Here is a 144179-nt window from a genome sequence, read left to right as displayed (position 1 = left end):
TTCTATCTGACTGAATAATATGGGACTGTTTACAGTATGTACCCCAAAAACAGAGTTGGCACAATGCTTTTGACAGCACATGTCTCCAGCAACTGCCCACCATCTCCTGATTGGTGTCATATCCAGCTGCTTTAAAATCCTCCATAGCCTCATAAACAACCCAGAAATTTTCACAACATATTGGCTCCTTTTGACCTCAAATCAGAAGAAGAGCAGTGCACTCAAGGTTCTGTGTACTGTTGCAGGGCTGAAAATTGAGAGATGCACCAATTGCTAAGGACATGACCAGAAGAGAAAAAAACATCTTTGAAGTGAACATAACCCAAAACAAAAGTACCATGCAGCAAAAAAAAAATTATTATTTATCTAAAGTTCTTTCTGCTGACCCGAGTCGAGTTTCCCTACACTCTGAGCCACGCATGATTTACTGAAGATGTATGAAGATTTTCATTTTCAAAACATACTCTATAATTAAACTACACAAATATTCTCCTCAGCATTTACTTTATATGCAGGAATAGATTGCCTCCAAATAGCAAAGGCCAAACCTTAGTTTACATTCGCATACAATTACAGAGCTTCCCCAGCTAATCCCAAACAACCCCTACTAGTAGGCATGATATTAACGGACCTCGTGAGGACCAATACATGACACCTTTAAAGGTCCCATATTGTAAAAAGTGAGATTTACAAGTCTTTTATAGTATAAAGCAGGTTTAAGTGCTATATAAATACTGTTAGACTATCAAAACGCTAAATATACGGAGAAATACACACAGCCCCTATTCAGAAATTGTGCGTTTGAAACAAGCCGTTTGGAATTCTGTCCATTTGTGATGTCACAAATATACAATATTTAGACCATTACACGGTTTTAAACATAAACATTCTAAATGTGTCCCAGTTTATTTCCTGTTGCAGTGTATGTAAATAACATCAGCTGACAGGAAGTAAACATGGACCCAAACTGTTGCTTAGCAACGCAATTCCATTGCAATTCCATTACAATGCACTGAAACGGAGCACTTCAGACAGAGAGTGAATACAGGTATATTCAGGCAGACAGTACGAGGAAAATAAAGTGTTTTTTGAACATTACAGCATGTAAACATGTTCTTGTAGAAACACAAAATACAAGTATGAACCTGAAAATGAGCACGATATGGGACCTTTAAAATGAGTTGTAAAGGTTTGCTTACTTTGACAATGTTTGTCTAAGGAAGTAGTTCGAAATTTTGGGAAATACGCTTATGGATTGCTTGCCGAGAGTTAGACAAGAAAATTGAGAGCATGCACTCAGGTCTATGCTAAATATGAAGCTACAGCTGGCAGGAAGATAGCTTAGCTTAGCATACAGTCTGGAAGCAGGGGAAACAGCTAGCCAAATGAAAAAAACAAGACTCGGTCAAAACTGAGTATATGTCTGGACCGTGGTCGGTCTGTGAATTTGTGGCTAAATTGTTACACAAATAATCAGTGGTCATGTCTATAATGTTAAATCCAGCGGTACATGTCCGGTGAGGACACTAGTCGACGCTCTGCTCCACTCAACTGGCGGTTCAAGCGGTGATGTAACCTATCGTTGAATGCACCTGATTGGTCCCTGGTTTTCTGCTTGCCATTTCAAACAGGAAACAACATGGCGGGCCTCCTCATAAACTTTGTGTTATTCCGTCTAAACCAGGGTTCGGCAACCTTTACTATCAAAAGAGCCATTTTAGTCAGAATAAAGAAAATTAAAATCTGCCTGGAGCCGCAAAACATTTGAGCATTGTGATGAAGGTAAAACAGTTTATAGTCTATGTTACGTGCCTGCAGGGCCAGACAGGCCTGCAGAGTTTTCTCCTGTGTTGTTCTGCCCCTCCTCCTTGTCTTGCAGGTGCTTCCAGGATAAAGAGTTAATGGAGGTGATTGGAGTCCACCTGTGCAGAGTTTGCCAGCTGCAATTAGCTCACACTAATTCCATCCAGCCAATCGCTGTTGTGGGCTGCCCATAAAAGAGGCACACTCTGGGCTCTCTCGCTCTCTCTCTAACTCATTTGTAATGAGGTATTTGTATGTTGAAGTCTCTTGTTTCCAGTGGGAAAGGAAAGATAAGGTTTGTGGTAAGGAGGTAGAGGGCATAGGTAAGTCTGGGGTACCCTGTACACTTGCACGTAGGTCTTTTCATGTCTAGAAACACTAGGTTTAGTGGTTGTTGCCATCCCATGTATGTTTTGTAAAACTGCTGTTAGTAGATGAGTTAGTCAGCCTTTTTGTTTGTTGTGTTAAAGAAGACAGATTTAGTTAGGCCTAGTTTTGGTTTCTTAATTTTGATTATTTGGCAAAACTATATTGTCCCTACCTCCCCCACATTTGTGAACCTTCCGTTGTACTGAAATAAACTGTTACAGTTTGAAACTTCACGTTGACTCTGTTTTAATTTGGTTGTTGTTTAGTTATTGTTCCACTTTGTGGACGTAACAAATGGGGGCTCGTCCGGGATCTTTTTCCCATGAACAACTCAACAACCGAATTGATGATGAGTCACTGTGGTAGTTGGAAAAATGTGTAAAAATGGCGTTTAATCTAAAGGATTTTGTGAATAGTCCTAATTTGGAGCAAGTTGAGAGATGTCGTAAAGACGATTTACTTAGCATTGCGGCACACTTCAACATTGTAGTGTCCAAATATAGTGTAAAAAAAGAAATAAAAGTGAAATTAATTGAAAAATTGGTCGAATTAAATGTTTTAGAGGTTCTAGGAAACCCTGATTCCTCTGTTGATGGAAGTTTACATGAGGCAGGTTCCCTAGAAGAACCAAAGACTCCCAAGGAGGAGCAAATAGAATTAACTACTCCTACGAGGAAAGTAGCTGAAAGTGATCCCCCACCTGCAACATTACCACGCTTTGAGGCTTTCTCTCCAGGCAGTCGAGGTTCTAGCAGTGATGCTAAACTTAAGGTTCGTCTGGCTCGCCTTCAGTTAGAAGAGAAGGAAATGGTGCGTAAGGCAGAGTATGAACATCGATTACAGCTTCGTAAATTAGAACTGGAGGCAGAAGTTAGAATACGGGAGCTTGATTTAGAGGCCCTGAGAATCACTTCCAATCGGTCTCTAAAACCTTCATCTGAGGAGGGTGTACCAAAACATGATGTTCATAAAACTAGGTTTGATGTCAGTAAGCATATTGCACTTGTGCCAACATTTAGAGAGCCAGAAGTTGATTCTTACTTTGGTGCATTTGAACGGATTGCTACTGCACTAGATTGGCCCAAGGACATGTGGCCCATCTTATTACAGTGTAAGTTGGTAGGTAAGGCACAGGAAGTAGTATCATCTCTTTCGTTGGAAGACAGTTTGAACTACAAGGTTCTTAAGGAGTCTATTTTGCGTGCCTATGAGCTTGTGCCAGAGGCCTACAGACAGAAGTTCAGGAATCATAGGAAACTGGCTGGACAGACCTTTGTTGAGTTTGAACGTGAGAAAGGTGTTCTTTTTGATAAGTGGTGTGCAGCCAATGATGTTAAGAATAACTTTGAGTCCCTCCGTCAGTTGATTCTTTTGGAGGACTTTAAGGATGCTCTCTCAGAGAAAATGGTAATGTTCTTAAATGAACAGAAGGTGACCTCAGTGAGTAAAGCAGCAGTACTATCAGATGAGTTTGTTCTTACTCACAAGAATGTGTTTGTGTCTTCCTCTCGTCCAGATAAAGTCACTGTGTCGCGTCCTGTGAGACCTGATCCCTCACTGGAGAAAACCTCGGGACCACGGTCTCCTCCACGTAGTGAGCGTGAGTGCTTTTACTGTCGGAAAAAAGGTCATCTTGTTGCTGATTGTTTGACTCTAAAGCGTAAACAACAAAATCCGTATAACCCAACACAACCGAAAGGTGTGGGTCTGGTGAAGACTGTGTCCATGCCAGGAATCAAGAAAGTTCACAGTGAGGATGTTGAACCTGATCCCTGTTTCAAACCTTTCATTCAAAAAGGTTTTGTTTCACTTACTGGTGATCCAAAAGACCAGCAGTCGGTAACGATTTTGAGAGACACAGGAGGTTCCCAGTCGATAATTCGAGCAGGTATCTTACCATTGTCGTCTATCTCATCATGTAACTCAAGTGCAATTGTTCAGGGTGTTGGAATGAGTTATATTCCGGCCCCTTTACATAATGTACATGTTCATCATGCCCTGGTTAGTGGGTTATTCAAAGTTGCTGTTCTTCCTGCGTTACCAATTAAGGGTGTTGACTTTATTCTGAGCAATGATCTGGCTGGTGGTAAGGTTGTGCCAGTTCCTGAGGTGGTTGAAAGCTCTCCTACCACTTCTGAGTCTGACCAAATGGGACAACTGCTCCCCAGTGTCTTTCCGGCTTGTGCTGTTACCAGGGCCCAGTCAAAGAAGTATGGTCTTGATTTGTCTGACACTATCTTTGTTAATGACCAGGTTCCTGAGATTGCTGTGACACAGTCTGATAGTCAGCTTACTGATCAGCCCGCTGACATCATGTCTCAGTCCACTCGAGAGGTTGTTGAACTCCCGGCAAGTCGTGCGGAATACATTGCTGCACAAAAAGGTGATTCCACTCTTTCCAAATGTCTGTCTGCTGTCTTTAGTCAGGAAGAAGCTAAGAAAAAGAAAATGGCTTATCTGTTAAATGATGGCTTGTTGATGCGTCGCTGGACAAGTGAAGTTTCAGAGGATGTAGATGTAGACTGTAATGCAATTTACCAAGTTGTTGTTCCCACTGTGTATCGTTCACAGGTACTGTCCTTAGCTCATGATCACCATTGGTCAGGACATATGGGGGTTACAAAAACTTATAATAGAGTCCTTAGACATTTCTTCTGGCCTGGACTCAAGTCTGATGTTGTTCGTTACTGTCGTACCTGCCATGTGTGTCAGGTTTCAGGGAAACCAAATCAGGTGATTGCTCCTGCTCCTCTCAACCCGATTCCAGTGCTGGGTGAGCCATTTGGGAAAGTAATTGTTGATTGTGTTGGACCGTTGCCAAAGACTAAGAGCGGTAATCAGTTTTTGGTCACAATTATGTGCTCTTCCACCAGATTCCCAGAAGCCATTCCGCTACGGAAAATTACAGCTCCGGTTGTCACCAAGGCTCTTGTGAAGTTTTTCACGGTATTTGGTCTGCCTCGTGAGATACAAACTGACCAAGGTACCAATTTCAAGTCCAGAGTCTTTGCTCAGGCCCTGAAGGCCTTAGGAATTAAGCATGTAACCTCTAGTGCTTACCATCCAGAGAGCCAGGGGGCACTAGAGAGATTCCACCAGACTCTGAAATCAATGCTGCGCAAACACTGCCATGACAGTCAGAAAGATTGGGATGATGGCATTCCTCTTTTGATGTTTGCTGCCCGTGAAGCAGTGCAAGAGTCACTCGGCTTCAGTCCTGCACAGTTAGTGTTTGGACATGAAGTTAGGGGTCCATTAAAGGTTCTCAAAGAACAGTTGGTGTCTCCAACAGTCAAGATAAAAAGTGTTCCTGAGTATGTTGCCATGCTTAAAGTTCGTCTGCAGCGTGCCTGCTCATTGGCTAAAGAGGCTCTAGAATCTTCTCAGGTAAAGATGAAGCAGCACTATGACCAGAAGGCAGTCGCCCATTCATTTCAGCCAGGTGACAAAGTTTTGCTTCTCTTGCCTGTGTCTGGTTCGGCCCTCTCTATCAAGTTTTCAGGTCCCTATGTAGTAGAGAAGAAGCTTAGTGATACAAACTACGTTATCCAGACACCTGACCGCAGGCGACGGACCCGAGTGTGTCATGTAAATATGATAAAACTATCATTCTCGAGATGATCAAAGTGAGTCATCTCCAGTCCATGATGTGAAGACTATTGTTTCACCTGTTGTCTCTTTTGCAGGAGTGAGTAGTGCTGGTGATGAAGATGGGTTGGTGATGCGAAATGCCACACCACAGGGGGCAAGGTTGAGCAACTCTGAGGTATTGTCTAATTTGCCCCAATACTTATCTCATCTCCGTAGTAACCAGCGTAAAGATATTGAACAGATACTAGGTGAGTTTCCAAGTTTGTTTGGTGATGTTCCCTCCCGGACTTCCGTCGTCAGTCACGACATTGTCTTGACCTGCCCTCGGCCGATAAAGCGAAATGCTTATCGGGCAAGTCCAGCAAAAAGGGAGGTGATGAAAAAGGAGGTTGACTATCTTCTTAAGAATGGATTTGCAGTGCCAAGTTGTAGTCCATGGAGCTCCCCTTGTCTCTTAGACATGAAGTCTGATGGGAGTCCTCGATTTTGTAGTGATTTTCGCAAAGTGAATGCTGTGACTGTTGCTGATGCATATCCTTTGCCACTTATGGATGACTGTATTGATGAGATTGGTCCGGCAAAATTTGTCACAAAGCTTGACATGTTAAAAGGGTATTGGCAAGTCCCTTTAACTCCACGTGCTTCAGAGATTTCTGCTTTTGTGACCCCTGATCATTTCCTTCAGTACACGGTGATGCCCTTCGGCATGTGTAATGCTCCTGCTACCTTCCAGAGACTGGTCAACAAAGTACTTGGAGGTGTCTCAAACTGCAGAGCATATTTAGATGACATTGTTGTTTACACCGATGATTGGGAGAGCCACAAGGCCACATTAAGGGAAGTTTTTTGCCGACTTTCAGCGGCATCTTTGACCCTTAACCTTGCAAAATGTGATTTTGGCAAAGGCACTGTTCTTTATCTTGGTCAGCAGGTCGGTCAAGGAAGGGTGCGTCCTGCAGATGCAAAGGTAGCTGCCATTGCTGCATTCCCTGTACCCACCACCAGGAGGGAATTACGGCGTTATCTGGGGATGGCCGGGTTCTTTCGTCGGTATTGTATGAACTTTTCCACTGTGGCGGCCCCACTGACTACTTTGACCAGTCCATCCAAGCCCTTTGTTTGGACGGATGAGTGCCAAAAGTCCTTCGAGAGTCTAAAAGCTCTATTGTGTTGTGGTCCAGTTTTGTCTGCCCCAAAATTTTCCTTGCCTTTCAAGGTAGAGGTTGATGCCAGTGGTGTCGGGGCTGGAGCGGTGCTTCTGCAGGAGGACACCCAGGGTGTTGACCATCCCGTGAGTTATTTTTCTCGCAAATTCAATAAGCATCAGCTTAATTATTCCACTATTGAGAAGGAGGCCCTCGCTTTGTTGTTGGCTTTGCAACATTTTGAGGTCTATCTTGCATCCAGTGTTGAACCCATTAGAGTCTACACAGATCATAATCCTTTGGTGTTCCTCTCAAGGATGTACAATCACAACCAGCGTTTAATGCGTTGGTCGCTGATGGTTCAGGGGTTCAACCTAGAAATAATACATAAAAAAGGGTCTGAAAATGTGGTAGCTGATGCACTATCACGTAGTTAACAGGTTTGTAGTATAGCATTGTGTGTATATAATTCCAGCCATAGTTGGAATCTTATGGGTGGAGGTGTTACGTGCCTGCAGGGCCAGACAGGCCTGCAGAGTTTTCTCCTGTGTTGTTCTGCCCCTCCTCCTTGTCTTGCAGGTGCTTCCAGGATAAAGAGTTAATGGAGGTGATTGGAGTCCACCTGTGCAGAGTTTGCCAGCTGCAATTAGCTCACACTAATTCCATCCAGCCAATCGCTGTTGTGGGCTGCCCATAAAAGAGGCACACTCTGGGCTCTCTCGCTCTCTCTCTAACTCATTTGTAATGAGGTATTTGTATGTTGAAGTCTCTTGTTTCCAGTGGGAAAGGAAAGATAAGGTTTGTGGTAAGGAGGTAGAGGGCATAGGTAAGTCTGGGGTACCCTGTACACTTGCACGTAGGTCTTTTCATGTCTAGAAACACTAGGTTTAGTGGTTGTTGCCATCCCATGTATGTTTTGTAAAACTGCTGTTAGTAGATGAGTTAGTCAGCCTTTTTGTTTGTTGTGTTAAAGAAGACGGATTTAGTTAGGCCTAGTTTTGGTTTCTTAATTTTGATTATTTGGCAAAACTATATTGTCCCTACCTCCCCCACATTTGTGAACCTTCCGTTGTACTGAAATAAACTTACAGTTTGAAACTTCACGTTGACTGTTTTAATTTGGTTGTTTAGTTATTGTTCCACTTTGTGGACGTAACAGTCTAAGTATATAGTATATAAGTCTAATGCAGTGAGGGCCAAAGAGCAGATGTGCAACGGAGGGAAAAAATAACGGAGATTTCCAGAAAACAGTCGTAATATTACCAGAATAAAGTCATAATATTACGAGAATAAAGCTATAACTTTACAAGAATAAAGTCATAATATTACGAGAAAAAAAGAAAATAACTCAAAATTACTACTTTATAATATTGACTTTATTCTCATAATACTACGGCTTTTTTTCTCAAAAGACTTGTGACTTTATTCTCGTAATATTATGACTTTATTCTCGAAATCTCAGATTTATTTTTTTTCCCCCTCAATGTGGCCCTAATACTCCGTCGTACCATAGACCTACAACAATGATAAATAAAAATGAAAATGTAAACAAAAAACAGTTATTCATTTCCATTTTTAAAAATCCACAGGGAGCCACTGGAGAGGGGCTAAAGAGCCGCATGTGGCTCCGGAGCCGCAGGTTGCTGACCCCTGGTCTAAACAATCCACCAAAATCTACTTCTGAAAACATTTAAAGCGAGAAAAAGGCTATCCTACTACTGAATCTCGTTTAATTTTAGAACTAGATCGCCTAGTTTGACAGCTTGGACCAAGTTCGGTGAGCCGGATGCGTCGCGCTGGATGGGCTCATTTGCATAAAGTTGAGATTTTCAACTTTACACTGGAAAACTGGAATGCCAGGTGATATCATGACACCGTCTTCCTTTATATTGAAAATGTTCAACGGTTAAGCAGTATTACTCTATCCTCTTGTGGACCGGGAGACAAGTATTGTGCAAACATGAGGCTCTTTCCGTAAATTCCGTAAAAAAAAGCCAACTGACATGTCTGTACTTTGGGCTTTAAATAAAGGCTATATTAGTGTACAATATGCTGTCATTAGGAGCGAGAAAAGAGGGGTCGCAGGTTTTAAAATTCTTAAATGTACTGCAACAAAATATATTAGCACAGCATAGATACTGTATGTGTCAGAGAAACTAAATACACAAAGGCAAAGAAGAGCACAGCATATTTGGCTGCAAATACGACATACAAACTAAAAGGCAACAGAGGTAAAAAAAAAAAAAAAAGAAAATGTGCACACTACAATGCAATCATGGTGAAACAGCGATGTGCGATCTAAAAGGACTGATTAAAGCCAGTAGCAGGCTGAGAGATCATACTGACATTACAGGCGGTGTGTTCAGATAATTGCTGTCACACAGAGGTGCAGAATAATTATGACAGGGATAAACAGAGGCGACAGTGTCAGTTGAGGTCCTCTGGGTAGCAATTGATGACGTACATTGTGAGAAGTGTAGCTAAATATAATAAAATGGACGGGTTATTATCTATGTAAGAACGATGGTGGGGTGTTTATTTTCTCATGACACATTTATCAAGATGAACAAACCAAATCAAAAATCCATTCCAGTTATTTACTTGACCTAATGTCTCCTCATTTAAACCTCATAAAATCCTTTCCAAACATACTCCAATGTCTCAGTGGAGGGAATAGTCAGGGGATCATCATAGTGGTTTCAATCCATCCTAATTTCATGGTAATTTATCCAACAGATGTTGAGACATTTCACTCTAAGGGTCCTATTTTAACAATCTATAGCGCATGGTCTGAAGTGCATGGTATAAGTGCACTTAGGGCATGTCCAACTCCACTTTTGCTAGTTAAGGGGCGCATAATCTGGGCGCAAAGTAAAACGCAAGGGGCAATTGTATTTAGTCTCTTAATCAATCATAAGTTTTGGGCGTTAAACCAATCAGAGTGTCATCTCCCATTCCCTTTAAAAGCCAGGTGCACCTCAACACTAGCGCATTGCTATTTAAAGGTCCCATATTATGCTCATTTTCAGGTTCATACTTGTATTTTGTGTTTCTACTAGAACATGTTTACATGCTGTAATGTTAAAAAAAACACTTTATTTTCCTCATACTGTCTACCTGAATATATCTGTATTTACCCTCTGTCTGAAACGCTCCGTTTTAGTGCATTTCAACAGAATTGCGTTGCTAGGCAACAGTTTATGTCCATGTTTAATTCCTGTCAGCTGATGTTATTCACATACACTGCAACAGGAAATAAACTGGGACACATTTAGAATGTTTAAAACCGCGTAATGGTCTAAATATTGTATATTTGTGACATCACAAATGGACAGAAATCCTAAAGGCTGTGTGTATTTCTCCGTATATTGAGCGTTTTGATAGTTTAACAGTATTTATAAAGCACTTAAACCTGCTTTATAATGTAAAAGACATGAAAATCGCACTTTTTACAATATGGGACCTTTAAAAGGCAGAATCGCTAAACGGTTCTGGTGACAGTGACACATAAAAAAAATTTCGACAATGGTAAAACCACCTCAAGCGAAAAGTAATTTTTGCAATTGAGGAAGTTTTATTGAATTTTGTCATACAGCTTTTCTAATGCGATACTTCAAAATGTGCATAAAAATATGTGAATGGAAACGAGGCTATTGTTTAACTGAAAGAGACATTTCTTCTTTCATTGACAGAAAACCACAATGCCACATGCTTTATTTCATGTTATATTTGCTATACAATACACACAAGGTTTGCCACTCGTCCAGACTCATTCACTGAAATGATTTGTTCTGATTCACAAATGATTACAGGTTCAGTCAAAGGAAGGTTGCCATTCAGAGCAAAACTTTTCTATTGGAGAAAAGTTATTTTTGACAATTCAGTCCGAGATGTCAGACCACAAAACTGAAGCACTACACGGAGCGATAACGCGTCCTGTTGACTGACTGACCTGAGGGGCGTCTGCATCATTCAGACAGGATGGCAGGTTCACTGACACTCTCAATCAAAGCAAGCTTCAAGCTACCATTCAAAAGGAATCAGTAATGTATTCCATTTCATCGCTTATCCGGCTTCAGAAATGTCTAACTGTTTAAAACAGAAAGCCTGAAGAGGACTGATAATGCTCTTTGCATCAATTTAAAGTTCTCAGTCGAAACATTATTAAGTTTTTGGGGGGGGGGCATTTGAGTTGCTGAGCTCAGTCCCTCACAGTGTGTCGATACTGGCTGAAGGCTCTATCGCTGTTCTGGCATTGATTTTATGGCCAGACGGATTACGAGGGGGGGGGGGAGGCGGGGGTCTGTGGAAATGCTTCATTTGTTCTCACTGACACAGAAGTTAAAAGAAAAAGAGCCGATGAGCAATTCTCCCAACTCAATATCAGTGGAGAGGTCTGAAATAAAAAGTAGTCTGGACACCAGTCAGTTACATTTTATGTTTATTATGTAGAAGAGGTAGAAATGTATTAATCCAGTAAAACAAAGAAGCAGCATAGATTGTCTTTAATCTATGGCCACAGGCAAAAACAATCAGCCACAGGATAGACATGTTGCAACCATGGATGCCTACTGAATATGCGCAGTAAAGTGTCGGACACACCAGGAACGTCAAGAGCGCGTGGTGGCTGCGTGGCGTTGTGGCTGCAGTGATTCATGCATTGGGTGTTAACACCAGCTGCATTTCAGCTGCGTGTCAGCTGCATTTCTGCTGCTGCAGCTGCTGCTGTGAGCCCTTTCTTTCTACATAGAGTTTGCCTTTTAATGGCCATTTAATTTCATTATAAATATCATTTATATTTATATTAGACATACTAATAAACTAATCAGCCGTTCCTCGTCCATGTTGTGGCGCTCTCAATGTGAGTGACAGGAGAAAATAGGAACCAGGTGTCCGACACAAGTTCAGATAATATGTCGCGCCGCGCTGCGCAGCACCTGCGGCCAGTTAGGACACTCTAATAGAAAACAATGTAATCAAGCCAAAGTACATGTCCTAGTTGTTTCCTAAATGCAAAACTATCACTGTTTTGTGCTTTATTTTGCATTGTGTGTTAAGTCCTTCCATTACCAAACTGTATGACTTAATCTTACTTATAGCCTAGCTGTTATTTCAGTTTAGTTTTTTTGTCAGGAGAGAATTCAGCTGAGGGGGCACAGTGACCTTTTTGGACGGGCCTGGACCCCCAAGGCCCGTCCCTAACGCCGACGCTGCCCATATCGTGCTCATTTTCAGGTTCATGCTTGTATTTTGGGTTTGTACTAGAACATGTTTGCATGTTTTAATGTTCAAAAAACACATTATTTTTCTCATACTGTCTGACTGAATATATCTGTATTCATGCTCTGTCTGAGACGCTCCGTTTTAGCTTATTTCAACCGAATGGCAACGTAATTGCGTTGCTAGGCAACAGCTTGGGGCCATGTTTACGTCCTGTCATGATGTCATTCACATACACTGCGAGCAATGCTCGTTCACATTCAAGTAGCGCGTGCACACAGGTTGAGCACTAGCAACAGGACGTTGGCTTTCGTTGACTTAACGGCCACAGGTGACGCTGTTACAACCAATTTCTGAATCTTACAAACAGTCCCTTTAAAAACTGTGAAATGGTCTAAATATTGTAGATTTGTGACATCACAAATGGACAGAAATGGCTAACGGCTTGTTTCAAATGCACAGTTTTTGAACATGGGTTTTGTGTATTTCTCCATGGATTGAGTGTTTTGATACTTTCACAGTATTAATATATCACTTAAACCTGCTTTAAAATATAAAAGACATAAAAATCTCACTTTTTACAATATGAGACCTTTAATTAGTTAGTTAGTTAGTTGGTCAGTTAGTTTCCTTACTTATCATATCTCTTCTACTCCTACTTGGTTTAACATTAAGTCACTGCATCTCTCGACAGAACAACACCACGGTTGAATTTCAGCCTACATTACATACATCAAAATTGTTGAATCAGAGCAGCTGATATTGGTAGCGACATGCTAGCGGGACTGCCAAGTGCCGTCTCTCAGCGTACACACATTGTGTCCAAAGCTCCATCTGTGACACCCATGGATGACAAACAGCGATCAGAGGAGAGAGAGAGGAGAGAGGGGGGAAAAAACAGACAACAAAACCGTATTTTTGTAGATTACAGCATACTTGTATTGCAGCGCAGAGGGCAACAGCGTTTATGTTTAAAGCTTTGTAATGATCCATATATTGTATATTTGTGACATCACAAATGGACAGAAATCCTAACGGCTTGTTTCAAACACACAATTTCTGAATACGGGCTGTGTGTATTTCTCCGTGGACTGAGTGTTTTGATAGTTTAACAGTATTTATAAAGCACTTAAACCTGCTTTATAATATAAAAGACATGAAAATCTCACGTTTTACAATATGGGACTTTTAATGTATGCATATCAATCTATTGGACCAGCAACAAACTGTACACAAATTATGTCTTATGTTTAAAACACTACAGTGACATCGGTTCCACTGGTAAATTATCAAAGTTTTTCTTCTCTCCAAAAGCGTTGGAGCAACTTTTTCCAAGGATTGCATTTTATTGACCAATGAATGATAAATGGTTAAGTTTTTTCATGAAAAATTAATTTGGTGACTCGGGCTGCTCCTTAAATGTTGATGATTCAAGTCATCAGTCGAGAAGCCCCCGAATGGACTCACATTTTGTCCATCTAATCTCTGCACTTTTTCTTTTTTCCTGCATCATTGTACAAATAGTAACGCAGGACAACAGCATGGTCCTCAACCTTATCTATCATCCATATCATTAATTAAGTGTGGGCTATAATTGTCGCCCCTGAATCTTAATGTTGATTATTATTCTGTGTTATATCATTAAAAAAGCATGTCACTGAATGAAACAATAAACAGATTTGATTAAACTGGACAGTTGGAATATCATTATCATTAGTTTCCCAGGAGCCCAAAAAGCCATTTGAATATAAATTAGATTTCTGAGTGTTAAACAAATGCAAAGTTAGAAATTTGACATTCAAACTTTAATTAGCACTCATTATTGGTCACAAAGTAATTAATCGGGAGGTCTAGGGGTCCTCCCCCAGGACATTTTGAGCATCAAACACTTCATTTCTTTTATGCATCAATTTATGGTGTAAATGTCTTTATGTGTGTTAAATAAAACACAGTTCAGGCGCCAGGTGACAATTCAAAATTCTAATTATGAAAATATAATGGAATATAATGCAGTAAGGCTCTCGGGCATTCTGTATTGCTCTATCTCTGCTGGTCAACACACACATGTAGGCATGATTTACTATTCCATCCTCTTAGTAACCTCTTTAAAGGTGCATGAGGCACGTATTCACCTCAATGATAAATCACTTCATTTATAAAACTCCTGGACTTTAATAGCTCATATGTGTCTCATCAAGATTTCTGCTCATGTTTAAAACCTTCTGCACATTCAAAACATTCCCCACATACATGTGTTCTCTCTGAGAAGTCAGGAATAAAGTCGTAATATGTTGAGAAAAAAAGTTGCAATATTGCAAGAATAAAGTCTTAATAATCTTTATAGAAAAACTCCACCTGCCCTATAGTCTGCTGTGCTCCTATATTATGTTATTGCTCTGTTGATATGGTAGAAACACTTGTGAACAGGCATAAACCTCACCATCGTGTGGCTTATTGTACATACAGATGTTAACTTCACCACCTCCAATAAAGTGCAGCTCAAAGCTGCTTCCCCAAGCTTTTCAGAAGCACACGCAGTGACCCGGAGCTAGGTCAGAGGAGCGCACCGAATAAAAGAGGGAGGCCACCACTGGTTACGTTAATCGGAGTATGCACGGCTTCATGTAAACAGGAATATTAGTGGAATATTAATTTTCATTAGCCATGTAAAAAGCTTAGTAGGAATATTGTCTTTTTCGGAATAAGGGCAAAAACCGAAGTATTTTGTGCATATAAACCATAGACCAGGGGTGTCAAACTCAATTTCATCCCGGGCCACATCAGCATTATGGTAGCCCTCAAAGGGCCGGTTGTAACCGTAAGAATATATAAATATATGTACTCTTTATCATATTACATAATTGCCTCTCCATTCGATTATTATTGGTTTTAGTAATAACTTAATTAATAACTAACTCTGAAAGCAGAAGTCTAGGAAAAATGATTGCAAGCAGACATTCAAGTGTACAACTATTGTACAAGTTATTTAAAAAATGAGTTCAGTAACAAAAACACATGCTTGTGCATCGATATATATGCATGTACGTATAACTATAACATAGATCCCATGAATTTATGAGATTAAGAAACCCTCATCATCACTCATCCATCAAAGATCAACATTTTCAAGTGAGTAATAAAGTTTTGTTTTTTTTACCATCACACAAATAATATCAAGCACTATTTATCACATTGACTTTGTTTAACTTTTTGGTCGCAGTTGAGAGGGGCAGAACTATGGTACAACAATGTGACGGAGTAGCCGTCACTGACGGTGGGCAGCGCACACACACACCCCCGGGCCACACACACCAACATTTCTCTGCTGCGTCGCTGGCTGCAGGCAGCGCACACACACACACACACACACGCCAAACATTTCTCCGCTCCCTTCCTGATTCACTCAGGAGTTAAAACACCTCGCGACATATCCCTCTCCCCTAAACTGTTTGTCAGTAGTGCGAGCAAGGGTGCACATTTGACTGTTCTGCTGTTTCCTGTACACATATATTCACACAAACATTAATCTTGGACATTTTAGCGACCACATCTCTCTGCTAGAGTGCCGCTGGTGGAAACGGCTGATATTGAGACGCTTCAGTGCGCAGGTAACAAAATCAAGATGCATTGTGGCACATGTAGTTTATGGACACCGTACTTCTGTAAAGCGGCATAGTATTGTATGATAAGCAAATTATATTCTTTGCAAGCTCTCGCGGGCCACATAAAATGAGGTGCCGGGCCGGATTCGGCCCACGGGCCTTGATTTTGACACGTGCCATAGACTGTATATAAAGATGGACGACATGACAGCTCCCTAAAAACGAAGCCAAAACATCTTGATCGCCCCCTGGTGGCTGGCTGCAGTTTAGGTCATAAATCCTGCCTCCTCCATGTTAGTGGATGGGACATGGGCCAAATTAAACAGTCAAAATACACATCAAATACATTTTTCCCAAATAATTTCTGTCAAATTAGGTATTACTTAATGATGTATGTTCAAGTGTTAATTTTTCTGATAAGTTTGGTTTTCATTAGTTATTTGATGTTATAAAAGGGGGTGAGAGGTCATCTTTATATACAGTCTATAATGTAAACATAGTCATTGTTGTCAAGTAAACATAATGCTCTAAAGAGTAACACTTCTCGTCTCACAGGTCTCACAAAACTGAAAAAGTCAAGCGAAACAAGTATTTCAAAGCTGATCTTTACTCTCCACTTCTGCTGCAAATCATGAATCCATAGATACAAGCCTGCACTCTATCTGGCTCTTTGACCAAGTAGCCTGACCAACACTGCACCCAATCTCAGTTCATCCTCAACACAGACTTCCAGACGTGGGGTGACCTTTGCACCTCAATCAGGACAGTAGAGCTATCCCTGTATCTTCTGTCATAGCCTGAAAGCTCAACTCTTACAGTCAAGAGTAAAAGTTCCAATTTATTCTACACAAAGTCTTCCTTTTCTTTCAACAACACCTATAAAGGAATTTTATAATGTTTGAGCGTTTTATAACATTGATGGACATAATTAAGATTTTTAGCCACACTAGCGGTCGAAATTGAATTATGTTATTAACTATTGGATGGATTGCGATAAAGTTTTGTACGGACATTCATGGTTCCCAGGGGATGAATCCTACTGACTTTGGATGATCCTCTATGTGAACCATGAGGTTTAGATTTGTGTTTTTAGTGAGATGTCTCGACAACTATTCGATTGATTTCTGTGACATTTGGCAACGTCATTCATGTTCCTTTTAGGATGAAATGTAAAACATTAGGTGACACCTTAACCTTTACTTGAGTGTCATCATCAGGGTCAAAACTTGAATTAGTCCACTACTTTGGTTTATGACCAAATAACCAAATACCTGCAGAACTAATGGCATTACATCAGCCCGAGTTGGTCTTTATTTTTTAGTGCTAATTAGCAAACGTTAGCATGCTAACACTAAACATGGATGGAAACATGGTAAACATTACCTTCTAAACATCAGCATGTTAGCATGCTGACATCAGCATTTAGCTCAAAACCATAGACTGTATATAAACAGTGGACATAGTCACCGTGATGTCACCCATTGGTTTGTGGACTCCGGTTTTGGAGCCTCGAGTTCGGCATTTTGGCCATCGCCATCTTGGTTTTTTTAAGCCAGTGACATGAGAGGGTGGAGCTAAGTATAGCCGAACGCTGAATAAGACCTTTTGAGTCGACCAAAATGTTACAATTAACTTCCATGAACTGAGAACACACTGTTAAAGGGTTAACAGTAGTGACCTGTCAATCACAAGGTAGCCACGCCCTAAAGCATCCCCTGTTTTATGGTCTATTTGACTCTAAATGGGACCATAATTTACTAAATGAACATCATGCTGTATTGAAGAAACTAGCGATGGAGACCATAAACTCATGTTTACAATGTTTACTGTGAAAGGTCCAGATGGTGCTAAGGCCAGGTTAAAAGGTAAAAAAAAAGAAGCTATTTCCAAGTCCAGCCACAAATTGTGAAATCGACTGAGGTCTGGACTCTAACTTGGCCACTCCAGCACATTACCATTGATTTTCCTAAAGCCATTCGTGTGCAGCTTTAGCTTTATGTGCAGAGTTGTTGTCTCGCTGAAAGACAAATCTTTTCCCAGGTGACAGCTATGTTATCCTCCAGTCTTCCAGGGCCTGCTGCAGACAAACATCCCCACAGCATGATGCTGCCACCACCAGGCTCCACGCTGGGGATGGTGGGTTATGATGACTTTGTTCTCACCATTAAACTTTCCACCACTTTGTCTCAAAGTCACACACCCTGAGGGAATCTCTCGCCCAGATGTCTTGTGGATTATTTTTGCACCAGTGGCTTCACCCTTGCAGCTTTCCCATAAAAAACTGCTGTTGGACCTACTGTGCTTCCCACTGAAAGTTCTTAAGAAAGTGCCGTTTGCGGATTATTCTGAGTTACTGGGTTTGTGAAAAGAACAATTGCTGTTTTAAAGTTTTTTAAAAAAGGTAAATGTTCAATGATTCAAGCATAACTGGCATTACATTCTCTATTGTATTTGGGTGGCAGCAGAAGTCTACGAGGCAGATATCTCATAACCTTGGCATATACAACCTAAACCCACTTATTTACATGGTTAGATATCACTAGGGGGTAAGTCAGAAAATATGCTTTTTTTTTTGAGAGAGATTATAGAGATTTGTTCTTACTTTGACAACATTTGTAGGCAAAAATTTTAATTGGACTGCGATTCCATGTTGTAAAACAACAAAACATGCCACTTATTATATGCGTTTTCTCCTCTACCGCTTTCCTGTCAATACGTTTTTTAGACACCGGCGTCTTTTGTTGAGATTCTGAATTTTATTTGGGAAACTTTAAATGAAACGCTGCGCACATAACTAAATAAAAAAAACAACTAAATAAAAATATTTTTAATATAAATTTTTTTTTTTATTTAGTTATTTTTGTTATTTAGTTATGTGCGCAGCATTTCATTTAAAGTTTCCCAAATATATATATATATATATATATTTTCTTTTTTTTTACTAATTAACTAAAAACAGCCACAAATCTTTTATCTACATCGTTCATAACCGGACTTTTAGTGGTGTTAACTTTGTCTGTAGGCTACAGCACAACAAAGTAGGATAAAACCACAATAAACAACTTACAAAATTGGTAATTTTCAAATACCAATAAATTATTTTGTGAAATAAATAGCTTTTTTATTTATTTATTTATTTCACTGATAGTTATATTATGTTTTAAAAATAAAATCATCCTTAGCCCTTAAATTAAATTCATTATTTCTGTGGACTTAAAATCATTGATTTATTTGATGGCCTTGCTGCCCTGGCATTTGACCTTTGTGCCCCACTTGGCCTTTGACCAGACCAAAGGCCAAGTGGCCTCGCCTCTAAAACGACATCTAGAGGTGAGGTAGCAGATTGCAACCAACTGAAACTTCTGGGCTACTGTAGAAACATGGCGGCCGGCTCCGTGAAGAGAACCCGCTCATATGTGGATATAAACGCCTCATTCTAAAGTAACGAAAACACAGTGATTCTTATTTTCAGGTTATTATACACTAAAGAAAACATACTTATTAATATTGTATTCCATTTCAGCCAATAGATCCCCCCTAAATGCTACACACTGCTGCTTTAAAGCCATTCATGTGCAGCTTTAGCTTTATATGCAGGGTTGTTGTTTTGCTAAAGGACGAATGTTCTCCCAAGTGGCAGCTACAGATTGCAGCAGCTACATGTGCACTACATGTAGCTACATGTGCTAGCATTAGTCATTAAATAATTGAGGAGTTTGAAGCCACAAAGTGTAGAATTCTTCGTCTTTTAAATTATTCTGATGGTACGAGTTTGTTTGCAGGAAAATGACACAATCCTGTTGATGGGATAATTGGTGCGATCTATGACGCATTTAGCCCATTCAAGGAAAATAAGCAGTGGCGATACATGACACAGCAAAAGACCACATACTAAGTGAGTGAGGCGATTGTTTAAACTGTCATTTAGATTGATAAGATGAGCGAGGATGTGTCAGATTCGGCCTGATTCAGCTCAGCAGATGATTGATTCATCACTTACATCACACAGTACATTCGCTTCGCGGTCATTAATCAGTGCTGCGCACAAGTTGGCAAAAGTCAAGACAAAGAGCCCAATCAGACACAATCAAGTGCTGATGTGTGAGAAAAAAAAGTCGCCGCTGCACTGCAGGTCAGACACCAGCCACTGAAGTTAGTTTGATAGTTGGACACAGGTTTTACACAATGGAGTCTGCATCCAGCTGAAGATAGTTTGTACCGACCAGCAGAATTTGTACATACAGTATTTCACCAGATGAAGAAGTCTAAGGACTGGTGGGGAGTATAGGTAAGTTCTCCACACCTTGATGTCACATGCTGAATCACCAACTGGGCAACATGGACAACTTCCCTCCAAGCCCAGTTTCAGAGTACATCACTTTGCTGTTGGTAATTTGATTAATTCCAGATTACTTAGGGAATTTTCATCATGAACATACAGTACCATCTACGGCAGGTCCATACTTGCCAACCCTCCCAAATTTCCCGGGAGACTCACGTTTTTCATCGCCCTATCCCGGGTTCCTCCCTGGGTCTCAAATTCTTCCGTTTTTCTCCCAGTTTTTACCCCTTTTTTCCCTTTTCGTTATCTCAACCTGTTTCTGGCACTGTACAGCATGTATAAGTCCTACTGTTTCCACTCGGACGACAATGGCAGTCGCGCTCATTTGCGACCGACACAACGCGGTTTGAGCTGCGCTCGACGCTGACAACCCAAAGTTGGGCTTTGCCGAACGCAGCGAAAAGCCATCGTGGCGCAAGCCATCGGAAATAATGTGTTTCAGAGCGCAGTGGTACCGTTGTCGTGTTGTGTCTGAAAGGCCATTCAGTGAGTGAGAGATAGAGAGAAATGGAGAGTACTAAGAGAAAAAAAATACTCAAGCAGAGGAAAAAAAAGAATGAATGAATTAAAATGATTGAATATTAGTTTAAGCCAGAGATTCACACAAATTCACGCCAGAGGGGCGAATTGGGCTATTCAGTTTTCTTTCCTGAGATTTAAAAGTAAAATTAAAAGTAGGCCTATTTAACATAGAAATGCTGTTGGAGTGTACTTATTACTTTGTTATTTTCAGTCTTTAAAAGTCACCAGAATGCAGGAAACAAAGTCTCTGAAACTAAAAGTTTTCTGGGAGAGGACCCCCAGGATCCCACACTTTGGTTTTGAATTCCTCCCTATTGTTGAGGTCTCAAGGTTGGTTGATATTTGACATTAATCTACATTGACGTTTATGACCACTGATTTTGGATGTAAAAGAGCATTAAAGTTAGAGTGAAATAACAAACTTACAGAAAAACTGTGTCTAATTCATAGTTTTCACGTGACGTCACGGCCCTGTGGGAACGCCCACCTGGAGGGCAAAATAAAGCTGCCCTCCAATGTCCACTAATGACAGCTCAGCTTTTACAACACCGTTAGCCGAAATGTTAGATAGTTGTTCAATTTGATGCACAAACCGAAGAGAAGACAAGCTTGGGCTGGGTTTCTACAGTCCCGCCTCAGAACGAAAACCCAGAGGGGAGGATTGTGGATTTGTACAATTAAGTTAGACGTGCCGCTGTCTTTGTAAGAGGCGCACTAGCAGACTACACTGACTGAAACTGAACACCCATGCAACCGACGACTACGACCAAGCTGGTTGTCTCGCTCATCTCCATGGTCAAACCGGCTCATTTCATTTAAATCATTTTCCAGACATTGCTTCGCGAGCAATGTTACTAGGTTTAATACAGTATATTATTCGGGTTCAAAAATAATTTCCGTCCCAAGAGTCCCAGACAACAATAACTCTCTACAGGATAGGTAAAATAAAAAAACAATACTTTTGTTACATTGTTTTACAAAAGTACTTTCATTTCCAGTTTACCTGCGAACAAGCTGGATGTCCATCGGCCTGTTGTCATCCAAGCTCATCACTGTGTTCCAAACTTGGACCCAAACTTGGCACTATGTCCTTGTGTGGGGGGATATGAAGACAGGTCACTGAAAGGCACTGTTTTATAGGTGTGCATTGATATATTAATTCAAAATCAATGCAGTGTACAAATAAAAGCAGAGCTGAATAAAAAAATTTACAATCTCAAACAAATTGTAGTTGCGTGCATGTATGATTTGAGAGATGTTAGCACATGATTATGTCTGTTGAATCCCAATATATAATTGTATGATATTTCTCATTTGTTACTGAATTGATTAGTATCGTTTAACCACCGTGGCGGGCCCGGCCACTAATCTGTCTTTCAGAGGTTGTTGCGGTCCGAGTTTTCAAGCTAGAGCTTGTCCAGAAGAATGCTAAATAACGATACAAAGTTGCGCTCAATTTTGGCAAGGAAAAACTGGCATGTGCCATCTGACCGCAAGATATGTGACTGAAAATGGGTTCTATGGGTACCCACGAGTGTCCCCTTTGTGGACATACCCCCTTTATGATAATCACATGCAGGTTTTTTTCATGCAGTGTAAATGTGTTATTGTCTACTATTCTAAAATGGTGTATTTGAATATTTCTGCATACTGGGGTTCCTAAACAGTCTGGAATTACATAAATTGGGTCTCACTGTAAAGCTGAGACTCTGATGGATCCAATGAGCCCAACTGTATTCATGTGTGATGATGTTAGTCCCCATAGTAGCCATTTCATTGTAGACCATTTTTTGATACTTGACCCCACTGTATAAAATGACCTGTGGTGACCTCTAGGATAATCACAGCCTCATGAAACTTTACAGCCACAAACTAGAGACCCAGAGCATTCAGAGGATGGATGGATCAAACTAGAGACCTAGAGCATTCAGAGGATGGATGGATCAAACTAGAGACCTAGAGCATTCAGAGGATGGATGGATCACACTAGAGACCTAGAGCATTCAGAGGATGGATGGCTTTCCTAGCTAGACTGACATTAAGGGGGTTTCTTAGCAGTTTCCACAGCAGAAGTGCTCACCATCCAATCGCAGGAAAATGCAATCCTTGCAGAAATCTCCAAATATTAAAAGTTTTTGATACCAAATCACAGGATGGCTTTTTCTATGGTGTTCATCAAGGTCCTGCTCTATAAGAAAAGTGTCATGAGATAATTCTGTTGTCATTTGCCGCTATAGAAATAAACATTTACTCAACTTGTTTTTCCTGGATCTTTTTCAATTGTTAATCGACTCAGAAATAAGAAGAACAAACCTGGCGAATCAGCTCTCAAGTCACCACCAAAGGTGATGGGTTTTCCCTGACTGCTTTTCCCTCTCAATGACCAGCTGCAGCTCAGCCCTCCACTGCCAGAGGACGGCTGGCTGGAGGGAAGCTCTCTGGTCATTGAAGTAGGTCCAGGGGACATGTGCACTCCAGACGGAGCGATGACAGCACCTGAAAAACAACACGACACATTTTCTTTACCACACTAAGCCACACCAAATGTATCTCATGTTACTGAAACATGCAGAATATACCAAATATAAATTAAAGATATACTGTATATATAAAAAAAAAAGTAAAACCTTGTGACTCTAAATGTAATTATCTTTTCCCACCAAAAATAACGTGTATGTGGGTTTTTTAAACACTGGAAAACCCTCTAAAATAGGCGATAGACTCATTGCGAGTATGCCATGCCGTTGCACTGGCCTTTCTGGGGGTTTTTTCTAGGTTTAGTAAACAGTGAAAATATTACGGTGGTTACTTCTTTTTTATATCTGTTACTTATTCAGTCTCTCTTTCAAACTCTCAAACCAGAGTTGGTGATTGCTGGAACAGTAAAAAAGACTAACAAAGACAGTTTGGATGAGTTTTATTCTGTTTCTGTCGAGTTTGAGTGAAGTGTGTTCTACTACGATGAGCACGGGAAAATGACTGTTTCTGTCAATGTAGTCTGGTGGCTTTGAGGAGAGCATATTAATAGTATGTTTTGTGAGGTTAATAAATTATAATAATTGTCCAAATCTCTGTTGATTTTATTGATTATATATTCACTTCATTCATTGCGTCACACGAATTAGAGTGTCGACCCAGGTGTCATGTTTCCATTACTGCTGATCAGAGCTGGAGCCGATAAACACCTGTTACTACTGCAGGGTCATTTGTCCCGAGATGGAATGCTGGTTGTAACCTTTCCCACTGAAGGCAAAAGCCAGATGTTAGTGGGTGTTAATGGTTTTTTTTGTCCAGTGGGAGAGGTTCTTAAGAAGCACCACTGAAGGCCACTGCAGCTGCCAGCTGAAGATAGCCAGCTAGGGTGTTACCAATGTAGGGCTGGCTTTTCCTCTGTCTTCTGTGGTGGCAGTGAGAACACATTTGTGTGCGATAATTCAGCAATATGATATATGTAAACAACAGCCCGTTTTAAGGTAAAATAATATGTAATATTTGATAGTGTTTTGTCTGTAGTAAGGTTGTGATTACCTGTGTGACAGATACAAGGGTCCAGACAACAAATGTTTAAATTTGGCACATACGGGTTCATGTTGTCTACGTCCTGAAGAGCTGCATGAGGTTGTCCTCAGACACCATGTGTTCTCTGGTGTTGTACAGCAGTAGACAAGCACTCTGCAGGAAAAAGACACAAACAGAAATACACACACTAGGAGTGTTGCGATACCAGAAACATAGTGGTCAATACCAATACCGGTGAAATTCAACGATTCAACAATTTTCCTGATACCAATTCGATGCCACGGTGAAAAACAAAAGTCAAACAATAAATTCCATGTACTTCAACATACACTCCTTTATTACCGTTTGCATATTGGTTTTTATTAGGAAGTTAAACAGGTCATCATTCCCTCTCTAATATCTATTTTATATTGCTGTGAAAACATCTCCTTCAAACAACTTTATTCAAGTTCCTCGCCAAAAACTAAATTTTACAAGATTACATTTGAACATATCATGATAACGTTAGAATTTACCTTCACCCAATACTCATCTTTTACTGAATAGAGCCTGAACATATCATAATGTAAATCAGTGGCACCTCCCATTAAAGTCAGCTGTTAGCTCTGTTTAGGACTGTGCTGCCCGTCGGCTGCTAACAGGGTTTTTTTTTATTATTTAACTGAATTCAACATGAAAGCAGTTGAGTGTGTAAAGTGTGGTGCTGAAGGCGGTTCAGTGTGCTGAAGGTGGTTCAGTGTGCTGAGCGGGCTGCTGTGCTGCTGGAGCTTCCTCACATCAGACTGGCTGTATGATGCTGCTGGCTTTGTGTGGTTCGGTTGACGTCCACTCTCAGAGGCTCCGGGAAGAGTCCTGCTCTGTGACATGAAAAACAAGTCAGGAATGTGGATCCTTCTCTCAGTCTGCTGTCAGTGTCTCCCAAACTTCAGCTATAAGAATCAACTATGAAGACTAATTCATGTCTAAATAAATCTGCATTAATCAGTAGTGTCACAGCTTATTTGAGTCTAGAAAACATGTGTAGGCTTCATCTTTGACACTATGTTGTGTATTCAGTTACTGTTTAACCACTAGATGGATGTAGAGCACATGACATTGTACTGCATGTTTGAAAGGAGAGTGAGAGAAGAAGAGAAGCAGTAAAGTTCAGAGTTAAGTCCATGCTAGTGTCTCGCTCTCTTTCTTTGTTTGGATTACTTGGGCTACAACAAATTGGCGACGAGGATGGCGAATATTGGCGTGCCTCTCCCCGCATTGTTTCTGCCATGCACGGGACAACCTGCAATCCCGTTCGATATGTGGATGAAAATGTTCGACAATTATCTGCTTGCCATTCACGCGAGGGGGGACGACTGGCCCGATACGAGGAAACGTGCAATCCTCCTACACTGCATGGGCACTGAAGGCCAGCGTATATTTTATACACTCACAGATGCAGGTACGACTTATGATTCAGCAGTTGCTGCACTGCGTGCACATTTCAGCCCTGCAATTAACGTCGTGGTGGAACGACACAAGTTCAGACAAAGAGTGCAGAGATCGCATGAGACTGTAACGGAGTACGTGGGCGCGCTGCGCGAGCTCGCCACTACATGCGGGTTTGCTGGAAATACAGATGAAATGATCCGTGACCAGCTCATTGAACATGCTAGCTGCTCAAGAATACGTGAGAGACTATTAGTGCAAACGGATGAAAATCTCACTCTGGATAAAGCAGTTAGGATGGCGTGCCAGGTGGAAACGGCTATCGGGCACGCGCAAACTCTTTCTTCGGAGCCTCAAGCGCCTGTACACGTGGTAAAAGTGAAGCCAAAATACCCATTCAAGAACAAAGCAAGGAGTAATTTCTCTGCTGAGCCTGCAACAGCGCCAAAACAGGATCGAAGCTGTTTTAGATGTGGATCAGCAGCTCACCTTGCCAACGCTCCAAACTGCCCTGCACGGAGAATAACTTGCCGAAACTGCAATAGGATGGGACATTTCGCCCGTGTATGTAAGTCAAAGTCCAACACAGCCAAAGTTGGAGAAGTGGTTGTCCTGGAAATAAATACAGTGCGCATGATACAAGGGGGACAATCAGATGACAAAATTACATGTGCTGTTACCATAAATGCAAAGTCTACGTCCTGCCCTGTGAACCTAGTGGTGGATACAGGCTCTGCTGTGTCCATCATTCCCGAGTGCCTCTACAGAGAGCACTTCAGTGGTGTGCTGCTGGATGAGCCACCTAAAAGGTTAGTGACTTACACCAAATCTGATGTTCCAGTGCTAGGTTGCCTGTCAGCTACAGTGCAGCATGCAAACATTAAAGTGTCAGCTACACTATATGTTGTGAAGACAGGCACAGCATTGCTGGGAAGGGACTTATTCAGAGCACTGAGACTTTCTATTGACAATAATGCTGTGCTCTCAACTGCGGCTCCAGTGGCAGAGATCGAAGAGATCAATACTGGACCAGTAGCTGGCGAGAAACTGGGTCTTGCCAAAGGTTTCATTCACCGTGTCAAAGTCAGGGAAGGTGTACAGCCTGTTCAACAAAAGCTGCGGAGGCTTCCGCTCTCCGTTAAACAAGCTGTATCTGCTGAGCTGGAAAGACTTCTAGAAATGGATGTAATAGAGAGGATTGATGCATCCCCGTGGGTCTCACCCATCGTGGTGACACTACGAAAGAATGGTGCAGTTAGGATGTGTGTGGACTTACGTGAGCCAAACAAGGCTGTAGTGATGGACAGTCACCCACTGCCCCATATGGATGACCTTTTCTCTGAAATGCGTGGAGCCACTGTATTCTCCACCATCGATTTGGCGAACGCCTATCATCAAGTGCTACTAGCAGAAGAAAGCCGGGACATAACTGCGTTCATAACGCATGATGGGCTCTTTCGGTTCCGCCGGGTTCCGTATGGACTATGCTCAGCCCCAAGTGCGTTTTCTAAGATGATGTCCCTGGTGCCGAAAGACCTCAAGGGGGTCCAGAACTATCTGGATGATGTCATAGTCTATGGCATAGAGCAGGAGGAACATGACCGTAATCTGCAGGCGGTGCTCGCGGCGTTAAAGGACGCTGGCCTCCAGCTCAACAAGGAAAAATGCCACTTCAACCAAACCAGCCTACGGTTCCTTGGACACACCATCACACCCCAAGGTTTGCTGCCGGACAAAGATCACCTCCGGGCTATTACGGAAGCTCCAGCGCCTAGCGACGCCACCACACTACGCTCATTCCTGGGCCTCACAGCGTGGTATGCAAAGTTTGTGCAAAACTACGCGTCTCTGGTGGAGCCGATGCGAGAATGTCTGCGTGATGACACATTTCAGTGGACTGCAGCAGCGCAGTCAAGCTTTGACACTGTCAAGACTCGCATCGTGAACAGCTCAGTGCTGTCTGTCTTTGACTCAAGCCTTCCAACCATCGTGTCTACAGACGCGTCCGACTATGGTCTGGGGGCCATTTTGACACAAATGCACCCTGATACAACGGAGCGCACAGTTGCTTTTGCTTCACATTCACTTACCCCTGCAGAACGGAAGTACTCCATTGTGGAGAAGGAGGCATTAGCCTGTGTGTGGGCAGCGGAAAAGTGGAGGACTTTCTTATGGGGGACAAGATTCACACTGCGTACAGACCACCAGGCCCTGACCACACTGCTAGCCACAAAAGGCCTTGGACGCGCAGGCATGCGTATTGCACGGTGGTCAGCCAGACTCTTGTGTTTTACATATGACATAGTGTATCGGGCTGGTGCACAAAATTATGCTGCTGACTGTCTCTCCCGTTTGCCCCTCCCATCAGAAGAGAATGCAGAGCCAGTGTCAGAGCCTGAACTCGTAGCTCTGTTGGATACAGAACTGAGAGCTCTCTCAGTGAAGGACTTCGCTGTGGCATGTGCAGCATGCCCAGAGCTCACGGCCCTGAGAGCGCAGGTGAAAAAGGGGTGGCCTAAAAGAGCAAAGCACCTACCTACAGTGCTCCAACCGTACTTTGCTACCAGAGATGAACTGTCAGTCCAAGATGTGACAATATTCAGGGGCCCTCATCGGCGGCTTGTTCCTGTGGCCCTAAGAAAGCAGCTTGTGGATTTGGCACATGAAACACATCAGGGTGTCGTCCGCACCAAACAGAGGCTGCGTGACTTATACTGGTGGCCGGGCATGGACATGTGTGTGCAGGACAGCATTAATGCATGTGCAACGTGCCAGATGAATGATAAAAGCGCCAAGACGCATGCTGCCCCACTCCAGCCAGTTCCACTGCCAGATGGCCCGTGGCAGAAAGTGGGAATCGACATCGTCGGACCATTCGAGTCAGCGACTTGGGACTGTCGCTATGCAGTGACACTAATTGACTACTACACAAAATGGCCGGAAGTTGCTTTTACTCCCTCCATCACAACCACGGCGATCACCGCCTTCCTTTCTGCAGTGTTCGCCCGGTTTGGCAACCCTACAGAGCTCATTAGTGACAATGGGACACAGTTTACTTCAAGTGAGTTTGCAGACTTCCTTGAAGTGAGAGACATCAAACACAGGAAAGTGTCTTTGTACTATCCGCAAGCAAACGGAGCCATAGAACGCTGGAACCGCGTTCTTAAAGAGACACTTCTCACTGCCGAGCAGGAGAGAAAACCATGGAAACCATTCATACAGGAATTCCTGCTCACATACCGTGCAACTCAACACAGTACTACAGGAGTGTCACCATATGAACTCATGTTCAACAGGAAAATGTGCACAAAGGTGGACATCGGCCCAGCAAGCAAATCCACCCCACTGTCGGAGAAGCAGGTGCGCCATCGTGTCATCTCCAAACAAAATGCATCGAAAGCCTACACAGATGTGAGGAGAGGTGCACGAGTACCAAGGATCAAAGAGGGAAGCCTAGTCAGAGTAAAGAAACCTTTCCACGTTAAGAAAGGACTGTCAAAGTTTCAGGGACCTGCCAAAGTGATACGGAAAGCTGGTTCAAATGCTTATGTGCTGGAGGATGGACGCACATGGAACGCTATTCACCTCTCCCTGGTCCCAGAAACTGCAACAGACACCATTACACGCCCTGCTCCAGATCCTGAGCCGGGGCCTGCACTACCGCCGCATGTTTACATGCACAGACCAGCAAGGGTCCGAAAGAGAGCTGACTGGCTTAACGATTATGAACATTAATCGTTCTCTCATGGCCTTTGGGGGGGAAATGTTGAAGAGGGAATGACAATGAAAATAACTGTGAAAAAAAAACAAAAAAAAAAAAACTGTTTACCATATCTGAACATGACCAAGTTGACTATAATGTTGAATGTTGTTTTGGTTAAGATACAGGTGTCAATATCTTGTGAAATTCATTTGTTTACCTCAGCTAAGTTAAAGCTATATTTAGGATAAAGTTTACATGCTGTTAGTAAAGTTGTAATAGACAGTAATGCTGTTTGTTATAATTACAATAATACTGTTATTGGAACATTTTGGGGTTTATGCTATGTGGGATAAGGAAGACATTTAAAGGTCACATATTATGCTCATTTCCAGGTTCATAGATGTATTTTAATGTTGCACTAGAACATGTTTACATGCTGCAATGTTCAAAAAACCCTTTATTCTTCTCATACTGCAGCCTGAGTCTGCCTGCCTCAGAGCCTAATTCAGCCTCTGTCTGAAAACCACTGATTCACAGCCTGTCTCCTCCCACTCTGCTCTGATTGGTCAGCGTTTTCTGTCAATCAAACTTCCTCAACAACAACAGCGTCACCCTCCCCCTCCCTCCCGGAGCAGCTCTCTAGAGAGAGACGAGTGGAGAGAGAGGAGTGGAGGGAGAGGCAGCTAGAATAGAGCTTATAAACCACTTTAAAGTTTATAAACCAGAAACTTCACCCAGCGCACGTTACCGGAGGAATCTGATCAGAAATCGGCGACACATGATGAACATCTGCGGTCCAGATTCCAGGTTTTCCTGACGGTTTCTCTCAGGTAAATAATGCTGTTTATATCTCTGTTAGTTAGCTCAGTGTTTACCTTATGCATCAACTCTGTAAACCGTAAACACACACTCTGTTTTACGTTTGTCTTTACAGATCCATCTGTGAGAAATGACCGACAGAATCATCCCAGAGGAGAGCAGATAGCTGAAAGCAGATGGGAGATACAGAGCTAACCCGTTAGCATGTAGCTACATGCTAACGGGTTAGCTACATGCTACCGCTATGAGAAGGTGTGTAAACACAGCGACCATCAGGGTGGAAAATACAAGATGTGAAACAGTAGTCAGTTCATTATTTCTGCTAAAAGATAAATGTATGGAAGATCAGAGTAATGGTATATTATTTACAATAGTAGCTGTCTCTGCGTTACCATGACTACAGACCACCGGAGCTTAGCTTACCATAGTTTACCAGAGCTGAAGACTTTCTCCTGTACCATGTTAACATAACTAACTAACAGGTGAGATGATTACAAATGCTGTGAATAATTAATATTGTCATCTGTCAACTCAAATAAAGTTTGACTGTGAAACAGAAATGTGTTGTGTTGCTTACAAGTCACTATTTACTACCTGTACTCTGCTACATGCATGACATCAAATATATATAATATATAAATATCATCTGTTTAAACAGTGTAATTACATAAAGCCTTTGTGAAAGAACATGTTATATTTAGATGATGGGAGTACATGAAGCCTGTTCTGCTGGTTCTTGCAGACTTTGCTCAAGTTCGGTTGAGGAGGAGAGACAGTGACGCGCTGTGGGGCGGGGTCAGCTACTGAAGGTTCTCTCTGGTTCGACCAGGAAACCCTTACATGGCTTGCATTTCTCTAATGACGTCAGAAGAGAAGGAAAAAAAGCGATTTTTTTTTCTGCACCCATTTCCGGACAAACGGAGGAGGAGAAAAAGAGAGAGGATGGTCTTTTATGATACTATGGTGGCCTGTAGACACACTGGGGACAGATATTGATGTTTAAAAGACATGGAAAAAGTGCATTTTGCATAATAGGTGACCTTTAAGTGTGCATTATTCTACAGCAAGGTCTCAAGTAATTTAAGAGACTGTGTATTTACCTTTATTTTACCGGGTAAGCTTCCTAAACTAAGGGGGAAATATGTTGTGTATTCAGTTACTGTTTAACCACTAGATGGCGATGTAGAGCACATGACATTGTACTGCATGTTTGAAAGGAGATTGAGAGAAGAAGAGAAGCAGTAAAGTTCAGAGTTAAGTCCATGCTAGTGTCTCGCTCTCTTTCTTTTGTTTGGATTACTTGGGCTACAACACACTATTGAAGCAATGGAACATTATTAAAGAAAGTAGCCGTAAGAATCATTAGCATTTAGCGTGTAACCACTTTATGTCACTGTTGCTACTTTTGTAATCTTAAAGGAGCAGTTCAACATTTTAGAAATGCTGATTAATACCTGAGAGGAGAGTGGTATCAATCTTCTCATATAAGTGTCGGCTAGAAAGCCAATATGCATATTGTCCAAAATGACAAACTGTTCCTTTAACCCTCTGAGACCCACAAAAGACCCATTTTTGTCTGCTTTAGGGGGGTTCCAGGGGGTCTTTAGGGGGAGATAGCAGGTCAACAGTAGATGTCACATAGAAGTGGTGTACATCATCTGAAAGCTGATAACCTTAACGTTAATTTGAGATGCAGCTCAGCACTGTGTCAAGTTCTAGTCATTAATCAGAAATCTTGCTTCACTCTAGCTCTAAAACTGAAACCTGCTACAGCCTCTGAAAGACAGTAAAGCGGGTCGGAATTGCCCACGATACCGCAGGTCTAAGAGGTTAATCAGTAGTGCCACATGTTATTTGAGTACATTTGTAGGTTCCTTCTTTTGACACAATTGAAGCATTGGAACATTATTAAAGACTGTAAGCATCATTAGCATGTTAACTTTAGCGTGTCAACACTTTATGTCACTGTTGCTACTTTTGTAATCTTAAAGGAGCAGTTCAACATTTTAGAAATGCTCTAATTTGCTTTCTTGCAGCCAGCTAGATGAGAAGATTGATACCGCTGAGAGAGGAGAGCGGTATCAATCTACCGTATCAATCTATCTAACTATTGGTTAGAAAGCGAATATGCATTTTTCCCAAATTGACAAACTATTCCTTTAATGTGCAGTTAACTTACTTATTAGTCCACGCAAACACAGGCGTCCACTTCTGTTCTGTCCATCTTGTGGTCCGTCATCCATCTGTCCTGGTCGGGAACAAGTATTTATTCTCTGTCGTGAAGGAGCCGCTGAACTACAGGAACACTCAGCCAGAGTCTCTGGCGTAAAAATAAAAATATCCGAGACTTAGAATAGTCTCTAATATAGAGACAGAGAAAGTATTGTTTGTCCATGAAGTATTACTTTACAAACAAGTTTAGACGATAACATACAGACGTAGGCAAAGTTGTTGGTACCCTTCCGTTAAAGAGAGAAAAACCCACAATGGTCACTGAAATAACTTGAAACTGACAAAAGTAATAATAAATAAAAATTTACTGAAAATGAACTAATGAAAATCAGCTGTTGCTTTTGAATTATGGTTCAACAGAATCATTTTAAAAAACAAACTAATGAAACTGACCTGGACAAAAAATGATGGTACCCCTAGAAAAGATGTAAAATAATGTGACCATAGGGACATATTAAACTAAGGTGTGTCCTGTAAATAGCATCACAGGTATCTTCAAACTTGTAATCAGTCAGTCTGCCTATTTAAAGGGTGAAAAGTAGTCACTGTGCTGTTTGCTATCATGGTGTGTACCACACTGAACATGGACCACAGAAAGCTAAGGAGAGAGTTGTCTCAGGAGATCAGAAAGAACATTATAGACCTTCATGTTAAAGGTAAAGGCTATAAGACCATCTCCAAGCAGCTTGATGTTCCTGTGACTACAGCTGCACATATTATTCAGAAGTTTAAGGTCCATGGGACTGTAGCCAACCTCCCTGGACGTGGCCGCAAGAGGAAAATTGATGACATATTGAAGAGACGGATAATACGAATGGTAACCAAAGAGCCCAGAACAACTTCCAAAGAGATTAGAGGTGAACTCCAAGGTCAAGGTACATCAGTGTCAGATCGCACCATCCGTCACTGTTTGAGCCAAAGTGGACTTAATGGAAGACAACCGAGGAGGACACCAAATCATAAAAAAGCGAGACTGGAATTTTCCAAAATGCATATTGACAAGCCACAAAGCTTCTGGGAGAATGTCCTTTGGACAGGTGAGACAAAACTGGAGCTTTTTGGCAAGTCACATCAGCATCATCTATGTTCACAGACGCAAAAATGAAGCATCCAAAGAAAAGAACACTGTACCTAATGTGAAACATGGAGGAGGCTAGGTTATGTTCTGGGGCTGCTTTGTTGCATCTGGCACAGGGTGTCTTGAATCTGTGCAGGGTGCAATGAAATCTCAAGACTATCAAGGCATTCTGGAGCGAAATGTGCTGCCCAGTGTCAGAAAGCTTGGTCTCAGTTGCAGGTCATGGGTCCTCAAACAGGATAATGACCCAAAACACAGCTAAAAACACCCAAGAATGGCTAAGAACAAAACATTGGACTATTCTGAAGTGGCCTTCTATGAGCCCTGATCTAAATCCTATTGAACATCTGTGGAAGGAGCTGAAACATGCTGTCTGGAGAAGGCACCCTTCAAACCTGAGACAGCTGGAGCAGTTTGCTCACGAGGAGTGGGCCAACATACCTGTCAACAGGTGCAGAAGTCTCATTGAGAGTTACAGAAATCACTTGATTGCAGTGATTGCCTCAAAAGGCTGTGCAACAAAATATTAAGTTAATGTTACCATCATTTTTGTCTAGGCCAGTTTCATTAGTTTGTTTTTTTAAATGATTCTGCTGAACCATAATTCAAAAACAATATCTGATTTTCATTAGTTAATTTTCAGTGAATTTTTATTTATTATTACTTTTGTCAGTTTCAAGTTATTTCAGTGACCATTGTTGGTTTTTCTTTCTTTAACGGAAGGGTACCAACGATTTTGCCTACGTCTGTATATTGCTGTCTCTAATTTAGCTTTAGCTTTAGTTTCAGCTCAGGTGATGGAGTGAGAGAAGAGGAGAGAATGAATAATAATGGTTAATAAAACAGACGAATAATGTTTGAATTACAAAATAAGTGATATTATACAGTATGTATAAATAGGTTTTGCACACAGTATGTAGCTTCTTTAGATCACAGTCTATTCTGAGTCACTTTCTTTACATGTCAGACGCTCATACTCACCAGCAGCAGCTCAGGTGGTGGAGTAAGAGGAAAGAACGACAAATAATGGTGAATAAAACAGTCAAATAATGTTAAGTGATATATGAATAAACAGGTCAAAAGTTAGAATCTCATACTCACTTTCTTCGCCCGAGCATCCACCACCTGAGCAGCAGCTCAGGTGGTGGATGCAGGTAAACGGAAAAAAAGTGAAAAGTAATGGTTAATAAAACAGTCAAATGATGTGAAGTAATATGAATGAATATGATATGAATAAATGGGTCACAAGTCAGAAGCTCATAATCACTTTCTTCATCTGGAGTAAACAGTAGCAGCTCAGGTGGTGCAGTATGATAAGACAAGAAAATAGTGAGTATGTGTTATGTTCTGGTTCAACAAAAGCGTGGACTCAAATGCAGACACAAACACAAGTCTTTTAAAAGTGTAACAAAGATAATTTATTACAATAATAATAAAGGAACTGTGAACAGGGCTGGGGTTCCTGGAGGTCCAAAACGTGGCAGTAATAAAGTCAATACTATTTCACGGAACGAGGAGCACGGGGAGGGGGTGTCCAGGAATCCTTCCAGAGGAACAGATGAATCCACTTGAGCTCCGAGAGGTGGAAAGGCGTCGGAGAGTGAATAGGCAGGTGAGTAACTAAGGTAAGGATCCAGGTCGAGGAGGAGCAGCGTGTAGGAGTGAGCAGGCAGGTTGGAACCAGGAAGCAGCAACAGCTGACAGGTGAACAGACCTGAACAGAGAACAAAACAGGGTGAATCCAAAAATCCAAAAACAAGCACGAGCAAAGTCAAGAAGCAAAATACACGGAGAGCCTGAATACGTCATGTTCCACTGTGGGCGACGGAACGATCTGGCGATGACTGGCAGGAAGACCGGGGTATATATACTGCAGGTGTGTGTGATGATATGTTAATTGCTGTCAGCTGCTCCAGCAGTGCCTGCCCAGGAGAAGGAGGAGGAGGAGGAAGGCCACACCTGACAGACTAGACAAAACAGGGAAAAACACACAGGAGACAAAAGGGCAGGGAAACAGAGGAAACACAAGGAAAACTAGGCTGCCAAGGTGAAATCATGACAGTATGATAATTCATCTTTGAATTATTGACTGAGGAATACTTTATGGACAACACACGATAACATACATTACTTTCTCTGTCTCTATATTACAGACTATTCTAAGTCACTTTCTTCACGTCAGATACTTGTACTGACCTTCTTCAGCCGTATGAAGTGAACGGCCGTAGTTTAGTTTAAATCCAGGGTTGGTGGGTTTATCTCCAGGTTCTTCTGTTTGGATTAAATGCCACTAGCCTCTAGCAGGCCAGTCTGCAACTGATTAATGTACACCTCTGTTTGTTTTCTAGCTGTTTTTGTAGCTTTTTCCCAATTTTTTTTCCCAATTTCAGAGGCTGTAGATGGAGGTTTGGCTGTAGCTGTCTGCCAGAATCTGCAGGTGGAGGTGGCAGCTGCAGGTTGCTGGCAGAGGTTGAAGGTGGAGGTTTGGCCTCAGCTGTCTGCCACAATCTGCAGGTGGAGGTGCAGGTTGCTGGCAGAGGTTGAAGGTGGAGGTTTAGCCTCAGCTGTCTGCCAGATTCTGCAGGTGGAGGCGGCAGCTGCAGGTTGCTAGCAGAGGCTGTAGGTGGAGGTTTGGCTGCAGCTGTCTGCAACAATCTGCAGGTTGAGGTGGAGGAGCTAGAGGAAGAGCTAGAGGAGGAGCTAGAAGTAGAGTGAGAGGAAGAGCGAGGGGATGGTCTACGGGAAGACCTAGGGTCAGTGCCAGCTGGAGAGGCAGGGTGACAGACAGGTGGAGAGCCAGTGTCACTGCCAGGTGAAGAGCCACTCCCAGAGGTTGGTGCTGAGATCCTCCGCAGGATGAGCCGTGGGCTGCTGGGCCGGTTGGGGACAGGAATGAGGACATCTGTCCACGTGTAGCCTCGGTCCATCTGAAGGTAAAAACAAATACAAACCCTCAGACCACTGCTCCACATCATGTTAACATACAGTCGTCAAGACGACATTCATAACAACATAATTATACTTCATGTTAACCTTAATGTTGATATGGCAAACTGATTGACAAGAAAGTTTTAATTTCTTAAAGGTTGCCGACACCTGCAGCAACAGATTAGAACATTTTTGTTTTCTAATGTTAGACAACAGAGGTCAGAGTAAGGTTGTTCTTTTTCCACTCTTTGATGTATTTATAGATAATGAGTCAAACGTGTGATGTTCAGGGTCTGTGGGGTCATTGCCCTTCTTACCTTTTTTCCCAGTGGAGAGCCAGAGTCACTGCCAGATGAAGAGCCAGATGAAGAGCCAGATGAAGAGCCAGGTGAAGAGCCAGATGAAGAGCCAGGTGAAGAGCCAGGTGGAGAGCCAGGTGGAGAGGCAGGGTCAGAGCCGGCTGAAGAGCCACTCTGGGAGGTTGGTGCTGGGATGCTCCGCAGGATGAGCCCTGGGACGCTGTTCCGGTCTGAGCTCGGAATGAGGACACACGTCCATGTGTCGTGTTTGTCCATCTGAAGGTAAAAACATATGCAACCCTCAGACCACTGCTCCACATCATGTTAACATACCATGGCCTATTATACCGTAACGACTTTCTCACATCACATATTGAATTAAAAGAATCAGTACCACAATGCAATAATATAAATACTTCACTGGAAGAAAATATCATACAATACATTATACATACAGTAGAAGTGTTTGAAATAAAATAAAAAAATTGTAAATGTCAAATGTATGCATTTCTTTCACAGAGTTATTACTGCAGGAGGTATTCCATATGTCAATATATGCTGCTGGTGCAATGTGAAGGCACACATGAACCCTGTTATTCCCTTATTATCATTTGACACAACATCAAGAGCAGTCAGCACTGATAAAGCTTGTACAGAATACAGTTTGATGCAACATTTCTGAATGCAGAAACTTCAGTCAGAATCTACTTGTGAAAACTAATGGTAACACTTCATTTTACAGGTCCGCAAATTTAATAAGGTGATAATTAGCAAGTAACCTATTTGAAATGTCTTTGGAATTACTGCCAAATTACCCCAATATTTACCTCAAATGCTAAAATAGCAAATAATGGTTAAAATAGTGCCCTTAGGCTTGAGAAGCAGCTGCTCTCCATCGGAGGTGGAAAACTAATAGAAGACACTATTCAGGCATAAATCTCACCACTGTGTGACTTATTGTCTACACAAATGTAACCTGGCAGCTAATGTCATGATTCAGGGAGGTTTTTAAAGAAATTTCAAATAGGTTATTTGCTAATTATTATCTATTATTCTTTTCCTGGAAATGTATTAAATAAATTACCAGCTATTGGGAAATAGCATAATAATTAAGTAATTTTCAAATAGGCTACTTGTTTAATTATCACCTAATGAACATGAAATTTGCAGACCTGTAAAATAAAGTGTTACCAAACTAACACACACTTCGGAATACGAATACCAGCATCACCAGGCAGGCCCTTAGATGGAGCCCACAAGGCAAAAGAAGGAGAGGCCGGCCCAAGAACACCTGGCGCAGGGACCTTGAGAGCCCTGCGCCAGGTCAAACAGAGCGGGCTGACATGGAAACAACTGGAGAGGAAAGCCCAGGACAGAAGACTCTGGCGGACTGTGGTCAACGGCCTATGCTCCATAAAGGAGCGATAGGCTTTGAAATGAAACTAATTAAAATGACACCTGACCTTGACTGATATTAATTTTTTATTCATAATAAATGAGCATATGAAGGATTAGGCTGTATAAAGTTCATGATCTGGCATGTCTTTTTATCCTATTGTCGGACAGATGTGGAGTCAAAGCCTTCTGTATCATTGGCCCTGCCTGTGAATACCTACTTTTGTCTCAATAGAGCTGAATTTAAGAAAATATAACATGACTTGACTTGGAGTCAACATCTACACTATCTTTCACAGAGCGAAATTCACGACAGACTTCATTCAACGTTATGTCAAACAATGGTAAAATACATAGAAAACAATATGGGGTTAAAAAGTGTACAAATCTTGGTGCTTTCTTCTCAGAGAAATCGTCGACTGAAATCTTAGTTTGTTTTAGTTTAAATTCTGATCATGTAGAAATGATGCACCTGTGATAGAAACCATAGCAACCGTGGAATCCTCAGGTCCCTGCAAACAAGGTGTCAGATTAGCCTCAAAGTGCACATATATGGTGCTTTCAAGGAAACTCGTGAGCTGGTGTTTACAACATCGGAAGGGTTTTTTTTTTTTTTTTTTTTTTATTGATTATCAAAAAAATATATACACAACAAGGCACTGTCAATTATCATAACAGTAAGCAAAAAAACTTTAGGTTGAGCGTGGGCAACAATATATATCAAAAATAACATTCAAAGTGAATAAAAATAAAGTAAAACTGGTCAAGGAAATAGTAATAAAAATTAATGAATTAATGAATTAATAAAAAAATTATATATATATATATATATATATATATATATTATTCTCACAGAACTCTTCATGCTGTACAACATGGGAAGTCGTGTACACCATGTGGATAATCAAGGATGCGGGAAACAGGCAGGAACTGAAGCGACAGTAGATGTTAGTCTTTCAAAATAAAACAGGAAATTATTTATTTATTATATATATATATATATATATATACATATATATATATATATATATACAAATATAATAATATATATATATATATATATATTGACAAAATTATAATATACAAAGGAATTCAGGTAAATAGTAGCAGCGCATACAGAACGGGTATAAATGGTACAATACAAATGCACGAGGAGCTTAAAATAAGATTAAAGGACAATTACATAATAAAAATAAAATAAAAGCAGGAGTACATATATCCATAAAAATAAACAAATTAAATCAGAGGTTTCAGGGGATAAGGTTCCATAATTTTCCAAAAGCCTTTCATTTTTTTTGTTGTTTTGTAAACTGAGTTTAGTTGAGTAGAGAGTTCAATTCCAAGAGAAAAGGTAAAAACTTAGGAAGTGATTTAGAACATTTGTTTGTGAAGGAAAGAAAATTGGCATATAAACTAATTAAATTAACCAAATGTTGAGTGCCATCATAGATCATCATAGATACTATCTTTAAAGGTGTTATTGATGAACATTTTTTTTGTTTAGACGAATATTAAAATAATAATAATAATAATAATAATAATAATAATAATAATAAGACATCCACAGAACTTTCAGAAAGGTGCCCAATAAAAGTATGGCTTTTCCTGAAAAAAGTTACTATGATTGTGAATTAATCATTTTAAAATGTTGGCGGGTCCAAAATGAATGTTTTGTTTATCTCTGTGGAAGATATCTGATGTTTGGTTCCCACATCTAACAAGGCTTGTGAGCCAATAGTAAAATGACATTGGTATCACGTGGTATCTCTGTGTTGTAAGTGTGGGAAAAAAACTGACTGAGATTGATGGTAAATGCCTGGCTACCACTTGTTGTGAAGTGAACGCAATGGAACGGAGGAGAGAGAATGCGACATCAAGTGACTGAATGTTATCAATAGCACCTTTAAGGTTAAAAGAGCAGCTAAAATGATAAAACAGGAAAATAATATGCACAGATTAGCAGGATATTACACAAGATTAGACCAAAAGAAACACTGAATATCACTATGGAAACAAAGTATGCATGCAGAGTCGACATGAGCCAAGAATAAACAAGAAAAGGTGCACACATGCAATTTATCTTGGAAACTGTAAACCATGAGGTTATGTAACATTTGCATTCCTGATCCAAAGATATACAGTGAATCGTCTTCTATACACACAATTAGATGCTGACATTTTGATCTTCCACGATTATATATATACAGTATATATATACATTTTCATGCAAGCTGAAGCAAAAAGATGATCATTTATATACACAGAGAACCTCTTTACAACCCCCTCATGGCATAATGCACCAAAGTGAGTTCAGTGGAAAAATTTTGACTAATGAGTCTGACCTTTCCACATCTGTACTCCTGTGTTATTCCACAATCTGGATATCAAGCACCTAGTAAATAATGTATCAAACACCTCATCTTATTTCCATCTGTCAGCTACACACAGGGTGTGTGTTGCATGATCAAACAGCAGATGTTGTTTCCACTTGCCAATTCAGAAGAAGCAGCAGACGTGATGTCATTTGCTGCTCGCCGACCGTTGCCACAGCGTCTGTCAATCAGCTGACGGGTGGCACTGCGACCGAGGATTTCTGAGAAGAAACTTATCTAATTGTAACAGTGGAGCTATTTTTACATTATTACACAACTGTGAATTATCCCCCCCCCTCTCCCTCCCTTTTTTCAGACTGTAACTTGCTGAACATTTCGCCTCTTGCGTAAGGCTTCTCAAGCTTATAGTGTCTGGAAATAGAGCCAGGCCTTTACCTCACATCGCCACCTCGGCTTAGAGACAGATACATACTGTACACAGAAATCCATGTCTCCTCACACTTCTTATTCATGCAGATAGAGGTGACATTTTATTTTCTTCTTTACCAGAAAAGTACCACATCTTTCTACTTGGTTCTCTTCTTCCCTATTCTAGTCACGTCAATTTTATTTGTATAGCCCAAAATCACAAATTTGCCTCAGGAGGCTTTACAATCTGTATAGGATACAACACCCTTCGTCCTTTACAGTACGACCCTCTCATCGGATTAGGAAAAATGTTGTGTGTACAACTAACATAATATAGATACAACATAGACAATCCATGACAAAATAAAAATGATACGTATAATGTGAAACATATATGAAGAGATGGATCCAGGAAGATGTCAAGCAGCTTCCAGGCGTCGCCAAACAGATAGAGCCAGAGCAACACAACCTCCTCTCCACGCCAAACAGGTAGAGTCAGAGCAACACAACCTCCTCTCCACGCCAAACCGATAGAGCCAGAGCAACACGACCTCTCTCCACGCCAAACAGATAGAGCCAGAGCAACACAACCTCCTCTCCACGCCAACAGGTAGAGCCAGAGCAACACAACCTCGTCTCCACGCCAAACAGGTAGAGCCAGAGCAACACAGCCTCCTCTCCACGCCAAACAGATAGGGCCAGAGCAACACAACCTCCTCTCCACGCCAAATAGATAGAGCCAGAGCAACACGACCTCCTCTCCATGCCAAATAGATAGAGCCAGAGCAACACAACCTCCTCTCCAACATGGAACCTAGAGAGAGGACAAGAGTTTTGTTTTTTAGTTCAGTTGCTTTTGTAATGTAAACATATGTTTCCCACGCAAATAAGCCCCCTTGGACTAAATTAAATTGATGGCTAAAATTAGAGGCTAAATTTCCCAGAGCGAAGGTCTGGGTCCGTCATGTGAAATGAGGCACCAACAGTCAGGAGAGGCAGAGCGAGGTCCGAAGGTCAGCCGAATAATAAAAAACAACTAACTAATTGAAAGTTAGGACAAAAAGATTGGTTTTGAGTTTGCAATTAAAGGCCTCCACAGAATCAGACTGTCTGATGCCCAAAGGGAGGTTATTCCAGAGGACGGGGGCTCGATAAGAAAAGGCCCTTTGGCCTGTTGACTTCTTTTTCACTCTGGGGACAGACAGGAGCCCTGTATTCTGAGAGCGGAGAGTCCTGATTGGAGCATACAGTTTAAGTAGATCGGACAAGTAGGAAGGAGCGTGCCCATTTACAATCTTATAGGTCATGAGAAGCACCTCAAGTCTGATCTGACATGGATAGTGAGCCAGTGCAATGAAGCTAAAACTGGTTGTAGTTTTAGAAAACTTCACTTTTCCTGTTCCCTCCTTTTCTTCCTTTGACCCATCACCCCGATTCCCATGATTTGGGTGCCTCATTCCATTTAAATGCTACTTAATGTGCATTCAGACCTCTTTATACAAAGTCACAAGGGGAAAATAAGCACAGATCTCTCTGCTTTAGTGACAAAGTGTGAAAAAAAAAAACGTATCCTATATTTATGAGGCCGTGGGATCTATACAGTATTTTAATTCTGCCGACTTCCTGTGCTGCAGGGTCTGTGGCTCGCTTTTATTATGAAATAATCACATCAGCATTACAACACTGCCTTTAGCAGTTTAAGTGGTACAACATGGGGAAAATGGGGTTTTGAATGTGTCACCCTCACCAAAAAAGTAAGTAAGTTAAAACTAAACTAAACAAAAAAAACTTGCACACATGTTGAAAACACTCTTTTTTAAAAAGATAAGCAGTACTAAATACATTAAAGGTACCTTGTGGAGTTTTTGCGTTGTTGAGTTGTTGACTCATGAAGAATAGTTTGGTGTAAGGTTAGTACATCCAGTATCCAGCAGCAAAAGTGAACTGCAGTCAATGAGCTGCGGACTGTAAAGACTAATGCCAATGAAGTGCCTTAAACTTGCATTCTTTCTAATATCCAGCAGGGATGCAAAAAGAAGTCTGATTGTATAGAAGTCTATGAGAAAATGAGCCTACTTCTCACTTCATTTATTACCTCATTAAACATTGTAAACGTGAGTTTATGATCTCAATCGTTAGTTTCAAGTCTTCTTTAATACAGAATGATGTTCATTTAGTAAATTATGGTCCCATTTAGAGTCAAATAGACCATAAAGCAGGGGATGCTTTAGGGGCAGGGCTACCTTATGATTGACAGGTTGCTACCACGGTGTTGTCCACATTTTCGTCTTAGAAACTTTCACAGTGTGTTTTCAATTCGTGACAGTTAATTGCAACATTTTGGTCGCCTAAAAAATTATTATTCAGCGTTCCATTGTACTTTGCTCCACCCACTCGTTTCACTTCTGGATGCAAAGAACAAGATGGCGACTCCCAGAAACCAAGATGGCCAAAATGCTTCAAAACTCGAGGCTTCAAAACCGTAGTCCACAAACCAATGGGTGACATCATGGAGACTACGTCCACTTCTTATATACAGTCTATTGTGTGAAGTAGATCGGATGAATGGTTCTGTAGATATGCAAAGGACACGCAGACAGAGATTCCTTGCTTTACAAAAAAAATTCCCTCGCAAATGTTTTACATTGGACACATTTATTAGGCTAAAATACACACAATACCTTTGGATGAGAAACACGAATATAAACTTTAGTGTGTTAGTTCAAAAGAAATCCTTACAGGAAGTCAATTATATAACAGAGATACTGTTCTTCTGGCCTCTGCATATTCTGCACACCTCTAAAGAATTGTGTACATGTTCAACAATAGTCTCACTCCTGCTGCTTACATTCAAACTCAGATTGCATTGCGTTTGTCACAATGCTCAAGTCAACAGCAGCATTTTGAAGGGCATGGAGACAACAGCGTGATGTAACACATCAGGCATGACCAGACTGACATTTTTTCTTTCTTCACAATCTGCTTTTGTTCAGATTCAAATCTATCCGATTCTTATTGTCCTGTAAGAATCCGCCTGACAAGTGCAGAGCCGCACAAGATCAGAGGAAGTACAAGTGTTCCTGCGGTGCACCTGCTGTACAGGAAACCGTGTCCTGTAGCATCTGATACAATCATTTATCCCAGGAAGAGGAGTGTGTGTGTGATTCGTAGGAGGGAGGACGGACAATGTGACAAGCAACTGAAAACAGATATTACAGATACAGACTACGGTGGTGGTCGCAGTTTCATACCCCCCCACCCTTCAGTCCAACATGACCCAACTAATGACTGTTACATTTATGGCTCTGCTCTTGCCCATGAGCCGAATGTAAAACTGTGATTGATGCGCACACATACTCCGCACAGAGTGCCCAAGAGTCTTTTTTAGCTTCGAGGATGGATGGTACAGTACCGTCGTCGGTCTCGGAGATCAGTCACCCGTGGATGGATGGAGTGTGAGGACACCTCCACTGACTGAGAAAGATTATTGGCCCATGATTGCTGGCTCAGAACATCCTCATCGATTTAAGAAGACAAGAGGGATCTGCACAAGAGCCAACTGAAATGAGAAAAAGAAAGGACAAGATAAGGACAAATTAATGAATAATATGGGGCACATGCTGTAGGTGTTATCTGTTTGGTGTTATAGGTCTATTGGATGTAGTGATGCTTAAGGCGCGGGTCCATCTGCGTATATCGGTGTTTTTTCAAATGGAAACGTCCACTCAGCCATTAGCAAACAGCAGTGACGTAGGTTACCAAAGTAAGCTAATCAATAAGGTTATGAATAATGTGAACGCTAGCACTAACCGAGTCAACGTTAGCGGTGCTATGTTTGGAAATAACTGAAAGGCTTAGTATGAATTTTTTTGAAGTGGGGTTGTATGTATACTCCCGTGTTCTGAGGTAAAATGACTGTTTTTGTGAATGGAGTCTGGTGGCTTTGAAGAGAGCGATATAACGGCTCGAGTTCACCCTCAGAAAGGGCTGTCTGACGGCGAGGTAAAGTGGCTGTGAACAGGAGCAGCAGAAAAAAGTATTTTAGCCATCTAAAAAAATCAATGTCAGTTTAAGTGAACACTATATTTAGAATATTTTCCCCGCTTTACCTCGCCATCAGAAAGCCATTTCTGACAGGAAACCGAAGCCGTTATATTCTTGAAATAGTCACGAAATTTGATCTATTTGATTGGTGTACATAGACACGAATTCCCCTTTTTTGTGTCGCTCAGCACGACTTACAATAACATATTTTTTTTGTGCTTTCTCCTACGAAATGTCCAGCAACACGTGATGCATGTGTCAATTTCCACATGAGTCTTTTCAAAATAAAACTACTTAGTTAGGCTTAGGAATAGATCAACTTGGTTAGGCTTAGGCAACAAAACTACTTAGGTTTAAGAAAAGATTGTGGTTTGGGTTAAAATAACATCGGAAGTGCCGTAACTTCAGTACAAAGTTACTTGACAAATAAATCAACTTTGACTTGTGGTTTCACACGGGACACCAACACCAACCGCGGTCTCCTGGACAAAAGTCTTGTATTTTTTGACCCACCCATCCACACCGACCTCCTCCCTATGTGGTGTTCGCCGCTTTTTATACTTCCTGGTTCACGATTACGTGGATAACATACGAATTGATTTCGTGATGACCATCATGAAAAAAAATTGTGTCAATGTACACAAATCAATATATTAAATTTCGTGACTATTTCACGAAATGCTGTGCGACTGTGCTGTTATATTGCTGTTTTCAAAGCCACCAGACTCCATTCACAAAAACAGTCATTTCACCTCACAGAACACAGGAGTTGCTAGTCTACCTCTGCACTGATCGGTTAATTTGTTTGTGTTATTGTGTGACTTTCGGATCTGAACTAACGTGGCGACCACAGCAGTACATTGCTTAGCTTCTGTGCCGGTACTCCTGTCTCCTTCTCCAAACTGGGAGCATGCTGACTGCCATCTAAGTTACTGTATTGATACACTGACTATAAAGATGTATATACTGTATGTGGCAGCGTCATCATGTAGAAACCTACGTCAGGTCACACAGGGAAACATTTTTAGAAGGGCTTGGGACAATAGCATTTTGGCGCCAAAACATTCCTAATTTGACCAAAATGTGAATGTTGGGATTTGAATACATAAGGAACACCACTGGGAAGATACAGAATGATAGAAAAACCTCAAAATAATAATAATAATAGTAATAATAATAATAATAATGGGCCCGCCTTTAAAATTAACATAATTGTGGCAACATCTAATTCATCTAATAGCAAAGTACCTGATTTATTTAAGTGTTGTCCTTGAAATGAAAAGAGATCCTTAATTGAACTGACTTCCTGAATTTATTAACAAAAACAGATTAATATGACATTTTGTTTCTCTACATAGTCTCACTGGCATTTCAAACCATCTCTGCATCACATGATAATCATCTTTAATCATTTGTAGGTGAACTTTCTGCGGAACAATCAGTGGACTGCTCATTATACTTCTACTGATAATGTTGAGGTATATGCACAAGAAGGGACATTAATTGGATCTCTGGTATGGAATCAGTGCCTGTGCAAGTGTGGTCAGTGCATTTAATTATCTGTGCTGGTTCAACTCGTCCTTATCAGTCTGAAGATGGCACATGGGAGATTAATTGGGAGATATAAAGTCGATTTTTTAATAATTACTGCAGCAAATCTGCGCCTAACAATGACTCTTTGAGGCTTTAACAGTTGGTTTTCTGCATCAGGTGCACACTCAGTGATTACTAAACTTTATTTCTGTGTCCAAGATCCTCTCCTTTCTCTCCCACACACTCATATTTCTATAGCATGTTTACAGTTATACACAGTTTGGATAGAACATCTTCAGTGCTAGTGTCCTTCACGTGGTGACGTCAGGAGCAAAGAGCAGCAGGCAGTGCGCGCAGAGAACAGATCAGCAACACACAACCGGTACCGGTGGCGGTGCGGTGCGGTGCGGTGCGGTGCGCGTCTTAACAAACTTCTGTCCGGAGCAAAAACAAAAACAAACACACCAGGAAGAAGGAGAGACCCACTGGAGCGGAGGATGACTAACAAGTCCATCAATTCTCGGGTCGTTGGCGGTTCCGGGTCCGGGTCTGTGGACCAGGACCTCGTCGTCGCCTCCACCTTCGGGACTCTCCTCTCGGTCGTCTACATCATCGGTGTGTCCGGTAACGTGTACACCCTGGTGGTGATGTGCCACTCCATCCGCTTCGCCACGTCCATGTACGTGTCCATCCTGAACCTGGCCGTGGCGGACCTGCTCTACCTGTCCACCATCCCCTTCGTGGTGTCCACATACTTCCTGAAGGACTGGTACTTCGGGGACGTGGGCTGCCGGGTCCTGCTCAGCCTGGACCTGCTCACCATGCACGCGAGCATCTTTACGCTCACCGTGATGTGCACGGAGCGCTACCTGGCCGTCACCAAGCCGCTGGACACGGTGCGGCGCTCCAAGAGCTACCGGAAAGCCGTGGCGTGGGGGGTCTGGTTCCTCTCTCTAGTCCTCACCGTACCCATGACGGTCATGGTGAACCAGACCACCAAGACCACGCCGGACGGGAGCGTGAAGAGGATGTGCGCGCCGACCTGGGCCCCCCTGGCTTATAAGATCTACGTGACGGTCCTATTCGGGACCAGCATCATGGCACCGGGGCTCGTGATCGGATCCCTCTACGTCAAGTTAGCGCGCACCTATGTGGAGTCCACGCGCAGCTCTGTGATCAGCAGCAGAGGAGGAGGAGGAGGAGGGAAGAGGTCTCCGAAGCAGAAGGTCCTGATCCTGATCTTCAGCATTGTGCTGGTCTTCTGGGCCTGCTTCTTGCCCTTCTGGGTCTGGCAGCTGTTGACCTTGTACCGGACCCAGCCCCTGGACCTGGCCTCGCACACGCACACCTGCATCAACTACCTGGTGGCGAGCCTGACGTACAGCAACAGCTGCATCAACCCGTTCCTCTACACACTGCTCACCAAGAACTACCGGGAGTACCTGAAGAACCGACACCGGAGCTTCTACCGGTACACGTCGTCGTTCAGGCAGCGGCCGCCCAGCCTCTACTCGTGGGGCAAGTCCGCGTCCTCCAGTAATCAGTTCGAGTTCACCTCCGAGACGATGGTCATGGCGACAAGAGAGTGACATCACGTGGGAGAGAGGAGGAAGCTTTAGGAGGCGCAATAGGTAAGGTGATGATAACCTGGCAGGAGGCCGGTGCGACGCCGTGTGTAAAAGTTGGTGAAAGTCACAGACTTAAAGGTCCCATATTGTTAAAAGTAAGATGTTCATGTCTTTTATATTATAAAGCAGGTTTAAGTGCTATATGAATACTATGAAAGTATCGAAGTGCTTAATATACGGAGAAATACACACAGCCCCTATTCCGAAATTGTGCGTTTGAAACAAGCCGTTAGGATTTCTGTCCATTTGTGATGTCACAAATATACAATATTTAGACCATTACACGGTTTTAACGTAAACATTTTAAATGTGTCCCAGTTTATTCCTGGTTGCAGTGTATGTAAATGACATCAGCTGACAGGAAGTAAACATGGACCCAAACTGTTGCCTAGCAACGCAATTCTGTTGAAATGCTGTTTAAATGCACTAAAACGGAGCGTTTCAGACAGAGGATAAATACAGGTATATTCAAGCAGACAGTATTAGGAAAATAAAGTTTTTTTGAACATTACAGCATGTAAACATGTTCTAGTAGAAACACAAAATACAAGTATGAACCTGAAAATGAGCATGATATGGGACCTTTAAAGCTGCAGCCGGTAACTTTGAGCAAATCTGATAAAAAATAAGTTATTTAAATAAAACAGTCACTATATCCTGACAGTAGTGCAAGAGATAGATTATCTGTGAAAAAAAAATAAAGTGCCTCTGTGTCCTCCTAGTGCTCCTGATGGCATTTGCAAGATTTCACAGCGCCCAAAGGAAAACTAACCAATCAGAGCCGAGCAGTTTCTACAGCAGCTGTCAATCACTGCTCCCGAAACTCGCGAACTCCGATCAAGCGGTCAAACTAGGCAGCGCTGATCAAATATGAATCAATATTCTGTTTCTGTAATGCCTATTTCTCTCCTCAAATGTTTTCAGAAACATATTTTAGTGTAGGGGAGAGTGGGGTCAGTTGGGACACTTTTGTATCGACACCAAATAACCCTCTATTACTCACTGACTACTTAAAGGGACTATTTGTAACTTTGTACGCGCATAAATGTAGCGGGTCGTCACACATGCGCGTTCGCATATGCGCGTTCGCGTGAGGCTGGAGCCTCGTCTCCGCTGCATGCTCTCCTTCACTCAGAATGCGCGTGCGTTCTCGCTGTCTCGCTCCACCTCTAAACGTGAACGCGCGCTCACTACACACTGCAGAAGAGTTTAGCTCTGAGAATATCTAGTGAATGCACAGGGGACGTTTGTGCAGAAATAAATTCTGCAGTTCCTCCAGACCAACAGAGCTTTCCCGTGTCTTGTGAAGCGACGGAGCTCTTCAGAGAGTTATGTTACCCTCTCGTTACCGACCGGGTGCCGGTGTCTCCTCTGCTCTCTCCGGCTGCGGGCGGAGAGAGCAGAGGAGACATGCTGCAGAGCCCCGCTGCATCAGCCTGCACTTAGGCAGGAAAAGCCAACACTAGGATCAGATCTAAATCATGTTCATGGAGAGACCTTCGTCTGGTCAGCTAACATTACTGCCAAGCAGCTGAAATATAGAGTGATATTGTGGTTTTAGCTGACTTGTGTCGCCTCACTGTTTTGAGCGATGCTCGTTCAGGTATATTGAGAGCGAGCAAGCGCGAGCCCGACGCTGACTTTCGTTGATTTCACGGCCACAGGTGTCGCTGTTAAGAAGCATTTCTGAAAGTTACAAATAGTCCCTTTAAACAATAATGAAAATAATTTAATCCCTGAACAGATACACGCGGCTGCTAACAATTTCTCAAGTTTTTTTAGAGCCAAACCCAAACTTGAAAGTCACAATTTTGTTAAATCTGCAGTAGGCAGAATATTATTTGGCATCATTGGGCAAACATTTCCATAATAACCTTTCAGCATATTGTAATATAAGTGTTCTGAGAGAAAACTAGACTTCTGCACCTCCTCATAACTCTGTTTTCAGGCTTTAGAACATCTAGCCGGTGACGGGAGTGTTTGGCCAATCCCAGATCATTTCAGAGAGAGAGAGCGTTCCTATTGGCTGTTCATTCAACGGAGGCAGCTGTCAATCCATCGCAACCTCCGATCAAACGGTCAAACTAGGCAGCGCTGATCAATTATGAATCAATATTCTGTAACTGTAATGCCTATTTCTCTCCTCAAATGTTTTCAGAAACAGCCTCTCCATTAGTGATGAGCGAGATCTGAAATGTGGAAAGACTGCATCATACATCATTATTGTCAAACACAGGCTTGTGTCTTATCTGTAATTTATTTTTATGACTCTATAAATATGCTACGCCAAAGCTGAGCTAATCAATATGTTATATATTTACAATGGATTAAATGACTACATGTAATATGAAAGGGGAAACCACAGACAATCATCAGTTCCCCTTCACCTGTGTGGACTGTTTTAATGTCTTGTCGCCCATAGTTTTGGTTTTATGGCCCGCTGTAAAAACATTACTGTTTTGGTTCACCCTCATGGCTCTCATCCACTTTGTTTCCAGGAGCAGCAGGCAGCTGTGTTTAGTGGAAATAAATGGACTGTGCGCTACCTGCCCTGAGAGATAAACCTAGAGACGAGCTGGTGATCACAGTGGAGCATTTAGCAGCTAAAGAACCAGATATTTTCTCAAGAGTCGGTGGAGACCAAAACAGAGCTAATAGGAGAGTGAATATCAGACCTAAATTTGTCAGGTGGCCAGAAACACAACTGCTTTGTGTCTGTGCATGTAAACTATTTGCTTCCATATCAACTTTAGAGGGCCACAATGTGGGATTCCCAGCTTACTGTTCAAAAGTAGCCCAAAAACAGATTAAAGTCGGGGTAGGAAGAACGTTTTTGGCATCATTGGGCAAAAATTTCATAATAAACTTTCAGCATATTGTAATTCAAGTGTTCTGAGAGAAAACTAGACTTCTGCTCCTCCTCATGGATCTGTTTTCAGGCTTTAGAAAATCTAGCCCGTGACGGGAGACTTTGGCCGATCACAGGTCATTTCAGAGAGAGAGAGTTCCTATTGGCTGTTCATTCAACGGAGGCAGCTGTCAATCACTCGCGAACTCCGATCAAACGGTCAAACTAGGCAGCGCTGATTAAATATCAATCTGAATATTCTATTACTGTAATGCCTATTTCTCTCCTCAAATGTTTTCAGAAACATCTTGTAGTGTACTGTTTAGCTGTAAAATGAGAAAGTTTGCTCCGGCTGGTGGGCGGTGCTTGGTATTTCCTCAACGGATCCCAACATGGCTGCCGGATCACAAACTTTCAGTGCTGCCTAGTGTGACCTTTTGATCGGAGTGCGCAAGTTTCTTGAGCAGTGATTGACAGCTGCCCAGAGACTGCTCGGCTCTGATTGGTTAGTTTTCCTTCTGAAATCTTGCAAATGTCATTCGGAGCACTAGGAAGACACAGAGGAACATTTTTACCAGCTTTAACACGTTCTAACAGTTCATGTTTTCCGTATGGATTACAGTATTTTCAAGCAACACTGCTCTCTGGCCATAATACAATCCTTTCCAGTCAGAGGAAAACTTACAGTTGTTTCCTCCATGTCTGGCCGCTTTCGCCCTAAAGTCCCACTGAGCTTCATTAGCACTCTGACACTTCTCTCTGCTCCTCTCTGCTCCTTCACCTCCAGTCCTCAGTCTCCCCCTCAGAGGAGGAGCTCATTCTACAGTACTGTGTTTAAACACAAGGCCTCAGAGGTAACTGCAGAGGCTAAAACATGTGTGTTAAAGACGTGATATAAAGCAGTAGTTCCCATCCTGGGTTTCAGGCCCCCCTTAGGGGGGCTCCAAAGATCACGGGGTGCGCCAGGATTTGCTGCTCTGAGGTTGGCAAAATTAGATTTGCTTATATATAACACACTAACTGGATAATTTATACAAGAGTCTTACAGATTAGGCGACACTAATATTATTAGAATTAGATTCCAGTGGTGACTGTGTAGGATTGTTTCTCACCCGTGTGATCCAAACATTTCCAACATTTCGTTGTAATGTCAAAATTTATGGAAAGATTGATGTAATCATTTCAAAAATTCACATTTTATCCAACAAAATATTCAGCTTCAATGCATATTTGTTGGCATTTAGCCTTTCAAAAACATTGTAATATGCTCTCCCACTCGCCGCACACAAAGGGAGACCCACACCTGAATTAATGGGGCGGTCTAGCACCAATCTAACATCACAATAAATTACATTTACTTAACCACAATAACAAAAAATGTATTTCGGCTCTAACACTATTATAGTAAATTAATTAAGACGTTACAAAGAAAAGATCATATTACGTACCTGCATTCGATGGGCGAATCCGTCAAGACGTCATCACTTTATTTATGTTGGGGGGCTTTTCTTAGATATAAGTGGGGGCAGGTTGGGAAACACTGATTTAAAGAGTAGACTTATTACAGGTTAGTTTGGGGTTTTATTTCAACTTGGTATAAATGCATGTTACTGCATCAGCTAACTCAGTTTAAATAAAGGGGTGTAGTAGTTTCAAAGAAAAATCGTTGTGATTTGATTTGGTAATACTCACCGCTAAATGCCCTCAGGTGGCTCCTCCATTTTCTTGAGGCCTTGTCTCATAGAATTAATACCTTTAATTTGCTGTTAATATTGTGCTGACGTAGTCCATGTTTGTGTTTGATCAAATTACCACAAACTAAATGACATACAGCATAAAAGTTCAGTTGGGGCCCAGAGCTCCCACAGTGCGTTAATCTGGCCTTGACTGCCCTTTGTCTGATGGATGTACACCCTACCGCCAAGTTCCCATTAAACCTTGTGCTAACCAAACACCTATGCTGGAGTAATACATGATTTATGGTAATTTGATAAACACAACTTTATTAGGAATATGCATCATGGGACTGCTCCTGGCCTGGCTCTGGGTTGAGGCTCCCAACATGAAACGCAACGTCAACATTTTGAGTTCGGCCGGGTGACCTTTGTTGCATGTCATTACCCATCTCTCCCTCCTCTCATTTCCTGTCATCTCTGCTCCATAAAATCTCAAATAAAGGCACAAACTGCGCCCAAAATATTAAAAATGAAATATAAAATATAAAGACCCCTCTACAAGACACAAAGTTCTTTTCCGTTTATTTCAAATGGAAATGACCACTCGGCCGTTAGCAAAAAGCAGTGACGTAGGTTACCAAGGTAAGTTAATCAATAAGGTTATGAATAATGTGAACGCTAGCACTAGCGGAGTCAACGTTAGCTGTGCTAAGTTTGGAAATAACTGAAAGGGTTAGTTCAGATCTTTTGAAGTGGGGTTGAATGTATACTCCCGTGTTCCACGAGGTTAAATTACTGTTTTTGTGAATGGAGTCTGGTGGCTTTGAAGAGAGTGATAAAACGGCTTCAGTCCCCCATCAGAAAGAGCTGTCTGATGACGAGGTAAAGCGGCTGTGGACGGGAGCAGCAAAAAAAATATATATATAAAATTATTAATATTAGTTTATTGTACGCTATATTTAGAAAACAAATTATGCTTTACTGTAAGACAGCCCTTTCATATGGGGAACTGAAGCTGTCATATCGCGGTCTTCGAAGCCACCAGACTACATTCACAAAAACAGTAATTTTACCTTGCAGAACACGGGAGTTGCTGGTCTACCGCTGCATCCATCTGTTAGTTGGTTTTTGTTATTGTGTGACTTTCAGATCTGAACTAACGTGGCGTCCACAGCAGTATATTGCTTAGCTTCTGTACCAGTACGCCTGTCTGCTTCTCCAAACTGGGAGTGTGCCGACCGCCATCATCAAGTTACTGTATGTAATACACTGACTATAAGGATGTATATAAACTGTATATGTAGCAGCGTCATCATGCAGAAACCTACGTCAGGTCACGCGGGAAAAAGCTTTTAGAAGGGCGTGGGAAAATAGCATTTTGACGCTAAAACATGAAAACAAATGTGAATGATCAGATTTGAATACACAAGAAACACCACTGGGAAGCTACAGAATGATAGAACAACCTAAAAAAAAAAACTAAAATAATGGACCCGCCCTTTAATGATGAGGTGATAATGTATAGATGCCTTAACAAATTTGCAATTAATCAAATTATTAAAACCAATTCCGGGGCCCTTCAGGGTCTGGGGTCCCTGCTCTGCCTGGTTGGTAATGCATTCTGCAAGAAGTTCACTTTTTTATCTACCATCACATCACATCATTAAAGCTCAAGACTGTTTCCATAGCAGTCACGTGCCAGTCAGGTGTTATGCTTTGTGCATGAATTTAGCTAAGATGAACTGATTTGAGCCCACATCTGGACCGCTAAGGCCTTCTCTGGCAAGGAGACGGAGAAAAACACCTCCGCCTGCATGATGGCCAGTCACTTTCATTGAATTTGCACACAAATCTCCCACAGATGCAAACACACTTCCACTACTGTGGTAAACCCAGTGCCAAAAAAAACCTCCTACTGCCGAGACGGAGCGCTTCCAACTGAGCTTTATACGCTCCGTTAGCTAGTCTGAACTGTGGCCTAAACTTACCTCAATGAGGACGATGACACTTCTGCGATGGTGGAACTTTATCATAGCATTGTGTTTATGTGGTATTCCCAATATAAATATTTTTAATTCAATAACTGATCACCTGATTCGCTCATCTTCCGAAGAGACTTAAAGATCCCATATAGTGCAAACTTTTTCATGTTCATACTTGTATTTTGTGTTTCTACTAGAACATGTTTACATGCTCTAATGTTCAAAAAACACATTATGTTCCTCATACTGTCTGCCTGAATATACCTGTATTTACCCTCTGTCTGAAACGCTCCGTTTCAGTGCATTTCAATGGAACTGCAACAGAATTGCATTGCTGATGTCATTCACATACACTGCAACAGGAAATAAACTGGGATACATTTAGAATGTTTACGTTTGAAACCAAGTAATGGTCTAAATATTGTATATTTGTGACATCTCGAATGGACAGAAATCCTAACGGCTTGTTTCAAACGCACAATTTCTGAATACAGGCTGTGTGTATTTCTCCGTATATTGAGCGTGTTGATAGTTTAACAGTATTTATATCGCACTTAAACCTGCTTTATAATGTAAAAGACATCAAAATCTCACTTTTTACAATATGGGACCTTTAAGAGGTACAGAGAGAGAAAAGGTTCAGGATGTTCCTTTAGGCAAGTATCTTAATGAGTGATGCACAAACGAACCTCATGTTTTATGGAGATTTCATAACTCTTTAATTAAGCACTGAAGGGAAGCCATTTTACCTTAATCTGACTTATTAAAGTCTTATCAGCTCGACTGGAACACAAACCGTGCGTGTACAGCGAGATGGATGGTGATATTATGCATGTCTGGACCGTTTCTATGTTCCTCAAACACTCTGACAGAAGAAAAGCATCCTTAGTGTCAGATTTCTTCTGATTATGAATACTACCTGAATGATATCTAGAGCCGTGACATTTTCAAACTAAAATCCCAGATGAGATTTTTACACTTTGGTACACTTTTGTGTGCCTGTTTGAATATCAGATGTCACAAACTCATGCATAAATTCATTGCAGCCAATCCCCTGGTGCTTCACAAACATTGTGACAGCACAGACGTGGAAAAATAGCCTCTGCTTCTTTCTTTTTCCTCTCCTCTCCTCTCCCCCACGTCGTCTGACAACTCTTTTTTGCAGCATTTTCCTTCAATGCAAATTCTGGATACAATCTGGTCTGTGGGAAACACATCAGCTTATGGCTGCATGTGTTCAAGATTCATGAGAAATCTAGGAGGGATTTGTTGATTTCTCTACTGAGCCTGCAAAATCCGTCCATCCCAGAAATGGAGAGACGTATTTTTAGTTGTGTAACAGTAACAGTAATTATTAAATACTAGGGCTGATAATTGATTAAAATATTTAATAGCAATTAATCGCATGATTGTCCGTAGTTAATCACCATTAATCACAAATTAATCACACATTTTTTATCTGTTCAAAATGTACCCTGAAGGGAGATTTGCCAAGTATTTAATACTCTTATCAACACAAAATAATGACAAATATTGTCCAGAAACCTTCACAGGTTCTGCATTTAGCATAAAAAATATGCTCAAATCACTATGACTTGCCGCAAACTGCATATGATTATCATAAAGTGGGCATGTCTGTAAAGGGGAGACTCGTGGGTACCCATAGAACCCATTTTCATTCACATATCTGGAGGTCAGAGGTCAAGGGACCCCTTTGAAAATGGCCACGCCAGTTTTTCCTCGACAAAATTTAGTGTAGGTTTCCTGCGTTATTTAACTTCCCGACAAGCTAGTATGACATGGTTGGTACCAATTGGGGTACCTAGAGCGTCATAATCTGAAGCTAACGAATACTGGCCAAGTGTCGGTATTTGACGAGTTGGGAGTGATGTTGCCTATTTACACATCTCGCAAACGTAGAATAACAAGCATTCGTTTGTGTTTCTGATGAATGCCTGAAGTCCTATTGTCACTCTGGTTTTGTTCTCCACCATCTCTGAAATATGAAATATCTGGCATTTTAGCAGTTAAATGCTTCACTATGCTCACCAGCTGGTCGTAAAACTAAGATACCTGCCTAAAGGAACATCCTGATCCCTTTTTCTCTCTGTACCTCTTAAAGGTCCCATATTGTAAATGTGAGATTTTCATGTCTTTTATATTATAAAGCAGGCTTAAGTGCTATTTAAATACTGTTAAACTATCAAAACGCTCAATATACGGAGAAATACACATAGCCCGTATTCAGAAATTGCGCGTTTGAAACAAGCTGGATTTCTGTCCATTTGTGATGTCACAAATAGACAATATTTAGACCATTACACGGTTTTTACTCAAACATTCTAAACGTGTCCCAGATTATTTCCTGTTGCAGTGTATGTAAATGACATCAGCTGACAGGAAGTTAACATGGACCCAAACTGTTGCCTAGCAACGCAATTCCGTTGCCATTCCGTTGAAATGCACTAAAACGGAGCGTTTCAGACAGGGTGAATACAGGTATATTCAAGCAGACAGTATGAGAAAAATAACGTTTTTTTTTTAACGTTACAGCATGTAAACATGTTCTAGTAGAAACACAAAATACGATATAAACAAGTATGATCCTGAAAATGAGCACGATATGGGACCTTTAAGTGATGTTCCTTGAGTAGATTCTTGGACTTAACAAAGCTCTCCACAGCCACAGAAGATATTATACAATAGTTTTTAAAGGCTGAGTTTCAATCCTCATGACTGATATACTGATTATAAAAATTGTGGAATGCCACATTAATGAACATAAGAACCTGGTACTGAAAACAGCTGGTGGATTGGTATGACAGAGAGAGGTGTCAAAATAGATAAAAATACTTTTTTTTCACTTAAACTTGCGTATATTCACTTTGGAGACAGTTTGGGAAGTGAAAATGATATTCACAGTTGCAGGATGTGACCTTTAAGTGACAGAACACCTCCTCAGGTCTAGTTAAAATCCAATCAGAGGAGTGTGTCATATCACCTTTAGAAAATAGCGAATAGATAATAGCGCTTTTGTGCTTTGAGATCCTAGTTTTAACATTAATCTAGCCATGACTCTGCGTTTGACCTCAATCAAAAAACTGTGAAGGTCAATGAGCTTGTGACGTGAATTAAAATTAGCTGTGATATTTTCTATTAAAAGGCATGGTAATATTTGGGTCTTAGTGGAGGGAGTTATTCCCATGTTGTTTTGGAAACGTTCTCACGAAGAATCTTAAAAGTGTCCTTACAGTTTTAGGTGTGATCAAAGCCACAATCACTTTGAGATGTATGTACTATATAACGTCAAAGATTATGTTGCTGTAATGTGCAGTTCAATCCTTGTATTATTTTGCTTTAGATTGACAATTTTGGACATTAGATATCACATTAAAGCTGCAGTGGGTAGAAATGGAGCCAATATGATTAAAAAAAAGTTATTTTTATAAAACGGTCATGATATCACGAGACAGGTAATGTGAAAAGAAATCATGTGCCTCTGTGTCCTCCGGTTCTCCTAATGGCATCTGCAAGATTTAACAACCAATCAGAGCCGAGCTGGAGCCTTGCCGTCTCTGAGCAGCTGTCAATCACTCGCGAACTCCGATCAAACGGTCAAACTAGGCAGCGCTGATCAAATATGAATCAATATTCTGTTACTGTAATGTCTATTTCTCTCCTCAAATGTTTTCAGAAACATCTCATAGTGTACTGTTTAGCTGTAAAATGAGAAAGTTTGTGAGCCGGCAGCCATGTTGAGATCTGTTGAGGACATACCAAGCACCTCCCACCAGCCGGAGCACAGCCAATAGGAACGCTCTCTCTCTGAAATGACCTGGGATTGGCCAAAGTGTCCCATCACGGGCTAGATGTTTTAAAGCCTGAAAACAGAGCCAGGAGGAGGTGCAGAAGTCTAGTTTCTCTCAGAACACTTGAATTACAATATGCTGAAAGGTTATTATGGAATTTTTGCCCAATGATGCCAAAACATTACTACCTAGCCTACTGCAGCTTTAACTTGACTTTCCAAGTTGTCCAAGTAGGACTTAACTAGGGCTGCACGATTATGGCCAAAATGATAATCACAATTATTTTCATCAATATTGAGATCGTGATTATTTATCACGATTATTATCATTGCTTTTAGGGACAAAAGATTTGTATTGCACTTTCAGATTTAAATAAACACAGCACTGATTTCACTTCCATGTTTTGCTACATTCCTGCTAATGTACAAATCTTTGCATCAAATTAAGAGCGGTCCTTATTCACAGTGCATCTCCTCGAAGCAAAATAAAATAGCACCAAAACTTTTTTACTCAAAATTAAAAATCAACAGAGCATTGCTTTCAATTTCACGTTGTGCTACATTCCTGCTGATTAACAAATCTTTGCATCAAAATAAGACTTAAAATAAGTTTCTTCTTCAACTGAATTCAGTGCATGCACCTTCGTTCTGCCCATCTGCTGCTTTGCCCATTATTCTTCTACTCTGGTCTGGAGGACATTTTTTTCACAGGCTGTCACTGTAGGGTGCGCATGAGTGATGCACGGGTCGGTGGGTTCAGGTGAGCTTTCTAGAAAATATCGCCGGTTAGGCGAGTCAAAAAGTCTCTTTCTCTCTCTCTCTCTCTCTCTCTCTCTCTCTCTCTCTCTAACACACTCTGTGCCACCACCACGTTATGCACTGTCAAGAGGTCATTTCACATATTTCTGTGGGATCACGTTGTTTCGGAGGCATTTGATTTGATACGTAGCAGAGTTTTCTATGAGCGGAGCATTTTAAACGTCAGTTGATTATGTTCATTTAATTGCAGGAAGCCAAAATCGTGATCGCGATTAACATTGGATTAATAGTGCAGTCCTACAGACTGAACCACCGTCCAGCTCCAATCCAGTGGTTTACAGCTGTGTGGGAACTACATCTACTGGCACACACATCCAATAGTTTCATTAAATGAGGATTAGTCAAGTCAGCAGAGTCTGACTCCTCACTTGGCCTGGTGGATGCTGGTATGTAACAGGGCCAGTTTGCACAAGCCAATGATAATAATGGTGGAAATAATCAATTACACAGCTCATGTCATGACAGAAGCCTTTGGGAGTGAGTCATTGTATCATGAGTCCATTATTTGTTCAGATTACCTTAAAGATGGGGTAGGGGTAGGTTTGGCGTCATTGGACAAAAATTCCATATTATCCTTTCAGCATATTGTAACAGGAGAGACTTCTCCGGCACCGAGACTCGATTTGCTTGGCAGCGCAGTTATGGGTGCACCCTTTGTGGGTGAAATGCGAATTGGATCTGGTCTTTGTTAAAGTTTGCTGTCTTGGTTTGGGCTACGGAGCCTCCGTGTTGTCCTTATAAATATACAGTAGGTGCAACTCAACCCGTTCTGCACAACATTTGCTATGCGCAAGCTCATAAAAATCAACATTGTTCTGGAAACAAATTACAAAGCTTTTCCGCTGCGTAATATTTGTGTTCTGTGTCAAAGTTTTCATGACAAAAACAACGGTTCGGAAAAATCTATTGACGTGCAAATTAATCGCAAAAAAATGACCCCAGTGTGTAACGGCCTTTATTTGCACAGGTTTAGAGGCCGCAAAAGCCGTGCAATCCAGAGTTTAGGGCAGGGGTAGGTTTTCCTCTGAGAGCTACTTTGACCAAATGAAAGTGGTCGAGAGCTACTCATATTTTATATTATTAGTAACATTTATTCACGTTGCTCAGCTCCACCCAAACCAGCTGAATAAGCTTCTTTTGTGTGAACATTTAGAAAATGTTGATATCCAACACTCACATTTTGTATCAAAACATCTTAAATTCAGCAGCATGTGCATGTTTTTTTTTCTGTATGCATGTCTTTACATTTTCAATGTATCCAGCTCACACTAATAAATTCACATCAGATTAATGTCATAGAAAACAAAACAATTTTGTTACTTGTTTTACTTGTCCTTATTTTCTGTCTGTCGACATATCACTGCATCACATCACTTCCCTTCATCATCTGTAGTTCACATGCATGCATTACATGCATTCAGTCTTTTTAACAGTTAGTGAGATTACTGGCACTGCAGGTGTAGGGTAGGTGAAGGTGTAGGATCTGGCAGCATCTAGCGGTGAGGTTGCAGATTGCCAAGCGTGTAGGAGAACTACAGTGGCCGTCATGAAAATACGAAAGGCTCTCTCTAGAGCCAGTGTTTGGTTTGTCCGTTCTGGGCTACTGTAGAAACATGACGGTCGTCTCCGTGGAGAGGACCCGTTCCGTATGTAGATATAAATGGCTCATTCTAAGGTAACGACAACACAACGATTTATATTTTCAGGTGATTATACACAAAAAAAAACATACTTATTAATATTATATTCCAATTTCTGCCATTGGAGCCCCCTAAACACTATGCACTGTTCCTTTAAATAACTTAAATGGTCTTGCTGAGATTGATTTTCCTGATATGAGACAGAATTGTCGAATCATTAAACACTGTTTCCATCATCGGTCTGACTTTGTCTCCACTCAAACCGATTTTTGTTCGATTTTCATTAACCAATCTCAATAAACCAACATATCCGCCTGAATCTTACGGCATTTTAATGGTGCCTTCAAATGGGGTCGTGTTTACGGTGTTTACAAGATGAGTCCATATGAACGCCCCCCTCTTGTCGTATTCACGACCTCGTATGTTGAAAGTTTCTTAAAGCTCAGAGTTCGCAACTTGTCATGTGTTTGTTGACGTTGTCAGTTCATTTTTCGGTGCATAATGAGTTAATATATTGTAATTTTAGTCGTATATTGTTTTTCTTGGTAATTTTATAATAGGTCTGAGGAAAATGTTGATATTACCAACAGCCTCATTATGCCTTTGCATTATGTTACCCACTTGCTAGCTTGCTAAACAGTTAGCCTCTGTGGCTTCTAGATGCCAACAGTAACGTTAATATTGCCGTTGCTTAGCAGCGGTGTTCTTCACGACTTAACCACTTGATCGTGTACACGACTTCCCACGTTGTAAACACGAGTTCACGAGTTTCATTTGAAGGCACCATAAGTCGATACTGTTGCAAAGCCATGCTAACATAGTAGTTTTACTGGGGTTTTTTTAGAGTGGAGCAGCGCAAAGTCCAAACAAAGTGCGAGGTCAGGCGAGAAGACAACGCCGCCCAAGCTCACAGCTCGACAACACTTGACAGCATCGTTAGTCCCGCCCGTTGGCGCCGATTGGATCGATTGCTTTTTCAACCGAGAAACTGCCGTTTCATGTCGTGATGCCAGACGAAGCAGTCAGCTCGGTGGAGAGATTCAAAGATCTGGACCCAGGCAAGAAATTGATTTTAGCACAGAAGACTTTAGCTGAGGTTATGGGGTAAACACAATTTTCTAGACTGCGTGAAAAGTTTACAGTGTCCTGTAACAGAAACAGAAATCATTAACTTATCTTGACAGGGGTGGTAAACGGATAGAGTAAAAGATGTCCACTGAGGTTTAGACCTTCAAAGAATCCTCTAACCTGGTTGATCAATATGTCACAAGAGGCTGAACAACATAATTGTGTGCTTCTTTACAGTGACCAGAGCGTTTACTTTGAAGATTAAAGGAGATCAATGACTCCTGTGATGGGAAAACTACCCACCAACTTAAGGTTTACTGCTCATTATCACAGCAGATTAAATGTTGAAAAAGGTGCGACAGGCGTGAATGACTCGGTCACATTGACGCACAGTAAGTGCCTTGTTCACCCTGAGTCAACGTAAATGTTGGAATTATGTTACAAGCACAGCAAAGACCACCAGTGTGTTTGCTCCTTAAAGGTCCCATATCGTGCTCATTTTCAGGTTCATACTTGTATTTTGTGTTTCTAATAGAACATGTTTACATACTGCTATGTTAAAAAAAAACATTATTTTCCTCACAGTCTGCCTGAATATACCTGTATTTACCCTCTGTCTGAAATGCTCCGTTTTAGGGCATTTCAAAGGAATTGCAATGGAATTGCGTTGCCAGGCAACAGTTTGGGTCCATTTTTACTTCCTGTCAGTTGATGTTATTCACATACACTGCAACAGGAAATACATTTGGACACATTTAGAATGTTTACGTTTAAAACTGTTTAATGGTCTATATATTCTATATTTGTGACATCACAAATGGACAGAAATCCTAACGGCTTGTTTCAAACGCACAATTTCTGAATACGGGCTGTGTGTATTTCTCCATATATTGAGTGTTTTGATAGTTTAACAGTATTTATAAAGCACTTAAACCTGCTTTATAATATAAAAGACATGGAAATCTCACATTTTACAATATGGGATCTTTAACTACAAATCACCTATGCTTTACAATCTTAAATTGTGTCTTACATTACAGTGAATACCAAGTCTGCATTTATTTTATTTATTATATATTTATTTACATTATTATTGTGTGGTATTGTAGTTTTAAAGCTGCACAAATTAATATTTACATTAGGGCTGTCAATCGATTCAAATATTGAATTGCAAATTAATCGCATGATTGTCCAAATTAATCACATTTTTTATCTGTTCAAAATGAACCTTAAAAGGAGATTTGTCAAGTATTTAATACTCTTATCAACATGGGAGTGGGCAAATATGCTGCTTTATGCAAATGTATGTATATATTTATTATTGGAAATCAATTAACAACACAAAACAATGACAGATATTGTCCAGAAACCCTCACAGGTACTGTATTTAGCATAAGAAATATGCTCAAATCATAACTGCAGCCCAACAGGCAACAACAGCTGTCAGTGTGTCAGTGTGCTGACTTGACTATGACTTGCCCCAAACTGCATGTGATTATCATAAAGTGGGCATGTCTGTAAAGGGGAGACTCGTGGGTACCCATAGAACCCATTTACATTCACATATCTGGAGGTCAGAGGTCAAGGGGACCCCTTTGAAAATGGCCATGACAGTTTTCATTGCCAAAATTTAGCACAAGTTCAGAGCGTTATTTAGCCTCTTTTGTGACAAGCTAGTGTGACATGGTTGGTACCGATTGTTTCTTTAGGTTTTTCTAGTTTCACACGATGCCAGTATTTTCACTTTAGCTTTAAAACTGAGTCCTCTTCAACCTAAAAATCGCAAGTTGCGTTAATGCGTTAAAGAAATTAGTGGCGTTAAAACGAATGCGCTATTATCACGTTAACTTTGACAGCCCTAATTTTGAACCACGATCAAAACCATACACAACCATTAATTAATGCCATATTAGGTACCTTTAACATGTATCCCTATCATAAGGTAAAGAATGAAAGCTTTGTTTTGGCATATATAACATACGCACAATGAAAGATTCAAGGCTCAAACTCCAGAACCGACTGCATTAAAAGCAGAAATGAGAATGGAGACGGTGGTTTGTTCTGAGCAGTTGTGTGGAAAATAAGAAAGGCAAGCACGATGACTTCCTGAGCACATAATGGTGTTTGACCAATCAAGCAATTCCTCAAGTGTCTGACTCACGGAGGAAGTGCAGATAACACTCTCGTAGCAATAAATAGAGGTGTATTCACCCATGTCACCGATGTGTGCTGCTTTCTTAATTGTTTTTGGAGGTAAAATAGATTAAAAAGAACAAAAGCTTTGGAAAAGACACAGACTTTTTCAGGTTCTGTCAGTATTTTATTTCAAAACCATCCTCACTGACCACATTGGTTAACACACTAGAAAGAGCAATCAGTCCTGGACAAGGAGAGGGTTCTTCTTAGAAGAAAACACCTCCTGGCTTAAGGGGGCGAGTATGAGTGGGGATTTCGTGATGAAAGGTCGAGTCAGTTGGTGAATCACCCGATTTATATCTCTTCATCGAGGAATTGACAGCTCTCCTTAAAATGAAAAACACACCGCGACACAGAAGAAACACACAATCCCACTTTAGCCTCTTTGAAACCGTTTCATCGAGAGGCAATCTCAGTTCAAGCCGTCCTCCACATGATCAAGAGGAACAGATTGTTGAGATGTGTGGGGGGGAACCCAAAAATGCCTAATTCTAGCAATTATGATGGTGCAATAAAAAAGAAACTGCTGTAGAAAATTGGATAAAAAAAATCAGTTATAAAGAAAGAAAAAGACCACTACAGAGAAAAGGGTGAATGCGTGTGCTTTTTTTCCCGTGGCGCAATCAGTTAGGGACAGCGAGTCGATATCTGAAAATAAAAGAAAATTACAGATATTGACCGTTGCAGCTGCAGGATGCCAATGTTACGAGTAAAATCTCACTTCTTCCTTCCTTCCCCTCCTTTTCTTGTTTCTTCCCCTCCGATGGCCCTCTCTCTGCAGGGCTTGTCCGAGCCAGTGAGCGGCGCCGTCACCCTTGGGTGCCTGTGGGCATGGCGGGGTCAGAGATGGCGTGTGCGGGGTCGCACGTGAAAGACACGGTGATGGCGTAGCGCGTCCCCCACGTCACCTTCTCCACGCGGTGGAGGTTCTCCGTGCCAGAAGAGAAGAAAGAGACTCGTCCTGTGCAAGGAGGGAATGAGAGGGACATTTCAGGAGAGAGGGGAGAACAAATGGTTTGAAGGAACGGTTCAATATTTTGGGAAATATGCTTATTTGCTTTCTTTCTAAGATTGAGATATTATATCAATATAATGTCGGCACACAAATGGAGTCAGGGCGTGTTTTATCTAGCTTGGTATAAAGATGAGGGATGTTACGATACCAGAATGCTAGTAGCCAGTGAAATTTCACGATTTAAGATACCAATTTGAACAACAAAAGAAAAACAATAAATCCCACGTATTTCAAAATCCACTCCTTTATTATTATTATTTATAATATTGAATTGTTTGACACAGGCTATTTCAGTAAAATATGACAATAGAATAAAAATGATTTTGTTTGACTTTTGTACTGCACTTTTTAGGTGGACGTTTCACTGACGTCCGGTTTCCGCTTTCAGTCCAAATTGGCGGAAGCGTAGCTCTGCTGCTGGGTGCAGATGTTGCAATGGAACGAACAGTTGACTTTCACTTCACTCATTTTTACTGAAAAGAGCCTCAATGCATCATAACGTAAATCAATGGCACCTCCCCTGTTGAAATCGGCAGGACAAGAGCTAACGAACGTTAGCGGTTAGCAGCCGGTAAGCAGTTCACGTGACAAATTGTCACATTTACATGTCTGTCCATGTGCGGGGTTACGGGGGGCGAAGCTGGTTGTTTCCCCTTTCCTCCAGTCTTTATGCTAAGCTAGGCTAAACATGTCCTCACTTAAAGGTCACATATTATGCTCATTTCCAGGTTCATAGATGTATTTTAATGTTGCACTAGAACATGTTTACATGCTGCAATGTTCAAAAAACCCTTTATTCTTCTCATACTGCAGCCTGAGTCTGCCTGCCTCAGAGCCTAATTCAGCCTCTGTCTGAAAACCACTGATTCACAGCCTGTCTCCTCCCACTCTGCTCTGATTGGTCAGCGTTTTCTGTCAATCAAACTTCCTCAACAACAACAGCGTCACCCTCCCCCTCCCTCCCGGAGCAGCTCTCTCTCTCTCTCTTTCTCTCTCTGAGAGAGAGAGAGAGAGAGAGAGACGAGTGGAGAGATAGCAGCTAGAATAAAGTTTATAAACCTGGGCACAGCACCAGCGAAAATAAAGTCCATCCACTGGGTCTTCAGAGGATCCGAAGTGGGTACATGGTGCAAGCTTTTGTGTGGAGTATTGCAGCCAACAACAGAACAAGCGGGTTTTCCTTTCAGCATGTTTACTAGTAAACAGTCGAAATAACAATGGCGGACGCAGCTTGCTGAGTCGGCTACTCCGTGGGCGGGGTTACCAAGCCGGGGTATGGGGTGAGGGGGGTGCTGTTCTGTTTCACTGGAAACAGGAAAGCCATATATGGCTTGCATTTCTGCCTAATGACGTCAGAAGACTAGGAAAAAAGCGAATTTTTATTTCTGCACCCATTTCTGGACAAACGGAGGAGGAGAAAAAGAGAGAGGATGGTCTTTTATGATACTATGGTGGCCTGTAGACACACTGGGGACAGATATTGATGTTTAAAAGACATGGAAAAGTGCATTTTGCATAATATGTGACCTTTAAACTAAATTGTTTTTAGCTCCAACATGTAATTCTCTCTAAAACTGCCACATTTACATTTCTCTTCATGTACAGGTTAAACGAACAAGACACATCATATTAATAAGTGAGCTCTGGAGGTGCGGGTCATTTTTTTAAACTTTAAACTAGCTGTTTTCCTTTTTCCAGTCTATATGCTAAACTAGGTGAACCCCATCCTGACTCCAGCTCTGTATTTAATGCACAGACATGAGAGCGGTATTAATAATATTCTCATCTCAATCTCAGAAAGACGGGAAAAAAAGCTTATTCCCCCAAAACGTTGAATTGTTCATTTGAAGTCTACTATGCAGTATTGCTTGTGGAACTGAATGAAATCTAATGAAGGTAGAGGACACAAAAAGACAAAGAAAGAACCCTGAGGAGACACATAAGGACACACTCGGCTTATTCCAGGAATGTATTTCAGCCAACGCTGAAATACATTCTTTTGACTGTCTGATTTCAAAGATTTTGAAAACATGTTTTCTTGGACTGACAGTGTGAGCTTTGGGAGGTTGCCTCTGGGTAAACTCTTTTATTTATTAGAGGCTTTGCTTCGCTAGGCCAGCTAACGAGCTATTGCCATTTACCAACCAGTCTGGTTCTTTCTAAACACAACCTGCTCTGTCTTACGTAGACATTTGCGTTAATGTGTACATGGCTAGCCTGCAGTTGTGTCCCATAATTAAGAGATTTATACTTAAAAAGTTTTTCAGACTCTTGTTTTGTTACAAAACTTCCAGTTTCCTCACCCTTTGAAGGGGTTATCTCATTAAGTGAATATGAATAAAAAAATCTGGAATCATTGTGCGCCAATTTGTTTGCTCTGTTTTCCCTCCAAGAAACACTGACGACTTGTGTTTGTGTGTTCATCTGTGTGTGTGTGTGTGTGTGTGTGTGTGTGTGGGAGGGTAAATCCCCCCTGGCAGGGCATTGGCTGAGAGGACGTCGGGGGAAATCAGTGCTCGCAGTTAAACAATGGAATGTACACAGAAAAAAAACAAAAGACTGGGAAATAAGAAGAAAGAAAATTAATGCACACAAAAAAAAGAGTGTGAGCAGCAAGACAATAAGTGATGGTCTGCTTGTTTTATGTCATTGAAAAGGAGGGCATTTTCAAGTGCTTCACATTAGCCACGCAGCTTTAGATAAATGCACAATGAAATAATCTGTGAAAATAATCCCTTGCACTTGTCAATATAAACATTCACAGTGTTTACTGTGAAGGGCCCGGCAAACTTCAGTACAGTCAGCAGAGCAGATTAGTGGCAACACAATGGAGGGATATTCACAGAAGAACTCAAAAGGGTTCACACGCTTCTAGAAAGCACTTTCCGGCGCATGCATACTTTACAGGACGTTATTCAAAAACAATAAGAGAGAGTTTTTTTGTGTGGAAGTTTAAGAAAGGTTTGGAAAGTTGAGGATAGTTTATACTAACAATCAGATTAGCATTTACACCAGAGACCGTATATAAAGATGGAAACGCGTCTCCACTTCCTTCCACTGTACAGAAGTGAAGCCAAAACATCCCGGATATGGGAGCCGGCCATCTTGAGATTTTAACGTCATTTGGAGCCAGAGTCTGCGCAGTAGTGATCGGGCGGTGGAACCGCGGTTATCGAAGTCCCGCCCACGCGCCCGCCCGAACCAATCGCGAGCCGAGCACGGCCGCGGCTCATCGGCGAGAGAGACTCACACGGCTGTCTATGATGAAGTCTCACACCCTTTTTATAACATCAGATAACAAATCGAAACCAAACTTATCAAAAAAAAAACATATATATATATATATACATATATATATATATATATATATGTATATATATATATATATATCTTTCCGATATATATATACTATTTATAAGTATTTGTTAATGATTAAGATGTTATTTGTAAACCTTAAATAAATTGTAACATAACATAGATATTTGTAACACTTTGTTAATGGTTAATAATTGGTTTGTAAACCATTTATAAACAGTATTTGGATGGCTACTTTAAAGATGCTGATGATTATACGTTGTTAAATGGTTAATAAATATTTTGTAATGCATCTATAAAGAACATTTAGTTGTTTATAGATGCGTTCTTAGTAGTAGTTAATACTTTGTCGATGGTTAATAATTGGGTTTCTGATCCATCTATCTATGTAATGTTTATAGATGTTTTACAAACAATTTCTTAAAGCTTTACAAATCATTTGGTGACTACTAACAAATATAGTATATCAAATGTTATAATTTGTGCAACAATAAACTGTTAATCAATACTTTACTAATGTAATCAGAATGTAATTATCGTCTTGTAGCAATGATACAATATAGAATTTATAAACTAATTATTTTATATTACACAAACTAATGATAGAATAACAGAAATTATAGCATTACTAATAATTAGTAAACATAATTATTATTATTATTTCATTGTTTATTAACAGTAAAATAACTATTAACTTATATTAATTAACTATCATTTCACCATTTATGAATGATTGTTATAAAGTGTTACCAAACAATTTTACTGAGGCCACACATGAAACTATTTTCTTGAGCTACATAGAAACATACTCTTTTTGTTCCAGAGTCAAAGCAATATACTTGTTTCCAGAAATCAATGCGTTTTAATAAACTGTGCTTCTAAAGGCAGAGAGGAGCAGTCCCCACGCAGGACAAGACTGGATGAGCAAAGTCTATGAACCCCTGACTCCCGGTACTGTTCATATATCATTTCCAAACCCCTGCCTATAAGGGTTCATGTCTCAATTGTGCATCTGGGGAATGATGGGACAATAGTGTTGTTCATCTTGTAGAGTCTTTCAGGTATAAGAAAACTGCAGCAGCCGGCCCTCTTTGATAAAGTCCATAAAAACATCGGATACTCAGTTATTGGAACTTCAGACCCAGTTAGCAGTAAAATGAGAATGCATGTTCTTAGAAACAGATGCGTAGAAGTCCACAAGGTTGCACGTAGCCTGTGACGGCATGTAGTGTAGGGGGATACATGTTTCGGTGGTGGGAGGAAACCGGAGAACCCGGAGAAAACCCACACGAACACGGGCACAACATGCAAAGTCCACAAAGAAAGGCAAAGATTAAAGTCGTAAATTTACAAGAAAAAAACGTGGATATTCTCTGAGATTACAAAGTCATGAATTTGCGAGACATTTACATTCTGTTTGAGTGTAGGAGCTTAAGGGGGCTAATAACATGCCGCGTTTTTTTTGCGCCCTCAAATCCATTGTTTTCAATCTAGACGCGCGCAGGGTGCGCTCAAATGCGAGAGCGACGACGTCATGACTCGCAGGCGTTCCCCAAGCGCCTATTTTTCAGGGCACGACGGCTGTGCTCCAAGGTAAAAATAAACTCATAAAAAAAGTTTGTAAATCTGTGTTTGGTGGATTATTCCTCTGTTGTTACAATGCTAATTGGCATTGTATTTTACATCGTTGGAAAGCCTGGTTATTTACCTTCACAATGATGTCTAACTTGTAAGGATCATGCATTTGTGGGATGAGCAGCACAGCTGATTATGTGGGTAGTGCCCAAGAAAAATTTGCCAAAATTCTCTGCCAATGCTAAACAGTGTATTCTCATGTTGGTATCATTGTGAAGGTAAATAAACAGGCTTTCCAACGATGTAAAATACAATGCCAATTATGCATGCATAATTATTATTATGCAATTATTGCATGCATGTTATGTGATGAGGAACAACCAATCACAGCCAGCAGATATCTTTTCTTTCTTCCGTATACTGTATATCAGTTTGTGGTAAATATATGGAGGAGAAGTTCCCACAGTCCCAAAGACTATTTTACTAGCTTCACTCACTCTGTCCAAGGACTCCATCACAACATCCAGTTGAAAGATCAGCCAGACTTACACAGACAACTCGAGGAGCAAAGCCACGGTGAGGGATTTACGGTGCTGGAAATCCATTTATCTTTGTTTTGACTTTGTTTAGTTTAGTCAGTGAGGCTTTTACTGCTAAATTACAGCAACTTCATCAACCGTCATCGCAGTATGCTGGTTTTGGTTGCTTAGTAACGGCTGGCGCAACAGGAGCGCAAGATCCCAAGCACTTTGGATAAAAGGATGAAAACGGCACGGCTGGCGTTTTCCACGTGTTTTAGACGCGGCATGTGAACGGCCCCTTAAAGGTGCAGTGTGTAGGATTTGTCGGCATCCAATGGTGAGGTTGCAGATTGTAACTAACTGAAACGTCTCCCGTGTGCCAAGCGTGTAGGAGAACTACGGTGGCCGACACAAAAACGTGAAAACACGAAAGGCCCTACCTAGAGCCAGTGTTTGGTTTATCTGTTCTGGGCTACTGTAGAAACATGGCGGCCGGTTCCATGAAGACAGAGCTCCGTATGTAGATATAAACGGCTCATTCTAAGGTAACAAAAACATCTTATTTTCGGGTGATTATACACTAAAGAAAACATACTTATTAATATTATATGCCATTACTGCCAATAGATCCCCCCTAATGTTACACACTCTTCCTTTAAGGTAACTATTTTAAGAGAGAGAATCTTTTCCCCGTTTGGCCCCGTAGCATTTAGACTTCCATTAGCAATGAGGTCCAGCGGTCTATTTGAAATGAAGTATCTGAAGATACCTCTGGATAAATTGATATATTTCAGGGGAGGTGGGGGGGGGGTTAAACAGGGTCAAGCCTCTGCCCTGCTGTGCACTGATGTAGTGTCTGACCAGTAGGAGAAAGAAAGTACCTCTCAAATGTTCAAACTAGCTGAACTACTACGGTTTATGCTGTGTGACATTGAATCCCACAAATCCCACAATTGTTGCTATTCTCAGCTGTATAGGCATCAGGAGGCATTCAAGAACTCTCCCTGCATTTAGCGTATAACAGAACACAACTGCAAGTTACTCATATGAATAGAAATGTCCCTCTGCTATTGTAGAACAGCAGACAATAACAATAATACATATTGGAGGCTTAGGGTGCCTATCATATCACAACCTGATACTAATTTAATAGCTTTTTCAGGACAACTGACTGTAATGCAAGAGCATCACCATCACCAGGGATGCACCAATCCAATTTTTTCAGTCCCAATACCAATACTGACACCTGGGCTTTAGGTATCCGATCCGAAACCAGTGTATAATAATGAATAAGCTGTACCACTGTGATAATTCTTTTATGTGTAGGACAACATCAGGCTTTGCTTAAACATTTCTTTTCTAACTTTGTAAAACAAAATGTAACAAATAAATTAGGGCTGTCAAAGTTAACACGTTAATGCAAATTTGTTTTAACGCCATTCATTTCTTTAACGCAACTTGGGATTTTTAGGTTGTGTCCGGGCTCAGTTTTAAAGCTAAGATACTGGTATCATATGAAACTAGAAAAAACCTAAGGAACCCATCGGTACCATGTCATACTAGCTTGTTGCATAGGAGGTTAAATAACGCTCCTAACTTACGCAAAATTTTGGCGAGGACAAATTTTCAAAGGGGTCCCCTTGACCTCTGACCTCAAGATATGTGAATGAAAATGGGTTCTATGGGTACCCACGAGTATCCCCTTTACAGACATGCCCACTTTAGGATAGACACTGAAAACACTGCACTTACAGTACAAATCATGGTTAGCAATCATAGTTTCTTCTTAATTTCACTGAGCAACTACTTAACATCTGTTCAACACTAACTCCTGTGCTTTAAGTAACACCTCTATTCTATTTATTGCTTCTAACAACAGCCGCGCGTCACTGATTCGCACTCCATGAGGTCTTTAACCTCAGACACCCAACGGGGTATTATTGTGCAACGCTAACAAGATGCTAAACGGTGTGTGTGACTCATGCGACACCTCTATCCAGATCTGCTGCGAACAGTGAAATGCACCAGCGCGGTCGCAAGGCGCGTGCCACATCAACACAGTGTCCAGTCAATGTATTGAGTACTCCCGCAGTCTCATAATGAATTAGTGGAGGATGAATCACACAGGCTGCGTGGTGTCTCTAGGGAGGCTGGGATGGAAGTTAAAGGTAGATGACGTTGAATTAAAAAGGAGCTTGATCATTCCGGATAGATCTCAGGTGGAGAATACGTTCCCAAATGCGATTACCTGGATTGCTTTGTGACTCAGCCCGGGGCTTAAAACCCTGGAGAGGAGGGAAAAGCTTTTTCCATTTGTTTCCCACTGCACCATGCATCCGCCTAAAGAGCAGCGTTCAGGCCAGTAGAGGCTGCCATCGCTCTCAGGGATGACATCACTTGTTTAGGATACTGGTTTAAGATTTCAGTGAGCCACCTCACCTGAAACAAAGACTACCTCCCCTAACGTCATGAAAAAACAAATACAGCTACAGTAAATGACGCAGCAAAAGCAATCATATGTGGCTTTTGTCTTGGTCAATTTGAAAAGAGTCGTGTGTGGACGTCAGCCGGCTTAGTCAGATGGAGTCTCTTAAGGCCCTGACACACCAAGCCGAAGAACATTTTTCAGCACATGGCAAGCAACTTACATAAGGAACATGGTATCCAGTTTTCTTAACACATGCGTGGTTGACTGACAAAATAAATATCCCCCTGATGATGTCATCATGGGTTATCTAGGCTTGGGCTTGGAGACTGCAGACTGTGTCATACACTTTGGGTGCAGAGTTTAAAATACATGGGCATTTACCAGGCAGAGAGGGTCTAACAAAAACCTGCTATTGGTTGCATTATGGGAAGTGTAGGATCCAGTTTTTGGAGCTCCATACTATGGACTATTATTTTATTTTTGGACTGAGGACCGCTGCGGTAACGCCCAATTCACACCAGAGCAGCGGCAAAGTGCGGCTTTCGGCGAAATGCCATACAATGTCTATGAAAAGCTGCGGCGGCCGCTCCCAAGCTCAGCGGGCAGCGGATGTTTGATTCTGCGGCGAAGTGCGGCAAAACTGAAGTTGGGAAAAGTCTAACTTTTAGTGGCGAAGTGCAGCCAGAGTACCCGCAGCCAATCAGTAAACAGATACTGTGACTCCTGTTATATGTTGATTTATGTTGCAAAAGAATTTCTTCCCACCTGAAACACATGAATACGCCTCCCAGCCGCAGAAAATGCAATTATTACCCTCTGACTCTGATTATTAACTCTGTTTTGAGTCCCCCAACTTTAAGGAAGTGCAATACTAAATTGCTGGAGGCGGCCTTTAAAGGGACTATTTGTAACTTTAAGAAATGCTTCTTAACAGCGACACATGTGGCCGTGAAATCAACGAAAGTCAGCGTCGGGCTCGCGCTTGCTCGCTCTCAATATACCTGAACGAGCATCGCTCAAAACAGTGAGGCGACACACGTCAGCTAAAACCACAATATCACTCTGTATTTCAGCTGCTTGGCAGTAATGTTAGCTGACCAGACGAAGGTCTCTCCATGAACATGATTTAGATCTGATCCTAGTGTTGGCTTTTCCTGCCTAAGTGCAGGCTGAGGCAGCGGAGCTCTGCAGCGGAGCTCTGTAGCGTGTCTCCTCTGCTCTCTCCGCCCGCAGCCAGAGAGAGCAGAAGAGACACCGGCACCCGGTCGGTAACGAGAAGACAACGTAACTCTCTGCACAGCTCGGTCACTTCACAAGACACGAAAAACCTCTGTTGGTCTGGAGGAGCTGCAGCAGTTATTTCTGCACAAACGTCCCCTGTACATTCACTAGATATTCTCAGAGCTAAACTAACTCTTCTGCAGTGTGTAATGAGCGTGCGTTCACGTCTAGAGGTGGAGCGAGCTGAGCTGTCTGAGTGAAGGCGAGCAGGCAGAGGAGGAGGGTACAGCGGCTACACGCGAACGCGCATATGCGAGCGCACATGTGTGACGACCCGCTACGAGAGATTAACTGATAAAAAAAAAAAAATTGACGAGGGGGCAGTCTGGTTTGCTCTTTAAAGCTTTGCAACTGCTCTTTGGTCAATTAAAAGATTAATAAATTGATTTTGCAACCACTACAACTAAAAGAAAAGCTCTCACAAGGTCATTTTAATTCAGCTTCTGTTGTTTTCAGTGAACTTGGCATTTGCCCCCTTCTCAAGCCACATAATTAGGCTACTGTAACAAGCGTTGCCGTTAACCCTCTGAGACCGATCTGACCGACTTTACTGTCTTTCAGAGGCTGTAGCAGGTTCAGTTTCAGAGCTAGAGTTAAGATACTGGTGTCATAGGAAACTAAAAAAAACTAAAGAATCCACTGTCCAGGATCTCTAGGATAATCATAGCCTCATGAAACTTTACAGCCACAAACTAGAGACCTAGAGCATTCAGAGGATGGATGGATCAGACTAGAGACCTAGAGCATTCAGAGGATGGATGGTTTTCTCTAGCTAGATTGACAATAACGGGGTTTCTGAGCAGAAAAGACATGCTGCCATCTATTTGCCGAAAAATGAAATTCTTGCAAAAATGTCAAAAGTTTTTGATCCCAAATCACAGCATGGCTTTTTCTATGGTGTTCCTCAAGGTCTTGGTGTCCTAATGTGGTATTTTGGAGGGATTATTGATCATTTTTTTTATCAATTCTCGATTGGTAAAAATTCGTTAAATCTAGCACCAAATCTGTGTAACAAATGGTATCAACCCCAAAATTGCTGCAACAACTTATGTGACATAATAGAGCATGGGGATGACCATCATATACTTCCATCATTCTAAGCCCTTTTACACTTTTACAATTTTTGTTAAATAATCAATTCATTCATTCATGTTTATTTCTGATTTATGACTAGAACAACTTGACACACAGTGCTGAGCTGCATCTCAAATTAATCTTCAGGTTCCCAGCTTTCAGACTATGTAAACCACTATTTCACTATGTGACATCTACTGCTGACCTACTATCACCCCCCAAAGACCCCCTGTACCCCTGTCCAAAATAAATCCAAAAGCAAATGCAACTGAAAAAAAGTGAAATCTCAAAAACTCATCAGATCCTCACAATCTCACGTAGGTGACCTTTTTTTGGATTCAAAATGGGTAAATTTTGCAAAAAGGCAACAAGTTTGCATGCATGAATAATACATGCACACGCAGCACCGTGTAAAACATGAACTAGCCCTGTTATGTGCCAAGAATCACTCCAGACATTCTCATTGTATTCTACGTTTGCAGAAGCACAGCCGCCAAGGTCAAGCTGGTGGTTTTGAGGCGGCGGCCCAGCTGAGGTTATCTAATTCCCCCGTGGTAGTCTAAGCTGGCAGGTTTACCCTTATTGGCTCTTCTGAATGGCAGACGTGCCTTTTTCCACTGGCTGTCCTTCCTGTGCTCTGACTGTATCTGCCTTTCCCAGCCGAACGCCCTATCTCTCTATCACATATCTACTCTTCATCTCTCTCCCAGCCATTTCCTGTCTGTGCCCGCCCTCTGTACCGTCTCTCTCCGTGCCCTATAGGGGACGCTTTCACATCCAGCAAATCCATCAGTCATCTTTCTCCCTCTCTCTTCTAATCCTCCACTCTTTTTCCTCCTCCGCAACTTAAACAACAAATCCTCTGCAGCCCCCTCTGGTTCTCACAGTCGTTACATTCTTTCCGAGTCCCGATTGTGGTCATGGTGTTATAATTGTACCTTATTCGTCGCTGTCACTTCAAAGAGCCGTAATTATCTCAGCGAACTAATCATCCGTCCAGATATGAGGATCAGACTGTCACCGAGTCAAAGCTTGTCAGTCAACTGCCCAGCGGGCCGCCCAAAGGGTTTCTCAATGAGGCGAGGTGTGTTGCAGCAGAGACAAATAAATGATCTGGGCCACTGATGCGTTATGCATGGAGGGCTTTGCTGTGTCTCCTACTTGATGCACCTGTCTCAATAAAAAGCACAGTGACAGGCGTAATCACAATGGTTGGGTTTCACCAGTGGCTTTGACAGGTCTTTCATATTTGGATTCTCCAGCATGCTCTGACTCCGCTGAGAATCAGAAATCTATCGAGGAGGACCGTAGTAAGTGAGCAGTCACCTTCCATCTCTCTTATCCTGTCCCTTCTTCTACTTCTTCCTCTCCACCCAGCAGGTTTCATTGGGTTTAAGATCACACTGTCACCATTCTCTCTGTAGTCTGGATGTTATCCTCACTTCGCTGATGGCTGTCACGGGAGACGAGGCGACGGTCGCTCTTTATTACCATATGTCCTTCAGTCAGCATCCCTCACCGTTCCATCATCATAGGGTGCTGTCAGTGGCTTCGCTGTTGCTCGCTGACTGGGTAAAAGACTTGTGTCTGACTTGCCACACGAGGAGTTTGATGGTGTAGAGTCGAGATGACACGGCGAAAAGTGAAAAATTGTAGGTGAGGATAGAGAGTGATTGCTTTTTTTTTTTAACTGCGGTTGATTAAAAGTGGCAGAAGAGTTGGGTTAGAGGGCAGAGCGGCGGAGGGAAAAAGTGAAAGAAGGGACAAGGTGAACGGAGACGGCAGAGGATGGTTCACTGTCAGATATGATAAAGTGGAAGTAATGCTGTCAGGAAGAGGGAACGGCCTCAGGAGATGTTCTCCATATTGAACAGATTCACTAAGCCTTCGCCTGTTCAGGAGCCACAGAGGCCGTGCAATAGCTTCTTGACAGTGCTAAGCTTACATTGTTGTACAAAGCTCCTTTGCCGCAGTATAAACTGCTACATAAAAGAGGCATAGTTTGCAATCAGTCATGAGATAAGCGTTAATGGTACAAATATGTCTCTTGAATAAACTATTGGCTGGGTAGTGCCTGAGCTAGCTAGCTTGCTAACTTGCTGTGTCTCAATTTACGTACTCCTGTACTTACACTTGCTATTTTGAGTGCATAAGTGCGTTCACACTGACGAGTACCCGGATGATGTACTCAATAGCGGTCAAAAAGTTGAGTGTGAACACTGGACACTTCTCACCCTCAAAGGTCGCCAAGGTCGCCATTTCTATATAAAGGACTTGGGACTGTTTTGCCCGGAAAATCCAAAGAATATGACGTTTATGCGCGCTCCCGAGTGCCTTGCCTCTCTTTAGCTCCCCCACAGCGCCAACGGTGTGTAGCTAGCGTAGCAAAATACTGTCTTGAGTGCTGAAGCTAAGGTTAGCCAGTTTGCTGTAACTTGGCTACGTAGCAGAAGGGGAGGTTCCAGCAGCAGTTGCTTCAATGAACACCGCACTATACAAATGTAAATTAAACTCTTCCACCTCCTGAGGGCGTAGGCGCCTTCGGCCGACTTTACTTTTTTCAGAGGCTGTAGCAGGAAGACCTAAGGCATCCATTGCTACCAACCATGTCATGCTAGCATGTCAGGAACGCTAAATAACGCTATAAACTTACGCTTCATTTTGCGGAGGAAAAAACAAAATGAAAATGGGTTCTATGGATACTCACGAGTCTCCCCTTTACAGACATGCCCACTTTATAGTAATCACATGCAGCTTGGAAGCAAAAAACATGCAGTTTTTTGCATGCAGTATAAATGTGTTATTTCCATCTATTCTAAAATGGTGTTTGAATATTTCTGCATACTGGGGTTCCTAAACAGTCTTGGAATTACATAAATTGGGTATCACTGTAAAGCTGAGACTCTTGACGATCCAATGAGCCCAACTGTATTCATGTGGGATGATGTTAGTCCCTATAGTAGCCATTTAATTTCATTGTAGTGAGACCATTTTTAAAAACTTGACCTCACAGTATAAAATGACTTGTGGTGACCTCTAGGATAATCACAGCCTCATGAAACTCTACAGCCACAAACTACAGACCTAGAGCATTCAGAGGATGAATGGATCAAACTAGAGACCTAGAGCATTCAGAGGATGGATGGATCAAACTAGAGACCTAGAGCATTCAGAGGATGGATGGATCAAACTAGAGACCTAGAACATTCAGAGGATGAATGGATCAAACTAGAGACCTAGAGCATTCAGAGGATGGATGGATCAAACTAGAGACCTAGAGCATTCAGAGGATGGATGGATCAGACTAGAGACCTAGAGCATTCAGAGGATGAATGGATCAAACTAGAGACCTAGAGCATTCAGAGGATGAATGGATCAAACTAGAGACCTAGAGCATTCAGAGGATGGATGGATCAAACTAGAGACCTAGAGCATTCAGAGGATGGATGGCTTTACTAGCTGGATTGACAATAAGGAGGTTTCTGAGCAGTTTACACAACAGAAGTGTTCACCATCCAATCACAGAAAAAATGCAATTCTTGCAGAAAAGTTTTTGAAACGAAATCACAGCATGGCTTTTTCTATAGTGTTTCTCAAGGTCTTGGTGTCTTAATGTGGTATTTTGGAGGGATTATTGATCATTGATCATTTTTATCAATTCTCGAGTGTTTAACAATGGTTACATTTAACACCAAATCTGTGTAACAAATGGAATCAACCCCAAAAATTGCTGCAACAACTTATGAGACAAGATAAGTGAGCATGGGAATGACCACCATATACTTCTATCATAATGTTCTAAGCCCTTTGAGAGGCCTTATGCGCCACGAGGCACGAAGAAGATAGATAACAGGTAACAGTGGCTGGCTAATGCTAGCGCGTTCCAAACTTGCGAGAGGGTCTAGAACCCCCTATTTCACAGTGATGTGTGGATGAATTTCACAGCACCACCTTCTAGTGTGACGGGCCTTAACTTATTGAACTGAATATTTAATCAATATTATATGTCATGTACCTAACATTAGTATTTTACTTCAATAGAGTGCTCCACAGATGACGTATTTTTGTAGGCCAACCCGGAAGTTAGCATCACCCTGGTTCCCTCGACAAAAAGCCAATGGGATTTTTCCATATGGTTTTGGATTATTGCAGAAAATAAATTCTGTGGCAAAGACACGTTTATGATATTTACACGTTTTGTTCAGCAAGATCATCTCCACAAATGAACACTTTTATGATTTTTGAAGTTTGAATGCAATCGCCAGAAGTAAGACGCGTTAAACTCTATGTCTCCATATTTTATGTCTACATCCTTTCATTTCTTTTTGACATCTAAGGATAGAGGGTGTCATGTTACACAGACTGTAAAGCCCCTTGAGCCAAATTTATGATTTTGGGCTACAGTGTATGAATTACATTGACTTGAATTACCCAAACGTTTCCCTCTTTGGCCCTTTGTGTAAGATTCCACAACTTCTCTTTGACTTTCCGTAAAGTAAACCCGATTGCTTCCCATGACCTTTCAATGTCGTCTTTGAGCTTTACCTGGCTACGAGACAAACTTTGCCTCTGCGGAAAATGAAGTTGAAAAGTTTACAAAGTTGAAAGGAGGACAAAACAGCAGAGCAAAAAATGGCTGAAAATTCACCATCCAATTCAATGGATGTCTGAAAAAGGTTGGCAAACTCATTCTGGCACATCCTTTTAAAGTGAGCAGCTCAGAAAGTTCCCTGATGTTGCACAAGCTCCCGAGAGAATTAATCCAATTTCCCTGTTTTCTAAATGCCTCACATTTGCCTCTGAAGTCCAAAGGTACTCCAGGAAATTGTTTGTATTTTGCCATGTGGTTTTTGCAACTTTAAAATATCCATTTACTCAGTCTTACCCATATTTTCTTTATGTTCTATGAATATACAGTACAGACCATTGTATTTCCTACAAGATCAAGATGCTGTTATGTCTAACCCTCTGGGTACTATATGCAAGCTAAAGCCTAATCCCCTGCACCTTCACTGTGCAGCAGTCTGTGCTGCCGATTACCCACTTACAAAAGGATTACGCCCCCTAAAACCACCTCCAGATTCATAATGCAGCTGAGTGCAGCAATTATAATTTGCGGCTGTAATAATGAAATCCTTTATCTATTTCCCATCACTTCATTTAAGTGTGGGTTAATAGGCTTATAGACAAAGCCAGGGGTTACCAGGTGTTAGTACTGATAGTCTGGATTTACCTCCTGCCTTACAAGCAGGTCAAGCATCGCCGTCTTTGAAGCTGAAGTGGAAAAAAGCCCTACGTGGCACTACGTTGGGTGGATTTATGTCTGTAATAGCTGCTAGTTACCTGCCCGTGGTTCCACTGTCCGGTTGCCATTTTGGTCCATGAAGATAAATCTTCCTCCAGTGAAGTCGGAGCCGTAGTCAGACAGGTACAGGAGGGAGGTGTAGTCAAAAGAGCCGTAAGTAACCTGACAGAGAGTGAGAGAGGAAGGCAGTATCCTGCATTACTCTAAAATGTTGGCATTTAGCAGGTATAATATTTACAATGTTCACCATCTTAGTTTAGCTGGTTTGCATGCTAACATCTGCTAATTCACACTAAACTTAAAAACTGAGATCTTCCCCGACTTTCTCGGTGGCCTATTACTGCCTGGGGACTGATTTCTATATAAAGGACTTGGGACTGTTTTGCCCGGAAAATCCAAAGAATATGATGTTTATGCGTGCTCCCAAGTGCCTTGCCTCTCTTCAGCTCCCCCACAGCGCCAATGGTGTGTAGTTAACGTAGCAAAATACTGTCTTGAGTGCTAAAGCTAAGGTTAGCCAGTCTGGTGTAACTTGGCTGTGTGGTATGGATCTGATGTTGGTTGCTTCGTAACAAAAGCTAATAAAGTAATTTGCAAACCGCAAGCTAGTTGGTATCATGGAGCCACTGGTCTAAATAAAATATTGGAAAATTACAGAACATTATGTAAGGGATAATGCCTGACAAGGTGTCCATTGTCAGGAATTAATGGAAGATGTGGAGGGGTGTCAGGATGCAGTTCACTCATTGGCCACAGGTGTCATTAATAACAAGGATTTCCTGAAAGTTACATATAGAACCTTTAATAGTTGTCAAGACTAGAGCTGTGTATTGGCGAGAATCTGGCGGTACAATACGTATCATGATACAGGGGTTACAATTTAATATATTGCGATTAGGGCTACCAAAGTGAACGCGATAAAGCGTTAACGCAAATTCGTTTTAACGCTACTAATTTTGTTAATGCAACTTGCGATTTTTAAGGCTGTAGCGGGCTCTTTAAAGCTAGAGTGAAGATACTGGCATCATATGAAACTAGACAACCTAAGGAATCCATTGCTACCAATACTTGCTTGTTGCGAAGGAGGTTGAATAATGCTACAAACTTACGCTAAAGTTTGGCGAGGAAAAACTGTGATGGCCATTTTCAAAGGGGTCCCTTGAACTCTGACCTTTAGATATGAGAATGAAAATGGGTTCTATGGGTACCCACGAGTCTCCCCTTTACAGACGTGCCCACTTTATGATAATCACATGCAGTTTGGGGCAATTCATAGTCAAGTCAGCACAATGACACACTGACAGCTGTTGTTGCCTGTTTGGCTGCAGTTTGCCAGTTTTATGCTATATGCAGTACCTGTGAGGGTTTCTGGACAATATCTGTCATTGTTTTGTGTTGTTAATTGATTTCCAATAATAAATATATACATACATTTGCATAAAGCAAGCATATTTACCCACTCCCGTGTTGATAAGAGTATGGACAACTATGGACAATCATGCGATTAATCGCTATTAAATATTTTAATCGATTGACAGCCCTAGTTGAAATATTTCGACATGTTTCGACAGCTGCCGACATCCCTTTAGCCATGCCGCTAGCATGGTTAAAACTTGAGCACCAGCCCAAAGTTAGTTGAATGAAGAAACCCTCTCCAGTTGCATTATGGGAAGTGTAGAATCCAATGCTTTTGGAGCTTGACACATACAAGAGACTAACAGTCAGGATATCTCAATCTCACCTGCACCAATTTTAAAAGTACAAAACTGAATTGCTTTCCTCCAGTACCCATTTAAATGTGGCTCCTGTGAATTGTGCACACACAGCTACACTGCTGTGAACCACATTCACTTCTGACAGCTTTTAGTTCTCCAAATGTATTCTGTGAAATGTTACCACCAGCACCAATTTCAAAAGCTCCAAAAAGTTTTTGCAGTGCTGCATCGTGATCACTTCACACAGCATGTCCCTGAAGATGTGATTCCTCTTACTGTAAGGGTGCTTCGTGGGGACAATGTGCCGCACGATCTGTTTGACCTCGCAGAGCCTACAATGCTCGGCTGTTCCTGTCACTGCAGTATCTCAGCCATGAGTGGCCACTGTGCAAGACATTGTAAAGAGTAATGTTCGGTCTTCTCTCTCTCGCTTCTGAGTCCCCACCCCAACTGCTCTCCTCATACGACCTCTGGGACTGATTAAATATAGGAGAGTCTTTCATTGAACGGTGCAACTATTTATGCAGCTAAATGGATTGTAGTCTTAAGGCGGGCCTGCAAATCTGGGGCCCCGCCTTGAGATGAAGCGAAAATTCATTCATGCAAAATGAACTGTGCTGTGGGCTGTTTACGCTGCACAAGTTACAACAGCACCGATAAGAGATGCTCGGATCCACGAGAGTCAACTGAGCTCAAACATGCAGTGTGAAGCCTTAATGAAACATCAAAGAGGGAGTTGACAAGGTACCAGGAGTGGTTGTCTTTCCAAAGAGTCAAATGGTAATTTTAGACTGAGTGCTCCCACTTGATCTTACCTCAAAGAGAGAAGAAACAAAGTGAACTGCTGGGGGTTTCATGAATCACTGAGACAACTTCAAACCACCCTGATTCAGAGAACAATCAGAAGTGTTTCCAACTGAAGTCTACCATTTCAATATGCAACTTTTCACATTACATAACAATTATATTTATATAAATTATCAGCTGCCTCATTTACCAACAACTGCCTTTTCCTTGATAACAGAGCTGCTTTGAGTTGTACATCATTTGTTGTGGGCATGTTTAATAGTAAACTGAATGTGAATTTACAAGAGTGTGAGACAGCAATCAGGAGTCATGCCATCAACAACTATGGAAGAGAGAAAAGTACAGAGAAGCCATGAGGGCTGAGAAGCTGCTTAGAGTTCTCATGTATACTCGTATAAAAGGTATTATGATATTTTGCCAGCTAGGGGTGCTTGATTAGACTAACAGAGTACAACATGATGATGTTAAAGCACCATTAACCTGTGGCAGCTACGTGCTGTGTTTTACCAGACACAAAACTTAAAAAAAATTGAAATGAGCAAATTAATTGGTAACCACAAAAATGACAGACGCAATACGCACTCATTCAAAACAAGCTTCCTCCTGATCCCTCCTGATCTCGGGCTATCAATCGATTACAATATCTAATCGCATGATTGTCCATAGTTAATCACGATTAATCGAAAATTAATCACACATTTTTTTATCTGTTCAAAATGTACCTTCAAGGGAGATTTGTCAAGTATTTAATACTCTTATCAACATGTGAGTGGGCAAATATGCTGCTTTATGCAAATGTATGTATATATTTATTATTGGAAATCAATTAAGAACACAAAACTATGACAGATATTGTCCAGAAACCCTCACAGGTACTGCATTTAGCATAAAAAAAGACAGCAAGACAAGCCAAGGTCATGAAGGAAAATACAATATTTGACATTAGTGCCTGCCTCCCTATAATTCAGTTTCGTTACGAAAGCAAGCTTACCCCTGCCATGAATGAGATAAAACACACTTTCTGTGCTGTCATACTACGATTGGTGCTGTGACACCGTATCAGCAGTATGATCGATGGGGAGAAAATTCACCACCAAAGACGTCAGAGGCCATTTACATTTAAATGAGGGATGGGTTAGCCAATTAGCCCCAAAATGGCAGCAGGGACAGATGGGGAAGAGAAGTGGGCCCTTTCAGATTACATTTTTCCAGCTGCCGAGGGCCAGCGGGAGAGGATGAGGTGACAAAGATTAATATGGACGAGGCAACTGCAAACACTCTACGTTCCATGGACTGTTCCAAGAGGGGAATACAGATCAATATTGAGGCAGATCGTGCTTCAAACGTTTTATGAAGGATGCCTATAAATAACACCCTCAGGCCTATATTTATTAAAAAACATTCAGGGATGTCAGCTGTATTACACTAAATGGCAATGATCTGTTTTTATAGCCTTGGTAATACAGTAAAAGGAAACATTAAATAGTATAAAAAATACTCCCAATCAGAGGAATTCCTATCAATTCAAGAGTTACCCACCGTAATAATGTCCACAGTTTAACTAAATAAGTTGCATTGAAACTTTTTCTCCCCAGACAGACATCTCATTTCCCAGTTTGAAACATGCCTCAAGGTCTTCTCTCAGTACCAGAGCAACTTTAGGCTTTAGGAAATTAAAAATGTCTTGAAGGGGAATACCACTTATTGGTGCTCAGTCTCCTGGTGTTGCCTTTTGAAAGGTGGATAAGCGTGTTTCAAATGCGTCAAACCGACCTTCCTTACATTTCCTCATGTCTTCCTAAGTGCGGGAACTTTGCTCTGTAGCTCAGTTCACTGGATGTGTAATGGCAGCCATTATCATTCGTTGCTAGCCGAGGCTGAGCTAGCGCAGGCCGGGCGATTTCTACGAATGTCCGTCTTTCTTTCATGACGACAACTACAATTACCGCCTCACGGTTGTATGCCTCCGCCAACCAGTCAAGTTGCAGTTTACATCCATGTCTGTCCAAAATGTCATGACTTCATCCTGTTAGACATTTGTGTGAAATTGTCATAATTAGCATATGAATTCTTGAGTTATGGCCAAAAATGTGTTTTGTGAGCTCACAGTGACCTTTGACATTTGACCACCAAAATCGAATCAGTTCATCCCTGAGTCCAAGTGGACGTTTGTGCCAAATTTGAAGAAATTCGCTCAAGGCGTTCCTGAGATATCACGAGAACTGGAGGGATGTGAGGTCACAGTGACCTTGACCTTTGACCACCAATATCTATACAGTTCCTCCTTGAGTCAAGGTTTACGCTTGTGCCAAATCTGAAGAAATTCCCTCCAGGTGTTCCTGAAATATCACGTTCACAAGAATGGTCTGGATGTACGGATGTACGGACGTGCATATGAATGGGAAAACTCAAAAAGATAATGCATCTGGCCACGGCTGTCACCGGCACGGAGGCATAAAAATGCCTACACTTGAAACATTTATTGACTGACATGATGTTGGAGAAAAGCAAGGATAGCAATCATAGTCAGCTTCTGACTTTACTGACAAGCTAGTTGCCATCATTGAGCAACTACTTAACATAATCATCTGTTCGATCAAGGCGTTCCTGAGGTATCACAAGAATGGGACGGACGTGAGTTCAGAGACCTTGAGCTTTGACCTTTAACAACCGAAATCCAAGTGTCCAAGTGGACGTTTGTGCCAAATTTGAAGAAATTCCCTCCAGGTGTTCCTGTGATATCGCGTTCACGCGAACGGATGGACAACCTGAAAACATAATGCTTCCGGCCACGGCTGTCAATCACTAAACAGCAGGAATGGTGCAAAATGTGAAAAGAGAACCGTTGAGTGAATTCTGGACAGAACCACTACTCTATTACAGTGGACTAGCAACCCCCTTCTACCCCCTATACTGTATCTAAAGGTGAGCCAAGCTGCCCTCTGGAAACTCATTTTGGGAGCTTGCATCTGAAATCGAATTCTTTCAATTTCTACCAAAACCTCATGAACATAGGGGAGGGTTAGAAGGCAGATTGGCTGGTAAATCAAGAGCTTTGCTTTCAGCTTTGGCCAATCCATTCAAGATATCAAGACGATTCCCGTAACCCCATTTAATGGGACCAGATGAAATCCAATCCACGTCATAAGGGATGCAACCATCCAGATTCTTTTCCTCTGGGTACCAATTCTAAAAATTAGACTCAAATCCAACCGATACATTACCTGTTTGATGAAGTCAACATCACCCCATGTGCAACCCAAGCGTACCAGATCGGTGCTTATCTACAAGTTATCCAAGCCAGAAGGAGTCGTGTTACCTTGTCTATGTGTGGGTGCCAGTACTCGTCGTGTTGGGTCTTGGCTATCGTGCTGTTGATTCTGGAGAAGAAGGTGGGCTTGGTGAGGTACATCAGAGTTGGGTCCAAACCAAACGTCTCAGCGATAACTGCCTGGATTCGCCCGCGTACATTTCTAACGGTGAAAAACAGACATGTCAGATTGAAATAATCATAACAAAATCCTCAGTTTGAATAAAGTGATTCAGTGTATTAAATTAGTCTTTTTTTTATTAAATCAACTTTCTTTAATGAACAGCACTTGTCCCTTTCATCAACATAAAGTGATGACAGATACATAATATGATGTTTTTATTGGAACAACTTACTTAATTTTACTACATTAGTTTAAGAGCAAAGATAGTTTTTGTTATTATGGTTAAATAATTGAATTCATGGTGCTGTTAGATTGCTGCTAGACCGCCCCGTTAATGTGAAAATGTTGTTTTTGAAAGGCTAAACACCAACAAATATGGATTGAAGTGGAATATTCCATTTGATTTTGCTACCAAGTAGCAAAAAAATATATCTTTTAAACGGCTTTATATACAGATTTTGTATAAATTATCCAGTAAGTGTGTTTCGATTTTTAAGCATGAGCAAATTGAATTTTTGACAACCTTGGAGCAGCAGATGCAGGCGCATCTCCTGTGATCTTTGGGAACCCACTGGTCAAAAGGATGCAGTTCAACTGACTAAAGAAGCAAATCGTTTCTGACACTATTCAATATATTTCCATTTTTGGTGCTCATGATGTTTTTCTTTGCTCATATTTAATAATTCAAGAGGTGTGCATAAAAATCCATGCATTCATTTTGTAAACTAACAACATTATTACATGCTACCAAAGGCGTCATAATGAGGAATCATGTTTGCTATAATTGTCAAATTCAAAGTAGCATCATTTGAGTTTATGTCACTTTTCTAAAAAAAAGTCAGGTATGTAATTTTGGAGCAAATACTCTGAAGAATGCAATGAACACATGACTGGTTTTTAATTAAGGTTCCTTAGTCACCTGTAGAGCAGGAAATCCTCTTGCGTGAACACATCCCCGATCTGATCCCCAAAATACCTGCAGCCACAACCCAACAGACAGACGCGCAGACGAAGCCAATCAGAGACACATGAGCAGACAGACACAAACACAAGCACAGACACAGCAGAGGGGGATGGAGCAGAGGAGATGGGATCTGTTAGCATAAATTAACGTTTGGCAGCACGGCACAGTGCACCATTACCCAGATGGGTGTGCCACCCAGCCATCCAAACACAGCAGATAGTACACGTGTGACTGCTTCACATGAGGAAGGGTGGGAGTGCTATCGCTTCCTGATTAAAATCTGCCAAATGGTCCCTGAGGATCCCACGTCAGCCACCTGCCCAGTGGGACGAGAGGGAGAGAGATGGCGGAGGGAAACTGAAGGAGAAAGGAATGGAGGGTGATCCAAAAAAAACTGGGTCCTGCTGGCAGTGATGAATGAGGGGTCGTATGGGTTACTGGACCTCGAGACAACCGCTCACAAGGACAGTCATCAGTAAGATTGATGACTAACTCCACAATTTTTGGTGAATATATTTCTGCTAATGTGACACATTATGCAGGATGTCATTCCTGCAGGCATAAAAACAGCGTAGACAAGACCAAATAAAGACAGGAGGCACTTTCCCACCTGTAGATGTTGACGAACTGTTTGCCCATCGACAACGCTCCGGAGTGCAGGTCCAGTATGGAAGCCTGCAGGGGTCAAAAGAAATGACAAATAAATGCTGGCTGTTGGAGCACAGGCGTGGTACAGTCATTGTTTCAAAGTTTAGTGCTGCTCCCCCTGTGGTGTTCTCACACTGCCCTTTACTCGTTATTGCTTGTCAACTCCTTTGGGACGCTGCTCTGTTTTCCACAAGCCGGAAAAAAAGAAGTAATTTTCTCTGAAGCCCCCACCCTGTTGATTCCTGTCCCTTCACTTTAAGACTCCATAAACAGTTCCTTTATTGGCTGAGGACCTGGCCTGCTGAGGACGGAGAGCAGGGGGGGGGGGGTAGGGCATGTCAGGGACATCCAGAGGTATAGGACTCCACGTGTTATCTGCCACAGAGGCTCCTCATCAAGCTGGAGCTCTGCTTATTGTGCCAGCCTGCCTCCTAGTGTCAAAAGAGGGTCATTACAGCAGGGAGGCTCAGGAATATGGAGCATGCTGGATGCGGCTAAATTGTGGACAAATATGGGCTTTATAGGCTGATACTGGTGGCAATATTTGACTCAGGTTTGTTGGTGGTTTAAACTGTACAGTTGGTCTATCATAGCTGGTAGTTTGTTTCTTCTGACAATAGAGTCATGTTGCTATTTGTATGTAAAGAATGGAGACATGGCAATGGGAACACTGCTATGGCAACAGTCTTGAAAAACTGTGAATTATTCTGTTATGTCACCACACTTTTGCACAAACACGCTATGTGTTTAAAAGACTGTACCAGTGATTTTGTATGTCGTAGTCTGTAAACTACAAATCGTGTATACTTACCATACTTGTGTATGATTTCAGTTAAAGGGAAAATTCGCCACATTTTATGTGGATGTTCAATGAGCGTTGATGGTAAATGTAGTCGATTGAAGCAAAACTTATTAGTCAATACTAATACCAGTGAAATTCAACCAATTCGATACCATGGTAAACAAAAAAAAGTAAAACAATAAATCCCACGTACTTCCAACATCCACTCATTAAATACCGTTTGCATACTGGCTTTTGTTGGGTGGTTAAAGAGGCCATAATCTCTTTTATCTATTTTATATTGCTGTCAAAACATCTCATTCAAACAACTGGATTTATTCAAGTTTCTCGCCAAAAACTACATTTTTACAAGATCACATTTGAACGCATCATGATAATGGTAAAATGTACCTTTGCCCAACACTCATTTTTTACTGAATAGAGCCTGAATGCACCATAATGTAAATCAATGGCACCTCCCGTGTTGAAATCAGAAGAACGAGAGCTAGTTAGCGTTAGCTGTTAGCAGCCGGTAAGCAGCACAGTCCTGCACGGAGCTAACAGCTAATGTTAACTAGCTCTCATCCTGCCGACTTCAACACAGACTTATTGTTCCCAATGTAGCATTATCATGGGGAAAAAAATAGGGTGCATCAACAGTTTACTGCGTCCCAAACACATTTTCTATTGTCCCCGGGACGACGGGACGCCGTTAGTCTCGAGCCCTGACGGTACCTATGGTACTGTAGTACCGTCACATTTTCAGAATTTTGGCATCGACTATCGACGACCAGGGTCCTCCTGCACGGCTAACGCGGCTGCAGCCTCTCTCCACTGCATTCCTTCTGTCGTATACTCTGGCTCAAATAAATACATCTGAATATGCGAGCCAGCCAAAAACACTGTAAAATGTATCCTTGTCCATTAACGTCCTCTCTGCACTCATATTATGGGATGCCATTTTCACTGTTGGAAACGTAGCTCGTTTGCAATACGAACGAAGAGAACCGAGGCCTATGGAAAGGAGGCAGGGTAAGGCGTCATCAACGCGTCATATCTTTGGGGGTACAACATATGCGCAGTAAAATCTGGTCTGCACCCGCCGATATTGAGCCAATCGCAACGCACGACCGCAGCTTCAGTTACACTGCGCATGTGTTACACCCCATACCCCAAGACCCCATGTCTGCCTGTGACCCAGCCTCCTTTCCATAGGCCTTGAAGAGAACAGGGAAGTTCTGTATTTGAGCAGCATCTGGAACACGCCCCCCTAGCTACCCAGAGGCGGAGACTAGAAGTCCAAGCTGAAACAGCCTGTAGTTCTTCCTGCCTCCAACTACCACTGTCACATCAAATGACAGTGCTGGATGTAGGAAGAGCAACCGATTTTGCAGCTGCAAATTCAGCTTTCCCTGTCAATATAGCACGCCCTGAGAAATGTATTGCTTCGATCAGCTACATTTACCACCAACACTGATTGGACATCCATTTATAAGGTGACCAATTGTCCTTTTAAATTTTACAATTTTACAAATCCCATGAAAAAAACAACAACAATGAAAGTATCCTGCATACTGTGTTATCTGTGTATCAAAGCCTGTTTGTGCCATTGAGCTCCATTGTTGTCCAGAAATTATTACAAACACATCAATGAGCCACACTGTTGCACTGCGTGACATGTTCCTTCATTACAAGGAACACACACTGCAGTTTGTTGTTAATTTGTGAGTTCTTAAATTTATGTTATGCTTTGGAAAACGGTCAAAAATGTATTGCATAAATGGAGTATCGCAGTAAAGCTGAGACTCTTGTGGATCCAACAATTGTATTCATGTGTGATGATGTTAGTCCCCATAGGAGCCATTTCATTGTAATGAGACCTTTTTTTTAAATCTTGACCTCACTGTATGAAATGACCTGTGGTGACCTCTAGGATAATCACAGCCTCATGAAACTTTACAGCCACAAACTAGAGACCTAGAGCATTCAGAGGATGGATGGATCAAACTAGAGACCTAGAGCATTCAGAGGATAGATGGATCAGACTAGAGACCTAGAGCATTCAGAGGATGGATGGATCAAACTAGAGACCTAGAGCATTCAGAGGATGGATGGCTTTCCTAGCTAGATTGACAATAAGGGGGTTTCTGAGCAGAAAAGACATGCTCACCATCTAATTGACGAAAAATGCAAATCTTGCAGAAATCTCAAGATGTCAAAAGTTTTTGATACCAAATCACAGCATGGCTTTTTCTATGATGTTCCTCAAGGTCTTGGTGTCCTAATCTGTTTTTTGGAGGGATTATTGTTTTTTTTGTTTTTTTATCAATTCTTGAGTGGTAAAAAAATGGTTAACTTTAGCACCAAATCTGTGTAACAAATGGTATCAACCCCAAAATTGCTGCAAAAACTTATGAGACATAAGTGAGCATTGGAATGACCACCATATACTTCATTAATCTTCAGGTTCACAGCTTTCAGATGACCTCTACTGCTGACCTGTTATCTCCCCCTAAATAACCCCTGGACCCCCCTAAAAAAGATATAAATGGGTCTATTGAGGGTCTCAGAGGGTTAATGGGTAAAAACATGCAAAAACACCAATATGTGTGATTATAAATGACAGTAAAGACTAGAAATAAACAAGTAGAGAGTAATGGCTTCTGATCAAATAACCACCGTTCAGTCAAGCAATGTATTAATCCCTGCCTTCCTTTGAAAGTACTCCAACTATTTAATTTGGCGCCATACTCACTCCTCCCTCTGACCCAGCGAGCGCCAGCCCTCTCTCAGCCAGCCTGTGTGTCGGAGACAGAAAGCATTCAAAATGACTCAGCTGCACTGCTGAGATAGACAGTGAATGGAGAAACAACTAGGGGAGAAGGGGAGAAGGAAATGAGATGTGATGCACTTTCTATAGGACAAATGTTTACCTCTTGAGTACCTCAGCTTCCTCCCTCGACACCACGCCGTCTGTGACCGCACGGCCACACTTCTGAGGGGTGCATCCTGGGAGAGAGACAAGTAAGACAGGATTTAGTAAATAACAGTGGAGTATCTTGGTGCAGTATCCTCTGGTTTTGGAGGCTTTGGGTCTCATAGCAGAGAGAAACAAAGTGCAACGTAGGGAGTTTATTGGAGTTCTGCTCACTAATGCCACAGAATTAAAGGCTTCCCCCTCCAACCTCCTGACGATTAGAATTCAATGCTTGAATCCTGAGCCTGGATTTTGATTGTCCATGGTCAATCGTGATTAATCGCAAATTAATCGAACATTTTTTATCTGTTCAAAATGTACCTTAAAGGGAGATTTGTCAAGTATTTAAGACTCTTATCAACATGGGAGTGGGCAAATATGCTGCTTTATGCAAATGTATGTATATATTTATTATTGGAAATCAATTAACAACACAAAACAATGACAGATATTGTCCAGAAACCCTCACAGGTACTGCATTTAGCATTAAGAATATGCTCAAATCATAACATGGCAAACTGCAGCCCAACAGGCAACAACAGCTGTCAGTGTGTCAGTGTGCTGACTTGACTATGACTTGCCCCCAAACTGCATGTGATTATCATAAAGTGTGCATGTCTGTGAAGGGGAGACTCGTGGGTACCCATAGAACCCATTTTCATTTACATATCTTGAGGTCAGAGGTCAAGGGACCCCTTTTTAAATGGCCATGACGGTTTTTCCTCGCCAACATTTTTAAGCGTTATTTTGCCTTCTTTCCGACAAGCTAGCATTACATAGATGGATAGATGAATAGATGGATACTTTATTGATCCCGAGGGAAATTCAAGTTTCCAGCATCACAGTTCCATAGTGCAAACATATTAGTAAAAAGGCACAAGTTAGTAGTACAAAGTACAAAGTATAAAACATATACGAGATATAAAAATAACAGGACATGAAGAAAACTGTTAAAACTGAATGTAGTGAGATACAGGTCAATTAAAAATGTGAATGTTGTGCAAAAAGTGATATAGTGCTGGATAATAAAATATAGGAGACATAGAGACCAGGGGATTAAGAAATATCAAATATGGAATATAATGCAGGATAATAACTGAGGTAGAGAGTTTTTTTAAAATAGAGTAAAGTGCAGAATAAAGCTGTATATTGTTTGTAGAATACAGTAAAACCAGTCTGTAAAGGTGCAGGGTAGAGCTGTTTGTGGTGTGCAGAATTAAAAAGAGTAGCTCAGTCTATTAAAGTGCACTGTGTGCATTACCTGGTATGACATGGCACGACATGGTTGGTATCAATGGATTCCTTAGGTATCAGTATCTTCACTCTAGCTTTAATACTGAGCCTTAAAGCTAGAGTGAAACTAAATTAAAGTCCCAACTGAACTTTTTTTCATTCTGTGCTTCTACACTGTCAGATATTGTAAGATAGGCAGCGAAAATCTTTATCCAATAAATGATGAAACTGATGAGGAACATTTATGTAAAAGATGTGTCTGAATGATTAAAAAAAAAAAACATCACTTTAACAGCTTGTTATTAATGAAGCCAGCATTGTGATGTATTCCAAGGCTGAGAAGGGCATCTGAGTTGGGATTGTTTTGTAAAATTTCCAAGGCAAAGAAAAAGCATTCATGCTTAGATTTTATCTTTTGACCTTATTCCAGTTTAGTCATAGTTTTAGCTCAAATTGGGGTACTGGTTAGTATTTGCTCCCACACACCGCTTTCTTGGTTGTAAGCATTATCTAAGTGGGTACACCGATCAAATATGCAGTCCTACAGTACAGACACAGTGACATTTTGCTCTGCTAGACTTGTGCTATGCTACCATCTAGTGGATTATACCATGCTATTTCACACTGTTTCAGGAATCAGAAGAAAATTTTAGTTTAAGACTTTTTCACCGGTTTTGTTTGATGAAGAAAAGAATTGACAGAAATTCAGTATAATAAGATATAAGAGAACAGTGTTTTCCAACTTACAATATTTTGTGACTGACCCACTCTTATACAGTATCATGTCAAACTTGTGAAAGGCAGAGCAGAATCCAACACTGGATGAGCATGGTATTTAACAAGTAGGGCTTGGCTTTATCCCGCCCCAGTGATGTTTACAGTACAGCTGACCACCTGGCAGAGTCCGGTGCAAGGGCTGCAGAGCCTCACCTGGATAGCGTTTGTAGTTCTCGTAGTCCTCAGAGCACTGGACGGTGTAGACTCTGGGCTGGGGGGAGACCAGCTCACCCTGGCGGACTAGCGTTTCTGTGATTTCACTGTCCAGAGAGGCCACGAACAGCCACGTAGCCGCCCCGCAGAGAGACACGACGACCAGCAGCAAGGCAACAAGCCCTCGGGAGCCCCTCCATACAGATCCCTGCCTCAGCGCATTACCTCTGACCAAGACAGAAAAACAGGTATACAGTATATACACACACAGGCATAGACATACAGAATATACACACAGGCATAGACATACAGAATATACACACAGGCATAGACATACAGAATATACACACAGGCATAGACATACAGAATATACACACAGGCATAGACATACAGCATACACACACAGGCATAGACATACAGAATATACACACACAGGCATAGACATACAGTATATACACACACAGGCATAGACATACAGTATATACACACAGGCATAGACATACAGAATATACACACAGGCATAGACATACAGCATACACACACAGGCATAGACATACAGAATATACACACACAGGCATAGACATACAGTATATACACACAGGCATAGACATACAGAATATACACACAGGCATAGACATACGGAATATACACACAGGCATAGACATACAGTGTACACACACAGGCATAGACATACAGTGTACACACACAGGCATAGACATACAGTGTACACACACAGACATAGACATACAGTATATACACACACAGGCATAGACAAAGTATATACACAAAGGCATAGACATACAGTATATACACACACAGGCATAGACATAAAGTATATACACACACAGACATAGACATACAGTATACACACACACACACACACACACACACACACAGGAATAGACATACAGTATATACACACAGGCATAGACATACAGTATATACAATCACACACACACACACACACACACACACACAGGCATAGACATACAGTATACACACACACACACACAGGCATAGACATACAGTATATACAAACACACACACACACACACACACACACACACACACACACACACAGACAGACATACAGTATACACACACACACACACACACACACACACAGACAGACATACAGTATACACACATACACACACAGGCATAGACACACAGTATATACACACAAAGGCTTAGACATACAGTATATACACACACACAGGCTTAGACATACATTATACACACACACACACACACACACATACATACATTATACACACACTGACATAGACATACAGTCTATACACAGGCATAGACATACAGTGTATACACACACACACACGCACACACACAGACAGACATACATTATACACACACAGACATAGACATACAGTATACACACACACACGCACGCACACACACACACACACACACACAGACAGACATACATACATTATACACACACAGACATAGACATACAGTATACACACACACACACACACACACAGACATAGACATACAGTATATACACACACACAGACATACATTATACACACACTGACATAGACATACAGTATACACACACACACACACACACACACACAGACATAGACATACATTATGCACACATAGACATAGACATAGACATACATTATGCACACACAGACATAGACATACAACACACACACACACACACACACACACACACACACACACACAGACATATACATAGACATAGACATAGACATAGACATACATTATGCACACACAGACATAGACATAGACATACAGTATATACACACACAGGCATCCCACTAGCATCGTTTCATTCACTTACCTTTTAATTTTCTTCTCTATCTCTGTATTTGAGCCCTGAGGGTTTCTCATTCGCAGTAGCGCCATTTTGGCTCAACACGTCTTTACGTAGCATTTACTAAATACCCGGTTATTGTGTCCTCGGCTGACCATACCGTACAGTCCACTCGGCTAACAGCTAACAGCTAACAGCCACCACCTGAATCTCTCTCCACTTCCTCGTTGACGCGTATCCGCCACCTCATTGGCTCTCCGCAAGGGAAAGCTGGGTTTTCATTGGACCACGTCCAGGTGGTCCACTACAACGCATAGTTGCAAAAACAGACACTTTCAGCTACAATATAGCTCCATGCTAATCCTGTATCTGATATTCTGTCCTAAACTTCACACACGTGTAACTCTTACAGCATGTAAGCAGCGTGCATTCTTCCATCCATTGCTCTGCCAAAGACTAAACTAATCGATTACCTATACACTGCGTGTTTACATTATTGAAACGACCGGAAGCAGTGGACGTTTCTTGTGCAGAAAAAAAAGTGATCTGCGTCACATCAACATCAACTGTTCTGGTGAGTTCATTCACAAACATTAACACACACACCTGTAACTACTGTTCTTAATATGAAGCTCTATTCTGCAGTCTGCAACAGTCACAATGAAGCATGCACCATGGCCAAAAGGAAAGAAACTGGTCCACCTGGATCTGAAAGGTGCCCCCCCAAGAGTAGAATACCTTCACAAGGTCAGCACACAACAGCATCCTCTGTCATCTGCTGTACACACATACTCTGTATTGATATTTGACATATTTACACCCTCTTATATTGACATTTGCTGTCCACTAATGTGTGTTTCATGTCCTCAGCTGATCGAGCTGTTCTCTCAGCTGGGAGCCGATGGCCTGCTGGTGGAGTATGAGGACATGTTTCCTTATGGGGGGGAGGTGAAGCTGCTGCAGGCCACAGTGCAGCCTGCTTACAGGTGCAGTTTGGGATGTAAACACCGGACACTGCCTATCATTCCATTCCTGGTTTATGGGCTGGGTGGAATTGTATGTACTGTTTTTTATCTGCCTCATCGTGTTGTAAGATCCTGTAATAAAATGATAATCTTTTCTATGTGGAGTAGAGATAAAAGTTAGTGTGCAAGTCCAGCGTGCCATAAATTGCTTTGGTTCAGTAAGTTCATTGAGTTCTGTCTGCTGTGTTTCCAGCCGAGAGGAGGTATTATCTATGCAGGAATTTGCCAAATCTAAAGGCATGGAAGTCATCCCACTTGTGCAGACATTTGGCCACATGGAGGTGAGGCAAACATCCTGCTCTCCTGTCTTTGTAATGGCTACGAAGGCCCAATTTCTCAGATGGTGTTCAGTATCGGTGTTCATCCATGACCCTTCTCTGTTATAGTTTGTGTTGAAGCATCGGCCCCTGTGGAGCCTGAGAGAGGCTGCCCACTGCGTCGGCACCCTGAATCCCCACAAAGAGGAAGGGGTGAGGCTGGTGATGGAGATGCTGAGGCAGGTGGTGGAGCTGCATCCTGGCTTGAATACGCTGCACATCGGAGCAGATGAGGTAAGGATTTTTGTCAACTAGTTACGGTGGAAAGTGTCATCATTTCACGTCCTCATCTGAAATTCCTCAAGGTGTACATGCTCGGCGAGGGGGAGGAGTCCAAACTGTGGTTGGCCTCGCCGGGACGTACGGTGGAGCAGCTCTTCCTGAGCCATGTGACCAAGGTGGCCCAGGCCGTCAAGGAGGCGTGGCCTCACATGACCATCATAATGTGGGATGATATGATGAGAGGCATGAGCCATGACACGCTAAAAGGTGAGGAAGAAATACAATTGGTTCCCTACTAAACCAGGTGAGCTCTGATATATGAAATACATACAAGGAGAGTTACTCCAAAAAAAAAAGAAGCACAGAGGCGTTGTGGCAGTTTGAAGCTTTCAGACTTTAAAGGAGACATATGCTCATTTTCAGGTTCATACATGCATTTTGGGTTTCTACTCAAACATGTTTACATGCTTTAATGTTCAAAGGACACTTTATTTTTCTCATACTGTTTGCCTGCATACACCTGTATTCACCTTCTGTGTGAAACACTCCGTTGGACTCCACTAGACCTCTGAAGGTCTGATGTATTTTTACATCTGTTTATTGGTATTTTAGTTAACAAACAAACAGTAAACACTGCATACAAATTATATTAAAAAACACAGTAGCAAATTTCCAGACACACATAAAGAACAATAGGAGCTGCACAGTAAGTATACAGTATAAAATTAAACTTTTTCTTATTTTGTTGAAGACCTGCTGGGACCCATCTGAAGGATTCCTGGTGGTCTTCAGATCCAATTTTTAAAACCACTGCTGGTTATGGTATCTGTTCTCTCCAGTGTGTCTTGATTAAACCGTTTTCAATATGAATCTTTTCTGTTTTCTATCCATGTGACAGCTAGCGGCCTGGTGGGACTCGTCCAGCCCATGTTGTGGGATTACAACCCTAATCTGGATGTGGACACAACTGGTAAGAACCATATACTGTGGAAATTAGTATCGGGCTCTCTTATACATTGACAAATATTCTGCAACATCACAGAGCTTTGTTAGTAGTGACGTATCTCTCTCTGTGTGTTGTCCAGTGTCTCTGCTGGAGAAGTATTGCAGTGCCGGTATGTCCGACCTGTGGGCAGCCAGCTCCTTTAAAGGCTCCACCACTGTTTACACCTGTGTGCCCGGCACGCAGAGACATGTGGATAATCACGTGCAGTGGCTGACGGTGGCTGCTTCTCTATCTGCTGCTATAAACCTGCAGGGCATCGCCATCACAGGCTGGCAGAGGTAAGCATTCTTCATTTGATCTTACATTTACTATTTAACACAGAGCTTTTTTTTACATGATCCGTTTCCCCACTGTCAGGTACGACCACCTGTCGGTGCTGTGTGAGCTGATGCATGTGGCCCTTCCATCGCTAGCAGCCTGTCTCCAGACACTCAGCCATGGTCAGTTCAGTGCTGAGGCTCAGGGCAAAGTGACTGAGAGACTGGGTATCTGCTCAGTGGAGGTAGAGGCCATGGAGAGGTGAGGCCCGACATTGTTTCATGAACTACACAACACTGTAAATATAGTGTATATCTCTCTAGGTTAACTGGATTTCGTCCCATGTGGCCTTTAGGACTTCTGTGGACGACTCGCTGTTCCCAGGAAGGAGGCTGGCTGAGTTAACTGTGGAGCTCAATTCACTGTTGAACTCAGAAGACATACGATTTTTTGAAAACAACATGTGAGTTGTGGGCAGTGATCACAAGATCTTAACTCCAATGTCTCATCTACCTTAAAAGAATAGTTTGGTGTTCTTGCCGAGACTTAAATGAGAAGATTGAAACCTCTCATGTCTGTGAGAGGGGTATCGATCTTCTCATCTAACTCTCAGCAAATCATGTCAAATCAATTTTATTTGTATAGCCCAAAATCACAAATTTGCCTCAGGGGGCTTTACAATCTGTACAGGATACGACACCCTCTATCCTTTACAGTGCGACTCTCTCATCGGATAAGGGAAAAACTCCCCACCAAAAAAACTCCTCTTAACAGGGAAAGCAAATAAGTGTATTTCCCAAACCTTTGCAGAAATACACAAATGTTTTCTTCTGAATGTAAATAACAGCTGAGTAACTGTATGCCTTTGCTACTGTAGGTATGTCAGAGGATGGTTCAGCTCCTACCACCGACAGAGGAAAATGGTAACCCCTCTCATCGCCATGCAGATTCACAACCAAGCATCAACGTGAGAATAATTAGTTATATTACAGCTACACTCTGCCTCTTCCTGAAATTCTGTTTGGCCTTTAACAGAAACCCCCATCTGATCTGGTCTCCTCAGGTATTTGACTACGTTACAAGAGAAGGCGGAGGGGGTGAGAGAGGAGATGGTACGTCTTTACCCAGACTCAACAGCCCAGGAGTGGATGGAGGAACACGTCAACCCTGTAGTGGCTCCCTTACAGAGGATAACAGAGGAAATCAGAGCCTGTGTGAACGAGATGGTGCCGTGAAATATTTCACCAGCTCAGAATTAAAAATGTTTGTTTGATGAATTCCGATGCTGTTCTCTTAAAGCTAGGGTTGGTAATCTTCTTCAAAAACATTTTTGTTATATTTGTTGAAATTCTCATTACATCCCGACAGCAATCAATAAATCAAATGCTCTGGCAAAAAATACGGTATCTGCGGCTGTCGCAGGACTGTAATAAACCTGTCCGGACAGGCTACCTGTCTTTCTACCTACCTAGCTACCTACCTGTCTACCTCCGTACACTCATTGCCAGAGTCTTCCACAAGCTGCTAGCTTAACAACTGAGTACTAACAATAACCATGTTCGTTTTTTATGTTCGTTGTGATAATTTTGGGGGAGTGGCTTTGGCGGGACGCCTGAAGGTACGGACTGTCTGTGTTTCCGAGTTAGCGACTTTTGGAGCTGCTATTTACTTTCATTGGAAAAGAGTTGACAACACTGGGCTGGGTTTTTCGGTTGGATAATTTTTTTAAATCTAGCTTATGCTTGCTTGTTTCTTAAAGGTAGCGTGTAGGATTTGGCGGCATAGTGGTGTGGTTGCAGATTGCAACCAATTGAATGCCCCTCTGCTCACACCTCCCTTTCCAAGACTGCGGTAACGTGAGTCGCCGAGTGCAAAAAACGTGGTAACAGCGTTCGCCTCGCTCAAAGGCTATTCTTACCATAATAACACTACTTTAGGAGCAACGGAAGAGAACTACGGTCACCTTCCGGCAACGTAAAAACGTGAAAGGGTCTTTCTAGAGCCAGTGTTTGGTTTGTCCGTTCTGGGCTACTGTAGAAACATGGCGGAGCAACATGTCGGACTCAATGAAGAGGACCCGCTCCCTATGTAGATATGAAGGAGTCGTTCTAAGCTAACGAAAACGCAACGGTTCTTAGTTTCAGCTGATGATAAACCAATGAAAACATAGTTATGAATATTATATTCTAATTCTGCTAATAGATCGCCCCCGATGCACAAATATAAACTGATAACCAACCCTAGCTTTCATTTTTTTGCAACCAGCACTTAACAGGAGTGATTTCATGTGTAAATTTGCACTTCCCCAAGAGCAAACTGGTGTATGTAAATTGCACTAACTGTAGCAAAGAAAGGAAATAATATTAAAAGGAGACTTGGGGTTTGTATATAAATCATTTTTATATAATTCTTCCAAATGTATCAAAGTAAACAAAGACAATAAAATCAACCAACAAAAAAAAAAGACCTTCCCATTTTCTTCCAAGCAGAGCAGAACACACCGACATTCACCATTTAACAGCCATGATTCCCTACACTTTTCAAAAGAAACAAAAAATAGTTTGTCCAAAGCATCAAAGTGTTCGCCTGAGATTCAGTCTTTGGTTCACAAAAAGTATAGAACTGTTAAAAATAAAAAGCACAACAACAGGCCGGTAATTTCACAGATAATTAACCCTTGATTGAGAATCACTCATGCTCGATTACAGTTTGCACATGCTGTCATCCGGTCGGTGCGGACTGGGGTTTGAATAAACATGCGAAAGGTGATTATCAACTGGGTGGTCCCGGAAAACTGTGGGATAAGAGCACTTTCCATTAACTCACACACATAAACACTTATTAGAGTTCAGTAGGAAGGCACGGCAAATCTGTAATCTGGAGTGTATTCCCAAATAGTAATTAGATCCAAAAAGCTTCATTTGCAGAGAGCTGCATCTGCAGTACACTTTTTCCATATACTCCCTGGAAGTGTTTTAGAAACCTTTGACTGAACCATGAAACATTTACATGACAAAACATTTCATTTCCATCCTAGTTCACATGAAAATTAAATACAAAATATTTCACTATAGCCTCCCGAGGCTGCCATAACCCCACCTGACATATTAAAAAAAGACAAGGAAGTTTGAGGAGAAACTGATAGAGGCTGCATCCTTTGTGTTTCATGCACATGCTAACAGTGTAACCCTCTGTAATGCCGTAGCGATGCCATAATGACCCTGAATCAATCCACCCAAAGTTGCAGCAAGGTTGTAAGTCTCAGAGAGATCACAGTTTGTCTGCTTCACCATCTGAAGCACTGCTCTGAGAATCTTCCTCCTCCTCCTCCTCCTCCTCCTCCTCCTCTCCATACGCTGCCTCTTCCTCCTGCTGCCTGCGTTGCTTCAGCTCCTCCAGCCCCAGGAAGCGCTTCAGTAATGCAGCCATCGCCTCCACATCACTGACGGGTAGCAGACAGAACAGAAGGAGAACAGGGATGTAATACATTATCTAATGTTTGTTCTACAAAGCATTTTTGTTCTGCTTTTTTCTTCCAAATATTGTTTGGCTTCAATTATAACAATCAGACCATAAGAAGACTTTGAATCCAGGGTATGGATGCTCGATATTGGATTTTTGCAGATAACGATGTGTTGATATTTTCCAACTCAATTTGGCTGATTGCTAATGCTGATGCCTATTTACCGTATGCACATATTTTTTCCACCTAATTGCAAAGAACATCAAGTCTCTCGTGTAGTGGAATCATCATATTATTAGGCCTGCTGTTATTGTGAAGGCCCGCTGGCAGATGCAGACATAAAATAAAAATGCTTTTCAGAATGTAAACCTTCATTAGGCAAAATAAGAAAACTACTTCAACTTGGGTTATATGTAAAACATGTCATTTATTTTTATGTAACATATTCAGATAAAACTGAAAAAATGCATCCTACTTTAACAGGCTGTCCCTGAGACAATCCTGAAAATAGGCACAAGGAAGTGGATGACAGCTCTTCAGATGGGTAAATCAACTTGCGATTTGGCTAATCCTCGCAAGACTGATGATGAGCAATCATTGCAAACCTTTTGGACACTTTAAAAAAAAACTCCACACCCAAGAAATTTGTTTTTGCACATTCGTCAACGGTTCGTGTCACATACGCATCATCTTATCGGCCTGTCACATCGGAGGAAATGCTCGTTTCTGGCCGATATGTCATTTTAAAGCCTTTATCTGCCGATACCGATGACGTGCCGATATCATTGTGCATCCCATTTTTTTTTTTTAAATACAGTATACTTAAAACTGCATTCATTGATTTTTCTTGACCACTTTGGGTATTCAGCGTGATGATGATTAGTAGTGTCATTTTGCCACTTGTTAGCAATGGCCTTTTTAAAGACACGTAAAAGCTTCAAAATTCACAAGTGGGGTATTTACTGACGCATTTTATGTTGCAGAACAAAACATTAAAGTCTCTTAAAGGAACAGTATGCAACATTTTGGGGGATCTATTAGCAGAAATGGAATATAATATTTCCTTAGTGTATAATCACCTGAAACTAAGAATCGCTGTGTTTTTGTTAGCTTAGAATGAGCCCTTCATATCTACAGAGTCCGCCATGTTGCTCCGCCACGTTGCTACAGTAGCCCAGAACGGACAAACCAAACACTGGCTCTAGAGAGAGACGTTCACATTTTTAAGTTACCTGAAGGCCACCATAGTTCTCCGACACGTTTGTTAAACTGCAGTAATGTGAGCTGCAGAGTGCAAAACCGCGGTACCCCCAGCTGCCGTCTGACTTCCATTAAAGTAGTGTTATTATGGTAAGTATGGCCTCCGAGTGAGGCGAATGGAGTTATCACGGTTTTGCACTTGGCCGCTCACGTTAACACAGTCTTGGAAAGGGAGGAGTGAGCGGAGGGGTACTCAGTTGGTTTCAATCTGCAGATGTTGCCAAATCCTACACACTGTACCTTTAAGCTTGTGTTAACCACACACTTTATTTCAGGCTTCTACTCAAAAAAACTTTGAGACGAGGGAACCGGAAGTGCTAAAATGCTAACTAATTTCTGGGTTTTAGGACTCATTCTTGCAGTGCTCCATTGCTGAATCAATTCAGGACTGTGGATGTGATATAACTAAAATCTTACAGATTATAACTTTCATGTGTTGGAGATGTCAGCAGCAGACCCCTACCTGCGTCCCCCCAGCATGGCACTCTGAGTCAGCGGGTAGGAGAAGCCCGCAGCCAGCCGCAGCATCAGCAGGTAGCCCTTCCCCAGATAACGAACCTTCTCCTCCTGGACGCAGATGTCACACAGCTGTGTCAGATCCAACACAACTGAGAGAGAGAAAGGGGGAAAAATAAAGTTAAGATTCTGCACACTCAAACAGCCAGTGGACTCTACTGTACCGTGGTGTTAACTGACCTTTCTCTTGCCCCTTCTTCCACATGGTCAGGACTAAAGCGTACAAGCTGAACGTCCTCAGCTCAATCAGGTCCTTGGTTTTGTCAAACACAGCCTCCTCCCATTCCTCCATGTTCTGCATGGCTACAAACAGACAGCCCGCCACGTAGAAAAGCTTCCACGGGATGCTGTCTGTGTGATCCACACAACACATACAACAAATAAAGTTGTAACAAGCGTGTGTGGAAAGTTACGTAAATCGGAAGTTGAGCAAATTGATTAACAGATTAGGTAAATTCAGTTTGTGTACCTGAGCTGTAGTATGCTGCTGCCAACCCAACAGATGCTATACCTGCAATTCAAATGAGAGGCTTATTATTAGAGACAAAACAGGGAGAGAGCAGATGAGATGTTTTAATTACAGAATTTTAACATATTGAGGGGATGGTGGATGTTTATTTCATATTTGATTGTATGAACATTTGAACACACACTTACCGACAAGAAGAGACCAGGAACGAATGCCTGGAGATCTCTTCAGGTGGAGCAAGGTGGAGCTGTGCTCCTCTACTATCATGTATCCCATCTGAACACAGGCAAGAACAACCATTGTGTACTTCACATATACAAAAAGCCTATTTTACAAGGACATAATACCCCTACCTTAAAGGGCCAGTTCACCCAAATCACAAAAATATACTCCAGGGGCCCTGAAAGCTCCAGGCTTAATGTGTATCAACCAAGGTTATAATGGTTAAGAATTCATTTTTATTTTATTTTAGTTTAGACTTTTCGATTTTATTTTAGTTTGTTTTCAGAGTGTTTGCTAGTTTTAGTTTAGTTTCAGTTTTTAAATAGTTAGTTTTAGTTTGTTTTTGATCGGGCCAGGTATAATGTCTCAGAATTAAATACATGTACATACAAAATACATGGTTGGAGAACTGTAGGAATGGCCATACTGTTTAATGTTTAAAGTTTAATCTTTGCGCTACTTTAGTGTCCGATGTGAAGCAATTGCGGCATAGCGCCATCTGCTGGAAGGTCAAGTCTGTTCAGTTTCTGTGGTTCAATGTCACGAAAGCTGACGGAAATTCAAGCAGTCTCCTTTTTTCAGTAGTGATATATTATAGCTAAAAAACTAAAACTGAAATAAATTTATATTCATTTTATTTTATTTTTTACTCGTGTTTTAACCAGGCAATATAGTTACAGTTTAGTTTTACTTAAATGATATCGATTTAAATTAAGTTTGAGTTTACTAACAATATTTTTCACTGCTTACTTTCTTTTTAGTTTACGATAATAATTATTATTGTTGGTTCTATGGTATTAACATGTTGTGCTATTTCAAAAGGCCTTTTCCACAGCAGACATGTTGAGGCCCTGCTCTGAAGAGGCATTTCAAGACATTGGATCTGGATTTCAAGACATTGGGGTTCATTTTCACACCACTTTCAAAATAGAAGGTTAAAAATGCATCAATTTAATACATAAGATGTATTTGGCTGAGTATCCCCCCTCTAGCAGGTTAATCCAGCCATCTGAAAACCCAACAAGACCAGAGAGATGCTCCTGCTGATGATGGACTGGATATGATGTGAAAAGAATACACTGTCTCACCACAACTTTATAAAGACACCAGAGATGACACATGTTGTATCACTTACCTTAAACTCTTCTTTCTTTCTGTATTTTTTTCGCGTTACAAATTCAGCAAAAGAGCATTTGTAGGAGGAAACACATGTAGTGAATTATGAGGAAGTTCCTATTCATATTGTTGCAACAACTGTTCAGATACTTCCTTCCTGGATCCGGCTGTTCTGATTGGACGGGCTCGCTTTCTCGTCGCCTTCAAAATAAAAGCTTTAAGTGTATCAATTTAAGAGAAAATATGTATTTGGTTGCGTAGTCCGTTTACTACGCCAGCCTTTCGTTTTCCTACAACACCATGGCATTTTCACAACACATTTTATCTCGTTTTGTAGTGAACTGGGCATAACTTTTCCATTATTTTGACCATTTTCGTCTCCTTTTGAGGCATACTTTGAAAAATCTGAAACCATGCATCCGGGAAAGCTCCCCGCGTCTGGGGAAGGAGAAACTCACAGACCGAGTTGGAGTTTTTAACGCTGGACATATCATAATTTGTTGATTTTACTGCCAAAGCAAGGTCAAAAGCAGCTCTTTTTAATGCCCCCACCATCAGGTAGTTTGGCAAAAAAATCAAAGCTTCCGGAGCAGACCACTACTCCGTTTTAGTGATGGAATTCCGGCTCTTTTTAGTGAGCCAGATCATTTGGCTCAGCTCACCAAGAAGAGCCGGCTCTTTCGGCTCCAAAACGGCTCTTCATTTTACCACTTCTGCCTTTTATAATTGAGCCAAATTTAGCGCCGTTTTGACCTATGATTAGTATGTGTGCACATATATCACTTAAATTATTAAATATAATTATACTAAACCTTATAATTTCCAGAATACCATAAATTTGCATGCTGCTTTGTTTCTGACTGTCACTCATCTTGTCTGCTATTCGCGCATCGCACTCTCTCTCTTTCTCTCCTCCTCTTCCTCCTGCTATGTACCTGTAGACCATCACCTGCTTGATGGTATGATCCTTGTCTGTCGTCACCTGATTCGTCTCACGGACGTCATTAAAACAACATTCAGTCACAGTCAGTGCAAGGAGTGCCCGTGGCGCGGAGAAGATCGTCCCGTCCTATCCTTCTGCCTTGAATTAATTAAAGAAAAAAGAAAAAAAAACGGCTCTCGGACGTGAGCCGGCTCTTATCGTTCACTTAAAAGAGCCGGCTCTTTGAACAGGTTCGTTCGTGACCGACACAACACTACTCCGTTTGCGCATGCGTACTCCACTCACCGGGTTCACAACATGACTGGCTTGAACACTAGCAGCTCCTCCGCCTCTGAGAGCATTAGTAGGTGAACCGGTGTTATGAAATAACCGCCCAGGTTCAAGCGAGCAGTGGCGGTCACAACACCTCCCCCCCCCCCACACACACACAGAACAGACGACTAGACTTTAAACTAGAAATGTGCTGAGTCACTGCTGAGCTCACCTGGATCAGTGCTGCTGGTCTGCTGCTCCTCTGAATGTCCTCTGCATGTCTTCCATGTCTTTGTCTCTGACAAAGCAGTGAAATCCGGTGAGTTACCTTAAATGTCGACCTTGTAATGTTAGCACATGTTAGCACAATGTTAGCCTACTGTCATACTGTTAAACCAACACACAGTTGAACAAACACAGAGACTAAATTACCTGTCAGAAGAAGAAGAAAGGCCTGTGTGTGACGCAATAACGTAAAGTTAAAGCTCAAATACAATTCGACGTACGTTGCGTTCACGTGCGTAAGAAATTATCTTTTTTTTAGCCAGTCGGGGCTGAAAATATCGCTAGTTATGATAAAATATTCACCCAAAAGTCTACATTTTTCGTATTTTACATTATGGGACTGTGACATATTGTATTCATAATATATGAGGGTTTTCACAGGATGATAGCTCCTCTGTGTGATAATGATAATGATCTTTATGGCTGTTTTAGTTGGCACTGTGTATGTAATTAACGTGAGGCATTTAATGACAGGACACACTAGTCTGTGTTCTTTGCCAGTTTCCCACCACTCTAAAGCTGTTGTTGTGTTTCTGATAAGAGGGCAGCCTGTGATAGGACACTCAGAGGAGGGTGGAGTTGACAAAACCTGACACAGCAGCAGCAGGCTGCAGGCACACAGTCATCATGCCAGTGCTGTTGTAGGGGAGATGATCAACACTGGGGAAGCTAATGGTGAATGGTAAAATCTCAATTTTCAGATTTACAACCGCCAAGGAAAATGTCAGAGGTCAACATACCAAAGCGCAAGGAGAAGTGTGAGAACTGCACCAAACAGGTGAATTTTTTGGTTTTCTATATGTCAGTCGACTCTTTTATGTATGCTGAATTTGGAAAATGTTTTTCTTGCTGTCCAATCATGAGTTTAATGTTTATTGATCTTCCACACACAGTGCAACAAGAAACAGAGTGATGATGGTATCAACTCCCACCAGGAGACAGAGGAAGTCAATGGAGAGGTAACTTCTGTTTACGCACTGATTTAATTTGTTGTATCGTCTGTTTATTAAAGAGGCACTCCGACTATTTCATACATTAAAATCAGTTTACTCATCACGAGGAGTGCTACTCAGACTGTGGAAACAGTTGTAAAATGTTTTCTGGAGCTTTCTAAAGTCTGAAAATAACCCTGAGTAGTTTTAACACTTTTAACACTTAACACCGATCTGACTTTTTCAGTCCCGATACCGATAACTGGGCTTTGGGTGTTGGCCGATACCGAGTACCGATCCGATACCAGTGTTTAATTAAAAAGCTGTATGCCTCACCATGTGGAAGTGACTGGGATCATTCTATTATGTGTGAAACAACATCAGGCTTGAGACAACATCTTGACCTCTGTTGCTTTGACCATTCTTTTTTTAAATCTATGTCTTGTGAGTAGTGGACTTTTTTATGGAAGTCTAATTAACTAAATTGCAGGAGTACCCCTTTATAATATCAAATGTGTCTCTTTTCAAACCCACCTAACACACTCCTCTTTTCTCCCCTGAAGGTACATGACGGATCCCAGTTGCTGCTGAGCGCCTGCCTGTCCTGTGATGGCTGTCTATCAGAGGAGGAGAGCCTGAAGATCTCTCAGCAGAGTCTGGAGGAAGTGGAGCGGGTTCTGGCGCTCAATAAGGTAAAACAATGCGTAACCAAACAAAAACCTGAGAAAGTCAGTGAGGTGTCTTGTTGAACTTTGAGCAATACCTGACATAGTTCCCATTGTCTCTCTTTCCCTGTCAGAAGTGTGACGTGTCGAAACACAAGGTCCTGGTAGCGTCGGTGTGTCCGCAGTCTCTGCCTTTCTTTGCCGTCAAGTTTGGTGTGGACGTCAACGAGGCTGCACACAAACTCTGTGGCTTCCTCAAGAGTTTAGGTGAGCAAGTGGATTCATGTATCACTAATTTAACTCTCACAATACAAATACAATCTTAACCCAGTATTCAAGTTCTCTTTTATGTTATTGGAGGTCTTGTGATATGTTTTCCCTGTGAAGTGACAGCATTTCAGTGTAGCGTCGGTTTCTTCAGAAATTGATTCTTCCAGTTTTAATATTTCGACCCTGTTCAGACCTGGTGTTAACGTGAGTCCTTAGTGATCGGATCACAAGTGGACAGCTCTAAGTACAGGTGTGAACACACTCAAAACGCATTGAGGACGCGTTGAGATCCGATCACTCAGACCCCATTCAGAGCTGGTCTGGACCACATATGACCACATTCTTTTAGCAGTGTGTAGTGAATGTGTCCTGGGCCACATTAAGGACCGCCTACTCAGCTGACGTCCCTCTGGGATCTGCGGGTCTCTGCGCTCCTCAGGTGAGCAGACAGGCAGACGCGAGCGCTTGTCTGCCTCGAGGCCTCTGTGCTCTACTGTATCCTGTCGGTAAAACTGTATTATAGTACAATAGATCTTATTTATAGTTTACATATTGACAGACTATCATATTGTCAGATGTGTCAGTGTTGTTGTTCTGGTGCTTTGAACAGAGCTGACACCCGCCCGCACTCTCTCTCTCTCATCCCCCGCATGTGCAGACGCATTCTAACACCAGGTGTGAACAGACGTACTTAAAGCTGTCCACTTGTGATCGGATCACTCAGGACGCATGATAATGCCATGGCTGTACAGGGCCTTTGACTCCAAGGAACTTTAGATGCTGCCTCTCCATGTATGTGGAGGGGCAGGGGGACTTTCTCCTTTTGTTGTCTTGAAGTCAATAATCATCTCCTGTGTCTTAGAGGTGTTAAGGACCGGCTTGTTGTCCTTACACCACTCAGCCAGGTGTTCCACTTCTGAAATCAGCCCAACTCCTGTGGTGTCATCTGCGAATTTAATTATGGAGTTTTAGCTGTGGATGGGGGGTGCAGCCCTGTTGGGTTCCTGTGTTTAGGATGAGGGGGTGGAAGAGGGGGGATGACCGGTGAGCACAGCGGAGAACAAAGGCCCAGGTTGTCCAGTTTGTGGGGAGGGGGTTACAGTGTTAAATGTGGAGCTAAAGTCCCTAAATGGCATCCTCACATAACTGTTTGGTTCTTCTAAGTGTGTCAGAGCGGTGTGGAGAGCTGTTGCGATGGCGTCCTCTGTGGAGTGGTTTACCCAGGAAGCAAACTGGTGCTGATCCAGATCGGTTGGGATGATGGTTCTGATGTGTGAAAGCACAAGTTTCTCAAAGCGTTTGGTGGTAATGGGTGTTAGTGCCGCTGGGCGATGGTCATTCAGACACTTCACAGAGGACTTTTCTGGGCACGGGGAGGATGGTGGAGGATCTAAGGCGTGTTGGAACAGCAACTTTTTGTAATGAAAGGTTGAATATTTGCTTTCAGTACCGGGCCGGGCACTCTGTCTGGGCCTGCCGCCTTGCTTGCGTTAACCAGTGAACCAGTGTCGACTCTCCAGCAGGTGGGTTGATGGGTCGAGCAGCGACAGACCTCTCAGAACTGGTTCAGGACATCAGGCTCTGGGCGTCATCACTGGGCAGCAGATTGGTGGTTTTGTAGTCAGTCAGTGCCTTGATACGGTTCCACATGCTGCAGGGGTTGTTGTTGTTAAATTGATCCTCAATACGCTGTTTGTTATGTAGACAGATATTTTTTAATAAATAATACATCTACACAGCCTTTAGAAAGGTGCTGAATAAAAGTATGGATTTTCTTGAAAATAATCATTATGATTGTGAATTAATCATTTAAAAAATGTTGGCAGGTCCAAAATGAATGTTTTGTTTATCTCTGTGGAAGATTTCTGACGTTCTGTTCCCACTTCTAACAAGGCTTGTGAGCCAATAGTAAAACGTGGTTGGTATCACATGGTATCTCTGGGTTGGAATTGACGGGAATTGCCTGGCAACGACTTGTTGTGAAGTAAATGCAATGGAACAGGGGAGGGAGAATGTGACGTCTAGTGTCTGAATGTTATAAGATAAGATAAGATAAGATAAGATAAGATGGACCTTTATTAATCCCCGGAGGGAAATTCAGGTGTCAAAGCAGCAACATCAGCAAACAGAGTGAATCACAGGAGAGGTAAAGGTATACAAAAATTCTAAAGACAATAATAGAGATATAAAAGATACAGAGTGAATGGGTGAACATAGTGTGTACAGTCCGTCAATAAATAAATAAATGTAGTATGTACAATAAATAAATAAATAAATAAATGTAATATGTACATATGTGCAGTCAGCAATAAAGTGGTATATAGGATGTATAGTGTAAAGTGCGCCAGATAGTGCATGTTTAAATTTCTTAAAAGTCCTAATAGTTGTCATAAGGGGGTCAGCCTTGGTTGTGGAGCCTGATGGCTACCAGCATGAAGGACTGACCCAGGCGCTTTGTGTTGTGCCGAGGAGGGATGAGTCTGTGGCTGAAGGTGCTCCTCATCTTGACTAGCTCATCATGGAGGGGGTGGAAGGGGTTTTCCAGGATAGCGTCCAGCTTCCTCCGAATTATCAATATTGGCACGTTTTAAATGGTCATAAATTTAGCTTCCTGAAACCATTTCTTCATGACTGGTGTGTAGAAACGTCCACCCTCTCGTCAGTATCCATCAGCCACTCCTGTCTCTTCCTGTGTCTCTGTCTCTGTCCTCATCCCTCTGGTGTTTTTCCCTGCAGGAGTGCAGTATGTGTTTGACACTACTCTGGCGGCGGGCTTCAGCATCTTGGAGAGTCAGAAGGAGTTTATTCAGAGGTTTCGCAGGAGGCACCACGACTCCCACGCCCTGCCCATGTTCACCTCTTCCTGCCCAGGTGAAACTCCTTTCCTCCAGTCCACACCCCTTCTCTCTCTCTTTTTGACTTTTTTTATTCCCCACCTGCCAGACTCATTTTCTAGCCAACTGAACAAACCTAATATTTGCCTCAATTTTCATCTTTTTGCCTATTTCTTCTGCTGCTCCTCAGGCTGTGAATTTGCATGCCGTGTGCTGAATATAGGGAGACGGAACTTGTTTTTAGAAGTACAGATAGCGGCAGTGTGCTGGTGGGGAAAGATAGACAGCTCCTCTTTCACCACTCCCTTCATCAGAGATAGGAACGGCAAGAGTTCAAGTCATAGTTTGGGTGTATTGCAGTGGGGCACTTATCCATAGTCAGTGTAGTACCTAGAGTAGATGATGGTCGGCACAATTGCTTTGCTCCGGTGTCGGTACTCCTGTCTCTTTCTCCAAACTGGGTGCGTGCCGACCAACATCTACTGTAGGTAATACACTGACTATGGATAAGTACCTCATAAAAACCCCACTTCAAAACACCTGAAGTATCTCTTTAAAGACTTTGCCTCTCCTCTCAGGAAAAAAATACATAGACTTCATTCATTCGGTTTGTAGGTTTGACACTGGTCATGAAGTGTTCGACTCCAGACAAGGCAATTGCTGAGGAAGTGGGATCATTAGAAACGTTTATGAAAATGAATTCATTTGACAGAAATCTGCCATTATTGTCAATTAATCTGTTGATTATTTTTGGACTAATTGATTAATTGTTTTTTCTTTACGATATCTTAAAACTGCCCGTCACATTTTCCCAGAGCCAAAGCCGTCTTAAGATGTCTTGTTTTGTCCCGACTAACAATCCAGCAGCCATGGATGTATTACATATCTGATTATATAAAACAGAGACAGGCAGTAAATCTTTACAATTGAGGAGCTGTCAGCTGACAATTTGGGGGTATTTTGATTGGTTTTTGCTTAATAAGTGATTTAAATTTTTGGCTATTCATTTTCTATAGCTTGACTGACTAATCAATTATTTGATTGTTTCAGCTAAATCATTGTTTATTGATGGGTGATTTTCAGGGTGGATCCGTTATTCAGAGCGTGTCCTGGGCAGTCTGGTCACCCCTCACATCTGCACAGCCAGGTCTCCTCAGCAGATCATGGGCTGTCTGGTCAAAGACTACTTCTCCAAGCAGCAGGTGAGCATGCGTTCAGTTTATCAGCGGTAACCGTTACACATTATTGGCAACACTTTGTTTGCTGTTTATACAGTGGCAGCATCAGTAAAAGGAAGCTGGAGGTAACGGATCAAAAAAGGTGGGGCAAATAGCCTCCAATACAATGGCATGACTGTATAACTTTAATGGTAATCTGGTGTAACGGAGGTTCTGTTATTCAGATCTTAAGTCAGAAGTAAACTAAGGCACTCTGTCTTTAGAAAATGTTGTGTAAAATGCTTCATACACCAAAAAGAATCTACCTTTTATATCATGTTGTTTTTCCTTCCCGCCCCGTGTCCAAGCAGAAGCTGAGTCCAGAGAAAGTCTACCACGTGTTGGTGGCTCCGTGCTTTGATAAGAAGCTGGAGGCAGTCAGAGAGGAGTTCTACAACAGCCTGCTGGAGACCAGAGACGTGGACTGTGTCCTCACCTCAGGTTCAGTCCTCCTCTTTATCTTACACAACCGCTGCCTGGGGACAAATCAATTTCCAAATGTTTATGAAGAGTTTGTTTTGACCCCTAAATTCTGTTAAATACAGCTTTTATTATCTAAAGTTTGGAGTGTCTGACCCCAGTAGGAAGATAATGATTACATTCAATCCTAATCAAGTCTTAGCATCAAATGCAGTCTTATACTAGCAGACATCATAGAGCCTTCACTTTTACTTTTCCTCACAGCAAACTGCTGCTAAACAAAGAAATCAGCTTCTGTTTCTCAGCCATACAACTAGAGAACAGAATTGTTGTGGCTGTTTGTTACCTCACATTTGGCCCAGAGATGAAAATCTTGTGGGTTCCAAACTACCTTTTTTTATTGCATTTTATTTGCTAGTTCAGCAGTAGAGATCGACTGTAAACATGCATAATTCTATTTGTACGTATGTTACACTATATGACAAATATTTTTGGTTTCCGATACTGTTGCTTCCATCTCAGTCATATTAGTTGATCATAACAGCAACATCCTTTTAACAGTGATGTTTGATGTTTCAGGGGAGATCCATTACCTGATGGAGCAGAGGAAGGTTGCAGTGGAGGAGCTGGACTCAGTTCCACTGGACCATGTGTGAGTAGTCGGACTAGTTGTCATCCTATCAGTTATCTTTGGAGAGAAAAGAATAAACATATTGGAGCTACCCTGATGCAGTCAGCAAGTCTGGATAAGTATCAGAGAAACAATATTCTAAGTAGTGTAGTTATTAATTATATTAATATCACCCTCACTCAGTATAATTTTTATTGACCACGTTTGTTGAAACATTTGATAGATTTGACTTTGGCCTTCAGTAGCTCTTTTATACTTTCACAGGCCAGTTGTTACTGTATACAGGCACTGTGCTATTATCCAAATAGTGCAGTTAGACTTATGTTTGACTATAAAAAGATAATATATACATGCTATTGTTTCAAAATTGCTATTGCAAGTAATTTGTTAGTTTAAGTATCAAACACAAGTCTGCGTAAACTATAATACTTTGCTACTGCACATGATGTTGTCCATCCACCCTACATGTTGTTTAAAATAGCATCCAACTCACATTTGCATCTCTTCACTGAGTGGTTATGGAAGCTGTTGTCAGAGTGAGCTGTGATGTGACTGCAGGCTGGGAGAGGCTGGAGACGTGGCGCTAGTGAGGCACGAGGGCCGAGGTTCTGAAGGCTTCCTGGAACACGTCTTCAAACACGCTGCCAAAGAGCTCTTCGGTCTGGACGTCCACGAGATCACGTACAAGAACCTCAGGTGAGACACACTGTGACCCTGGGACTTATTCTGCTGGAAAATACTGATGTACTGTACACTCATCAATAGTACACTGTTTTTAAGCGCTGTTTTGGCCACAGGAACTTTCCCCTGGAACTAGGAATCTTTTGCTTCCCGACCACAGAGACCAGTTTCTAAATTAAGTTCCGGGTTTTTTTTTACCCCCCGAAAAGGGCCCTGGTCGGGGGATAGTACTTTCGGAAAGTACAGGAACTTTCGGGGTTGGGGTTTTCAGGAATGACCGTTGTTCATTGGTGAAACACACACTGCACCGCTGCTTCAACTCGTACCGCTTCCTTCATAAAACAAGGAAGTACTCTAGTATCGATTTATGACCATTTTAGGACGAGGGGAGAACATTTCTCTTAGTTTGTTAACATCAAAAGTAAAGTTCGGCTCTGCTGTCGGCTTGGCAACCCATTTGAAAAAAGAGCGAGAGAGATGGTGTGAGCGAGCCCAGCGGTCGAGCGGTAGAAGAGATTTTAGTTCCTTGAAAAGTAGTCCCGGGACTAAAATGACCTGGAACTTCTCGGTGGAAACCCAGCTTTTAGAGAAATGTCAGTTGTTTGTCTTTGTCTGAAAAGCCTCCTCTAATGTGTACCATGTTGGTTTTATAGAAACCGGGACTTCCAGGAAGTGACTCTGGAGCGGGACGGGGAAACTCTGCTGCAGTTCGCTGCCGTCTACGGCTTCAGGAACATCCAGACGCTGGTTCATCGGATGAGAAAGGGACGTGTGCCTTACCAGCTGGTGGAGGTGCTGTCCTGCCCGGGAGGTAACACAACAAACTACCAACATGATATTTAAAAAATATTGCTTATAAACGTTACTTTGAAATCCTCCCTTTCATCTGGGATCTGCTGGTGTAAGCCCTTCTTGTGTCTCCCATGTGGCAGGGTGTCTGAGCGGCCGCGGTCAGGTAGAGAGCGACGCGGGAGGCCGGGTGGATAAAGTCCTGGTCCAGCAGATGGAGGAGGCCTACAGCAGCCTGCCGGTCCGTCTCCCGGAGGTCAACCCCACCCTGCACACCCTCTATCAAGACTGGCTGCAGGGCCAGGACTCCCCGCAGGCCGGCACACTCCTGCACACCCAGTACAGGAGTCAGGTCCACACGCAGCCCCCACACATGCAGTGGTGAGGAGAGCCAGGGCTGTTTTTTTACTTTTAAGACCCGATGGAAGCTGAATGGGGGCTTCCTCTGGTTGATTCTGATTCTGCTTGGACCATCTCATCATTCATGCTGGCACCAAGAAGGACAAGCCAAGAGACCACGCTGCACTGCACCAGCAAGTGGTATCTGGACAGGTGCAGTTCTTCCATTAGGCCACAGCGGGGCGGTGATGGCTGTATTTAAAATCGGTGGATCTCCTTGTGCCGAAGCTGAGCCTGAGGACACATAAGGGTCCGGAGTCCAGAAAAACATTTGATGCAGACTGAAGCAGTGATGTCAATAAGCTGTGGGTAATGTCTGATACTGGTACAGGGTCAGGGAGTCGCCTGATCTGCCAGCTGTCCTGAGAAATGAAGAAGTCTATAGCAAGTGCAACTACTTGTATTAATTTACAGAGCAATAAGCCACTGAGGAAACATATAAGAAGCTTTTCACACAACTGGAACTCCTGAACTGAACCTGTGGATGCTCAATGTTCATTTTGAGGAGTCCAAATTTAAACTGTCCAAACACGAAGGTGTCTCCGCTGTTCCTCGCTGAAAGACGACAATGTGTTCTCAAACACATTACATGATTACTATGCAACAGTGTGATCGTCTTATCTCAACAGTCAGTGGAAGCAATGCTGCTCTGTGTTTCCTTTTAATAACAACAACCTGACAGTGAGTGTTTGCATACCAGCCCAGTGTTTAAGGGTTTATCCAGCCCAGTGAAGAATTATTTTTTAATGGTACGAGATGATTTCATTTGTATTATCACTTTATTCCTGTTCCACAAGTGTTTTTTTTAAGTTATGTGTTGTTATTTTTCTTTGTTTTACAAGATCAAACATTCATGTCACATGTTAAGTACTAAAATATTCTGACGAACAAAGTGTTGTCTCATCTCTGTTGATGATGTCATTGTTGCCTCCTGTAGAGTTCAAACCTTTTCAGGTTTTTTACATTTGTGCTGCTGTTAATTCACAAAACCACCCCATTTGACTGTCACCTCATTAAATGTGCATTATCACTCGCTATAAGCCTCATAGATTTGGGTCAGTAGGGGCCCACTACACCTACAGTATGTAGAAAAAAGTCATAGTTTAGTATGTCACAAAAAGTAAAACATTTAAAAAAAAAATGTTATAGTATAGTATGTTGAGAAAAGTAAAAAAATATATATATATTGTGGCATGTCGACAAAAATTACTTTAAAAAAGTCATAGATTAGTATGGCGAAAAAAAGTCATAGTATTGTATGTCGAAAGAAGTAAAAAGTTAAAATATAGTATGTTGAAAGAAGTAAAAAAAAAAAAAAAAAAGAAGGAATGTCATAGTATAATCTGTCGGGGAAAAAAAGTCTTATACTTTTGGAGATATATCAAAAAGAGAATTTTAACTCCATTAAACCCTATGGAGCTCAGTATTTCAATATGTAACTCCTCACACAATGTTTAAACTAGACAGTCCAAGCTTCACTGTAATAGATACTGTTTACTTTTAAAGATTCTTTATGATCCAGAATAACGTATTACCTTAAAACCCACCATGTAGGACATCTAGGCTGACATAGTAGTACATGTTTAGAATGCAGCAGTAGACAACACTACTCTGAGACAGGAATAAAAGGATATAAGTCACATTTTATTTTGTATAAAAAATATTCCAGATGGTAAATGTCAGTATATGAAGTGCAAAAAGTGTAAAAACATAATTCAGCCACCACAGTTTTTACTCTTTAACATACATACAGTATATTACAGAACACAATAAGATCATTATTTATAGCATCCAATAGAGTCCTGTTATGAGGTTAATGCAACAGGAAACCACAGCTCAATGTTTTAGTGCTTTCGATTGAAGATTCTGTTGATCGAGGTGTGACAAATGAGACAAAGACTAAACTACAGTATACCTACTAGCCTTTAATGTGCACAATTTAAATGAAGTCCAAGTTGAGTGCTTCATGATGCCATTTCTCTTCATTGTGGTCAGTCATTGATCCCCATCAGTATGCTGTTATTTCATACTTCAACAGTTCCTCAGTGTGCAGCGTTTACCTGTTAACAGCTTCTTGTCTTCAGTTATCTGTGAGCCGCCTGCAGCATTTCCTCCACAGTCAGTAGTTTCTCTCTGGGTTTCCCAGCAGCTTCACCCCTCTTCATCTCCACGCTGTCGATCTTCTCCCAGTCTGAGAAAGTCACTGGTTTCACTCCTACAGGTGATAAAAACGCAAAAGTCTGTCACTGAGTGACGAAGTTACCCGATTGGTTGGCCGAGTCTGAGCAATGAGCTTCCTCATTTGCTCTTTCAAATGAAAAGGCGAGGAACAGTCCTTTATGTAAATGTCCAACACGATGCGTGATTATTACAGAAAATAATCTCTGTGACAAACAAACGTTTATGATAATAACAGTTCAGCAAGATAATCTTCACAAATGAACACCACTTTTAGAATTTATTGAAGCGTGAATGCAATCGCCAGAAGTAAAAAGCTAACGTTGGGCTATAAACAAACTACATCACGGTTGCATGAGTGTGAGTATACACAACGAGGCTGTCGCTTTTTCGGCACATAATATTTGCGTTCTGTGTGAAAGTACTCGTGACAAAACAACAGTTCGAAAAAATATATTGACGCGCAAATTAATCACACACAAAAAAAAAAAACCAAAGGGACAGTAGAGTACCTCTCTTCTCCAGCAGAGCACTGATGCTTTGGGAACCAGACTTGGCAGCAGATATGTCCAACGCTCCCGCGTCCAGGTCCTCCATCACGGATCGTGCGGTGTCAAAACTATTGTTCAGGGTGGTGGCTATCACCCCAGTGGGGCCTGTTTTCACCCAGCCGCTACAATACAGACCTAGAGAGAGAGATGGACTCACTACATTTGTTTCAGTTTTTTTTTTAAAAGGATGTACTTTAGCCAAGTGGTCTTGGTCTGTATGGTATTTAGTGAGTACCTGCAGCTTGTTGAACACGGCCCATGTTGTTCGGAACGATGGCTTTGCGGGAGTCAAACGGCACCGATGGATCGATGGGGAGGCTCTTGTAGCCGATGCTGCTGACGACCAGGCCACAGGGCACGTCCTCCACCTCTCCAGTGAGCACTGCCCGAGCTCCCTCTCCTGAGCCCTGCTCATACAAACGGAGTCAACTTTAACCATGCTAATGTGTGGAGCAGCTTTTTAGGTTGATTTTTAAAACTGTTTTACCTCCAGCCTGTTGACCGCCAGCCGGATGCCAGCTGCCCGGTTGCGGTCGGGGTCGGCCAGGATTTCAACGGGGCTCCGGAAGAACCGAAGGCCCCAGACGTGGGAGGCCTCGTTTCGCCTCTCCCGCTCCTTCTCTCCCGGGATCTCCAGGGCCGTCTTCAACATCAGCTCCGTCAGACGCTTCCTGGGCCTCGGCAAATCTGGCACGTCAAAGATACTTACGCTTAGAATGAGCGTCTGTCCGCTTTGTTTTGTTCTTACATTTAAAGTGGTTACATTTCTTAACCTAACCAACCATAATCTTTTATTTTGATGTTATTAAAATGTACCCGAATTCACGAATATGTAGGATATTACTACTGACATCCATGTAATATTACATCACAACGTCTGCTGTATTAGCCGTGTGTTTACTGCGTGTTTATTTGCATATAGAGCGGGGAAGTGAGATCGGATCACAAGTGGCCACTGAAGACGCATGTGGAGACAAATTCTAACACCAGGTGTGAACAGATGTACTTAAAGCTGTCCACTTGTGATCGGATCATTCAGCTAATGTTAATACCAGGTGTGAACAGGGCCTTTGTGTCTGAACTCTTCATGGCCAGTATGGACAGCAGGAACAATCACAGCGACCAGTAACTCCAGTAATGTACATACGGGTATGTGAGTATCGTTTGAAACTTGAAATTAAAAAAAATAAAGAAATTGGGCCAATTGTTAGTACCAGTTTGACCTTTTTTTTGCTTGTATTAGATTAAAATGCCTGGACTAAAGGCCTTTACACACCGGGGGAATTTTTTTCTATGCAAATAATTCGTACGTCAACCTATTTTTTTAAACTGTTGTTTTTTTTTCATGAGTACTTTCACACAGAACGCAAATATCAAGCAGCTAAAAAGCGATCGATTTCTCTGAGCTTTCACTCCGCGAATAAAGGCATCAACTGATCACGTTGTGCAGAACGGGTTGAGTTGCGCCTTTATTTGTGAAACAACAACGCGGGGGCGCCGTAGTCCGAACTAAGACGGCAAACTTTATTACTTCTTTCAACTTTGACAAAGGCAACGCTGACCAGATCCATTTCTTCCATTCTTACCTTTCATAATAAAAGCCAATTGCAGGCGAGTATTTCGCATTTTCATGTTCTCAATGCGTCACGCCTCCCGGTGTGTAAAGGCCTTAAAATGTTTTTGTTGACTAATTTATTAAAGGTAGGGTTGGTAATGAGTTTACACACATTTTTTGTTATATTAGTTGAAATTCTCATTACATCCCGACAGCAATCAATAAATCAAATGCTCTGACAACAAAAGGAAAAAAATCATGTATCTGTGGCTGTCTATTAGCAGGACTCTAATAAACCCATCCAATCGTTTCATTCGGCCCGACTGTAATGATTGGACGGGCTACCTGTCTGTCAACCTGCGTGCACCCATTGCGCATCACCGGAGTCTTCCACAATCTGCTAGCGGGACAGCTGTGAGTACTAACTATAGCCATGTTCACCATTCACGCTCATCATGATATGTTTATGTTCGTACTGATCATTTTGGGGAAGTGGCTTTAGAGGGAGAGCTAAAGCAAGGGACTGTCGGTGTTACCAACTTGGCGACTTTCTCTCTAGATTTAGGGACTTTTGGAGCTACTGCTGAAACTGGGCGGGGTTTTTCAGCTGGATCATATTTAAAAATCTAGTGTACTCTTGCTGGTTTCTCAAGATCACCTACCCTGCCTTTAATGACTAAATGATGTATAGAACAGAGACCAGAATGTTGATGTTGTCTCTTTTTCATTAAGACAAGACTAAAGTGTTTTGACACACAGGAGACTTCTGATCTCAGGACAGAGACTAAATCTAAAGACTCGTTGGTAAAATGAACACTAGTATACATACGTATATGTATGTGGGTGTGCATATGTGTGTTTTCATCTGCATATGTGTGCATACTCTGCCATTTTTGGTAAATATGGAAAGTGTGTAGGTGCGTCTGAGAAACACTAGTTCTCAAAAACACAGAAGTACCATCCTGCAGTACAGACAACTGGTCGTCATAGATTTCCTGTAAGTGTGTGCTATTTAACCACAAACCAGTCACCACTGCTGCGCTGTTAATATTATCACTGGCAAGTTTAGCAGAACTGAAAACAAGACAACATCCTTCACACGCTGCTTATCTTGTTCGACCGAGATGAGATCAAGGTTCTCAGAATGAGTCACGAACAGAGGCGAGGAGACTGTTATCAGCCTGGACATGCCCAGCAGCGTCAACCAGTCCAATGTCATTCCTCCAGCAAGGATGAAGGCCGGCCAAAAGGACGACAACAGCATATGGTTTCTCTCACAGAACATCTAGCAGCAGCTGTATTTACTGGTTGACAGTTTCCATTCGCCTCACTGTACATGGCCTATAGGTTTCAGTAGGGTTATGTTGCAGGCGGCTGTTAACCACAGCGCACATTTCTTACTTCCTTGTGACATTTTCAACAATCTGCATTAGTCTAAGACGTATTTCTTTTGAACTCATACTTTCAACATGTTCTGTACTGCTAGTTTGGTAAAAGAAAAAAAACTTTTGTACTTTTCAACCTGAACTCTAGTTTCCCATGTTTTTGTGTCTAAGTCAGTGATTCTCAAAGTGGGGTCCGTGGCACTGCGAAATCATTTACTATAAATTATTAAACTGTGAGTTTAAAAAGTGCATAAATACAGATGGGGACCATTTGCGCCAATAAAATATATTTTGTCCATTACTCCCACCCACGTTAGCTTTGGGCCAATAGAAACACTGATATGAATGTGACACATCTCGTCAATCTGTCATGAATCAGTCACTTCACTCAGGGCGCAACGAAGCGTTCCTGCTGCTGCTTAGCTTAGCTTAGCTAGTTAGCTGGCAAGCATGGAGAAATATTTGAGTCAGCCCACATTGTCAAGTGACGCTAAACCCAAATTAGCTAAATTGAGAAAATATGACGAGTTATACCGAGCGAAAAGATTAAGTATACAAATAGTTCCAATGGCATCTGAGAATACAAATGGTATTAGGCTAAGCATATGCTGAATCGGTGTTATGATTATGAGGGGGTCCTGGCCCCAAACACTTTGAGAACCCCTGGTCTAAGTAACTAATAAGGACAACACTCTCTGAAACTGGTCCAGTATTGAGGGAGAGCGCTGTAACGAGCTGCGAGGGCAAGTGAGCAGCGTCAATGTAACGTTACGTCCACTAAAAGTGCTGGTTTTTGCTATTGACAGGCTCAGATTGTTATTATAGTGTCTGACAACATTATGGAAAAGACCCTACAGAGAGATAAAACCTATTTCTTACCTTTCTCTTGATCCGGTCTGTTTGTTGCTGTGTCCAAGTCCCGCTCAAGGAGAAGTCCCGTTGTGAAATCTGAATATCCGTATACTCTGGCTCAAATAAATACAGGAGGCCATCGAATACAAAGACCTCATCCACATTGTGGAAATCATCTAAATATTCAGCCATGACATTGAAAATCATTTAGATAACACTAAGCTACGCTTTCTGTACTACAACACAACAATAGTGGATGTATTCCACTATTGCACCGTTGTCTACCAACAACACGTCACCTCGCCAGATTTCAGAATGAGATTTCTCCTTCAGCTAGACTCTTTATGTAATGTCAGACACTTATAATAACAATCAGAGCCTGTCATGGCAAAAACAAGCACTTTTAGTGGACGTAAATGACGGTGCCAGCTTGCCCCAATAGCACCATATTGCAGCCCGTGAGCAGCTGCTGTCTACAGCGCTCTCCCTCAGTACTGGACCAATTTCAGAAGTTGTTGTCCCTATTAGTCAGTTAGACACAAATACATGGGGAAATAGGTTGAAAAATACCAGTTACCCTTTAAAATGTGAAATATCCTCATTCTTATCCCTCCATACTTACCTAGTTCAAGAATAGAGCAGACGGATGAGGCAATAAAAAAGAAAGTGCCATCCTCAAAAAGAGGGAAAATATTAAGATAAACTTTCATGTCTTACCTTTGAGAGCCTCTGTGACACCCTCAAAATCAGCCGCCACCATCTGAGGTCTGGCGTTGGGCAGGTTCACCATCTCTCTGACCTCCTGTGGACGAGAAGGACACAGCATGGATGACTGGGGCCGCACTAGAAAATCATTTAAAGCTGGAGCAACATCTCTCTCCGTAAGTGAGTTTAAAGGATAAATCTGATTTACCTCAACTTGGATCTTATTTTCATAGTTTTGGCTTTAATTTCTATTGGTTATAGCAACACTGGACTGACCATAGTGATTGCTGAGATATGGGATCACATTGCTACTGTTCTACAAAGAAGTCCGACGGGGCAAGAAGACACACAAGCAGTGGTCTTGTTATTAGGGCTGTCGAAGGTAGCGCGATAACGCAAATTAATTTTAACGCCATTCATTTCTTTAACGCATTAACGCAACTTGGGAAAGCTAGAGTGAAGATACTGGTATCATGTGAAACTAGAAAACCTAAGGAATCCATTCGTACCAATCATGTCATAGTAGCTTGTCACAAAGGAGGCTAAATATAGCTACAAACTTAACCTAGTAAGAGTTTCTGTTTGTGTTGAAGACATTTGATGTCCCCGACAACCTCTGCATGCTCTCTCTCTCTCCATATATATATATATATATATATAACCGGTCGCAGCAGATGGCCTCCCACCCAGAGCCCGGTTCTGCTCTAGGTTTCTACCCGCTAGAAACAACTCTTCTGATAATTATTTTCACTCCTCTGTCAGAAATCTTGCGAGGAGCACCTGGTTGTGGCCAGTTTATGGTGAAATGATGTTCTTTCCACTTCCGTATTTTGGCCCCAACAGTGCTTACTGGAACATTCAGAAGTTTAGAAATGCGGCTGTAACCAATGTCATCAGTATGTTTTGCAACAATAAGGTTGCGAAGGTCTTGAGAGAGCTCTTTGCTTTTACCCATCATGAGATGTGTCTTGTGTGACACCTTGGTAATAAGACACCTTTTTATAGGCCATCAGTTGGGACTGAACCAGCTGATATTAATTTGCACTGATAAGGGGCCGGATTGCTTTCTAATTACTGATAGATTTTAGCTGTTGTCTTGGCTTTCCATGCCTTTTTGCACCTCCCTTTCCTCATGTGTTCAATACTTTTTCCCTGTGTCATTTCACATTATTACACATCACTTAATTTCTGAACTTATTTGTTTTGGTTTCTTTGTATGTATGGATTACTTGGGTTATTACCAACATCTGGTGAACATTTCATGTCAATAGCACCTTTGGAAATATATTTACTGAGAAAAATGGTGACGTGTTCAATACTTATTTTACCCGCTGTATATATAAAGCGTCTCGAGATAACTTCTGTTATGATTTGACGCTATATAAAAATGAATTGAATTGAATTAAAATCTCTTCAGCTTGTGTTAACCACAGACTTAATTTCAGGCCTCTTCCCAAAAGCCCATTCAAAAAAACTTTGAGATGAGGGAACTGAAAGTGCTAAAATGCTGACTTATTTCCGGGTTTCAGGACTCATTCCTGCAGGAAATGAATGCAGGAAGCTGAGCACAGCTAGAGCAAGTGAAGTGGGTCAAAGTTGAACCAGGGAGTCGTGGTGTCTTGGTTAGAGTGGGGTCGGAGTAGTGGTAGTAAAGCAAGAATATTAATATCAGCAACACATTCATTCTTCTCTCTAACAAACTTTCTCACGCACCTTGATTGTGAAAGCCACCTGCATGGGTCCTCTCCTGCCAACTATCAGTACCCTGCGGACCTGGCTCTCTGACAGAGCTTCCAGAGCCGGCTGGGTGATGTCAGTCTTCTGCAGAAAAACATGAGGTGTTTTCCACTTCAGTCTCTTCAACAACAACAACAACAACATCTTCCTCCTGAGCGAGTTGTAAAGTTGTTTTCAAGTTCTGATGAAGTGGAGGTTTTGTAGATAGCACTCTTTGTCTTGTCTGTACAAGCACTGGAGCTCAATCTTTTTATTCCAAACAAAACACTGCAATACTCTCGTTAAAGCTCAGGTTCAGAAACATTTCAGAAACATTTTTGGTTCTATTTGTTGAAATTCTCATCACAGTCCCGACTGCAATCAATAAATCAAATGCGCTGACAAAAAAAAGAGAAAAAAATCTGAGATATCTGTGGCTGTCGCAGGACTGTAAATGATTATTTTGGGGGAGTGGCTTTGGGCGCAGGCCTAAAGAGACGGCTGTCAGTTCGACTTGGCGAATTTCTTGCTAGATTAGTAGTGACTTTTGGAGCTAGTGCTGTTAGCTACTTTCATCAGAAAAGAGTTGATAACACTGGGCTGTGTTATTTATAAAAATCTAGCGTACTCTTGTTACTCTAAAGGCCCTGACACACCAAGCCGACAGTCGGCCGTCGGTGAGCGTCTGTCGGCCTAGTTTTTGCGGCGTGTCCCGCACCGTCGGCTCTAGTCTGACCGTGTCGGAGGTTTTTCGGCCGATTCAGTGTGTGGGATCGGCAAGCGGCGCCCGTCACTCTGATTGGCGGTTCAGCTTAAAAAAAAAATCTGTTCTTTTCAGAAAAGAAGCAAATTTCTTCAAATTTGGCACAAACGTCCACTTGGACTCGAGGGTGAACTGACTAGAATTTGGCGGTCAAAGATCAAGGTCACAATTTCACACAAATGTCTAATCGGATAAAATGACGAAGTGATGACATTTTGGACCGACATGGATGCAAACTGCGACTGGACTGGTTTGGCGGAGGCATACAACCGCGAGACAGTAATTCTAGTTTATCACTTTATTCTTATCTCAAATAATCAAGGCTGTGTGTTTCTCACCTTTAACATGTCAAGGGGAGCCAATAGGACTCTGGCAACATCCAATGCAACGTTGCCTTGTCCCATAATGACTGCTGTTTCACAACTCAGGTCTGGACTCAGCTGAGTGGAAAAGAGAATAAAGAGAGATTTGATGATATATAGGAGAAGAACAGACAGTAGAAAAGAGGAAAAAGATCTGATAATCTTCCACATGTTGTGAGCTGACTTTTTTTTTTACACATGCCAACATCCACGTGATTGATTGGAAACACCAGCTAGTTGACAGTCTATAAGGCATTACCTCTCGACAGCTGGGCAGCCCGTTGTACCAGCCCACAAAGTCTTTGGCAGAGTACACACCAGCCAAATCTTCTCCTGGCACTCCCATGCTCCTGTTTCCCTCTGCCCCGTAACTCTACAGTCAAATATACAAGACACGATGCACACACACACGTCATGAGAACAACTCTCATTTAAATGTGATTCGACTGGCAGCAGACGTAGCGGCGTGTTTTCATGCTCTCACCAGCACGACTGCATGGTAGGCTTGCTGCAGCTCTTCCACGCTCACATCCTTCCCCACATTCACATTCCCATAGAAAATACAGCGTGAGTGTTTGGCTGTCTGTGTGAATGTGTTGATGACATTCTGAGGGGAAGAAAAGATCAGCATTATTCAAAAACAAAAAAGACTAATTTAGAGGTTCATGTGTCTTATTATAATATGAGGGAACATTAGATTGAGGGCCAGGCACCAGTTAGTTATGAGGACACCATTAAAAGACTTCTGGGGATTACTGTTTGTCAGACAGGGACACTGTGGGCCCCCCTTGGACGAAATCGAGACAACTGCACCAACTGGAGCCGTTAGCAGTTCCTGAACTTCCCTTTCCTGGGCCACATTAACCAGCTCTGACTGGGGGATCCCGAGGCATTCCCAGGCTGGGTCTTCACGTCGCCACGGGGAAGTCCTGGGTCTTACCCGTGGCCTCCTCCCAGCTGGTCGTGCCTGGAACACCTCCCAAGGGAGGCGCCCAGGGGGGGATTCTTACTAGATGCCCGAATCACCTCAGCTGGCTCCTTTTAACGCAAAGGAGCAGCAGCTCTACTCCGAGTCCCTCACTGATGACTGAACTTCTCACCCTATCTCTAAGGGAGACGCCAGCCACCCTCCTGAGGAAACCCATTTCAGCCGCTTGTACCCGCGATCTAGTTCTTTGGGTCATCACCCAGACCTCATGACCAGAGGTGAGAGTAGGAACGAAGATTGACCGGTAGAGCATGAATAAATATAATGAATAAAATGTAAACAACTTAAAGGGACTGTTTGTAAGAATCAGAAATGTCTTGTTAACAGCAACACCTGTGGCCGTTAAGTCACCGAAAGTCAGCGTCCTGTTACTCACACTTGTGCTCGCTCTACATAGACATGAACGAGCATTGGTCAACACAGTGAGGCGACACACGTCAGCTAAAAGCACAATATCACTCTATATTTCAGCTGCTTGGCAGTAATGTTAGCTGACCAGACGAAGGTCTCTCCATGAATCAATGCTGATCCTAGTGTTGGCTTTTCCTGCCTCAGCCTCCCGACCGCGGCCGGAGGGAACAGGGGAGACACCGGAGTTTTGGTCGGAGACGATAACGTTTCTCTCTGCGGAGCCCCGTCACTTCACAAGACACGGGAAACCTCTGTTGGTCTGGAGGAGCTGCAGCATTTATTTCTGCACAAACGTCCACTAGTTAACATTCACTAGATATTCTCAGAGCTAAACTAACTCTTCTGCAGTGTGGAATGTGCAGCATGCATGTGAGAGAGGAGCGAAAGAGCGGGAACGAGCACGGTGTGTGAGTGAAGGCAGGCAGAGGAGCAGAGTACAGCAGAGACTCCGGCCCTGGAGACCAAAGCTACGGTCTCCCCCGTGTCCTCCGACCGCGGCCAACACTCTTTCTCAACTTTGCGGTTTTGGTGCTTCCGTGTAGTTTGTGTTGGTGTCTCGTCTGAACAGCGTAGCCACACGTGAGCGCGCATAGGACACCGACCAGCAATGATTTATACGTGTAAGAAGTTACAAACAGTCCCTTTAAAGGATTGGAATTAGCTAGCTTTGCTAGAAAGCAAATAAGCATATTTCAGAAAGTGTTGAACTAATCCTTTAAGTATTAAAGACTCACACTTTCTGCTTACATGCGAGTCATCTGTCCTCAGCAAGCTTGTTTTTGTTTTTCATTTTCAGTTCAATGCCTGGGGATTACTGTTAATGTGGGAATCTTCTGAGCTGAACTAACATTGCATTGCATTGCATCACACACTTCACCTTCACTAACCACATTCCTTCTCTACATTATTAAGTGGCTGTTTTTTTATTTTCCATAATACGTGCCAGGGAGTTTTCACTGACGGTTTTCTGACGGTTGTCAGGGTGAAACCGCCTCGAAAGAGTGAAACTAATCCTTCATCATACATTGCTGAGAAGATATAAGTAAACAGGTTTGTCTGAGGTATTTTCTTTTTTGTCCAGACAGACACACTTGGAACCGAGAGTAGAAATCCCCACAGCTCACGACCACAGCTCACAACCACAGAGGACAAACTAACCCTCATCATTATGAGGACATTCTTACTTTCTTTGTAGGTCTCCCTGCATTACAGTGTACCACAAAGCCTGCAGCCTGCAGCCTGCAGCCTGCGGGCTACTTCAAAACCTGCTGAGAGCCTTGTTTGTTATACTGTAAATACCCAAATCATGTCTGTTCTGTAACACATCTATTTAGCATCAAGGACCTTGACTTCAGGATGATCAGGGGCCACCCCGAACCTAACCAGGCCGAAGGGGACGGGTAGCCGCTCGTAAATGTCCACCTCGACATCTTGACGGGCCTGGGAGGACAAAAGGACGGAGAGACACAACATGCAAAACAGAATCCTTTTCATTAGAGTTGTTGGAAATATGCAATGCGTGGAAAGACGTCTCCCTGTAAGACCATAAGCCTTTAGGTGGTGTTACAGGGTTTAAAGGAACAGTCGGTGTGCAGCATTTAGGGGGAATCTATTGGCAGAAATGGAATATAATATAATTAAGTATGTTTTCTTTAGTGTATAATCACCTGATAAGAATCGTGTGTTTTTGTTACCTTAGAATGAGCCGTTTATATCTACATACGGAGCGTAAAGAGTGGAGAAGCAAAGAGGCAAAATGCCAGTGCTTTCTGACAAAAGCCACTAGATGGCACTGTGGTGGCGCTGCCGCCATTTTGGACTGTAAACGCCAATGAGTCCATAGCCATGGATGTATAAAGAGACGTCTGTAAATCAGAAGATCATTTTTTTTTTAGGTAAATCAACTTCCCAGTTCGAACACTTTAATCGTCCTCATTTAAATCGTTACGTCCTAAAGTTGTAAAATGAACTAACAGCTGAATCCAGAGTTATTTTCCTCGGCATAATGAACGTGCATCAGACCCACACGGGACTGCGCCGCCCTGCACGCTCATATGACATATCCCGTTCTGGCAGCTTCCTGCTAGCTGTATGTAGCATTCAGTCCAAAATGGCGGACGCATAGCTTTGTTGCTGAGGGCTGACGTTGCAATGGAACCAACAGTTGACTTTCACTTCTTAGCAATATACATTCTTTGTTATCGCTCTCTTCAAAGCCACCAGACTACATTCACAAAAACAGTATTTCACCTCGCAGAACACAGGAGTTGCTGCTCTACCGCTGCATCCATCGGTTACGTAGTTTGTGTTATTTTATGACTTTTGGATCCGAACTAACGTGGCGTCTACAGCAGTACATCGCTTATCTTCCGTGCCGGTACTCCTGCCTGATTCTCCAAACTGGGAGCATGCTGACCACCATCTAAGTTACTGCATGTATTACACTGACTATAAGGATGTATATACAGTAGGGATGTCACGATACCAGAAATCTAGTAGTCGATACCAATACCAGTGAATTTCCACAATTCTCAATACCACGGTAAAAAAAAAACAACAACGATAAATCCCCTGTAATTCAAGACGTACTCTTTTATTAAAACATTTGAACATTACAAAAAACAGAGGCATGTAGCCTTTAAGTAATAAATAAAAAGAATTGACCCATTTCGTTCATTTTGGCGTATCAGAGGCATGCTATCAATCGATAGTCAGACGACGGACAATACATACTGACCGTGAATGCATCTGGTCCGTCAGCTCAGAGTAGTAGGAGGCAGAGGGTTTATTGTTGAAGTGAAAAGCAAACGCACCTATTTGGCAATATTTAATTTTTTCAATATTCAATCCCAATGCTATAAGGGAACCATAACGTTAATGAGGGAATCGCCGCGAGGTGGAATGAGCCGTCACAGCCGGTGTGCACGGAGCAGCAGCGCCAGGTAGACCCCCCCAGCGGAGCCCCGCAGTTAAAGCTTTACCGGAGAGGCCAGACACACCGCCGCCCGACAGTAAAGATCAGAGTCAGCGCTCTGCACATGTTGACCGTCATCTTTTCTTGTAAAATGTCCGGTGTAATCGGTAACACCGGTGTTGTCATAAGTTTATTAACCGGTGGGAACATTTTCCTCACTGTCACATCACCACCAACGACCATTACAGGCATCGTACGGTACCTTCGGTACTGTAGAAAAAGAGTACCGTCACTTTTTTTAAATGTTGGCATGGACTTGGTACCTTGGTATCGGTTCTCGTGACATCCCTAATATACAGTATAATTTTCATGTAGCAGCGCCATCGTGCAGAAACCTACGTCAGGTCACGTGGGGAAAAGTTTTCAGAAGGGCTTGGGAAAATAGCATTTTTTTACGCTAAAACATACGTACTTAGACAAAAAAAACTAAAAAATAATGGACCGGCCCTTTAATATATCTGGGTGTATTAGGTCATTGACAATGTTTCATATCTGTGATTAGGTGAGCTTTATCCTGGCAATATTGGATTTTTATAAAATGTGTGCAATGACATATTGAAGTACCTTGATTTTTCAGGTGTCAGTTTCTTATTTTCGACAATATGAAATGATACTGTGACAGAAGGTTTTATCGATATTGCCCACTCCTACTAATGCCTATATTCTCTAACATGACCAAAAACAGGAAATACCTTGATCAAATGCTGTGCCGTGTAGAAACCTGCTGGCCCTCCCCCGACAATGCACACCTTAGGGCCGCAAGAGGAAAAAGATGCATTTCCACGTCTATTTCTACCTGCAGAATCAGTAGAGGGGGTGGGGGGGGGGGGCAGAGAAGTACAACACATCCTCTTTTAGTGAGGCAGCTGAGCTGAAAGATTCACAACAATTGTGCATTTTGCGATAAAAGCAACACATTTGGCACGGATGCAGGTTTATATGTTATGCAAAGATATAGATATCGGGGAGCTGCAAATTTGGCCCCTGAGGGCAATGGCAGTCACTTTTCAAAATGGCCGCGCAATAGGCACTAAATATTCCGAAACGTTGCAGAAAACTTATTTTATTAGTCTTGATGATTTCCAAGGTGTCTTCGAGCTGATTAGATCAGATGTCAGAAGATCACGGACGTGTTTTCTCCCTCTTTTTTTGTTTTTAAAAGCTTTTAACCTGAGAAAAATGCAAAAACCAAATACATGGGGCATCGTCACTTCAGGGTCAAATTTCACCCCCTTTACCTTCATGACAGAATGACAACCAATACCCAACCAAAACACAACCAATACACAACCAATACAACGACAAGATCTTCAGCTTTCCATCGGTGCATTTATCTTTTCAATTAAAAAGTTTGCTCCGGCTGGTGGGCAGTGCTTGGTATTTCTTCAACTGATCTCAACATGGCTGCCGGGTCACAAACTTTCTCATTTAACAGCTAAACAGTACACTACAAGATGATTCTGAAAACATCTGAGGAGAGAAATAGACATTACAGTAACAGAATATTGATTCATATTTGATCAGTGCTGCCTAGTTTGACCGTTTGATCAGAGTTTGTGAGTGATTGACAGCTGCTCAGAGACGGCAAGGCTCCAGATTGGCTCTGACTGCTTGTTTTCCTCCGGTCTGTGAAATCTTGCAGATGCCGTTAGGAGCACCGGAGGACACAGACGCACATGATTTTTTTCAGATTATCTGTCTCATGCACTATTGTCAGGATATAGTGACCATTTTATAAAAAATAAAATCACATTTGCTCCATTTCTACCCACTGCTGTTTTAACTGCCCGCTACTTAGACTTACAGTAAAAAGGAAGGACTGAACTTATAGTAAAACACCTTTTTTGGGCAATGTAATACAATTCCACAGGCAAGTTCATGAGCAGTTCACAGACAGCCACGGTAAAAGGATACAACTATTCATAACTGTTACTACTGTCCAGCACTGTGTCAGTGAAAAACTGAGTCAACTATAAAGTTGTACAATATGATATTTGACTGTGCCGATTGGTACATTGGATACACACCGAATTGCTGAGTGAAGTCACTTTGTTAAAGCTGTTGCATATTTTAAAGTAAATATGTAGCTTTTGTCGAAAGGCATCTTAGACAAATGATAATTGACTCAAATTTGTACTGGGTTTGGCGCGTGTTGCCTCCACACACGGACCATACTAATGTAGTGAACACATGACGCAGTGAATAGAGCTGGTTAACACACACAAGTGGTTTCAAAGTGCCTCACCTTCATGAAGTCCACACATCCATCTACTTCTTCCCGAAGTCCACAACTTCAACCCGGAAAACAGCATTTTATGTAAACTCATCTTCTTCTGCACGCTGTCTGACTTTAAAACAAGAAACAGTTAAACCCAGTGTGTAGCTTTGCTGGGGTTTAGTAGCCGGCTTCACATCACTGCCTCTGAACTCTCAGCTCTGTTAGTGGACAGACAGACAGGCAGTCAGACAGTCAGCAGGACTGTGGGCAGAAGCCAAGGTGAAACACGTTTATTACTGCGTTTCTTTATTTTACAAATATGAACTTTATCACACAACTACAGTGTTCTCATCAAAACAGACTGTTTTCAATGCTGCACCTTGTGTTACACCCTCAACAGTCCGTGGAACACCGACAATTCAGTGCGTAGGTTCCACAGGAACACTGTACCGGTAGACTCATGAATGTGTATAATAATCCATGCATAGTGTACAGTCTTGGATACATTAGTTAGCTCTTTTCCTCTAAGGGAACTACCACTGACTGACAGCTTGCAGTGCCAAAGACGTTTTGTTTTTTTAATTGTAATTATTTAAAGTTATTCACCTGTTTTCCATACTTTATGTCGAAAGTTCAATACAATAGTTACATAAACATTTTCAGATTTCTTTTTTTTTTTTTTTACAAATAATTCATCACAAATATATTTCACAGTATAAAATAATATAAAAATAAAATAAATTATACAACAAATATATTGTAAGGAAAGGAAAAGATGAATAAAAAGAGAAAAGAAAAAAAACAATCGGAGTTTGTTAAACAATTGGAATACATTTGAAATGTCTAAATAATAATAATAAATAATAATATTAATAATAATATCAATAATAATAATACAAATATAATTATAATTATAATAATAATAATATTTTTTGTCAATTTAGAAGTTTTGAGTTTTAAGTTTTAAAATCAGTATCTTTAAAAGTATTAAAGAAGGCGATTCGGTGTATATACTGCGTGTGCGTATATGTGTATGTATGTATATATTTATACAGTATATATATATATATACTGTATATATATATATATATATATATATATATATTATTTTATTCTTTTTAATTTAATTTTTTTGACTTGTGTATATTCTTTTCATTTATTGATCTATTTTTTGTATATAATATGTTTTTCCTGTATCTATACTGGCTTATTTTATATTAATATTAGGTTTGTTAAGTTTCTTTGTACCGAGAATGTTATTATTGGGGACGTTTGTGAATGTTTGATTTGTTGTTTCAAAATGAACACAAAAACAATAAATATAGTATTGAAAAGAAAAGTAAAAAGATAAAAGAAGGTGATTCTTTTAAGCCATATCATTTTATGTATTTTTTTATATTGTTAAGATATTAATCAAATGAATTGTGTAAATTTCATCTGCTGAAAAAGTTCTTCTGTAAATAAACCAAAAAAAGTAGCATGACATTTTTTATATATATATGTAACACTTTTATTATTATTATCGATATTATTATTATTATTATTATTTATTATTATTTAGACATTTCAAATTTATTCCAATTGTTTAACTAACTACGATATTATTATCATCATATTATAGATATAGTACCAAATATGTATCTTCCTATGTTTGTGTGTGAATTTATTTGCCATGTGATAATCCAGCCTATTTTACAACAACTGCATTGTATCCTACCGTTGAAAGTAAATTGTCTCCCAAAGATAGAAATCAGAGCATCAAGACATGAATCCTGAATGATGCAATACTAAGAAATATAATGTAAATGTCATTTTGAGGTTGATTTTCTTTTCATCCGGATGTTGTGCATTTTAAGAATCTTCAAAGGTACAGCAAAATTGGAAAAAGTTCAGATTTAATCATGTACATATCAATTCAGACAGAAAACTGTGGGTCACATTTGTTTCAAAGTTGACACTATTTATACGATACGATACGATACGATACAACTTTATTGTCAGTTTGCACTGAAATTCATTTTGCATCCATAGGCAGCTCAGTTTGAGAAAAAGTACACATACAATAGACATACTGTTACCATAGACAGACAGACAAGTAAGACCCATCAGACAAAAAAAACAAACCACATCACAATTATACATACATAACCCATTACAAAATGACAATCTGTACTATTTATGAGACACAAAGGAAACACCTAGAATAAACATGCTGCATATGTCAACAGATCAAGCCCATACAGAATAACAAAAATGCTTGCTCTGCAGTTTTTCTTCACCAACACTGTTCACACGCCTCGCACCTGTACACCTCGCATCAGCCAGGATGTGGTAGCTCGATCACTTTTCTGCAAACAAAACACAAATTTGTTTAGAAAAGGAAATGGAAAGCGGAGCGAGGCGTCATACACCTTTCCTGGGTTGAGCACGAAGGCGAGCCGCTGACTCAAAATATATCTCAATCATCTGTTGCAAACCCTTTGTGCGATACATTTACTGTATAGTTCACAATAGCTGCTCCAATTAATCATCTCTTATCATCATCAACGCATTGATTCTTATAATTACAGAATGCCCCTGAAATCCAAGGGATTTGTAGATGTGATTAAGTAGGGGTAATGTTGATCTCCATGCTGAGGACAGACATGCTGAGGCCTGTTAGGTCTGGGTGGTTTCACAGCTCTGGGTGGTTTCACAGCTCTGGCTGGTCGGAAGTTCTTTTTAAACTGTAGAAACACAAAGAAAACATATTGATTGGAACACCGTGGCCTTGCCTTTGCATGATTATGAGAGCAGATCCATCTGCTTACAGTAGTAGTACTTACTCGTCTGCCTCTCACAATCAGTGCCCCGATGAGGAGGAGCAATGTGACAGTGAATGCTGTGACGCTCAAGGCAATCAGGATGAGATCCAAAATGCGGTCCCTGCAGTGTTCCTGGGGATCTCTCTCTGTGAGGAAGAAGACAGTTAATATAAGGACAAAAAGCTTTGTTAAAGCTGCAGTCGGTAACTTTGAGCAAATGTGATAAAGGTATTTTTATAAAACGGTCGTAATATCCTGACGGTAGTGCATGAGATAGGTAATCTTTGAAAAAAATCGTGCAAAATTATGTTTTCAATTGACAAACATCATATGTGTGATTCATGGCGCAAATCAAACGGGATCAAAAAAATATTGGTCTCGCTCCGTTGACTCCCGTACATGTTTTTTTTCCCCCATATAAGGTCCCATGAGGTCCACCAGAAAGGGGAGGGACTTCGCCTCTCTATGGCATTTGCAAGATTTCACTGCGCCCAAGGGAAAACAACCAATCAGAGCTTAGCAGTCTCTACAGCAGCTGTCAATCACTGCTCGCAAAACTCACAAACTCTGATCAAACGGTCAAACTAGGCAGCGCTGATCAAATATGAATCAATATTCTGTTACTGTAATGCCCATTTCTCTCCTTAAATGTTTTCAGAAACATCTTGTAGTGCACTGTTTAGCTGCAAAATTAGAAAGTTTGTTCCGGCCGGTGGGCAGTGCTTGGTTTTGGCTCGACTGTTTTCAACATGGCGGATGGGTCACAAACTTTCTCATTTTACAGCTAAACAGTACACTACAAGATGTTTCTGAAAACATTTGAGAGAAATTGATCAGCGCTGCCTAGTTTGACTGTTTGATCGGAGTTTGTGAGTTTCGCGAGCAGTGATTGACAGCTGCTGTAGAGACTGCTCGGCTCGGATTGGTTGTTTTCCCTCGGGCACGTTGAGGTCTTGCAAATGCCATTAGGAGCACTAGGAAGAAGCAAAGGAACATGATTTTTTCACAGATTATCTGTCTCATGCACTACTGTGAGGGTATAGTGACAGCTTTATAAAAATACCATTTTATCAGATTTGCTCAAAATTACCAACTGCGGCTTTAAAGCCTTTATTTTTTTATATGAATGTGCAGTGTGTGCATGTTTGAACTCAAATGTTCTTTTCACCTCTGACAATAATAATGGTGCCAATGCTGGCCAGGGTTTCACACGACGTTGTCTCTGAATTGAAGTATTTCCAGCTGCAGTAATACACATCTGTGTCCTCCAGCCCCAGCAGAGACAGCTGCAAGGTGACCCCATAGCCCTCCCCAATCTGCTGGTCCGAAGCTACGTGAATTCGGCCTTCGAATTCTGGAGTTGGAGTATTCTTGGTCACTAGTCCTTTGTCCAAGGCCAGGTACACAATGTCCCTTTGAAAACCGTGAAATCGCCGGTGTAGGTGCAAGCTAATGGGGTCAGACTGCGACGTGGAGCATGTGATCTCAGCTGATGAGTTGACTCTCATTAGAGAGATGGACAGGGGATCTTGAGAAACTGTCAGGGAGAGATGGATTGTTACTGACTGCCTCACCTCAAGCCTCCATTTGCTGTATGGAGGTAACAAGCAGGTCATAATAACAGGGGAAACTTAATAGAATGATCAATTCAAACACCAAAGGGAACTCATAAAGAGAGCTAAAACATAGTTTCAGACAGTGGCGGAAAGTAACTATGTACATGTACAACTTTGAGGTACTTGTACTTTACTTGAGTATTTCCACGTTATGCTACTTTTATATGGAATGCCATTCAAGCCAATATTAAATAAATAAATGAATATGAAATAAATAAATATGGCTATGAAATAAATCCTGAAATAAATAAATGAAGCAATAAATATATAAATAGATGTGAAAATAAATACAGATTTATTTATTTCTGGGGACTTTTATTTCATAGCCATATTCATTTTTTTATAGACATATTTATCTATTTATTTAATATGGGCTTAAATGGCATTCCATACTATTATTCTTCTACTTCATAACATTTCAGAGGGAAATATTGTACTTTTTACTTCACTACATTTATCTGACAGTTACAGCCACTGGTTACTTTTTAGATAGATATTTTACATAAAAATAATAAGTTGATAAAATGCAACGTTTGTTAAAGATTAAACCAATGTCACATGTCAAATGGATATGAAATACTTCTTTTTTGGTATCATTACAATAATTGTTCAAGGCCCAACAAGATTTCATTATCCAATATTTCACAAAAAGCTAATATTGAAAAAAAGAAAAATATGAATTTACATAGAAGAACTTTGTTTTTTTCTTCTTTCATGAACCATTAATACTTTCACAACCCCTTAGGTTTATCTTGTGACCCACTGCAGGGGGCCAGTACTACGTACAGTAACTGTACATAAAATAGCTAAAACTAGCTTCACTATGACCAGGTACAAGAGTTAAATGCTAATATATCAGTTCAGATACGCTGCAAAGACAGGATGAGGCTGCAACAAACAGGAAAAGATGACTCAGACTCAACTTATAAACACATCCTAAACCAAAAACATGTCCATCATTTCTCTCTTTCACGCACACTCACCTGACCAGGTGCTGAGCATTACCTCAGCAGGCATGCAGAGTAATCCCAACACACAGTTCCAACAGTAGGCCTTCATCCCGCAAGCTGGGCTGCAGACAGGTGGGCTACCACAGACCAAGACGCAGCCGCCTGACTTACTGTCACATGTGGTGTAAAAAAGGAAATGTGACACTGACTCTTGTTACTTCTTGTTTATCAGCTATGCGTGTGTGTGCTGTGCTGCATAACAAGTCGCGGAAGCACTTGTTACTGAAAAAACTTGTTCCACCACCTACAAATGTAACATGTGCGGAGGCTGAGTTAACCTACACCCTTATCTACACACACAGTATATCCAGTATACCAGAATCATTCCTTTCACAGGACACAATAACACATTTACTTTGATTCCTACTGTTGTGTTTATTATCTCCGCCAGGCGTAAGCCTGTGGGGAGATCATGCGTTCGGTCACGTGTGCGTGTATCTGTCTGTCTGTCCACGGCTAATCTCGCGTACTACTGGACCCCATCAGCCTGATATTTTCTGTGCTCATTTCTTAACGTATGCTCAAGGGCCTCTCGTGGTTGCGGTGATTCACAATTTTTGAAAAACAAAACAAGCCTTACTAAGTCTGTTGCAGGCCACATTTTGCTCAAAAAACTGACATCCATTGAAAAGTTTGGTCTTATTTTGAACTGGAGCATATGCAGATTAATTTTATACCCGATATGTTATGATCCACTAAAGTTATTCAGAATACGAGATGAATAATTCTCACTCCAAACTCATCAAACATCGCCGCTTGATCAGTGCCCCTTGGCATCGGAGACCGATGCACAGGGTTCCCCTCTTGCATTACTTTTGGGCGGACCATATGCCCGTGTCAATATACGCTTGTTACATGCATAGTGTCCTTTCAAAATAAACTTCCGTTTTCACAGGAAGTTAGGTTTAAGCAACACAACCACTTAGTTAGGGTTAGGAAACAGTCGTGGTTGATGTTAACTTCACTGACTGCGACTCCCGTGACTAGCGACTGACGTGACTCATGGGCTGACGATACTAATGACTCCCGTGACTAGCGACTGACGTGACTCATGGGCTGACGATACTAATGACTCACGTGACTAGCGACTGACGTGACTCATGGGGCTGACGATACTAACGACTCACGTGACTAGCGACTGACGTGACTCATGGGGCTGACGATACTAATGACTCACATGACTAACGACTCACATGTCTAACGACTCACGTGACTAACGGGGCAGACAATACTAACCACTCACGTGACTAACGACTCACGTGATCGACTGTGGTGGCAGTTTCTGTTAAAAGAAGACACAAACCAAGGTAACAACTTGTCTTTCAAGTAAATTTAATAAAAAAGCAATTAGAAAAGCATCTGCGACTCATGGTACTGATGATACTAACGACTCACTTGACTAGCGACTCAAAGGACTCAAAGGACTCACGGGACTGACGATACTAACAACTCACGTGACTAAAAACTCATGTGAATCACGGGATTTACGATACCGACGAGTCACGTGACTATCAACTGACGTGACAAAAAAGGTCAACGTTACTTTTAGTTTCACCCGGGACACGAACACCAAAGTCTTGTGTTTGTTGTGACCCATCCACCACCAACCACCAATGGGGATGGTCTGCAGGTCTTATGGAGTACAACTACATACGGTATTTGTCCCTTTAATCCAAGGGTGCCCAAACTTTTCCCTTGGAGGGCCAAAACTGGAACTCAATGGAGGGCCACGGGCCAAAATTAAACACCTATTGTATTGTATTGTATTGTATTGTATTGTATTGTATTGTATTGTATTGTATTGTATTGTTAGGATGCAAAATGGTACCAGGATCCCAAGTTCCCTTAATTGAATATGTTTTACATAGTTAGCCCCTTAAAACCCACCTGCCGAATACAATTGGGCTCATTTATGCAATTTATGCATTTCAAGACTGTTTAGGGACCCCAGTATGCAGAAATATTAAAATACACTATTTTTAGAATAGGCAAAAATAACACATGTATACTGCATTCAAAGAACTGCATGTTTTCCCCAAAACTGCATGGGTTTATTATAAAGAGGGCATGTCTGTAAAGGGGAGACTTTTCAGCCACATATCTTGAGGTCAGAGGTCAAAGGACCCCTTTGAAAATGGCCATGACAGTTTTTCCTCGCCAAAATTTAACCCAACTTTAGAGTGTTAGCCTCCTTCCTGACAAGCTAATATGACATAATTGGTACTAATGGAGTCCTTAGGTTTTCTAGTTTCATATGATGCCACTATCTTCTAACCATAAAACCAAGCCTGGTACAGCCTCCAAAAGACAGTAAAGTCGGTTGGGTCTTTTAATAAAAAAAAAGAATTTGCTAACATCTGGCGGGCCAAATCAAACCTGATGGCGGGCCAACTTTGGCCCTGCTTTAATCAAATCAAATCATTGTATATACATGGATCAATCTGTACAAAGACCTCAAAGAATTCTGAAAAATATGGTAGTACACACACACACAGATGCTGAAACACAAATTTCTGAATTTGTCAGACAGTCAGTGGGACTTCAGTGTCCATGTCACTGTTGTCTTTTGTGTCTTTTCCTCCCCGATTTTTCGGTTTTCTTATTTTTCTGCCTCTGTCAGTATCAAACGGCCAAAACAATGAGGGTGACAAAAATGGCTGTCACATAGGCGGTTGTCATATAGGAGGCTGTCCCATAGGTGGGCAGATCAATGGGTCCACCTGGCAAGATAAAATATACTTATCTTAACATGTGGATTAAATCTAACTTGTTCTGTGTGTCTGAACAAGACTTTCAATTTATAGAAATTGATAATAAGAATAATGCACACAAACATTCATTCACATACATTTGCTGAAAGACTTTAACACAGCGGAAGTTACTCACCATTAGGGATAACTTGTACTCTGATAGATGATTTAGCCATACCACAGTCTGTATGTATTTTAACTGTGTAATTCTCCTCATGCGTGACATTTGAGATGGTCAACGACACATAAGTCACATTATCCCATTCGCAGTCGTTCAAGTCACTGTTACAAGGGTTGTTGCCACGTGTGTTATTCCAGATATAGTTTAAACCCTTACAGTTCTCTGTCGTGGAAGATTTTATAGTGCAGTTTAGTGTCACCGTATTTCCAGCTACGACTTCCACTGTTTCGTTGCAATTCAGGGACAATTTTGGATCTGAAAAAAGGGCAATAAATGATAGGATTTCTTTTTTTTTTTACTTCATAATGTATTTACAATATACAACATATTTATTTCTGGTAAAAGCAATATAAAATACCTGATGCGGCTCCACTTTGTCGAAAAGTAGCAGTGAAAAGCAGACTTAAACACAACCACAGGCAGGACATCTTGGAAGTTTCACTGCCTTCAGGAACTGGAAGAAAGAAATAAAGGATATTAAGAATGGAGGGCTTGTGTACTGTTCTGCCTCAGCCTGGTAGATCAGAACAAGGCTCACCTAATGTCATACTGTGTTAAAGATTGGGGAAACTGTCAAGTAGGTACATTTTAATCAGATAGCTAAAAGCAGTGGGTAAGGAAAAACTAGCATGACAAATTTTACAGGGGTCCTTTGACCTCTGACCTCCAGATATGTGAATGAAAATAGGTTCTATGGGTACCCACGAGTCTCCCATTTACAGACATGCCCACTTTATGATAATCACATGCAGTTTCTTGCATGCAGTGTAAAAGTGTTATTTTCACCTATTCTAAAATGGTGTATTTGAATATTTCTGCATACTGGGGTCCCTAAACAGTCTTGGAATTACATAAATTGTGTATCACTGTAAAGCTGAGACTGTTGTGGATCCAATGAGGCCAACTGTATTCATGTGTGATGATGTTAGTCCACATAGGAGCCATTTCATTGTAGTGAGACCATTTTTTAAAATTTGACCTCACTGTATAAAATGACCTGTGGTGACCTCTAGGATAATCACAGCCTCATGAAACTTTAGAGCCACAAACTAGAGACCTAGAGCATTCAGAGGATGAATGGATCAAACTAGAGACCTAGAGCATTCAGAGGATGGATGGATCAAACTAGAGACCTAGAGCATTCAGAGGATGGATGGATCAGACTAGAGACCTAGAGCATTCAGAGGATGGATGGCTTTCCTAGGTAGATTGACAATAAGGGGGTTTCTGAGCAGTTTACACAACACAAGTGCTCGACATTCAATCGCCGAAAAGATGCAATTCTTGCAGAAATCTCCAAAATGTCAAAAGTTTTTGATCCCAAATCACAGCAGGGCTTTTTCTATGGTGTTCCTCAAGGTATTGGTGTCTTAATGTGGTATTTTGGAGGTATTATTAATAATTTTTTTCTCAATTCTTGAATGGTAAAAAATGGTTAAATTTAGCACCAAATTTTTGTAACAAATGGTATCAACCCCAAAATTTGCTGCAACAATTTATGAGGCATAAGTGAGCATGGGAATGACCATCACAAACTCATATCATCATGTTCTAAGCCCTTATACACTTTCACTTTCAATTTTTTATTTCTTATTCATGACTAGAACAACGTGACACACAGTGCTGAAATGCATCTCAAATTCATCTTCAGGTTCCCAGCTTTCAGATGATGTACACCACTTCTATGTGACACATACTGTTGAATTTTTATCTACCCCTAAACATCCCCTGTCCCCCACCCTTACCCCCTCTAAAATAAACAGGTCGGAATGGGAAGGGGTTAAAGAAGATTTTGAATGGAGTACCTTTATTTGGACTTTTGCAACACATACTTTTACCAGTATAAAACACATAAATACGTGTCACACCACTAGACTCTGCATAGTAACCAATTTGGATCAATTACTCATACACTTATAAAACCATGAATGAGCTTCTGAGCTTCTGACTTAGTAACTTCTCAAGTGCAGAAAAGCAAATAAACACACACACTTTTATATACACACAGAAAAAGACAGGTACTTACCTCAAAGAGTGCTTCTCTCCGATGTGAGTATTAGGAAATGATCCTGAACAACAGCTTTCGACCCACATGCCACGCCACGCCACGCCTGCATGCCGATAGAATCCACAGTTGGTGTAAATGTGAAACTGAAGAAAGCCTGCAGAGGAAATGGTTAAAGGAACAGGAAGAAGGGAACGTGAGAGAGAGGGAAATGAGAAATGTTTCTCCAAATGGGGGTCAAAGGTCAAATATGAGTACACAGATACGCCCCATGAAAACATAATTTGGTTGTTGTTTGGGAACAAATAGCATGTAAATACTTTCACGTTTGAAACTGTTTTTTTAACTGAAAGTAAGACGCCTTGCTGGCACCGCAGCATGGCGTGTAAACAACTCGGCTTTTTGCCCAGATTTCATTATCATCAACAACAAACTCTTTTGCTCTGATGATGAAGATAGTTCAGGTGAGATGTCTGCAGCAGATAATCCCATGAAGAAGGAATGACCAATTTTAAGTAGAGCTGAGAGAGAATCATATCTATTGAGCTCAATACTATTACTAAATGGGTGAATAAGCAGATTAGTAAAAAAAAAGCTAAATTATATTCTATAAGAACACAAAACTAGAGAAGAATCAGTCAGGAAGGATAAGGAGAGAGCAACTGTCTGTGACCACCACGTGCACAACCATTCCCTTTTTGGGGGTTGTCTTGCCTCTCCATTGCACCTGTTGCCACTTTCATTTGCACCAAAGCAGGTGAAAGTGATTCACAATCATTTGTGCTTCCTAAATGGACAGATTGATACCCCTGAAGTTTAACTGACTTGGTGTTATACTGTGATGATTAAGTGTTCCCTTAATTTTTTGAGCAGTGTATTTTGGAGGTCTGTTTGTCTCTCTGCCAGAAATGGTTTGCCATTATGGGAAATACTTATTTTTGCTTTCTGGCAGAGAGTTTAAGAATTTATTTCCACATCGGTTGTATGACAATGGTCACAGTTACATCATTGTCCCTTTCAATTTGTAATGTATCCTCATTTATTCCACGTGTCACTTCACGTGGGCCACAATAGTAAACAAATCAAAAGCAGGAATGCAAGTCAAGTCAGGTCAGTACCACTATTAATGCTGCCAGCAGACTGCTCACTGTTGGCATTAGGAACTGACAAAAAACCTC

At 41.6% G+C, this 144179-nt stretch overlaps 8 protein-coding genes and 1 long non-coding RNA gene across 15 annotated transcripts; 3 read left to right on the top strand and 6 right to left on the bottom strand.

Annotated features, from left to right (window-relative positions):
- Positions 1-34714: 34714 nt before the first annotated feature.
- Positions 34715-36873, bottom strand: LOC141759012 (uncharacterized). The gene is made up of 2 exons (XM_074620902.1): positions 36616-36873; positions 34715-36297 (listed from the first exon to the last, which is right to left on the bottom strand). Exons 1-2 carry the CDS (start codon positions 36871-36873, stop codon positions 35668-35670), a joined length of 888 nt encoding a protein of 295 aa, XP_074477003.1. The 3' UTR covers positions 34715-35667.
- Positions 36874-46082: 9209 nt separating this feature from the next.
- On the top strand, positions 46083-64894 carry LOC141758068 (urotensin-2 receptor). The gene is made up of 2 exons (XM_074619154.1): positions 46083-47941; positions 64757-64894. Exon 1 carries the CDS (start codon positions 46808-46810, stop codon positions 47897-47899), a length of 1092 nt encoding a protein of 363 aa, XP_074475255.1. The 5' UTR covers positions 46083-46807; the 3' UTR covers positions 47900-47941; positions 64757-64894.
- On the bottom strand, positions 64078-96085 carry ogfod3 (2-oxoglutarate and iron dependent oxygenase domain containing 3). Of its 2 annotated transcripts, XR_012591813.1 has the most exons (10): positions 95813-96085; positions 93979-94205; positions 91772-91847; positions 91594-91636; positions 88020-88084; positions 87365-87421; positions 86331-86484; positions 80528-80651; positions 64697-64936; positions 64078-64623 (listed from the first exon to the last, which is right to left on the bottom strand). XR_012591813.1 is itself a non-coding variant. In XM_074619155.1 (9 exons), exons 1-9 carry the CDS (start codon positions 95875-95877, stop codon positions 64785-64787), a joined length of 963 nt encoding a protein of 320 aa, XP_074475256.1. In that variant the 5' UTR covers positions 95878-96085; the 3' UTR covers positions 64078-64784. The 2 variants fall into 2 exon arrangements, 1 of the variants encoding a protein (XP_074475256.1); XM_074619155.1 differs by having other exon boundaries at positions 64078-64936.
- Positions 96086-96112: 27 nt separating this feature from the next.
- hexd (hexosaminidase d) lies at positions 96113-101077 on the top strand. 3 transcript variants are annotated; one of them, XR_012591812.1, is made up of 13 exons: positions 96114-96359; positions 96431-96532; positions 96656-96771; positions 97004-97091; positions 97197-97361; positions 97433-97616; positions 98248-98319; positions 98435-98633; positions 98713-98874; positions 98969-99076; positions 99491-99580; positions 99677-100067; positions 100399-101077. XR_012591812.1 is itself a non-coding variant. In XM_074619148.1 (12 exons), exons 3-12 carry the CDS (start codon positions 96825-96827, stop codon positions 99846-99848), a joined length of 1257 nt encoding a protein of 418 aa, XP_074475249.1. In that variant the 5' UTR covers positions 96113-96359; positions 96431-96532; positions 96656-96824; the 3' UTR covers positions 99849-101077. The 3 variants fall into 3 exon arrangements, 2 of the variants coding, with proteins under 2 accessions (XP_074475249.1, XP_074475248.1); XM_074619148.1 differs by having other exon boundaries at positions 96113-96359; positions 96656-96841; positions 99677-101077; XM_074619147.1 differs by having other exon boundaries at positions 99677-101077.
- On the bottom strand, positions 100995-107104 carry cybc1 (cytochrome b-245 chaperone 1). Of its 2 annotated transcripts, none has more exons than XM_074619160.1 (6): positions 107087-107104; positions 104510-104597; positions 104322-104363; positions 104033-104203; positions 103800-103944; positions 100995-102055 (listed from the first exon to the last, which is right to left on the bottom strand). In XM_074619160.1, exons 2-6 carry the CDS (start codon positions 104595-104597, stop codon positions 101884-101886), a joined length of 618 nt encoding a protein of 205 aa, XP_074475261.1. In that variant the 5' UTR covers positions 107087-107104; the 3' UTR covers positions 100995-101883. The 2 variants fall into 2 exon arrangements, with proteins under 2 accessions (XP_074475261.1, XP_074475260.1); XM_074619159.1 differs by lacking the exon at positions 107087-107104 and adding an exon at positions 105679-105835.
- On the top strand, positions 107033-116869 carry narf (nuclear prelamin A recognition factor). Of its 2 annotated transcripts, XM_074619150.1 has the most exons (12): positions 107033-107173; positions 107841-107917; positions 108033-108098; positions 108635-108763; positions 108871-109003; positions 111743-111877; positions 112924-113042; positions 113369-113498; positions 114057-114129; positions 114667-114804; positions 115443-115600; positions 115722-116869. In XM_074619150.1, the coding sequence occupies exons 2-12, from the start codon at positions 107861-107863 to the stop codon at positions 115961-115963; spliced, it is 1380 nt and encodes a 459-aa protein (XP_074475251.1). In that variant the 5' UTR covers positions 107033-107173; positions 107841-107860; the 3' UTR covers positions 115964-116869. The 2 variants fall into 2 exon arrangements, with proteins under 2 accessions (XP_074475251.1, XP_074475250.1); XM_074619149.1 differs by lacking the exon at positions 107033-107173 and having other exon boundaries at positions 107734-107917.
- Positions 116870-117600: 731 nt separating this feature from the next.
- On the bottom strand, positions 117601-133056 carry fdxr (ferredoxin reductase). The gene is made up of 12 exons (XM_074619146.1): positions 132663-133056; positions 131110-131213; positions 128788-128883; positions 126529-126651; positions 126304-126417; positions 126021-126122; positions 124917-125024; positions 123216-123300; positions 119194-119393; positions 118942-119113; positions 118668-118841; positions 117601-118192 (listed from the first exon to the last, which is right to left on the bottom strand). Exons 1-12 carry the CDS (start codon positions 132742-132744, stop codon positions 118062-118064), a joined length of 1491 nt encoding a protein of 496 aa, XP_074475247.1. The 5' UTR covers positions 132745-133056; the 3' UTR covers positions 117601-118061.
- Positions 133057-134513: 1457 nt separating this feature from the next.
- On the bottom strand, positions 134514-138266 carry LOC141758316 (uncharacterized). Of its 2 annotated transcripts, none has more exons than XM_074619569.1 (4): positions 138039-138266; positions 136608-136976; positions 135457-135585; positions 134514-135339 (listed from the first exon to the last, which is right to left on the bottom strand). In XM_074619569.1, exons 1-4 carry the CDS (start codon positions 138112-138114, stop codon positions 135200-135202), a joined length of 714 nt encoding a protein of 237 aa, XP_074475670.1. In that variant the 5' UTR covers positions 138115-138266; the 3' UTR covers positions 134514-135199. The 2 variants fall into 2 exon arrangements, with proteins under 2 accessions (XP_074475670.1, XP_074475669.1); XM_074619568.1 differs by having other exon boundaries at positions 134514-135361; positions 135461-135585.
- Positions 138267-139786: 1520 nt separating this feature from the next.
- LOC141758073 (uncharacterized) lies at positions 139787-143183 on the bottom strand. Its single transcript, XR_012591814.1, has 4 exons — positions 143023-143183; positions 141355-141450; positions 140952-141251; positions 139787-140785 (listed from the first exon to the last, which is right to left on the bottom strand). It is a non-coding gene; the product is annotated as an uncharacterized LOC141758073 (long non-coding RNA).
- Positions 143184-144179: the final 996 nt, after the last annotated feature.

Source organism: Sebastes fasciatus, chromosome 20 (assembly GCF_043250625.1).
Source record: "Sebastes fasciatus isolate fSebFas1 chromosome 20, fSebFas1.pri, whole genome shotgun sequence".
NCBI lineage: Eukaryota > Metazoa > Chordata > Actinopteri > Perciformes > Sebastidae > Sebastes > Sebastes fasciatus.
Note: the sequence above shows the minus strand (reverse complement) of the source record. Positions and strands in the feature narration are given on the sequence as shown.

Excerpts from the sequence above, each read along its gene's own strand:
- LOC141759012 (XM_074620902.1), bottom strand. The coding sequence starts at position 36,873 with ATGGACAAACACGACACATGGACGTGTGTCCTCATTCCGAGCTCAGAC. Across the intron at positions 36,298-36,615 it reads GCTCTCCACTGGGAAAAAAG|ATGGACCGAGGCTACACGTG; the intron begins GTAAGAAGGGCA and ends TTTTACCTTCAG.
- LOC141758068 (XM_074619154.1), top strand. The coding sequence starts at position 46,808 with ATGACTAACAAGTCCATCAATTCTCGGGTCGTTGGCGGTTCCGGGTCC.
- ogfod3 (XM_074619155.1), bottom strand. The coding sequence starts at position 95,877 with ATGGCGCTACTGCGAATGAGAAACCCTCAGGGCTCAAATACAGAGATA. Across the intron at positions 87,422-88,019 it reads CAGTTCGTCAACATCTACAG|GTATTTTGGGGATCAGATCG; the intron begins GTGGGAAAGTGC and ends TTGTGGCTGCAG. Across the intron at positions 64,937-80,527 it reads GACAGTGGAACCACGGGCAG|GACGAGTCTCTTTCTTCTCT; the intron begins GTAACTAGCAGC and ends CTCCTTGCACAG.
- hexd (XM_074619147.1), top strand. The coding sequence starts at position 96,446 with ATGAAGCATGCACCATGGCCAAAAGGAAAGAAACTGGTCCACCTGGAT. Across the intron at positions 98,875-98,968 it reads GAGGTAGAGGCCATGGAGAG|GACTTCTGTGGACGACTCGC; the intron begins GTGAGGCCCGAC and ends TGTGGCCTTTAG. Across the intron at positions 99,077-99,490 it reads CGATTTTTTGAAAACAACAT|GTATGTCAGAGGATGGTTCA; the intron begins GTGAGTTGTGGG and ends TTGCTACTGTAG.
- cybc1 (XM_074619160.1), bottom strand. The coding sequence starts at position 104,597 with ATGGGATACATGATAGTAGAGGAGCACAGCTCCACCTTGCTCCACCTG. Across the intron at positions 104,364-104,509 it reads TTCCTGGTCTCTTCTTGTCG|GTATAGCATCTGTTGGGTTG; the intron begins GTAAGTGTGTGT and ends TTTGAATTGCAG. Across the intron at positions 102,056-103,799 it reads GCCATGCTGGGGGGACGCAG|TGATGTGGAGGCGATGGCTG; the intron begins GTAGGGGTCTGC and ends GCTACCCGTCAG.
- narf (XM_074619149.1), top strand. The coding sequence starts at position 107,819 with ATGGTAAAATCTCAATTTTCAGATTTACAACCGCCAAGGAAAATGTCA. Across the intron at positions 108,099-108,634 it reads CAGAGGAAGTCAATGGAGAG|GTACATGACGGATCCCAGTT; the intron begins GTAACTTCTGTT and ends TCTCCCCTGAAG. Across the intron at positions 113,043-113,368 it reads ACTACTTCTCCAAGCAGCAG|AAGCTGAGTCCAGAGAAAGT; the intron begins GTGAGCATGCGT and ends GTGTCCAAGCAG.
- fdxr (XM_074619146.1), bottom strand. The coding sequence starts at position 132,744 with ATGAGTTTACATAAAATGCTGTTTTCCGGGTTGAAGTTGTGGACTTCG. Across the intron at positions 126,652-128,787 it reads CTGATCATCCTGAAGTCAAG|AATGTCATCAACACATTCAC; the intron begins GTCCTTGATGCT and ends TCTTCCCCTCAG. Across the intron at positions 126,418-126,528 it reads CCTACCATGCAGTCGTGCTG|AGTTACGGGGCAGAGGGAAA; the intron begins GTGAGAGCATGA and ends ATTTGACTGTAG.
- LOC141758316 (XM_074619568.1), bottom strand. The coding sequence starts at position 138,114 with ATGAAGGCCTACTGTTGGAACTGTGTGTTGGGATTACTCTGCATGCCT. Across the intron at positions 136,977-138,038 it reads AATGCTCAGCACCTGGTCAG|TTTCTCAAGATCCCCTGTCC; the intron begins GTGAGTGTGCGT and ends TCTCCCTGACAG. Across the intron at positions 135,586-136,607 it reads CACCATTATTATTGTCAGAG|AGAGAGATCCCCAGGAACAC; the intron begins GTGAAAAGAACA and ends TCTTCCTCACAG.